This window comes from Erinaceus europaeus, chromosome 11 (genome assembly GCF_950295315.1).
Source record: "Erinaceus europaeus chromosome 11, mEriEur2.1, whole genome shotgun sequence".
Taxonomy (NCBI): domain Eukaryota; kingdom Metazoa; phylum Chordata; class Mammalia; order Eulipotyphla; family Erinaceidae; genus Erinaceus; species Erinaceus europaeus.
In genome coordinates, this window is record NC_080172.1 from 81,947,415 (window position 1) to 82,091,593 (window position 144,179).

The 144,179-nt window shown below is 37.4% G+C and overlaps 1 protein-coding gene and 1 non-coding gene across 2 annotated transcripts; one reads left to right on the plus strand and one right to left on the minus strand.

Annotated features, from left to right (window-relative positions):
• Positions 1-22,602: 22,602 nt before the first annotated feature.
• On the plus strand, positions 22,603-80,782 carry PLPPR4 (phospholipid phosphatase related 4). The gene is made up of 7 exons (XM_007526966.3): positions 22,603-22,951; positions 49,715-49,900; positions 65,237-65,366; positions 67,608-67,803; positions 73,422-73,479; positions 74,213-74,386; positions 76,843-80,782. The coding sequence occupies exons 1-7, from the start codon at positions 22,733-22,735 to the stop codon at positions 78,166-78,168; spliced, it is 2,289 nt and encodes a 762-aa protein (XP_007527028.1). The 5' UTR covers positions 22,603-22,732; the 3' UTR covers positions 78,169-80,782.
• Positions 80,783-90,228: 9,446 nt separating this feature from the next.
• Positions 90,229-90,363, minus strand: LOC132541618 (small nucleolar RNA SNORA16B/SNORA16A family). Its single transcript, XR_009552749.1, has one exon. It is a non-coding gene; the product is annotated as a small nucleolar RNA SNORA16B/SNORA16A family (small nucleolar RNA).
• Between the last annotated feature and the right edge of the window lie 53,816 nt (positions 90,364-144,179).

A 144,179-nucleotide genomic window follows, 5' to 3' on the forward strand; every position in this document is an offset into this window, starting at 1 on the left:
TTATTAACCATTCTTTTATTAGCTTGAAATTTCTCTTCAAAACAATCTTTGATTATAAAATTATGTTCTTTATAAAAGATATAGGAGAGTTTTTTCTGTTTCCTTACCAATCTCCCTCCTACTCCCCTTTCCTCTTGTTACACACACACACACACACACACACACACACACACACACACACACACACACTCAAGGACGAAGGGAGAAAGAGAGTTTCTTTAGGGGCTTCAGCAACAAACCACAACTACTGATATATTTTCTGTCTATTCAAGGAAAGTTGTCCTCTTCCACTGAGCCTGCAGCTTAGTTTAGGAAGGAACATACATAGAAAGTGAGAGAGGAAAAAGACTCACATCTAACTAGCCAGCTTAGTCAAGCTAACCCTGGTGGTCAACAGGATGGTAGATACAATCAGATTGCCCTCACATCATAAAAGCCTTTATACTATGGTTTGTTGAATGATATTCTAAACACTGTCTCAATGGAGCTTTCACATCATAGCAGTTGTGGCCTCATTTGTGACCAAGTCATTTTTTCTAGAAAATAATTATTATTCTGTATTAACCAGGACCCACTGGGTCTTGATATATTGCCAACCCAGTTGCCACAGTGGTTTCAGGATACCTTTATGTGGTTTTGTTCACTTTCCCAAAACCAAATATTGTTCCCAGTGCACTGAAAAACTAAAACCCTCGTTATCTCAAAAGTTATTAACTTTATGAGAAAAATAGATAATTCAAATGCTCAATAAAATAATGAGTACTGATATCATAACAATTATTACTTAATAGTGGATTGTTTTGTATATTTTTCTGCATTTGTCAAAATTTACATATTGAGCACAATAGTTTAACAGATGTTTGTAGAGGTCAGGTGGTGTTGCACATGGTTGAGCACATGCATTACTGGACACAATGATCCAGGTTTAAGCCTCCAGTTTCCACCTGCGGGTGGGAAGGCTTTATGAACAGTGAAGCTGTTCTCTAGATGTCTTTTTCTCTCTTTCTCTCTACCTCTGCCTCACCTTCATCCTTAATTTCTCTCTGTTTTATCAAATAAAAGAAAAAAAAATAAATATTAATAAAAATTTAAAAAAACTTTTGTAGGTGAAGAATATACATTAAAAATACCTTTTAAATTTTTGGTACATTTTCTTCATAACACACCGCCTTGTTTCCTGCCAAAAAATGAGTGAGGTCAAACACTTTAGCTTCAAATAGTTCCGGCAAATAGCTTAAAAATCTCTTTACAAGAAAAAAAAAAAAGCTCTTGGTCTTTGGTAAACAATGGACTGTCTGTGTCTGTGTCTGACAGATGTATGATTGAGATTACAATAACATCTTCTCTTAAGAGAGCAGCTACTTAACCCAGATGAAGGGCTATTCATAAGCATACCCTAAATAAGAGGACACAAATGTTTTGAAGCTGTTTTGTAAGCTGATGTTCAATTATATTCTGTTACATGTTTTAGACTCAGAGATATGTGAGGAAAGAACTACAAAAATCAAAAAAAGGGGGAAAAAGGGCAACACAAAAGGCTAGCAAGATTCCCGATTTTTAAAATGTAATAAATTTCTTAATAATTATTTATATAAGACTGAGAAAGCAATGCTAACTATCCTCCAATGTATATTCTCAAATAAGTTACTTAATCTCTACTGTAAATCACCAGTATGTAAACAAACAGTTGAACAGCAATGAAATAAGTGCAAGAATAGCCCTTGAAAGGAAACACAAGCTGCTCTGAGTTAAGAAAAACAAAAACAAAACAGAACAAATTATAAGCATAGGGCAAACTGTGCATGGCATTTTCTTTCTTATTTTTGTCACTGGATAATAATGCAATGAGCAGAAAGAAACTTCCTACACAATTCTGTCAGGATGCAGAATACTCTATGAAATATCTTTTGCAGTTATGAAGTCCAGCAGCTTTTTGAAAGGAAACCACCAAAAATGGTAAGAAGGTTATATTATGTCCCCCTACATCTCTTATAAAAAAATATTCTGGGAGTAGGGCAGTAGCACAGTGGAGTGGGTTAAGCGCACGTGGCGCAAAGCACAAGGACCAGGGGAAAGATTTGGGTTGGAGCCCCCTCCCCTCCCCACCTGCAGGGGAGTTCCTTCACAGGCAGTGAAGCAGGTCTGCAGGTGTATATCTTTCTCTCCCCTTCTCTGTCTTCCCCTCCTCTCTCCATTTCTCTCTGTCCTATCCAACAATAATGACACCTGTAACAACAATAATAACCACAACAACAAAACAACAAGGGCAACAAAAGTGAATAAATACAAAATTTTTTAATATCCAGTATTACATCTCTTATATTTACTGTACAATTATAAATAATATTGTTTAATCTTCCTCATTATTAAAAGAAAGAAATAAAGAGGGCAAAAAAAAAAGAAAGCAAGAAAGAGAGAGAGAAAAACCATCAATGTATCAATGTCTCTGAAGGTTTACAAAGGCTTTCAAGTAGTGACTTTGAATCTATTTTTTTGCCCTATCAGTTTCTTTACCCTATCGTATTTTGAGTCCGCAAGACTTTTTGTGATATATAAAGTCAGTATTTGTTGAAAATATTTTAAAAACATTAAAAAAAGATATTATCTGATTTTTCTTCAGAAGTTTACTATCGGTGGTGTGATTCTTTCTTAGTTTGAGTAATCTGCATTTTCCTCCTGAAGATTAAAGAAGATGAGGGTGAAACCACATAGGTCTTTTCAGGGAAGAGTTTGTTGTGTGAGGCCATTTGACAGATGCCATTTGGGTTGCATTGGATCGACCTTCTTGTGGTGCATCCCGTGAGTACCCATTTATTGGGGAAACTGACGATCCTTCCTAGCCGACTGAATCCACATGGATCCCAGTCACTTTCAAAGCCAGCAACAAGCAGACATCAGGCTCAACCTGATGCTGTTGACTGGCTATGGAAGAAGGGCAAACGCTAGAAGAAGAACAGATGTAAAGTGCACTGGCTTTGTCTCCGCATACACACTAACATGAACTACTGAATTTATTCTCGCAAATCATGCTTTCACATGAACTTTATTAACTATTCTTTCTGGATCCTGCATATGGGCAGAGTCCCTAGATACTTTCAGTTCCCCTTTGCTTTAATTGTTTTCACCTACCTAAGTATTGTATATTTATATTTGTATTCATATTCCTTTCATCAGAATGTGGTGCCTTGAAGGGCAGGGATTTCACCATTTTTATGTTTGGGTGTACTCTTCAAGTAGTGACTATTGCATGTAGTAGATATTTCAGTAAATATTCTTCAGTGAATCTATGAACAGGGAATTACCAGGCCCTAGAATTATGATTTTGTTGGGGAAAGCTATGTTCTGGTTTGAAAACTTCCTTACTGAGTCTCCTACAAAATTAAGTCTTATGTCCTACAAAAAAGGCTGCATATTATTAAATAAGCACAAAATAAGAATATATGACAGAAGCAATAAGAGAAAGTTAGGTCCTTAGTGAATTCATGAAATTTCTGTGCCAACCTTCAACTGCTCATTTCTAACACTTCTAAAAACATACTAAACTTCTGATCTGTTTATTCTACTTTTGTTTATATATGATATCTCACTATCGCTGACTATATCATTTTTATCTCATTTGTGGATAGGTTTACTATACATTCCATTTTGTTCCTGACAAACTGGCTTATACTATTTTCTTACCATGATATTAAATATCACCCTTTCTCACTTTCAGGATATCAAAGTTAGAGAGTTATGATATATAGTTACATTGAATATAGAGTAAATACTAGATTCTTAAGTTTAGAGGTGAGAAAATTAGGCTAAAAGAACTTCACTAACATTTGGAAGTTAAAAATTCATAATGGAGTCAGTATAGTTAAGTGTGTTTGCAGTCTTTATTTATTTATTTATTTATTTATCTTTTTTATTTAAGAAAGGATTAATTAACAAAACCATAGGGTAGGAGGGGTACAACTCCACACAATTACCACCACCCAATCTCCATATCCCACCCCCTCCCCTGATAGCTTTCCCATTCTCTATCCCTCTGGGAGCATGGACTCAGGGTCATTGAGGGTTGCAGAAGGTTGAAAGTCTGGCTTCTGTAATTGCTTCCCTGCTGCTGAACATGGGCGTTGACTAGTCGATCCATACTCCCAGTCTGCCTCTCTCTTTCCCTAGTAGGGTGGGTCTCTGGGGAAGTGGAGCTCCAGGACACATTGGTGGGGTCTTCAGTCCAGGGAAGCCTGGCCGGCATCCTGATATATTTTAACACCAAGTGTTGAAACTGAAAATAACCTTAAACCTTTGCCTTTATATCTCTCTGATAAAGAGTTTTATGCCTTCCCTGGTACACAAGTTTAGGTGCTTCCTTGGTAACATGAGAAAGAAGAGGTCCTGGGTGCAAAGACAAAGCCATATTTGTTTAGATGTATCTCAATGACAGTTCTGTTTCTAAACTGACATACTGAAGGTTTGATACCTCTCTAAATTTTATTGCTAAACTATGCATTTTCATAAACCCTGAGTAGTACTGTAGGTGGGAAAGGTTAACCCAATTTGCTTATTTTCTGTTTTTTTTTTTCTTTTCTATTTCTATGAAAGACTATAGAACTTTCTTCTAGTTTAGTAAAGATATTAAATGTGGCAGTAAGATAAGGAAAACAGGAAAAATTTTCTATTTAATCCTAATTATGTTATACACAAAAATAATCCTAATTATTTTATACACAAAATAGTCATTTTAGTTCACTGTTTTCTAAATAAGTTAGGATAGAACATATTAAGTAGGGAGTTGGGCTGTAGCACAGCGGGTTAAGCGCAGGTGGCGCAAAGCACAAGGACCGGCATAAGGATCCCGGTTCGAACCCTGGCTCCCCACCTGCAGGAGAGTTGCTTCACAGGCGGTGAAGCAGGTCTGCAGGTGTCTATCTTTCTCTCCTCCTCTCTGTCTTCCCCTCCTCTCTCCATTTCTCTCTGTCCTATTCAACAACGACAACAACAATAATAACTACAACAATAAAACAACAAGGGCAACAAAAGGGAATAAATAAATAAAATAAATACTAAAAAAAAAGAACATATTAAGTAATTGTTATTAACTTTTATTAGGGAAATGCTGACTTATAATACAGTTGTTACATAGGTATAAATTCTTATCCTCTCATGATAGATTTCTGTACACCAGTCTCACCACGGACTTAGATCCTCCAGTACCATTGTGCATTGTGTCACTAGTGCCTTCTGAGTCACTTCCCACCATCTGTTTCTTCCTTTCTTTTCTAAATGGGCTTATGGGTTTTAACTCTTTATATTGCACATATGAATGAAACCATATTTTAGTCATCTTTCAGAGTAATGCAGATCATTGGGTAACAGATATAGATATATACTATAGCAACAGTAATAATTGAACACGAACAGTAAATTAAAGAATACCAGGATATTATATATGATAAGAGTGAGAGAAAAACAAATTACTAGAAAGAAAAATGATATAATTTAACAAGATAAAGAGGACAAAGTGCATGTAAATCTGTTCTATTTAAAAGTACCATACATATAATTTATATATAAATATTTTATGTATAAATACATCTAGGAGTTTTCCTTAAACTGTTCTTACCTCACCATTCTTTTTTTAAAAAATATTTATTTATTTTACCTTCTGTTGCCCTTGTTTTTTTTATTGTAGTTACTATTGATGTCATCATTGTTAAATAGGACAGAGAGAAATGGAGAGAGGAGGGGAAGACAGAGGGGGAGAGAAAGATAGACACCTGCAGACCTGCTTCACCACTTGTGAAGAGACTCCCCAGCAGGTGGGGAGCCTGGCGTTGAAACCGGAATCCTTAGGCAGGTCCTTGGGCTTTGCACCATATGAGCTTAACCCGCTGTGCTACCTCCTGACTCCCACCTCACCATTCTTTTCTTGACCATCCTCTATGGATTTCTTCCTCTTCTTTCATACTTTAAAGTTGTCTCATAGTTTTATGGCTTGTGTTGAGTCTGTTTTACTGTGTGTCACCTTGTTGAGAGTTAAAGGTTTCTTGTTTCTCTGTGGCATTCTTTTCAGTAACTCTTGCAAAGCAGATCTGGTAATGACAAAATTATTTTAGTTTTTCTTTTTTTTAATTTTAGTTTTTCTATGTCTGGTACTGTTTTGACTGCCTCTTAATATTAGATAGTCTTGCAGGGTAAAGTATTTATGGGTTTCTGTTATTGTCCTTTAAAACCTTGAATATTCTACTCTACTCTCTCCTGGCCTCTATGGCACCTATAGAAAATTTTGATAAAAATATGACTATTACTTTTATAAGTCACTTTCTTCTTTTCCCTGGAAGTTTTTTTTTTTTGTCCTTGGCTTTTGATAGTTTCACAATGATGTATCTTGGTATTTGCATTTAGAAATTTGGGAGTTCTCTCTGCTTCTTTATCCTTACCCACACCCAAGATTTGGAAAATGTTCTGCTATCATTTCTTTAAATATGGTTTCTGGTCCCTTAGTTCTGTACGCCTGAGATTCCTATAATTCTGATGTTTGTTTTTCTGATGGAGTCTTCAGTCTTGTGAAGAGTTGCTTCATTTTTCCTATATCTTTTTTCTCCAATTTTAAAGTCAAAGACTGTTGCCAGTTTGTCTTCTATTTGTGATGTTCGCTCTTTTTAAAATTTTTTAATATTTATTTATTCCCTTTTGTTGCCCTTGTTCTATTGTTGTTGTTATTGATGTCGTCATTGTTGGATAGGACAGAGAGAAATGGAAAGAGGAGGGGAAGATGGAGGGGAGGAGAGAAAGATAGACACCTGCAGACCTGCTTTACCGCCTGTGAAGCAACTCCCTGCAGGTGGGGAACCAGGGGCTCAAATCGGGATCCCTACTCTGGTCCCTGCCCAACCCACTATGCTACTGCCCAACTCCTTCTTCTCCTTCTCCTTCTCCTTCTCCTTCTCATTCTCCTTCTCCTTCTCCTTCTCCTTCTCCTTCTCCTTCTCCTTCTCCTTCTCCTTCTCCTTCTCCTTCTCCTTCTCCTCCTCCTCCTCCTCCTTCTCCTTCTTCTTTTTTGCATCATCTGTATTTATTTTCTACAAATAGGTTTTTTATTTTTATTTATAAAATGTAAATACTGACAAAACTATAGTATAAGAGGGGTACATTTCCTTACAATGTCCACCCCCCCCCCCCCCGAGCTCCATATCCAATCCCCGCCCTTGATAACTTTCCTCTTCTTTATCCCTCTGGACCCAGGATCATTGTGAAGTGTAGAAGATGGAAGGTCTGGCTTCTGTAATTGCTTCCCTGCTGAACATGGGCATTGACAGGTTGATCCATATTCCCAGCCTGTCTCTCTCTTTCCCTAGTGGGGCAGGGATGTGGGGAAATGGGGTTCCAAGACACATGGTGGTGTCCTCTGCCTAAGGAAGTCAGTTTGGCATCATGGTAGCATCTGGAACCTGGTGGCTGAAAAAGAGTTAAGATACAAAGCAGAGAAAATTATTGACTAATCATGAAATAAAGGCAAGAATACTGCAGATTAGGATTTGGGGTCTCTATTTCAGAAAAAGCTAGTAGGTCTATTCTAGGTATATGACTTTACTAGCTTTTGCCTTCACCATGACTTTACTAGCTTTTGCCTTCACCTAACATCTAATATGCAGAGGACCCATGACTTTACTAGCTTTTGCCTTCACCTAACATCTAATATGCAGATGGACCCAGGGTATTGTCTGAGGAGATGGTGTCATAGTTGGAAATAGGACTAGAAAGCTGGATCAAGGAAGAGAGTAGCTCTCAAATATGGGGAAAGTATATAAATATTATTAACTGTAAACTCCATCGATTTGATCTGAGGCCCATATTCAGCACAGGAGCCTATGTAACCTCTACATCCCTGCAGGTATGAGCTTGAATTCTGTGGTCATGGCTAAGAACATTCCAGCTGCACTCATTTCAGGACTCATCTTCCTTGGGTAGTTGGTAGAATATGTTATCCAACCTCCTTTCAGAGAAAGTGAACATTCCCTACCAATGTTGATCCACATTGAGGGCAAGGTCCTATAGGGACCCACAAAGGGGGTCCGTCATGTTGTTCCTAATTGAGATGGCCAGAGATAGCAGAGAGAGGGATCTGTTAGAGGTCTAGGCCCCTCATGTCTGTGTAGGAATCCCAAGGTCTCCCTGACTAGGTCCCAGGTGATAGGTTGGCCTGGTAGTGACTAAAGAGTCATCATTAGGGGCTAGGTGGTGGTGCACCTGGTTAAGCCCATGTGTTACAATGCCCTAGGACCCGGGTTCAAGCCCCTAGTCCCCACCTACAGGGGGAACTTTTGCAGGTGTCTCTCTGTCTCTCCTTCTCTCTGGCACCCCCTCCCCTCTTGATTTCTGGATGTCTCTATGCAGTAAATAAATAAAGATAATACAAAAAAAAGTCATCATTAATGTATGCCAGCCTCTTGCCCCAATTCAGCTTTTGTAGTCCTTACTTTGTCCTATAAGGTTAGCTTTGGAGTTACTGGGGGACATGTAATAGAAGGTAGGTGACTAGATCTAACTAGAAACTGCTTCATTAGGTACTTTAAGGTGTCTTTTAGGTCTTTCTACTTGCTTGCTTCATTTATTGACTCACTGCAAATTATTGTGCACTTTTGCTTTAAGGTATATATTTTCCCCTAACTTATGGATATTTGTACATAAGCCCTATCTCTGGTCTATATCTAGGTTTTGTTAAGATTTTCTCTTTTCTACATTAACTCTGCTTCCTCAACTTGCTATCTGAGACTAGAAAATATTCAAATTGTCCTTCATACCCTGTAACTCTGTTTTCAAGTGTGCCATTTTCCTATCAAGCGAAACTTTAAAGTCATATATTTCTTTCTTAATTCATTTCTTCATGTTAATTTGAGAGCTTTGTATTTCTTCAAATTTCCTGACAATACTTTTCTTAAACTCTTTCTCTGATAGCTCTCTTGGATTTATACCATTAACTTTCTGTTTTCTCTTGGTTCTGTAGCACCAGTGCTTTCCTAGTTTTACCCAGCTGTTTTGGTTTCTGTTGTTGCCCAGAGGTGGTGCTGGGCTCTGCTTTTTATGTGAGTTAAGGAAGGAGGGGAAGAGCTTTGAAATGATATAGTACTATGACACCTGATGACCTTTAAACAGAGACCTAGTCTAGTCTAGGGTGTTGGGGAAATCCCAGACTTCCTTCTTTTCCAATACTGATTTATGAAAGTAGGAACTGTGAGGTCAAAGTCACTTTTCTTGCCTGCAGAGCAGTCTGATCCTGATCACTAGCATCTCTATGACATCTGGGGCACCTTAAAGTTTGATATAGGCTTCCTTGATGTCATAAGGGTCCTATGTTCAGTTACCTGGATCCTCTGAACAGTTCCCTGGAATCTGCTTGGAGCTTGTGGCTTCTACAGCTCTAAAATGACAGTTCAGAGACACTTTTAAGCCACATGGAGCCCTTTAAATCTGCTGCATATATTTGAAGTGATTGTAAATATGGTGCTCACGTGTGTTGCCTTTTTATTGCTTGAGTCCTTCTCTCCCTCCCCTCCTGTTCCTGTGTCCAAGTATAATCACCAGCCTTCAAATAGTGATGTTCCTGGCTTCACCAGAAACCCAGCTGTTCTCTGATGAAATCAGCTGAGTTATTTTGTTGTAAAATCTGTTTTCTAGGAGAGAGCATACCTTCTGTGACAAGGCTACTATAGCTCTTCACGTCAGCTATTTTAAACAAAAGGAAGGGTTATGGAAGCATTAATTATAATAACCAGAAATGCAAACTATCTCATATATCTATAATCACTGTAGTGAATAAATGATTGAGGTATTGCCCAAACTAAAATGATATGGAACAACAGAAAAAAGAAATACCACTATAAGCTATACTTGAATCAGTCTGTAAATAGTGCTTGCTCATAATCAGAGTGGTTTATGTTAGATTGCTGCTTTTGATAGTAACTGAGCTCAGATTCAGTGCCTTGGTTTCCAAAAGTCAGTCATAACACTATTTACTGGGAAGTTCCCACCAGGTGACCTCAGTTCTCATTAAGTATCAGTCAACTCCACTCCTTAGGCAAACACCTCTGATGTCAGCAGCTCCAGCTAAGTCTTTGTGGTGATCACTCTTCCCAGTTTAGGACTGGCTATTCTTTACTAACTTTATTTGTGTTTGATCCTAATCATAAGAAATATTGTGTGTTACATATGGAACATTTATTTTTCCTTAGCCAGTATGTTGAGTCACTTAAATTACTATTACTGGAAGCATCTCTTTCTTCAGTGATTGCGCCGCCCCGTCACGACCACCAGAGAGACTGACACTCCTCTGGACCTGCATTCAGACTTCAAAGAAGCTGGGCAGAAGGACAGGAATGGGTTGACGCATTCTCCCCCCCCCCCCCCCGTTATTGCTACAAACAATTATACTGTCACAATTGATTAATAATGCTTTGGCAGTGCCTGGTGGGAATGGAGAGTCAGAAGCACCCCCCTCCCTTACACAGGAGCAAATTTGAAAGTTACATTATGAAAGTGGAGAAGGTGGGTCAACATAGACGGACAAAACAAGTCACGTTATGACTTGCCCCTCATAGAAACAATACAGAGACTGAGGCCTCCCAGGTACAAGTTGACATATTGAAACAAAGAAAGATTAATAATTAAACTGTACCAGACCTAGATGAGCAGTGGTCCACGACTAGGCAAAGATCTGTATGCCCCATAGAAGGTTAATGGTAGAGATAGCCCTCAGCAAAAGTCTAAAACAATTCTGGGTATGACCTCCCCTGGGAACAGAACGATACAAAGTATTGTACCCATTCTTTACAGTTATGGGGGAATAACATGTAGCCTGCCAAAGCCACAAGACTATTGTTACTTCTTTATGAGCTGGTTGCTTAGGCAACCTGAATGTAACCTGAAAAAAGTATAAAAGCTAATGCAATTTCACTATTAAAACGAGTCCAGATTCACCCTCCAATAGAGTGTGGTGTCTGTCTGTTCTCCCTCACTGACTCCTGACCCACCTGGGAGGTTGCCTTCAAGACCCCTGACCCTCCTGCTGCTCATCCACTGAGTGGTCCGCGGCAAGTGATATTATTAATTAGTGAATGTAGATATCATATAATAATGGTACTTATATTCACCCAAATGCATGTTTTGAATTGATCTAAGATATTTATCTAATGTTAGAAATATTTGCAACCTACCAATATTATACTATTTGAAATAATTTTAACAGTAAAAACAAAGGTTATTATAAAACAAACAAGATAAGAGTTTTCAGATTATTAAGAGCATGTGAGAAGAAATTTTAATAGATTTTATCTGATTTCTAAGCACTTGATTTCACATAATTTTTTAATATAATTTGGGCTTGTTGAGAACTGAACTATGCTCATTTTACTCATTAATCTAGTCCACAGTATCTCTCACTGAGTAATTCATCAATACATGTTAAGTGATTTTATTTTCTAACTTGGTTAATTATACTTAAGAAGATATACATACCAAAATGTAGCTGTCTCTTTGTCCTATGTGTAAGCATAGATGTGTATGAGACACATATAATATGGATTGTATGAATGTTTTTATATTATACTGAACATTATCACAGAGTAACTGGTCAAAAATTCAATACAGCATAAGTCTAGGCATTTCCTCTCTAATCAATACAGCAGTTGGTTTTGGCATTCAGATGACATTAAGACCAAGGTTCCATCTGCTTTTTCTGAAATAATGTTTGATTTATTCTAATTTGCATGTCATTTTAAATAACTGTGAAAGAATTTAGCACAGATTGAACAAATTAAAGATATTTTTATTATGTCGCTTTTGCCATTTTATGACATTTCAAGGTGTAAAGTCTCTGCATACTATTTGCAGATTTAAATCTAATATTAAAATATTAGTCAACTATAGTTAGCTCATGGTATATTGTGAGATATTTTAATTTCTGTCAAATATTTTGTAAAAATTAACTTCAGACTCTATTTATTGTTTATATTTATATGATTCTTGTGTGTCTGAAACCATGTTAGAAATTTGCTGTGACCAGTAAATTCCTCATTTATAGAATGAGAAATTAACGTGTCAAGCACAAAGTATTGTAAAGGGCTAGGGCCTGAAGAATTCAGTCTTGGGAGAGATCAGTGAAATACAATGTATGAAGAAAAATTCATGGCTAATTTCAGAAATAGTAAAAATAATAAAATCGGTCATATAGGCTCACAATAAATTCAAATATTAAAAGTGAGAAATGGGGTAGTCAGAGCAAAGTGCAATTGTGAAAACTGAATTAATCAGGTGACAGAAGTTTTCTGAAAAGGAACTGAAAGTAGTTTAGGCTTTCATATTTGTCACAGACACTTGCTTCTGTCAAAGCAACCACAGACAGTACAAAAAGGAATGGTTATGGTTGTGCTCCACTAACACTATTTATGAAAACAGGGTGGCTTTAGTCATTGAGCTGGTAGTTCACCAACCTTTCTGCTAGAGGGTTTAAGGACCCCAAACAGTAACTTATTATTCAGAGTCTAATTACTACCTATTGGGGGGGGGGGGAAGACAGAGAGAGAGAGAGAGAGAGATCTTATGAAGAACTCTTTGGTATAAAGTCAACCTAAATCACTGTGAGAGTTTTCCTTAATTTTTATCTGGTAAAATAAGGGTCAGCTACAACTCTTTCTCCTATTAAAAAAAAATTTTACTTTTTCTTTTTTTAAAGAGGCTTTATCTCAGGGTCAGGCAGTGGCACTCCTTGTTAAGCCACATAGTATTATGTGGAAGGACACACCCAAGGTAGGTTCCAGCCCCCTCTCCCCACCTACAGCAAGGACACTTCAGAGCAGTAAAGCAGGTCTCTCTCTCCCTCTCTACCTACACCTCCCTTCTGAATTTCTTTCTGTTCTATCAAATAAAAATTTTAAAAATAATAATAATAAAGGAAAACTGGTCACGGAAACTGAACCCCAGCACCCGGTAGGAAAAAAAAAAAAAGCTTAATATTCCTGGCTTAAGGGCAGTGGATCTTACTCAAATTATATTTGCCTTAACAATTTTTTTGGACTTCAAGGTGACTTCTCTCTTTGCTTGTAGAATAAACTTGCAGGTTGACTTCATAAAAAGAATTTTTAGTTCTATTTAAAAGCTCCTATTCAGGTGTAAGTTCATTTTCTTGAGATGCAGGAAGCTCTTTCTGGAAGGGTTAAACTTCCAAAACTGAATAGAAACTTGTGGTGACCCCAGCAGGACCTCACCCTGAGGAGGTGCTTCAGAAAAGGGAATGTATAAAAGCAAGGGACTTTGAGCACCTGACTCTCTTTGGCTGGCTGGCTGGCTGCTGCTGCTGCTGCTGCTGCTTCTGGTCAGAAGCTTCTTCTGGTCAGGTATCCGCCATGGCTGCTTCTCCTGGGAACCGAGCATGTGTGACTCTGCTAGCCGGTAAACTTTTAGACCCCTCTACAGCCATGAGCAACCCTTACCAGAGCTGATAATTGTTTATCTTATGGAACTAAACTTTGATAACCATATTCAGACTTTATAGACCTAGCGTACGCTTAACCCTTGATGATAATTGCTTATTTTGCCTTTTACCTGTTTCACCCTAATAAACATTATATTGATTAAACCAGTTCCCAGCTCCTGCTGTGAATTCTTCTATATGCGCCACAAGCAGCCACAACCCCCACACCTGTTTTTAAGTTAATTTACAACAGAAACTATATAATCCAAAATATGAGTTAAACCAATACTGCATATCTTGATTGTTTTAAATTGTCAGTTTCTGTAATTTTCTTTTCATTTTGGCATTTAATACATCACACATGTTGTACAATTTATCAGTCAAAATTTGTCATCGTCAGTGAAACCCAGGAGTTATGTACATAAGCAAGTTGTGTATATCTGCAAGAAGGAAACTCCAGAATTTCTGTGTGAAGAAAGGTTTTTTTGTTTGTGTTTTTGTATATATATATATATATATATATATATATATATATATATATATATATATATATATCACTGACAAAAAACATAGCATATGGGGGTACAACTACACACAGTTCCCACCACTAGAACTCCATATCCCATCTCCTCCCCTGACAGCTTTCCTATTCTTTATCCCTCTGGGAGCATGGACCCAGAATCATTATGGGGTACAGAAGGTGGAAGGTCTGGCTTCTGTAATTGCTTCCCCGCTGAACATGGGCATTGGCAGGTTGATCCATACTCCCAGTTTGTCTCTCTCTACCCCTAGTGGGGCAAGGTTCTGGGGAAGCAGGGATCCAGGACTCACTGGTGGGGTCATCTATCCAGGGAAGTCCAAGAAAGTTTTATGTGTCAGGGTCCTCCCCGACAAATGTCGTGAGGAGGGAGATCTGGACCAGCCGGACCCCCCCTTCTGGGGCTGAGCGGGAGGGAGAGTGTTGACGACTTGAGAAAAGACACCACACCAAGTCGGGAGTTCTGTCAAGGCAGTGACTAGCTTTATTGAGAAAAAGACCATTTTTTATAGGCAGGGGGTAGAGGCAGGGATGGGAAGGTAGGGTGAGATGACATTAGAGGTGGTGTGAGGTGGCGTCATCGTCAGTGGGGCCTATGCTCTTTACGCATCAAAAGCTGGAGGGCAGAGGTGAATTTAGGTAAGGCCTACAGGAAATGCTGTGTCACTCAGAGGAAGTTAGTGACCATCAGTGAAACTCGAGCCAGGCTTACGAATGTCTGCTGGGCCTAGATTGGGGCCAAGCAGACCCCAACATTTATGAATACCCTTGTCATAACCATTCTGCAAGTTGTGGGTTGCAGCACATGATGTAAATAGTTTGTGCTGAGGATTAAGTTTTATTCCTTTATAATACAGATTGGAATTATGGCATGGTGGGATTGTAGCTCTAAATTAGGTATCACTCATTTTTTCCCCAGAGGAAAAAATATTTTATTTTTTTGATTATATTTATTTATTGGTTAGAGGCAGCCAGAAATTGAGAGGAAGGGGAGATAGAAGAGAGAGACACCTACAGTCCTTTGTCCTTTTTAAAATAAAACAATGATTATCAACTTGTGGTAGCCAAAATAAGAAGGCTCATAGAGAAATTGTAATATACTATCACAAATAAAGTAAAAGTCCCAGCCTTAAATTATTTAACAATTTAGGAGACCAAAGATGGTGAAAGTCATTTAACTATATATGAGTACAGAGAAGGAAAATATGACCGCAAATACAAATTAAAGAAAATATTTTGGACTGGGTGATGGCGCACCTGGTTAAGTGCACATGTTACAGTGCACAAGGACCTGGGTTTGAGCCCCCGGTACCCACCTGCAAGGGGGAAGCTTCACTAGTGGTGAAGCAGGACTGCAGGTGTCTCTCTGTCTCTCTCCCTATCACCCCCTTCCCTCTTGATTTCTGGCTGTCTCTATCCAATAAATAAATAAAGATTAAAAAGTCTTTAAAAAAAGAAAATATTTGGAGAAGCTAAATCCTGGAGACAAATCTGAGAAGCTTCGTATGGGAAGTGTGTCTTCAGAGGAATTTAGAAAAAATTGAGACAGTATTTAAGAGAGAGCATGGTTGGCTGACAACCAGGTGTAAAAGAGAGGAAGAGATAATCTACTTTATTGGAACACATTTCCCAGAAGTTCCAGAGAAATGTTCAAAAATATTACATTGGGGTGATTATTATACAATCTCTATGCAGTCAGTGGTTAATTACAGAAGGACTGAAAGAACAGGATTAACTTGCCTCATTAAAATAGGTTCTCATTTGTGTGTGTCAGACTCCTTTCACACTTCTTATGAAAGTTGACTGTGTTCTGAAAGTATTGAGAGATAAAACAAAAGAGTGGGAAAGAGAAAGTGCTCATCTGAAAAGAATCATAGCTCTAAGGTAGTACTTATGCAGTACTTCTATATATTTCTGTTGCTCCAGAGATATGCTGGAACAACAGATATATATAGTACACACTGTGATAGTATACACTATTGAGTTTACTTATTCAATAAATATTCACTGAACTTCTGATATGTATAAAATACTATGTTAATGATTCAAAATAAATGTGTTAGGCATAATTTATACTTCCAAGAAACATAATACCTCTTCTCCTCCTCCTCCTCCTCCTCCTCCTCCTCCTCCTTCCTCAAATCACCACCAGAGTTATCAATGGAGTTTAGTGTCTTCATGATGAACCCCCTGCATCCCCACCACCACTCCCTAGAGCATTTTTTTATATTTCTTTGTTCTATTTGATTGGACAGAAAGGAATTAAAAGGAAAGAGGAAGATAGTGACAAAGAGATGAAGATACCCACAGTACTTCTTCACCCTTCACGAAGCTTTCTCCCTTCAGGTAGAGACTAGCAGCGTAAACCCTGGTTGCTATGCATGGTTACTGTGGCAGTGTATAGTCTTACATCGAATATATATTTCACTTTCTTTTTCTAATTATCTGTTGATGGGCAGTTAGCCATCAACATATGGAATATTTTTGAGCAAAGGAATGGCATGACAAACTGAGCTTAAGGAAAATATCTTTGTGCAAAATAGAAAATTTGATCAGAAAAGGAAAATTTAAACCAGGGAAATTAGCCAAGGGGTTATTATAATGTCATAGGAATGAGAGTTGAACAAAATGATAAAAAAAAAAAAAAACACGGCGGGGGGGGAAGAGGTAGGTAGAAAAGAAATGACGTATCATTCTCCCAACTCACTCCCATAGTTTGGAGTATCATTTTCCCAACTCACTCCCATAGTTCGGAGTATAAGTGTACAATATAGCAAATAAAACAAAGTAATTCAAAATCAACTACTAGATTCTGATACTATTTTTTTAAAATTACTGACAATCCAAGAGAGAGGACCCTAGATTTGGAGCAGCATGTATAAAATTCAGAAATGTGAGACATAAATGCTTTCAGGAGAGAAGAACAATATATGAGAGACAGAATGAACACAATGCAAATATGGTTCAAAAAGGCTCATTAAAAGAAAGGGAGTTGTACCCCTCCTACCCTATGGTTTTGTTAATTAATCCTTTCTTAAATAAAAAAATAAAAATAAATAAATAAATTTTTTTTTAAAAAAGAAAGGATCCAGTCTGCAGACAGGAAACCAATACTATTTAGCCAAGACAAGAAACTTCTAGTGGGATACTTATCCAGAGGGGTATTATATGGCAGAAGGGCTTAGAGTCATAACAAACTTTTATAGGAAACCAGGCATTAATTAAGGTCTTTGGAACTTGGAATGAAACAGACATTAAAGGGAAAACTTTCACTGAAGTTGAGAAAGGCTTCAGAAACTAAATGAAAGAGATGAAAGGCACAAATAAATTCTAGATGATAATGATTTTCAGAGGGAGTGATTCAGACTATCTTCTACACTAATTAATTGTTGCTTGATACTTGCCAGTAAAACAGTAGAGAAGCTTTTGCACAGTGTAATATTATAGAAAGAGGAATGTTCTGTTTATGTATTTCTCAGCCTTTTCGTACATAAAACAGCATGCTAGTGCAGTATTAGAGAGTAAAACTAAAGCAAAATAAAGGGCAATTACATAAAATTTAGAGGACAAATTCATTACATTTTTAGAATATGTAAGCATGAAGACAAATCAAGTTTTAGATAAATACATTAAATATAACATTTCTGGATAAAACTTTCAGTTTGTTAATGAGAACTTGAGTTTTCTTCCATAGATATATTTTGTACAATAAATGCATATATATATATATATATATTTATATTTATATTCTTGATTAAAATTTTGATTTCTTTCAATTGTTTTGTTTTGCTTGCTAAGTATATAGGCTTATGGGGGTGCTGAGGATTAAATCTGGGACTCTGGAACCTCAGACATGAAAGTCTATTGTATAAGCCACTGTGATATCTCCTTTCCCAACTTCTTTAAATTTTTCATAATTACCATGAAGGCAAAATTTTGTCAGCATAAGTAAGTGATGAAATTCTGTTATTGATTTTAAATCATTGAAAAAATATTTTTGAAAAATTATTTTAAAAAGTAAACAGCCCAACCACAAAACAAGAAACAAACCACTATAAAAGTGGGGAAAGTGCCTTCTTAGTTCTCTAAAGAAGGCATTGGAGCTGGCCTGTAGACATTGTTTTCCCCTTCCAGGGTTATGGCTAGGGCTTGTTGAATCCACTGCTCATGTCAGCTGTTTTTCATTTTTATTGTATATGATAGAAAGAAATTGAGAAGGGAGGGGCAAAGAGACACCTGCAGACCTGTAAGGAAACCCCCCTACAGGTGGGGAGCTGGTGCTTGAACTGGGACCCTTATGCTGATCCTTGAGCTCTGTACTATGTGCACTTAACCTGGTGCATGTGGGAATACAAACTGGTACAGCCACACTGAAAAATAGTCTGGAAAATTTATAAACAAATGAACATGGAGTACTTTATGATCCAGCAATATCACTTATCCAAAGGACAGTGAAACATGCATTTAAAACATTATATGTACTCTTGTTTGTAACTGCATTATTCACAATAACCAAAACTTAAAAGAAAATTAAGTTCCCGTGACAAGATGACTAGATAAAGAAGTTATGGAATACATTTTCAGTGGGAGTCTAATCTGCAGTAAAAAAAGATGAGTTATGTCATCACCTGAGGGGGAAAAAAGTGGGTAGAACTGGAAGTGATAATGCTAAGTGAAATAAGAGGTGAAGAAAAACTATGTGCTTTTTACTCATTTTGTTATATTACTGTGGAATATAGATAAGTGAAACAAATGAACTTGCAGAAAAGTGGTAATCACACTGGTTATGAGATCTATGGTGGTTTGGGGAGAGTAGTTGCATGGGGATGGGGATGGGGATAGGGGTGGCATACAGAACTTTGATGGAGGGTGTGATGACTTATACTGCGTGTAGATATGAAAATAAAACCCTGACATCTTATAGGTCTGTAAAAACAACTAACTCACAAATAAAAGTTGAACACTCTCATTACAGGTCCAGGTTTCATTACATCATAAAGATTCAAGAAACCCATCACAAGGAGAAGTGGTGGTTTTCTTGAACAAACAGAAACAGTAGAAGTCCACTTTACCATTCTAACTAAATATTTAGATAAGGAAATCAGTTCCCTCAAGTAAAATGCTTTTATGCACAGTTACATAATTAGTTAATGATGAGACCAGAAACACAACGTCACTTTGATATTTCCCAGTGTCTTTCTCCTTCCAGAACATTTTATCCTTCACATATTCAGTTACTTTATACCAATTTCTTTCTTTCTGAAGAAAATAATACATTACATTGTTTTGTTAAAACTTTATAGATCTTGCTGATATCTGGGAAATACATAGTTAATTTAATACATTTTTGTAAACATAAAAACAAAATGCTATCCACATATTGTGAGAATAAAATCTGAAATGAGTTTTTATTCAGTTGTGAGCTATCAAAACCAAAACAGAGCAAGCTACTTTTTATCTCAGTAGTCTGTCAGTTTTAAAGATGATGTCAATTTCATTTTCAGGCATTTTTTCCAAGGTTATTTGTGCTATGAAGTATTTTGTCTTATTAAATGTCAGAGCACTGCCTTGACAGTGGGTTCTGTTTTTCATTTGAATTCACTGAAAGAAGATTTCCAGGAAAAACAATCAAATACTGTGAGAACTATTAAAATGTTTTTAATGCCTTTATTATTATGAGGAATTGAAATGAGATCATCTTGCAGCATCATATAACATACAAGTACTGTGCTGTCCTTGTCCTAAATGTAGATTTACTCAGTGTGATGGAACACTTTTAGTTCTAGCTTCTAGCTTTTAGTTCAAGAATATTCTCTAGTAGCTCTAATGCTATAAATGACTCCAATGTCTACTCTTCCAAAGCCTTTCTTAGTTGCCATATTTAAGAGTTTCCTCATAGTCATTATTATTGCATCCTAGTCTTTTCTTTAGTAGTATAAGATATAATTATATGCTAGTTAAGAGAGGCAGTATGTGTAGCTCTTAGGATCACATTGCTTAGTTAGAGCGAACTACTGGGTTCAAAAATTTAAGTTCCACTAATTATAGTTCTTGCCCTTGTTCATACCTAAGCTGTCTTAAGTTTCCTCTCCTGCTTGGATTCCCACAATTGCCTCATTCTTTTTCTGGAAGCTTCCACACTTGCAACCCCTATGACATAGAAGTCATTTTGTATTATGAAGCCAGGGTGATCTATTTTTATTGCTTTGATTAGGTATTATTAGGTATTAAACATTTTCATTTTTGCAAAACTTTAAAGTTTCTTTAACTGTAAAATACGCAACAATGATAATCTGTAAAGATGCTGTGCAAATAAATTGAGGTAATGTGCAAAACATTTTGAAGTTCTTTTTCCATGGTAAGCACCATGTGTTTTCTATTGTCAAAGACAATTTTATAATCCAGTATCCCCCCTTCTATTTGCATTAAAGTTCTTTTGAGTTCTGTGAGGAAAGCAATCAAATATTGATAAATTCTATACACAATAATAACACAGAAAAAAAGTAATGTGAAAGAATAAAGAGATAGGGAGGATTGAAGTTATTAATTCTATGTAGATGGAATAAGTGGTCACAGAAACCTTTACCAAGGAGTTTAAATTTGTACAAAGGTGTGAATTAAATGAGCAAACAGGCATTCCTGGGCAACAAAAGCAGTGCCGAAGTCCCTGGGGGGATAAAAAGTTACACTTGGATTGCTAGACCCCTGAGGCAGAGAAAATGTGGAGGAAGCTTACAAATTAGACAGGGTCCTTGAGTAGGACTTTGAGAAAGAGATAAGAAACAGTGATTTTATTTCTCTCCCTAATGTTATGGAGAGGTAATGGAAGATACGTTATACATTGAGTTACTTTTTAAAAGATCACTCTAGAGTGGTTTCACTTCTATGTGGAATACAAAGGACTAAACCAAGTGAACTTACAAAAAATGGTACCCAAATTGTCTTTAAGAGTTTGTAAAGACTATGGTGGTTATCAGGAGGGTGGTTCACAGGACTTTGGTGGTGGGTTCATTGACTTACACACATCATACAGGAATGTGAAACTATACCTCTGAAAACTTAGAATTTTGAAGGAAGAAAATAAAAACCTGTTAAATAACTCATAAACTCATAGAAAAATTAAAATAAAAAAAACCATCATCCTAGTTGTATATACTGATTTGTAAATCATGAGGGTAGCAAAAGTAGAAGCATTAGAATACGGAAGCAGTTGTGGGAATCCAAGGCTGGAAATGGAGGCAGATAGTCAGCTTTAGAAGGTGATATATTTCCAACTTTGTTATCTCATTTTCTGGGCAGAAAAGGGATTTAAGTCATTAGTTGAGAATCAAGAGATTTTAAAAAGAAAGGTTAGTTAGTTCTAAAAGAGGAAAATGATTAGACTAGGGAAAAATTCTGGAATGTGAGTGGCAAGGGCCTAGCTAAAGTTTGTGTTCATGAGTCTACTGAGAGAGTCCAGATCATATTCCTGTGCATTTTTCTTTAGCCATTTTCAGTTGCTTTGATGATGGCAATGATTTGAGTTCAACTAGTGCTTGGGTTTTGCCAGATGAGTTTGGCGAAGAAGCTACTTTTCTGGTCTTTATACTGACTATAAAACCAAATGGAGAAAGTCTGTAAATGTAGATCAAGAAGACCCTTACCAGAGTCTACCCATATCCCATTCCCTACAGATTTCTAGCTTCTGGAATAGCAAGAAATAAACAAACAAACACAAAATTGGTTAAGTCACCAGTATATGGCATTTTGTTATAGCAGTCTGAGCCAAGACAGAAATAATTGAAGGGGTGAACTGTAAAGTCAGGAGGGAATTTGTCTACAGGTGCTTAATATGAAGACCTTAGACATCAGTGATAGCCTTGGGCATATAGTCATGTAAGTAGGCTATCTTTATTGTTACAATATGTTTACTATTTAGTACATGACTTTTTCCTTTTTATAGCATTTGACTCTTTTGATTTGATAACAAAACAAAACACACAAAGTTAAAACCAGTGACCCACACTGGCCACAAAATGAAAGACTATGGATGCTAAAAATAAAACAAACAAAACCCTCGTCAGTAAGACTGTAACAGTAGCATTGTTCTGAGGATACAGTGGCGAGATTAAAAACATATTATGTACTTTGGTCTAAGGAAAACTGCCCACACACTTGCTACCTTTAGCACACTTGCAGGGAAACCTCACCATTCCTGGCAGCTGGTACTTGAAGAAGCCAGGGAGTTCCCTATGCAAAGAATCCTCAGACTGGACATAATTTCTGAAAACAGCCAGATTTTAGAGTTTCGGCCGTGGCCTACTTTTCAATATCTAAGTTTTAATTTCGCACAGGTAGAGAGGATTTTTCAGGCTGTGAATCATTGCAAGGTATTGGGCTTCTACTCTCCAGTGATTCTGAAGTTACCTTTTTTATAGTAACCCTGTAAGATGCTTTCCAGGGAGCAGAGGGTATCCAAGGATCTTTAGTCTCACTGCTGCAGAATCCGGGGTGCATCCTCCTTCCCAGATTCTTGACGTCAAGTTCTGACACCCATGAAAGCCAAGCAAGGGCGGAGGAGAGCAGAGGGAGGGTGACAGGGAAGGGAAGCCATTGCAGCAACAGCTTGGAGGAGGGAGCTGGTTGACTTTCTAGGAGAAAAAAACAAGGAGCAGGAACCAGAGTAGGGAGGAAGAGGACCTGTAGGCTCAGGTGGCGCTGGGTTGCTGCAAAGAGGGGCGGGGGAGAGGCGGGGGCGCTGCATGCAGCGCGCTGGCTCCAGCGTTGCCCGCGGGGAATGTGACATCAGCGCCGGGCGCTTGCGGCTGGAGGGAATAGCTCTCCCCGGTAGCGCCCAGCACACCTCGCCCCGGGGAGGACACAAACCTGGGCAGGCGGCCGGGATGTCGACGAAGGAAAGGCCAAAGGGTAAAGTAATCAAGGACAGCGTCACCCTTCTGCCCTGCTTTTATTTCGTGGAGGTAAGTTGGCCCAGTGCCTTGGCGTAATGCAGATCTTGCGGGCAGCTCCAGAGCAAATCTGGGTCCCTGATGGTTTTAAGGATCCTGCTTGGTGCGCGCCGCTGTCCCCAAATGCCCGACCTTCGCTCCCCCACCCACCCCCACCAGGTTTCTCCGGAACTCCCCCCTCCATCCCCCAGTGTGCTTGTGCCTGCCTGCAAACCCTTGGTGATCTCCACTAGCGGTGTGGTGGTTTCAGGGTAGCTTATGGGGAAGAGGTACCTGTGTGAGTGAGTGTGGGGCTAGTTTTCTGGGCCTCCTGTTGTGCCTGTATGCACTGTGTGCAAGACCCAGAGGGGCCATGATGCTGATTTGGGGACATTTGTGACTTCAGCCTCAGAGTATGTGTCTAGAACTCTATAAGCTTTTGATGAGAATCCAAATGCTCACCTTGGTGTGTGATGGCTGGGAATGTTTAGAAAGTATTGGGATTATTGATGGCCTCTAATACCAGATCAACAAATAACTCAACCACTCCTTTTCCTACTGTAATTACTATGGTGTTCACATCTGCTTCTAAATTTGGGTCTGCCTCTCTCTCGGCATCATCAAATGGATTTTTCTATGGTTAATAAACATTATGTGTACACACCCATGCAAACTGCATGCATACATATAGATATATTTATAATATGCAATATATATTTAAAATAGGTGGCACCATCTGACTTTACATAATTTACACATGGACATTTATTCTGTGTTGACCTGTATTACAGACAAAACAATTAGCATGTAGATTGTTCCTAATAAACCTCTACCTCACCAAAATGCATTGTTTAAGGGAAGAACAGTTTATGGGAGGGTTATAAAGATTGGCAGGTGCAGTGATTCCAAACACTGAGGTCTGTGGCATGAGGAAGACATTTTTAAGCAAGTGTGTTACTAAATCGTAGGTAGAAAAGAGATGTATTGGACGGGCTTTGTGAAATTATATGTTTTTTTTTTTAGTCATTAAGACTATGATTAATGAGAGCCTTGGTTGCATAAAGATTTATAAGACTGTTACTGAAATATAATGATCCATTTTAGGCCATCTTTTGAGTGAAATATGGAGGTTTAGCATTTCCAGTTTCTGGAATCTGTATTTGATGATTGTGAGGGTTATCTGTGTTGAGGGATGGACACTGCCCAAAAAACGTGGTGGGGAGGGGAATCGTCATTGCATGCTCTGTTGATAGCAGTATATGTACAAGTTTCTCTTATATGTCATAAAATTTAAAAAATATTTCATTTTAAGAAAAATATATGTGACATACATATGTCTATGGGTCCATCACCCAGGACCCACAGAAAAGGAAAATGAAGTTACTGTTTACTTATAATAACTAATTGATTTATTCATTTTTATCTTTCTATTTTTCACAAGGGATCTTGAGGCCATAGTTTGGGTAATTTTGTCAAAAGATAACAGGAGTTAATGCAAGGAAAATGTGGGTAGCAAAGATTTCACAATAAAAACATTAGAAAGATTGTAATATCTTTAAACCCTTTCAACCTAGTTGTTGTATTGCTAATGCACTGTCATTTTGTGCTAAACAACAATTATTCATGTCTGGATCCATTACCTCTGTCTAGGAGAGACCAGTTAATCTCTGGGCCCTACTTCCAGGATGGAACAATTTGAGATCAGCTAGCACTGACTACATAGGCATTCCAGTTGTAATGTTTCAAGGAAAATATTTTCATGATAAGGGATGCAATCTATTGAACTAAAGATAAGACTTTTAAAATTCTACATATGCACTATCTTTTTTTAATTTGCAGATAAATATACTTTTATCACTGTCAAAAATAATTATTTGTAATTTATCAGCTTTCACAAGTAGATTTTCTCAATCTCTCTCTTTCTCTCTCTCTCTCTCCCTCCCTCCCTTTCCTCTTCTCTCTCTGGGTATTGATGGAATTGTAGTTCAGAGTCCTCTGGTCATCTTCCTTAACATTTACCCTACCCAGAGTTTGGACTAAAATTCTTTATGGGGTGCAGAAAGTGGAAGGTCTGGCTTCTGTAATTGCTTCTCCACTGGACATGGGTGATGACAGATTGGTCCATACACCCCCTCACACCCCATATGTTTCTATCTTTCCTAGTAGGGTAGGCCTCTGGAGAAGTGAGCTTGCCAGACACATTGGTATATACACTATCTTTAAAGGGAGTGCACTAACCTAGAATTTTAAAAATAAAAATGCTTCCTAATACATTTGAAATATGCCTTTAGTAACAAATATATCACATCTGTTAAATCGTTCCCAAGAATGAAAATAGCTCAAATTCACTATGTTTACTTGAGTCTTTCAAGTATATTCTAGCAACTCATTACCAAGGCAAACTATAGACTGATTATTTGAAGAAAAGTCATGGAGTTAGTGAAACACTTATGACAATATGTCTTAGGGGTAACAGTTGAAAGAGGTTTCCATAAAACTGGATTGAAGAGTATCTCCTTGAAATATAAATGCATGGCAAACCAATAAAGAAACCCTAGAAAATTGGAGAAGGCACTAACACACAATTATTTAAGTACTGACAAGATGCACTACCAAGTTTTTGGAATGACTCATTTTGAAGCTGGTTAGAATGAGCTTTACATCTCCTTTGGAGAGTGAATAAATATAGTTTGAATTAACATGTCTGTAAAATGCTTTATAGTAACAACATAATGACTCTTTGCTTTATAACACAGTTTCTGAAGACCTTTGTAATTAATATACAAAAGTGCAGCAGGAGTAAGTCACCTCTTGGTAAATACCGGTCCAAAGCACATATTTCAAGTGTTCTCTGCTATTTTAGATCAAAAATTTAACTGTCGTAAACAGGTGAAATGAACAAGGATTTGTGGAGAAAACAGTTCCTGGGTCTCAAGTGACACCAATATAAACTTTATCTTTCTTTAAGTTAAGCCTTCTTTAAATTGCTAACCATGGGCCATGAAGACACTTGCAACAGGGAAAACAACTATCATTTGGATCACAAGAGAGACTGAAATTAAGTCACATTGAATTATGGCAGGAAAATGGCAACACAATCTATTGAGATAAACCTAGATGTTACACTTAGACTGACCTATTAGACAGGCCACCTAATGCAACACATATTACATGTATGATTCTGATTAAGTATATAATAAAATGTACATATTTTCAATATAAATTCCCACAGAACAGAAATTACAACACCTACATTTTAAGATGTGGGATTAAAGCATAAAATAAACCAGCCATCATAGCTGAATTCAAGAAATATTAGTCCCTATCCTTTTTCATAACTGCCTTTGACCTGAATAAAGTACTTTACTTATAGACTGGTCTTAAGGCATCAAGTCAGGTACAGTCTAGATTGGGAGTTCCTTTTGCTCAGAAAAAGTCCTCCCAGTTTCTAGAATTGATTCTACTTCCAGAACTTTACTGAAACTGACATATCTTAATGGTATTGAATAGGAAGAGAAAATAACTGAGTGCTTTTTAAAACAGTTTGTACATCAATAGTGGCAATCATTTATTGAAACAAGCTGTACTAAGAATAAAGCAAAAAGTTTCATTCCATGCCCCATTTTATCCAGTCTTCAAAGGTCCTAGTTAAAAAAGAGGCCATTATTATTCATGTTTTAATAAAGATTGAACTGAAGCTCACAAAAGTTAAATTTATCCAAGTTTACAAAGAAAGGTCAGAGGCAGGTGCTAAGCGGGATCACATGTTCTTAGCCATTGCAATAGCTGTCTCTTTCAACTTGCTGCTGTTCACATAGGCAAAGTTGCTTTCTCTGATTTTTTAATTGAAAAAAAAAAGGCATAGGAAAAGTCACTAGTTTTATCTGACGACAGAGCAGCTTTCACCTTTCGCCATCGGAAGCCTCTAAACACAAGGAGTTGGTGAACAGTGCACACTTCCCACACGGACTCACTGGTTACAGCTAGTGTGCCTTCAATAACTTCCCATGACTTTGGGAACTCTTTGTAAGAGTTGAGACACTGGAAGCCTTTTTGAAGTCTCGGGGTATCTCTATTTAAATTTTATTTATTTGTTATTATTTTCCCTTTTGTTGCCCTTGTTTATTGTCGTTGTTGTTGTTTATTATTGCTGTCGTTGTTGGATAGGAAGAGATAAATCGAGAGAGAAAAGGAAGACGGGGAGAGAAAGACACCTGCAGACTTGCTTCACCACCTGTGAAGCGAATCCCCTGCAGGTGGGGAGCCGGGGGCTGGAACCAGGATTCTTATGCTGGTCCTTGCGCTTCGTGCCATGTGCGCTTAACCCGCTGCGCCACTGCCTGGCTCCCGGGGTATCTATTTGTAACTCTGTGGCATTGGACTGAGGTTTTCACTCGCTAAGTTGAAGTGATATTGTCTCAGATGACCATCAAGCTCAATATTAAATACACATTAAGTCAGTATATTTCTCCTTATGAATAAGTTTCAAAACTCAATTTGGACTGTCAAATTGGAGAAAGATCATTGTAATAATAGCTAAGACCTTATCTGGTTGAATCAAAAAGCAAATAAAAGGAAATTTCCCACCAAAGAAAGTATTGTTCTTGTCTTCAAAGTTCCAAAGCACTCTCCAAGAGATTGTTGTATCACTTACAGTGGGAACTGCAGCAGGCAGCACACTTAGAATTGATTAAAGGTCTTTCAGTTCCAGTAAGCTAATATATGTGGTAAGACAGTCTGTCTGGTGGCTAACGTACTTCTCTAGTGCAAGACATTATATTGGGTCCACCTGTGCTTAGCTTCACAGTTTTATTCTCATATGAAAGATAGACAAGGGCAGGAGAAGATACTAAAATGGTTACACATAAAAGACTTTCATGCTTGAGCCCTCAAAATCCCAGGTTGAGTCACCTCTTCTACCAGAGATGAATAGTGCTTTGGTCTCTCCCTCTCCCTCTCCCTCTCCCTCTCCCTCTCCCTCTCCCTCTCCCTCTCCCTCTCCCTCTCCCTCTCCCTCTCCTTCTCTTTCCCTTTTTTTCCTCCCTCCCACTTTCTCATAAAAAAAACCAAAATATATATTTTTAAATATGGCCATATTGATTTGCCTAAAATATAAGCAAATAGTAGATTACTTTTCAGTCAAAATGATATAAATTATTTTAATTAATAGCTCTAAAATTGTATTGAATGTTTATTTTCTTAAGGATTTATTTTATTACTTATGAGAGTTTCATATGAGGCTGAGAGAGAGGGAGGGGGAGGGAGGGAAAAGTCAGAGCACTATACTGGTATATAAAGTGCACAGGATTGAACAAAGAACCTCAAGTATGATATAGTCCAATGCATAATCAGTTATGCTATTTCTCCAGTTACACAATATAAATTCAAATAAATAAATGGGAAATAGATCATTTAAATACTCTAATGGCAGTGGAGGGTAGATAGCATAATGGTTATGCAAATGGCCTCTCATTCCTGAGGCTCTGAAGTCCCAGGTTCAATCCCCCACACCACCATAAGCCAGAGCTGAACAGTATTCTGGTAACAAAACAAAACAAAATAAAAACTCTAATTGATTATAATTTTACTACTAATCCTGTATTTAATACATTAAAGTGTAAGAGCTATTTTTGACCTATATGCAAGTACATTTTTATAGGGCTCTAGGTACAGATATTTGTTTGTGTGGCTTTTGTGCACACAAACATGCACACACACATACACACAGGCAGAGAGAATGACAATATTGTCTCTTCCTTGCTAGCAAAAATATCAGTATCTGAGGCATAATAGTTTAGAATGTATCAAACACAGCAGACTTGAAATGATACAGAAATTTTTCACAAATGTGAAGATTGTGCATAGCAATGGATGTGCTTCAGGATTTTATTAATGTGGGTTAATTTCTATATGCTGTGTAACAAGGCAGTGTGTTGAGTAGAAGCCATTGTATCTGTGTTGACCTCCTACATGGAGAAGTTTAAAAAAAAAATCTGTGGACAGAGATCCCCTAGCTGATTAAATTTGAACACCATATCTTGACATAATGATGTCTTGACAAAACCTTATTTTTGGTTGTTGTTATTTTGTTTTCTTGCTAGTAGATAGTGTCCACACATTCTTAACTGTAGCAAACCTTAATCTAGAACATTAGTTCTGAAGTTCATGTTCTATGTGGAAACTATCTAATTGTTTATTTTTTTTAAAAAATAATAAATATAGTTAGTATATTTTTATATAAACTTTAACATCAGTAGGAAGTGTAAAATTATAACATTTCTGCATCATTTGTACCAGGATAGTAGCAGTAAATTCTTTTTTCTTTTCTAGATGGCATAGTCTGCTTAAAGAAGTGTTCCAAACTCTGCCAAGAGAGATGAGCAAAGAAATATCTCCTGTGCTTTCAGAGTCACAGGATCTTTTGACAAAAAAAGGAAAGAAAAAGAAAGCAAGATGATAATAGATTCCAAAGTTTTAGGAATGACTAAATGAGAACACTTTTACAAATACCAAGCTCCAGAACTGAACATAGAACCTGCTATTAAAGATTGCTACATTATTCCTAGGAGCCATCACTATCTCATGGACCTTTGTGGTCAAGTCAATCAAAATGTTCTTTGACCTATTTTTCTCTAGAAGTAATGAAATAGCTGCTTTCTAACAATCTCAAGAAACATCAATGATAACAGTAATGATAAAAATATTAGTAATAGGGACTTGAGCAGTAGCTCAGTGGGTTAAGCGCACAAAGCGCAAGGACTGGCTCAAGGAGCCCGGCTCGAGCCCCCGGCTCCCCATCTGCAGGGGAGTCGCTTCACAGGCAGTGAAGCAAGTCTGCAGGTGTCTATCTTTCTCTCCCCCTCTCTTTCTTCCGCTCCTCTCTCCATTGCTCTCTGCCCTATCCAACAATGACGACATCAATAGCAACAACAATAAAACAAAGGCAACAAAAGGGAATAAATAAATAAATATAAAAAAATAAAACAAAGAGCGAACATCACAAATAGAAGACAAACTGGCATATTGTATAGTAAATACCATACAATCTTGTCCTATCCAACAGCGACAATATCGATAACAACATCAATAATAACTACAATAATAAAACAAGGGCAACAAAAGGAAATAAATAAAAATAATAAAAATAACTTTCAACTTATAATGTTCTCATTTATTATAAAAGAAAATACATAATTGTTTATTTGTTATAAAACATTTCCTTTTTTTAAATTAAGGTAGGCTACTTGATAGTCTATATACATGTACAGGAAGAAAACTGACTATAATATATTCTCAACATCAACAGGAATAATTTCACCTCAGGGTTTTATTTAATGAGTCATCACAGAAACCCAAAATGTCCACAGTGTGCTCCCAGATTGGATTCCTCCTACGCACTTCCATTCATACCTTTTATTTTCTCCTGTTTTTCTTCTCTCCTAATCTCACCTTGCCTGGCCTCTCTGTTTCTATCAGTTGTTAAAGCACTGAGTGTCATTTGTTGTGTCCAAACCATTGTTGGCTTTATGGGATCTAGCCTTAAGTTAGGGAGGGAATAGACCTAGGGTTTAAGTGGGATCTAAGTTAACCTTGAGGTTTTTTTGTTTGTTACTTGTTTGATGATTATAATCGAGGTTGTCATAGGGGACAATAATTGTCCTTTAATTGATATATATACTTTTGCCAGTATATCTCTTAGCCAACTGTATACAGTATTTCTTCTAGAGATTATCAAAGGAATGACATTAATGCTGTTGCTGTCAGAAAAGATTAAGGGATATCTCTCACTTTTTTGTGTTTAATTACTTGAGTATGAGAGAAAGGTGTCTAGGCCTAGTAGTAAATATTTGATTAGACACTTTATGGTATCTTTGTTAGGTCTTTCTATTTACTTGATGAGGTTATTAGTTCTAAGTCTAATCACAGCAGACTACTGAGCACTTTGAGATATATTATTTCCCCTAATTTATGGATACATGTGTACATGTACCCTGTCCCTTAGGCCCTAGTCTATATCTAGGGTCTTTAACTTTGTTAGGGAAAGTACCACTGGAAATGAAACTAGGTACTCCCATGTGTTAGGAAAGGTCTCAACTGATTATTGGGGTTGGAAGATTAACATATCAGGCTTGGCATCTCTGGATACAGTCCAAAGGTAAATGTGGCGTAGTGGTACTAGTTGCACTGATTTAGTAGAGATCAGAGGAGTTAGTATCACAGGGTAGAGGATCAAGAAGAGAAGCATGAGGGAGTCGGGTGGTAGCGCAGCAGGTTAAGCACACGTGGCACAAAGCGCAAAGACTGGCATAAGGATCCCGGTTCGAGCCCCCCACGCCCCACCTGCAGGGGAGTCACTTCACAGGTGGTGAAGCAGGTCTGCAGGTGTCTATCTTTCTCTCCCCCTCTCTGTCTTCCCCTCCTTTCACCATTTCTCTCTGTCCTATCCAACAACAATGACATCAAATAACAACAACTGTAGTAACTACAATAATAAAGCAACAAGGACAACAGAAAAAGAGAATAAGTAAATAAATATTTTTTAAAAAGAAGAGCAGCATGAAGAAACACAAGCAAAGTCCTGGGAGTTCCAGGACTGGGAGAAATAAGGATTTTAAAGATAATTGGGAATCTTCTTGCAGTCTTAGAGTTTAAGGTGAAAATAGGTAATTATTACTATAATCAAGTTATTGGGCAGCGTGGTTTGCTTTGAAAATCCCATGGTTAAGATTTACTATACCATACAAGACCTTACATGATTTATGTCATTTAATGCTATTTATAAATAACTATATCTTAGATACTGATAGGCCCAGTTGATTCTTATTGACCTGATCTAAGATTCTAGGATTTTTATTATTTGAAAAAATAATTACTTTTAGATATGCTTTAAGAATTTAAGCCCAGGGAGTCGGGCTGTAGCACAGCAGGTGAAGCGCAGGTGGCGCAAAGCTTAAGGACCAACATGAGGATCCCTGTTCAAGCCCTGACTCCCCACCTGCAGGGGAATCGCTTCACAAGCGGTGAAGCAGGTCTACAGGTGTCTATCTTTCTCTCCCCCTCTCTGTCTTCCCCACCTCTCTCCATTTCTCTCTGTCCTATCCCACAACTACGACAACAATAATAACTACAACAATAAAACAACAAGGGCAACAAAAGGGAATAAAAAAATAAATAAATATTAAAAAAAAACAGAATTTAAGCCCAATATCAGAATTCAATCAGTTTACAAATCTGAAACTTTAACTGCTTAGACTAAAGGAAAATATACTCAGAACTGAATTATAGGCATTTAAAGCACTCTAGATGATGTGTGTAGACAGCAAATGGTTATGCAAAGACTCTTATGCCTGAGGCTCTGCAATCCCGAATTCAATTCCCCACACTACCATAAGCCAGAGATGATCAGTGCTCTGGTGAAATAACACTGGAAAAAAAAAAAACAAACTCAAGACATTTCAATCTATTTTGTCCTCTTTCACATTTAATAAATAGTGATTTATAAGATTATATGTTTATGGAAGTATAGTTTAAACATCATTTCCACCACCAAAAGTCCATGTCCTTACCCCTACACCCCTACAGTGGACCTGAAAATCTACCCTTTCCACCCTAGTCTTTTAATTTGGTGCAATACTCCAAACCCAATCCAAAGTCTGCTTTGTGTTTCCTTTTCTGTTCTTTCTCAACTTTTGCCTTATGAGTCAAATCATCCCATACTCATGCTTCCCTTTCTGGCTTGTCTCACTTAACATAATTCCTTCAAGCTTCATCCAAGATGAGGTGAAGAAAGTGAATTAACCATTTTTAAAAGTTGAGTAGTATTCCATTGTGTGTGTTATAGTTAATATGTAATATAATATATAATTAATATATATGTTACAATTTTTTCAGACACTCTTTTGTTGGACACCTGGGTTGCTTCCAGACTTTGGCTATTACAAATTATGTTACTATGAACATAGGTATACACAGATCTTTTTGGATGGATGTGCTTGATTCCTTAGGAGAGATCCCCATAAGGAAGGCCTATTGCTAGCCTTGTGAAGATTTTCTAGACTGCTCTCCACAGGGATTGGACCAATTTACATTTCCACAAGTAATGCAGAAGGGTTCCTTTGCCCCCACAACTTCTCCAGCACTTCCAGCTGCTATCATTTTTTTACATATGACATTATCACAGGAGTGAAGTAGTATATTATTGTCTTTATTTTTAATTTCTCTTATAGTGAATGACTTGGAGTACTTTTTCATATGTCTGTTGGCTTTTTATTTCTCTTCTTTGGTGACTATTCTTTTTATATCCTTTCCCTATTTTTAAATGGGGTCATTTGTTTTTCTGTTGCTAATTTTGAAGAGTTCTTTATATATTTTAGTTATTAGCCTCTTGTTTGATGTATGGCATGTAAAGCTCTCTCATTCTGTGAGGAGTCTCTTTGTTTGGTGGCCTCTGGTGGTCTCTTTCTCTGTACAGAAACTTTTCAATTTAATGTAGTTCTATTGGTTTATTATTGTTTTTTTCTTCCTTACAATTGGATTTATATCATTAAAGATGCCTATGAAATTTAGATGGGAAAGGGTCCCACCAATATTTTGACTCTTAGTTTTTGCTCTAACATCCATTTTTTTGATCCACGTGGACATTTTTTGTGTCTGGTGAGATGTAGTGGTTCATTTTATTTTTCTGCACATTTCAACCCAATTTTCCCATCACCTCGCCATTTTTCTAGTAAATGGTTTGGTCCCCTTGTCAAAAATTAGATGTTTGTATGTGTGGGGTTCTTATATCAGGGCTCTCAATTCTGTTCCACTCAATTCTGTTTGGTCAGTGTGTCTAATTTTGTTTCAGTAACAGGAAGTTTTGATTACAGTGGTCTTATAATGTAGTTTGAGATTTGGGAGTGTTATGCTACCAGTTCTTTATTTTTTCCCCTCAATTTTTTTTTGTTATTCCAGGTATTTTCTGGTTCCACATAAATGTTTCTAGTTTTTGTTCTATTCTCTTAAAAAATGGTGGGATCTTGATGGGGATTACATTGAATATCTATATGACTCTGTGTGGAATATTCATTTTGATCATGTTAATTATTCCAATCCATGAACACGAATATCTTTCCAGTTCTATATATCTTATTCTATTTCCTTGAATAGTGACTCATAGTTTTCAATATCCAAGTCTTTCATTTCTTTTGTTAGGTTGATTCCTTGGTATTGTATTTAGTTTCGCTGATATAGAGAATGGGACTGATTTCTGGATATCTTCTTCTGACAGTGTTTGCATAGAGGAATTCCACCAACTTCTGAATGTCAATTTTTTAGCCTGACACCTTACTATATTTCCTTAAAATTTCCAGGAGCTCTATGCTGGATTTTTAAAAAGGTTTTTCTTGTATACTATCATATCATCTACAAATAGTGAAAGTTTGACTTCTTCTCTTCCAATCTGTATTTCTTTATTACCTTGCTCTCCCCTGATTGCTACAGCAAGGGCTTCCATCATTATATTCAATAGTAATGTTGATAGTGGGCAGCTCTGGCTAGTACCTGATGTGAGTGGGAATGTTTTCAGCTTCCTACCATTGAGTACGATGTTGGCTATATATGGACTCCACTACTTTAAGGAATTTCCCAATCTGTTCCCATTTTTTGTAATGTTTTGATCTTGAGGGATGTTGGATTTTGTCAAAGACTTTCTTTGCATCTACTGAGATAATCCTGCGTTTTTTTTTTTTCCTTTTATTCATGTGGTGGATCACACTGACTGATTTACTTATATTGAACCAGACTTGCAGCACTGGTATAAATCCAACTGGGTCATGATAAATAATCTTTTTAATACACTGCTGAAACCAGTGGAGTAGGAGTTTACCCCATATTTTAGCACCTATGTTCATCAGAGATATTGGTCTGTAGTTTCGTGTGTGTGTGTGTGTGTGTGTGTGTGTGTGTGCGTTTGCGTGTTCGTGTGCTTGCTTTTGAAATCAGGGTGATATTGGCTTCATAGAAGGTGGAAGGTAATATACCTGTGCCTTCAACCTTTTGAAAGAACTTCAAAAGTAGATGTTCTTTCTATTCCTTGAAAGTTTTGTAGAATACATTAGTAAAACCATTTGGTCCTGGACTTTTATTATTGGGAATGTTCTTGATAACTGTTTCAATTTCTTTAGTTGTGATTGATCTGTTTATGTTTTCTGTTGCCTTCTGGTTCATTTTTGGAAGGTTATGTTTCTAGGAACTCCTCCATTTCAGAATTTGATCAGTGTACACATCCGAAACATTAAATACTTAGACTAAAGAAAATATATATACTCAGAGCTATGGTTTAGGCAGTTAGAGAATTTGTAATATTTTCTCTCTTGTTTCTTTATTGACTTTCTGCCTAGATGATCTGTCTATTTGAATGGGGTGTTAAAGTCTCCTGTGCTGCTACTGATGTATTTTTGTGGCTTTTTCATAGATGTTTGACATATTAGACGGTCCCTGACTGGGTGTGTAAGTTAAATGTATGTTTTTCTCATAAATTATTTCACTTGATCCTTTAAATAAGAGTAAATATTAACTCTTCTTTATAAATTTAGTAACCAGAAATCAGTGAGTTCCAAGGAATTGCCAAAATTCAAGTAATGCCACTTTCCTGTGTTAATTAGACACACAAAAAAGTTTAAATTAAAATGTCTAATTACCAGAATCTGAGTTCTCTGTGGTTTCTTCTAGAATTATTTGGTTGAAAAGCATACTTCCAAATAACTATGAAATAGAGTTCCTCACGTTCAAGAACAGTTTGGAATGTGGATCCCAAGGTTAGAAGCACTAATTCTGACACGTAATGTGGTGGTATTTTTACCTGTAAGTAGTTAGACAATGAATCAATTGCTCCTCTGGACCCTTACTGTTTTGCAGTTTCTGAATCAAAACATCTGTGTTAATCAACTTGAGAGAATAATTGTTTTCTTATTTGCTAATACACATGGGTTAGTTGTATTCTTTTTAAAACTGACATTTTGCCAGCTTGGTATAAATTAAAGAAAAGAAATAAGAGAGGTACTTAAATCAATATATTTTGAGGAAAAGGTAAGTTATTGATATGTTTAAGAGATTCTTGTTTAGGTGTAGGAACAGTAGAAGTATCTATGGGAATTTTGTACACAGATTTGTATCTTTACTTAAGGTTTGTTTTGTGTAATTGTCTCAGAAGCAATAAAGTGTTAATATGCTTAAAAAGTAGGGTCACATTTCAAAGAGGTTGATCACATCATTTACTCTAAAAGAAAAAAAATGGTGCTAAAATAAAATACTAGGGTACGATCTGTTTCGTGCCTTCAAAGCCATTCATTTTTTCATTGGATAACTATTATTTATTTTTTATCATGTGTCTTTTGGCTAAATTAATGGGAACAATATGAAACCATTACTGGCATACTTCCTAGTGCATAGAAGAAAATCAATACATTTTTCTGATTAGATGGACATAAACTTTTCTTTAGCTTTCTTAAAATAGGAGAGATTTTTTTATTTGTAAAATAAGTTATGAAGAATGACATATGTTGCTCTACTTTGTGGATATTTGCACAGTGAATATTAGATTAGTGTTCAAGTCCTATATGAGTCATCATTTATGAATTATACTCATACTCACTTTGTGACCTATAGATTATTTGCAATTAGAGGCTTCAAAAGCGAGATGCTTTCTAAGCACAGTGCTTATAACTTTTAATTGTCATAGTAAACTATTTTAGTTGCATAAGATATACAAAGCAGCAAACACTTTTTTTGTGCCTATGGTAGAATAACATAATAGATATTGATCATTAGCTTTTATTCCAGAATATAGTTCTCTTTTTTAACTTGGCCTTCTCACGGGTTTTGTAAACCTGGAAAAATAGCATACTTCTCCATATATCAGTTTTGTCATTTATATTGTGGTTAAAACTGTGGGCATTTTGGCATTTGTGTTTATAAGATTAATATATATTGTAGTTAAAAATTTCGGTTACAAAGGCAAATCTTCACAACTGGGACTTCTCTTCCCAGTTAGCAATACCCACTTATCTTATTTTGTCTAAAGTAAACTTCTTTTTTTTTTTTCATTCCTTTTAAGTTTATTTTTCTGATTTTTTTGCATACTTAAGCAGTCTTTGTAATGTGCATATGGTAAGAAAGTGATCCATTACAGTGTATAGATACATAAAAACAGAATGCATGTTCACCTTTATTGATGAAAACTTCACACATAACACACAATATGAAGACCACTTGTCTTAAGCAGCCTTACTTGACTATGTCGGTGGGAGAAAATTAACATTTATCAGGCCTCTTATCTTATATGACAGTCAGTGTAAGTCTATGTTCCAAGACTGTTAGTAGCTTTGTGTAGTATGATATACCACCATCCTTATCTTAAGATTTACGTGGTGTAAACTTCTCAGTGAAATTCATTAGAATATTTTCCTTGTGAGGCCAGGAAGTGGTGCGCATGATTAAGTACACACACACTACAGTGAGCAAGGATCCTAGATCAAAGCCCTGTTCCCCTCCTGCAGGGAGAAAACTCTACAAGTGGTGAAGCAGGGATGCAGGTGTCTCTCTGTATTATACTTTCTCTCTTTCTTTATCCAATAAGTAAATAAAAATCTAAAAACAAAAAAGGAATATTTTCCTGAAAGTAGCTGATACAGCCTAAATAATTAATAGGCACTTAACTCCTCTGATAATGATCTGAAGATGCTTGTATTATGGCAATTGAAATTTGAATGATTAAAACATTAAAAACTTACCCATGTAAAAGATTTTTCTGTAGCTCAGAAGTCCTTAAGGAAAGACCTTATGAAAAGAGGGGCAACAATCTGTTAAAGTATGTACTGTAGAGAGAGACGTGATCTTCTGAAACTTTTCTACCCAGCCTTCTGATTTCATTTCTAGTTTCCAGCTAAATTCCACATGGATGAAGAGAAATTACTTGATGACACTAGATTCTTCAGTATTTAAGTCTCAGGAATATATGATTATTTCATGGGTATTATTTGTTCTATTGACTTTTTAATACTTAGACAACTAGAGAATCAAGGAAGAGTTTCTATTATTACTTTTGTAAGTAATAAGAGTAACAGAAATAGCAGGGTCAGATAACATTTCAATAAGTTTGTGTTGCAATAATTATTGTATTGGTCAAAAAGCCCAACTTTATTTATGCAAATAGAGTAATAAAGCCTGTGTTAAACTTCAGTTTTCTCTGGACAACCCTATATTCAAGTAGTGGTTCTGTTCAGAAACAGGTGAAGAAGTTGTTAAGACGTCAATACCCAGATATACATAATTTTTAATATTTCTAGGCAGATCAAGGACAGCACCTACTAGAAATAACCTATATTATGAGCTATCATGACTTTAAGACCAATTAATCCCAAAGTTTTCAGTCCAGCTGAATACCCAGGTACTGTTTCTTTTGCCACTACTTCACACATTTATATTAAGATTGCAGAGGTTAGCTCAGTAAAAAGAAGATACGGTTAAAGGATGACTTAAAAAAAACACACCTTAGTGATTTGAATTTTTAAAATTTTTATTATTTTTATCTTTATTTATTTATTGGATAGAGATAGCCAATTGAGAGGAAAGGGGATGATAGAGAGGGCGAGAGACAGAGAGACACCTGCAACACTGATTCACCACTGGCAAAGCTTTTCCCCTGCAGGCGGGAGCCAGGGGCTCAACCCGAAATTCTTGGGCACTGGAACATGTGCACTCAACCAGGTGGGCCACCCCTCGGCCCCTGTAATCTTTATTTTTGTCTCATACTTTTTATTGCATCTTTTCTCTATTTTCCAGATCATATTAAAAATCATGATGAGGACAACAATTTCTAATCTAGCAAAAATACTTTTTTAGCAAAAGAGTGAGTTTGGGTAGTGAAGCAAGGACTTCCCCTTCTCCAAGAGTTAAGTAGAGTTCCTTACCTCCTCATGACAGATGGCTGTGCTGCTCAAAGCTTGATATATGAGCAGGAGTTAAATGAATCTCTAGTGGATGGCCATTGCTTGAAATACATGGGTGGGGGATCGGTTAAAATTTTTCCTCAAAGGATCAGGCAGTACTGCACCGGGTTAAGCGCACGTATCACCATGTGCAAGAACCCGGGTTCAAGCACCTGCTCCCCACTTGCAGGGGTTACACTTCACAAGTAGTGAAGCAGGTCTGCAGCTGTCTTTCTCTTTTTGCCACGAGGTTTATGCCGGCCCTTCGAAACCACTGCTCTTGGTGGACATTTTTTTTCCATTTTATTGGATAGGACAGAGAGAAATTGAGAGGGTAGAGGGAGATAGTGATGGAGAGAAAGTGACATACCTGTGTATCTTCTTTCCCGCTTGTGAAGCATCCTCCCTGCATGTGAGGAGATAAGGGCTAGAATCCAAATCCTTGTGTGGGCCCTTGTTCTTAGTACTATGTGAGCTTAATCAAACACACCATTTCCCAGCCCCTGAGTCTATCTCTCTCTCTCACTCTCAGGCTTCCCTCCCCTCTCAATTTATCTCTGTCCTGTCAAATAAAATGGGGGGTGGTGGAGAAAATGGCCACTGGGTGCAGTGGATTCATAGTGCTGGTACCCAGTCCTAGCTATAATCCTGGTGGAAAAAAAAAATCATCAGCCACACTACTGAAATACCACTTCAACCTTTGAGATAGTCCTGTAATTTACTGAACCACCTGTGAAGGATATATCTATATCTCTAGCTATATATATCCAGGTGAAACTCCATCTTCCAAATAGACATAATAAGTCCATCAGTAACTAAATTTATTCATTTAAGACATTAGAAATATGTCATCTTTGTCACATGTATTTGTATCCCATGTTGCATTGTTTTAAGTTTATATGTTTGTATCCCTAAATTTTTGATATTTCTCCCAGAGAAACACCTAATATAATTATACTTAATTTTATCAGTCTTAGGTAGTTGAAAATAAAGCTTATTACTGCTCCTACATGTTAGCAATCTTAAATACCTCTTCTGCATGCATTGATCTCTGCCAAAGTTACGTCCAAGTAAATCAGCTTTACACATTGCCTTGCAAAATCTATAGTCTTAAAACTTGACTCAAAATATGCTTCTAAATCTGTAGGAGACATGCTTGGAAAGAGAGATAGACTTGTTAAGTTCTCTTATTCAAAACTAAATTAGAAACTGTTTCTCCAGATAATTGACAGGTTCAATAACATGCATCAGGTGCATAGTTTTATTAGACATCTGTTAAATAGTTATAACCAAAATTTTAATTGTATGGTACTTAACTAAAATAGGTAAATGATAAGTTTGATACCTATTTTTTGTAAGATGGAAAAAGTGATTCCAAAGAACTGCTGTCTATGATTTTTGTGTATATAGCCTGAGTATATTGCGTGTATATAGCCTGAGTATATTGCGTGTATATAGCCTGAGTATATTGCGTGTATATAGCCTGAGTATATTGCGTGTATATAGCCTGAGTATATTGCGTGTATATAGCCTGAGTATATTGCGTGTATATAGCCTGAGTATATTGCGTGTATATAGCCTGAGTATATTGCGTGTATATAGCCTGAGTATATTGCGTGTATATAGCCTGAGTATATTGAGTGTATATAGCCTGAGTATATTGTGTGTATATAGCCTGAGTATATTGTGTGTATATAGCCTGAGTATATTGCTTTAGATTTCAGTATCAGAATTTTGCTTCTCTTCTTCCATATCTCATACATAGAAGTTTTTATTACATTGCATTTCCCTGGCATTATTACAGGTATAATTTGTTGGAAGAGTAGTGATGTATTTTTCCAAGTTTTATTGTGCAGAAAATGTGACGTTTCTTTTTCAACAACTCAGTATTCCTATTAGACCCTGAGGTATTATGTATTTTCTTTTTAGGAGTGTTCAGATGAAAATATATATGCTTTATCTTTATGCATAAGAGAATCCTATGAATAACGAACACACTTAATCCAAATATTTATATCCAAAAATTAAGGTTTTGCTTTTTCTTAGGAGATACTAAAAACACATGTACAATAGTACTCAGAAAAGATTTTAGGATGGCATTCACAATATATGAGGAAAAACTGCACTATTTATTTGTTTGGTTTTGCTATTTCTCACTGTCTCCTGATGAGTAAAGTTCAAGAGTATTAAGGAAATGGAGTAGGTATAGTGACTGCTGATACGAACCCAGAAGCTAGATTTCTTGAGTCTATATAATCATCCAGAAATCATGTAAATTTTCTGTGCTCAAGTTCCTTCATCCTACAGGGATAATAATTGCACCTTCATGAAGGTGTATTGTTAGAAGTACATGAATTCAAACACTTAAAATACTTTGAATGGTTCCTGACAAATATTGGTAGCAGTAAATTGCTATTAGTTACAATATTTTTAACAACAGATATATTTCTAAGGGAAAAGAAATTGCAGCTAAAAGATTTGAAAGGGAAACTACTTTAATAGTTGAAATACAGGTACCCAACCTCAGGTCTTAGTCTGTGATTTGGTTTAGAGAACAAAATGCTTTCTAAGACAGTACAAATATTTCAATGTTTAATTATAGTAAGAGGAGCAAATGTTCAAAATCTGAAGTTAAAGCTGGTAATTAGAAAACTTACTTTCCCAGATCTAATACTAGATTCAGGGAATAAAACATCAATATTCAAGTAATACATAAATCATTTATTTTATAATTTCCCTGGCATTATTATGATTATAATTTTTCCTCAATCCTATTATATTTGTATATTTAAATATTGGCTTGCTGGAAGAGTCATGATGTAGTTTTCTGTTTTGCCATGCAAAAAAATGAGTGACTGTAATTAGACATTTTAGAGTTGTAAAAAAAGTTTAAATTGTAGCATAAAAACATAGAACTGAAGGATAGCATAATGGCTATGCAGACAGATTCTAATCCCCTATATATAAGCCAGAGTTGAGCAGTGCTATGGTAAAAACAAAACAAAATATAGGAAATATTTTTTTCCCATTAAGTCACATGGAGGTAGCGAAAATGGCCGCCTCATGCAGTAACCTTTCCTGCGTCTGAACACCGGAGTGAAGCGCTGGCAAGAGAGTGAGGTGTGGAAAACGAAGGGTTTTTATAGGAGTAGCTTTCATGAGAATGGGAAGGGGGAGGAGTAACCATAGCACTCCAGGATAGGATGATAACTCTCGTGAGAATGGAAGGGGGGAGGAGTAACCAAAGCACTCCAAATATCTCGGGGATATAGACAATGTCCTGAGGGCATAACATGGCGGAACAGGCACTCCCAGAATGTCCCAACTCTCATGGGAACTAGTAGCCTGAGGGGAAAACATGGCAGATGTGAATGCATCTGCACAATTTCCCAGCAATATACATATTAATGAGGTCTGATCACTCTTCCTTGTTAATTGGCATTACAATTTGGATGACTGAATTTGAGTTTCCTGTGTCTTTAATGTTAAGGAGATTATTTGAATTACGGAAATTTACATCAGCCACACATGCATTAATTTATTCTATAGTGACAATACCCAGAGTCCCTCTCTATGCTTAGACCTGGGAATATAGAAGTTGATGAAACAATTTCTCTGTTTCAGTGATCTTTTCACTTAAATAGCAAAGAAAAGTAAAAGAACAACTACCTTCCCACATGGCAATTGCTGTAATAGAGGCATCCATTGCACTATTTCTGTGTGATCAGAGCAAGGGACCCAAAAGAGTTACTAATGGCAGGAAAGTATATGGAACTTTAAAAACACCCAATTCCTATTTTTTTTAAGCTGGAATTTCTAGTGAAGCCTGGGGCAATTCTTTCCTGAAAGCACTAGCCTAGTGCCAGATGGCAACATGTGCAGCAGGGTGTACTGGGGCTCTTGTTTCCATAAATTTAACAAATCAGTTTTCAGTTACTGACTGGCCTTATTCTTAGACATCAGACATGCTACTTAACTTATCTGGAACTGGGTCTTTATCTTAAATTTATCTTACAAATCTCCTACAAGATTGTTTAAAATTAGATAGTTTATGAGGATATGCCTGAAAAACAAAAAAAAAATTTTTTTTGTACTTTACTGTTATGACTAGGTGCTCAATACATTCTAAGTTCAGTAGCAAAGTGAAATGTGCTCTAGAAAGCATGTAATATTTAGCAAAAGAAGAGTTATGAACAACCGAGCGGTTCCCTCCCCACCTCCTTTCAAGTCATACACATCCTCTGCATTTAAGAATTGCACTTATCATAGCATCATTAATGAGGAAACTAGGTCAAGACCCATGAGAAAAGAAGCAGTTTGTAGCATGTTTCCTGGACTTAACATCTGAGTAGGAATCTAGGTTCTCCCAGCTACCAGGTTTTTCACCTTTGGGTGATTTATGCAATCACTTCTCTCATTTATAAATGGAGGATACTATAAATATGTTATAAGGTACAGACTGCATACAGCAATCTATTGCATGGTGTGTGACATCTAAATCCTCAACACAGTCACAGCCTAGGAATGATTCATAAATTGTCTCTATCCTAAATTCTGTACTAATGTCTTGATTTCTTTTTTTGTAATGTTTTATTTACTTTATTTTAATGAGAGATATAGAGACAATGAGAAAGAGAGAGAGTGAGCAGAGGACTGCTCAACTCCAGTTTATGGTAGTGCTGGAGAATGAACCTGGGATCTTGGAGTCTCAGGCATGAAACCCTTTTGCATAACTATAAGGAGGTTGCCTTCTCAATCCCTGTTACATATTCTTTATGTTAAATTCAGCAGTAAACCATTAGTGGATAGGGGTGTGAGTCACAAAGATCTCACTTTTAAGACATCTGATCTTAAGACAAGGGCTGGGAATATACAAATAACTCCAACTCAGGATAGGTTGCTGGCCCTACAATAAAATATATATGGGACACATAAAACAGAGTTTTGGATTCTGAACAGGGAATAATACGGAAGTATTTCAGGAAGAAATAAAACATTATATGATCTTAACCTAAGAACAATATTTATGGGGAACAAATATAAAAATGTAACAGAAAGTAGAATGAAACTTTTGAGACATGAGTATAATGATTACCTAGGTTCTCTGCTTGCTAGAAATGTGGAAATTAGGCATAAAATGAAGAAAAATGAAGGCTACATTATTAAAAATCAAACATGCCATCCTAATTATTTGCAGTGTATTTTGTTATTAATTCAGTAAATTTCTTTTTTTATTAATTCAGTTAATTTGCTACTAAATCAGTAAAATTATAAATTAATTTTAAAGGCATGATCATATATAAGCTCAAGTCAAATTAGCTGCAGTATTGTGGAGTATGAGACAAACGGTGGAAAAAAGGAAGGTAGAAAACTGAAATAGAGTACTGATAGAGTGAAAGAAATAAGATAAATAAGGTGCTGGGTAGTAGTATAGCAGGTTAAGCGCACATAGCTCAAAGCGGAAGGGACTGATATAAGGAACCTGGTTAGAGCCCCTGACTTTCTCTCCCCCACTCCGTCTTCCCCTCCTCTCTCAATTTCTCTCTGTCCTACCCAACAACAACAACAGAAATAATAATAACAATGATGAGCAAGGAAAGGGAAAGAATAGTCTCTAGAAGCAATAGAGTCATAGTGCACCAAGACCCAGCAATAATCCTGGAGGCACAAAAAAAAAAAAGAAATGAGACAAATATTTCTGTTTCTGTTTCTGTATTTTTTTTATTGATTTAATAATGATCGACAAGACCATAGGATAAGAGAGGAACAATTTCATACAGTTCCCATCACCAGAGTTCCATATCCCATCACTTCCATTGGAAGCTTTTATATATTTTTTTCTTTCTGGAAACATGGGCGCAGGATCATTATGGGATGCAGAAGGTGGAAAGTCCGGCTTCTGTAATTGCTTCTCCAATGGACATTGTTGTATGCTCTCCCCCAGCCAAGAAAATTGGTTCAGTCCTGCTAGTTTCGTGGGCCCACTTGTCCCCGCCCAAAGGAACCCTGAGAGAGTTCCAGGGTTCCAGAGTTCGAGAGTTGGAGAGTTTTTGGCGCCGCTGTGGGGGAAGGAGGCAGGAGAGTTCTGTTTGTTGATTAGTTTGTCTTAGTTTATAAATCGTTGTTCTTCAATAAAGAAATACAGCTTCCCTGCCCAGCCGTGTGTACGCAAGTCTCTGTTACCCGCCGTGAAGCTAGCCTGGCCAGCTGGAGCCTCCGAATTTTAACAACAAATGGCGCCCAACGAGGGGCTGACCTGAGCATCTCTCAGATAAGTGAAGACAATTTGGCTACCTATGTACTATGGCCTTCTCTTCTGCTTCTGAAGAGATCTCCAAAGGCCTCTGTCCTTTCTTCATGAGACTGTTTCGCTGTTTCTGGAACATTTATCTCTGTACCACTCTGTGGTTTCCACTCGCTCAGGCACACTCAGAACAGCCAGCGGAGTTGGGAGGAGCCAGCGGGCGGGAGGCGAGGTGCGGAGTTGCCTTTTCCACCTGGTGGAGCAGCCAGCCAGCTGGCTGTGCCCAGACAACCCCGCGCACCACACCCGCAGCCCCGCAGCCCTGCAGCCTGCAGGAGGCCAACACCAGCACACAGGAGACCGACGCCAGCACACAGGAGCCTGACGCCAGCACACAGGAGCCCGATGCCACCACACAGGAGCCCAATGCCAACACGCTAGAGCCCGATGCCAACATGCAGGAGCCTGATGCCAACACGCAGGAGCCCGAGGCCAGCCCACAAGAGCCAGCTCTCCACCGCGTGGTGCAGGGCACTGGACGCGTGATCCCTCCACGCTGCTCGGCCACTGCAAGCAGGATGGCAGACATGGCAGGGCCATGGGGCAGGGCCGCGGCAGCCTATCATGGCCGCCACCCCAGGGCACCTCGGCCCGTGCCTTCTGCATGGCTGGCCCGCCCGCCCATGTGCTATGAATTCTATACAGATCCCGGACCTCCCGGACCCCCCGGGCTCCCTGCTGAAACTGGGCACCCTGGCCGAGATCCTCAGCTCCGGTCTGAAGGCAGACAAGCTGGAGTACGCAGAGATTTGTGCAGAGATTGCAACCTGCAATTCCTAGAAGTGGAGCTACGCCAGAGGCCACCTCCAGATGGTGATCCCCCAACAACTAAGACAGTACATATCTAAATTCGTGTTTAAAATGACATGTCTTCGTAACAAAGGTTTCTCTCCTTGTATATTAATGACCATGTTTATGTGTGTGTTTAAAGTTTGGTAAACAGTAACTTTAAGGCTAAATTCTTACCAGGCAAATTTAAATGAAAAAGGTTTTCAACGTAATTCTCATAAAGATAAAATTAACTTACATTTAAAGTCTGAGGTAAAAATTAGTTAACAATCAATATATTTTAACTAAGTTGGTCTAAACAAGACCTGCGCACACCCAGGGTGTGTCTCCATCTTGAATGGGTATAACAAAAGGTTAAATAGACTTGTTGATATGTAAAACTCTTGACTACCTTCTCTATTAGAAATGGTAGATTGCACAGTGGCTATGCTAATTATTCTCATGCCTGAGGTTTTCTTTCCTGTGCACACCTAGGGTGTGTCTCCATCTTGAATGAGTGTTAACAAAAGGTTAAAAAGACGTTGTTGATATGTAAAAGTCTCAAATTCCTTCTCTATTAGAAACGTTCGTTTGTGCTATGATTATGCTAATGACAAGTTTTGTTTCATAGTAAGTAAATTGCAGCCAGCTGCCTTTAGGACTCTAGGCTGTTCCCCGCCCCCATACAAATGCCTGTCGAGGCAAGTACGCCCCCCAGAGGCAAGAAATTTTTTTTTAAGCTGATAAAGTTTTGCCCACAAAGGCAAAAAAACGGCCCCCTCAGGCCTTCCCTTGGCAGCACACTGGTTCTTGTTACTTGCTTACATGTTTCTCCATGTTTGTGCTAGTTTCTTTTTTAAAAATGCCTGTATGATATAGGTTCTGTTCACCCCACACCCCTGATACTGTGGTCATTTAGTTAAAAAGAAAAGCAGGAATTGTTGTATGCTCTCCCCCTGCCAAGAAAATTGGTTCAGTCCTGCTAGTTTCGCAGGCCCACTTGTCCCTGCCCAAAGGAACTCTGAGAGAGTTCCAGGGTTCCAGAGTTCGAGAGTTGGAGAGTTTTTGGAGCCGCTGCGGGGGAATGAGGCAGAAGAGTTCTGTTTGTTGATTAGTTTGTCTTAGTTTATAAATCGTTGTTCCTGAATAAAGAAATACAGCTTCCCTGCCCAGCCATGTGTCCACGAGTCTCTGTTACCCGCCCATGAAGCTAGCCCGGCCAGCTGGAGCCTCTGAATTTTAACAACAGGACATGGATGTTGACAAGCCAATCTATACTCTCAGCCTGTTTCTCTATTTCCCTTGTGGGGCAGAGCTCTGGGGAGGTGGGGTTCCAGGACATATTGGTGAGGCTGTCTGCCCAGGGAAATCAGGTTGGTGTCATGGTAGCATCTGCAACTTGGTGGCTGAAAAAGCATTAAGGTATAAAACAGAACAAATGGTTTAGTAATCAAGAACCTAAAGCTATAGATGAGATTTAGGGTTTCTATTCTGGAAAAAGCTCTGTTTTAGGCATATTCCAATAGGGTGCATGACTTTATTAATTTTTGCCTGATCCCAACAGCTAACATGCATGTGGGCTAAAGGGGAGATGGTGTCATATTTGGAAAAAGAATGAGAAAGCTGGATCTGGGCAGCGAGTAGCTCCTAAATATGGTAAATGTATATAAATATTGTTAACTATCCACCCCATAGATCTGATCTGGGGCCCATGTTCAGTGCTGGAACCTCTTCATCCCTGTAGGTCTCAGCTTGCATTCTCTGGTCATACCTAGGAACACTGTAGGCCTCACTCATTGCAGGACTCATCTTCCTCAAGTGTCAGTATGTTGACCCAATCTCCCTTCGGAGAATGGGACAGTCTCTACCAATGTTGACCCACATTTAAGACATGGTCCTGTAGAGGCCCACAAGAAAGCCCACTGTGTTGTTCCTGATAGAGATGACCAGTGACAGTGGAGAGAAAAATCTGTTAGAGGTCTTGGCCCATCATGTCTATGTGGGAATCTCAGGATTCCCTGACTAGGACCCCGGATAGTGCAGTGGCCTGGTAATGACCAAAAGAGCCATCTTTAAAGTGAGCTGGTCTCTTACTGTTATCTACCTTTTGTAGTCCTTACTTGAGACAAATTTTTCTTAAGCCTGACAACACATGGAGCAATACAGTGTATATATGTATGTTACAAGAAACTGAAAGGAAACTATTAAATGTCTGTTGGCAGTAATTGACTAAAAGCTTTAATAAAGTTACTTTGATCTCTTAATATTCCTTTCAATTTGAATTTTATTTGAATATATTAATGATGTCTATTTAAAATTTTATATAATTTTTACAGACTTACTATGATTGTGCCCAACCTTCCATTTTAAATGCATCATTAATGTAAAATGTCCATTTTTCTCTTAGATTAGCTCTTATATATAAATTACATAGATATACACTATTATATTCTTTATATTTGAATGAAAAGATAACAGTGTTGATATTACTGGTGAAAGTGTTGTTCTTCAAAACTAAGAAGGATGTTTAAACAATCCTGTATCAATATTTTGCAGCTTTTCCCCATGCAGATCTGGGTTTTCCCATTTTTACTGCGTATTAGTATTATCTTTTCTCTTGCCAACTACTTTTGACAGAAAAAAAGTATCATATATTTTTTAAAAACATAACCTTTAAATTATCCTACACAAGATTCCCAGCTTTTCTCCCCTGACAAGCCCTGAATCCTTGAAATCTGTCTTTGCTACTTCCTATTCATTGATCTACAGTCAAATTCTGTCTGTTTCCTGTATCTTAAATTTTATACATAATCTACCAATTTCTTTACTTTTCTAATAACATCCCTAGTGAAAGATGCCTAGAATCTGATGCCTGGGTTATTAAAACTGACAAGCAACTATTCCATTTACAAAGCACTTTCTTTGCTTTGTTCAGAGTCTCTTACTCACATTTAGAGCAGTGTCAACACATCCCAGCATTTAATAAATATTTGTTGAGTTTGGAAGAATTTTCTAAAATTTCACCCTGAATTTTTTTAATTAATTTTTTTAACTGCCACTAGGGCTATTGCTGAGGTTCAGTACCTGCAGAGTGAATTCACTGCTTTTATCACTAACTTTTTCCCCTCCCCACCCTTTTGTCTGATAGTTATCTGGTAATAAATGTTAACTAGATTTGCTAAAGTGATCTTTTCAAAATAGGTACAAATCCTTAATCATTATCCTACACATTTGAAATTAATACAATGTATATGTCATTAATAATGATATTTACATAAGAACAAAGACAAATGGAAATGTTGTAGGCCTCACGACTGGTGAATGTAAACATGGTGTGAGAAGATGCAAGAAACTGAAGAATGAGATTATACAGAAACATGTAATTTCATAGTATACCATCTGTATTTTATTCAAAGTAAAATGGGAACCCCTAAAACAGCTAAAAAGTGGAATGATCCAAAATATTTCAAAAGACCCATTTGAATATTGAATAGAAAGTGAATGGCTAGAGTAAAAAGTTCAAGAACACAGGTAAGGGAAGATATGGTTTGGTTTGTAGCAGGTTGGTGACAGAGGGAGATAAACTGGAGATATATTTTAAAGTAAAAAAAATATAGTGTTTATAAATGATTGAACTCTGAAATCAAATAAAAGTGTTGAGGAAATGAAAAACTACTTTCTTCCTATCAAAGACACATCGATTCTACACATCTTACAAATATGAGGAAATTGATCAGCTATGTCCTTCATTTTCAGTTGCCTATATTGGCGTCATCAGTGGTTAGCCTGTATTTCCTTGAACTCACGGATGTCTTCAAACCTGTGCACTCTGGATTTAGCTGCTATGACCGGAGTCTTAGTATGCCGTACATTGAGCCCACCCAGGAGGCAATTCCATTCCTCATGCTTCTCAGCTTGGCTTTTGCTGGACCTGCAATTACGGTAAGGATTGCTTTTGCAAATGGTCAGTTCATCTCCTCCTCATATCAACAATGGCTATATTTGTATAACAAGTATAATAAAAGCAAATAAAAGGTACACCACAATATTTATTGATATATTTTAACAGTACTGTGGGGGGAATACTTAAAGTTAAAAATTGCTGCTATCGTAAGTTAAATATCTGAGTTATTTTGAAAGAAATTACAGGTTCTTTGAATAGCTAGTATGACATTTCTGATACACGTTCCCAATTAATGTATTCTTCCTGTCTATTTGATATCTGAAGTCTGGAACACGGGGAAAAAAAACAAATAATTATATATTCAATAGATTTTTCTTCTCAAAAGAGCATATTGACATCACTTACAACTTCATTTTTGTTAGGTGGGAATTTAATAGTAAGTATGAACACTGAGTATCTAAACTATAAAGAGGTCATGTCTCACATTCCTGGTAGACTTATGTGCAAACATACACACAGAGAGAAATACTTTAGATTCAGTACATACATTTTAAAACTAGTAACATAAAGAAATGCTCTAACCTAACTGGAAAAGACTTAAAACCAAAGTTAATTTTAGTTTGTTTATATGTGCACAGTGAATAACACACATTTAGATAAATTCATTAGTGAAATGGATTATGTAACCCTTTCCACCATCTCTCCTACACTCAGAATCCTGCCAAAAGAGCAACAAATATGTTCCCAGGGTAATAACATTTATTCCTACCAGTGGGAACTCTTACTTAGCTTTTTATCATACTCATTAGTGTCAGAGGAAGTGACTATTAAGTTAAAAGCTGTATTTGAGTGGAGTTTTTAGAAAATTCCTTAATAAAATGACTTCTTCAAGTTCTGTATGTTAGCAGTTTTAAAAAAGAGTCTGCATGGACTTTGGAAGCTTAGTATTTTTATAAAATGTATGAATTTTTAAAAAATAATTTCTGCTGTACTAACTAATCACAACAGGTTTTTCCACTATAAATAAGTTATATGAATATTAAGAGACAGTAAAACTGGAATTTAAATTCCATAGTACTTTGTCATAATTGATTGGCCTGCAAATACATTGCAAATTAATGAGCTATTTGAATTCCAATAACTCTAGGTGATTGGGACTATTAATGTTGTACTTGAAGTAGCTGAAATTTCAGACTAAAATTAGAAAACTTGAGGGGAAAAATCAAATCATATAATTATAACCAAAAAAATTAAAGTACAGTATTTATTAGAATAACAGCATTTGGGAGTCCGGTGGTAGTGCAGTGGGTTAAGCACAGGTGGTGCAAGGCTCAAGGACCAACGTAAGAATCCCAATTCAAGCCCCCGGCTCCCCACCTGTAGGGGAGTAGCATCACAGGCAGTGAAGCAGGTCTGCAGGTGTCTTTCTCTCTCCCTCTCTGTCTTCCCCTCCTCTCTCCATTTCTATGTCATATCCAACAACAACAACAATAATAACTACAACAATAAAATGAGCAACAAAAGGGAATACATAAATAAATATTTAAAAAAGAATAAAAGCATTTACCTGTTACTTCTAAAAAGACTTAACAAAATCCTTATCACAGTTATTAGAAAACAGCAGAAGTTGCTTTGATTCTATTTCCCCAGAAGTTATTTCTCTTAGTCCAGAATGTAATCACTGATATAACTGAAATAAATAATATACAGATGCTTGTGATCCTGCTAAAAAGATTATGCTATAGTTAATCACATAAATAAAAGGATTTTCATATATCTAGAAGTTTTCTTCATTCGATTGTTTTATTGTGTTGCTAGGGAAAGAAGGGTGGCAATTCCCAGAGGCATCATGTACTTCAGAATGACTTTGACATTATCATGATTTTTTATTTTTCTGACTCCAAAGTTTTCCATAATGAATTTTCAATGTGCAATTTAGGAATTATTTCTGGGGGATTCTAAGTATATATTTGTTTTCTTGAACCCCGAGAAATGAAAGAACAAATCAATAACGACTCCCTTGCACCAGTTGAACAGAATAAAAGACAAACTAGGGAAATATATATACTCTGGGGTCCCTAATGTCTTTCATATCACTTAAAGCTTCAAGCATACCCCAGGATGTAAGCAAGTTTTTTTCTTATATACTAGTTTAATAGGTTTTAGGTAAACAACTGAATAGTAAAACAAATACTGACATAGAATACTGGTTTTTACACATTTCTCTCTAAACATACATCCAGATTTCTTATTTTACTCTAAGTTCTTTTTTTTCCCTTTTTTGAAATGTTTTGTTTATAAAAAGGAAACATTGACTAAACCATAGGATAAGAGGGTTACAACTCCACACAATTCCCACCACCAGAATTCTATATCCCATCCCCTCCCCTGATAGCTTTCCTATTCTTTAACCCTCTGGGGAGTATGGACCCATACTGGGAGTATGGACCCAAGGTCATTGTGGGATGTTGGGTAGTATGCCAGCTCCCCCTGGCTTCTGCTTAACCATATGCCTATATAGGGATTGATTTGATCCCATTCAAAGCTTTGGTCTATTTACATAAATCACTTTTACATTTACATAAAGCACCACACTCCCTCCAGGGCATTGGTGGTTTAGTGGTAGAATTCTCACCTGCTCCACCCCCTCTCCTTGTCACACCCTGATCCTCTCCTTGTCATACCCTGATTTTCACCAGTCACTTTTCTCTCCACCCTCTCTGCGTCGCATCCTGTTCCCACCCTACTGGGCTAGTATATTTATAAGGACAAGATTGTTTGTAGTTGTGAGTTTAGTTTAGCATGGTATAGATTGCACTGCGTCCTGCATGAATAAAGAAATACTGCGTACAACCCAGCCATGAGTCCCGGGTCATCTGTTACCCTCCCGTGAAGCCAGACTGGCAAAAACAACAGTGGGATGCAGAAGGTGGAAGGTCTGGTTTCTGTAATTGCTTCCCTGCTGAACATGGTCCTTGACAAGTCAATCCATACTCCCAGCCTGTCTCTCTCTTTTCCTAGTGGCGAAGGGCTCTGGGAAGGTGGAGCTATAGGACACATTGGTGAGGCTGTCTGTCTAGGGAAGTCTGGTCAGCATCATGCTAGCATCTGGAACATGGTGGTTGAAAAGAGAGTTAACTTAAAAAGCCAAACAAATTGTTGATCAATCATGGACCTAAAGGCTGGAATAGTGCAGATGAAGAGTTGGGGGTCCTCCATTTTGTAGATAGCTAGTAGGCATATTTTAGTTATATCCCAAAGGGCCTGTGGATATAATAGGTTTTGTTTTGTTTTTTTCTTTTTTCTTGTTTTCCATGAGCCTGAAATCTGATATGCAGGTGGATCCAAGTTATTGTCTGGGGAGATGACTTCATGTCTGGAAAAAGGACCAGAAAGCTGGACCAGGGAAGAGATTAGCTCCCAAATATTGCAAAAGGGTATAAATATTGTTGACTATAAACCCCATCAAATTTATTGAGCTTACATTGAATTATAGCACTGCATAAATTTAGGGGATGCAGCCTCATACTTCCATACATCTACAAACTACATCAGGCCTTACCCCAAAGATCTAAATAATAATACCCCTTTGTTTCCTCTGTTTTTAAATATTTCCTCTCAATACATACATTTTCTCAGCATTGGCCCTATCATATCTGTAGTTATCTAAAACCATAATCCTTTCTATCACTAATCATACTACAAAGGTTAAAACATTAACCCTTTTCCCTTTCAAAAAGAGAAAATAACAAATAGACACTATCCCTTACTTTTAAAACTGGCATTTTCTTTTTATCTGCATGGTGACATACATTTATTCCAAATAGAATTGGAGAGGAAACAAAAGATTGAAATTTGGAAATAGGCTTCAGTGTCACTTATGTGAAGAGAGGTATTTCTTGCTTTCACCCATTCACAGGGAGTAAGGAAGAAAGGGAAGAATCAAAGTAAAATATCCCACTACCATAATTTTACTTAAGGGGTCATTTCTATGAAGAAATAGAAGATGCAGTGATATTTCCATACAGACATTTAAACATAACTGATTTAGTTTTGCTTCCTAGCTATTTTAAGTGCTTTTAGAAATGTTTTAAAACAATCTTGTCCGTATGTAAAATTAAAAGTATCTTTTAATTTCTGTGAAATGTATATTTTTACTTCTCTTAAATTTCTTTTAAATTGGAAATCTTCATCCATAATATTAAATATTTACTTCTTTTACTTTTATGTTAATTTTTTGCCTCCAGGGCTGTTGCTTGAGTTTAGTGCCTGTACAAATCCATAGCTCCCTATGGTCTCTTTCCTCTCCAATCTTCCTTTTTCTTGTATAGACAGAAATGGAGAGGGAGAGAGAGGGAGACTTAGAGAAGGAGAGTGAAATAGATGACTGCAGCACTACTCTACTGCTTATGATGCTTTGCCCCTATTGGTCGAGACCTAGGGTTTGAACCCTGTCCTTGCTGCGTGTTAATGTGTGCATTCTACTGGGTGTACCACTTGCCAGCTCCATTTTCATTTATTTTAGAATGATAATGGTACAAATATGTGCTTAGTTCTTTGGAGATTATTTCTCAAGGAGAATAATATACACTACCTAGTTTATCATAAACTCTCTTTTTAAAACTTTTTAAATTTCTTTATTGGGGAATTAATCTTTTACATTCGACAGTAAATACAATAGTTTGTACATGCATAACATTTCTCAGTTTTTCATATAACAATACAACCCCCATTAGGTCCTCTGTCATCCTTCTTGGACCAGTATTCTCCCCCCCCCCCCCCCACATGAGAGTCTTTTACTTAGGTGCAACATGCAAATTCCTGTCACCTGTGGCGACAGGACACAGAAAAAGGAGGTTTGGAGAAGAAAGGGAACTCAGTCCTTTATTTGCACTGGTACCTCAGAGTTGGGTAAGAGAGAAGCAGCTTGGGCCAGGTAGCAAAAATGACCGCCTAGTGCAGCAACCTTCCCTGCATCTAATCACCAAAGTGAAAGGTGGGCAAGAGAGTGAGGTGCAGAAGAAGAAGGGCTTTTATTATGGGAATAGCTCTCTCCAGAATGGGAAGGGGGAGGAGTAACCATAGCACTCCAGGGTAGGATAATAACTCTCTTGAGAATGGGAAGGGGGAGGAGTAACCAAAGCACTCCAACTGTCGCAGGGAATCAACAGTGCCCTGAGGGTACAACATGGCAGATGTGACTGCATCTGCACTATTTCCCAGCAAATTCCAGTTCAGGTTCTACTTGTGTTTTCTCTTCTGATCTTGTGCTTCAACTTCTGCCTGAGAGTGAGATCATCCCATAGTCATCCTTCTGTTTCTGACTTATTTCACTTAACATGAATTTATCAACCTCCATCCAAGACAGGCTGAAAACAGTGAAGTCACCATTTCTTATAGCAGAGTAGTATTCCATTGTGTATATATACCACAACTTGCTCAGTCACTCATCTGTTGTTGGACACCTGGGTTGCTTCCAGGTTTTGGCTATTACAAATGGTGCTGCTAAGAACATATGTGTACACAGATCTTTTTGGATGGTTGTGTTGGGTTCCTTAGGATCTATCCCCAGGAGAGGAATTGCAGGATCATAGGGTAGGTCCATTTCTAGCCTTCTGAGAGTTCTCCAAAGTTCTCCATAGAGGATACACCAATTGACATTCCCAGCAGCAGTGCAGGAGGGTTCCTTTGACCACAAAACCTCTCCAGCATTTGCTGCTGTTACCTTTTCTGATGTATGACATTCTCACAGAGTGAAGTGGTATCTCACTGTTGTCTTTTATTTGCATTTCTCTGACAATCAGAGACTTGGAGCATTTTTCATGTGTTTCTCAGCCTTTTGGATCTCTTCTGTGGTGAATATTCTGTCCATGTCCTCTCCCCAATTTTGGATGGTGTCATTTGTTTTCTTGTTGTTGAGTTTGGCAAGCTCTTTACATATTTTGGTTATTAGCCTTTGTCTGATGTATGGCATGTAAAGATCTTCTCCCATTCTGTGAGGGGTCTCTTGGTTTGGGTAGTGGTTTCTTTTGCTGTGCAGAAGCTTTTTAATTTGATGTAGTCCCATAGGTTCATACTTGCCTTAGTCTTCTTTGTAATTGGATTCATTTCATTAAAGATATCTTCAAAATTTATGCGGAAAAGAGTTCTGCCAATATTTTCCTCTAAGTATCTGATAGTTTGTCGTTTAACATCCAAGTCCTTGATCCACTTGGAATTTATCTTTGTTATTTGTGAAATATAGTGGGTCAGTTTCATTCTTCTCCATGTTTCAACCTATTTTTTTCAACGCCATTTGTTGAGGAAACTCTGCTTTCCCCATTTAATAGTATGGGCACCTTTGTCAAAGATTAGCTGTCCATAGGTGTGGGGGCTTACTTCTGGGCTCTCAATTCTATTCCACTGGTCAGTGTGTCTATTCATGTTCCAGTTCCAAGCAGATTTGATGACAATGGCCCTATAATACAATTTGAGATCTGGGAGTGTGATGCCTCCAGTTTTGTTCTTTCTTCTCAAGATTGTTTTGGCAATTCTAGGTCTATTCTGGTTCCAGATAAACATTTGTAGCACTTGTTCTATTCTCTTAAAAACTGTGGTTGGGATCTTGATGGGGATAGCATTAAATATGTAGATGGCTCTGGGTAGTATATTCATTTTGATGATGTTAATTCTTTGTTAACCCATGAACATGGAATATCTTTCCACTTCTTTGTGTCTTTTTCAATTTCCTTGAGTATTGGCTCATAATTTTCAGTATACAAGTCTTTCACTTCTTTGGTTAGGTTTATTCCTAGATATTTCATTGTTTTTGTTGCTATAGAAAAAGGAATTGATTTCTGGATTTCAACTTCTTCTAACTTAGTGTTTGCATAGAGGAATGCCATTGACTTTTGAATGTTCATTTTGTAGCCTGAAACCTTGCTATATTGCCTGATGATTTCCAAAATCTTCTTGTTGGATTCCTTAGGTTTTTCTATGTATACTGTCATGCCATCTGCAAATAGGGAGAGTTTGACTAATTCTCTTCCAGTCTGTATCCCTTTAATTCCTTGCTCCTGCCTGAGTGCTATGGCAAGAACTTCCAACACCATGTTGAATAATAATGGTGATTTTGGGCATCCTTGTCTAATACCTGATCTGAGGAAAATGTTTGCAGTTTTTCACCATAGAGTATGATGTTGGCTGTAGGTTTATTATACATAGACTCCACTATCTTCTGGAATATTCCATCTAATCCCGTTTTTTGTAGCGTTTTGCTCATAAAGGGATGTTGTATTTTGTCAAAGGCTTTCTCTGCATCTATAGATATGACCATGTAGTTTTTTGTCTTGCTTTTATTGATGTGGTGGATCACATTGATTGACTTATGTGTATTAATCCAACTTTGTATCCCTGGGATAAACCCCACTTGGTCATGATGAACAATCTTTTTAATATACTGCTGTATCCAGTTGACTAGAATTTTGTTCAATATTTTCACATATAGATGTGAAAATATTTTTGGAAATCATCAGGCAATATAGCAAGGTTTCAGGCTACAAAATGAACATTCAAAAGTCAATGGCATTCCTCTATGCAAACACTAAGTTAGAAGAAGTTGAAATCCAGAAATCAATTCCTTTTTCATCAGAGATATTGGTCTGTAGTTTTCTTTTTTGGTTGTGTCCCTGTCTGCTTTTGGTATGAGGTTGATATTGGCTTCATAGGAGCTGGCAGGGAGTATTCCAGTGTCTTCAGTCTTCTGGAAGACTTAAAAGTAGAGGTATTAGTTCTTCTTTGAAGGTTTTGTAAAATTTATTTGTAAAACCATCTGGTCCAGAACTTTTATTTTTGGAAAGGTTTTTGATAACTGTTTCAATTTCATTAGCTATGATGGGCCCTTACATCGGCCCTTATACTTTGCACCATGTGTACTTAACCCACTGCGCTACCGCCCAGCTCCTTGAAGAATGTTTTCTTCCCCTCCCTCTCTTTCTTCCTCTGGTAAGCCAATAATGCATATATTATTTCTTCTGAAGTCATCCCATAGGTCTCTGTTGTTGTTCTCAGTATCTCTTAATCTTTTTGAGATCTCTTCTTTTTTTATAAATATTTATTTATTCCCTTTTGTTGCTCTTGTTTTATTGTTGTAGTAATTACTATTGTTGTTATAGATGTTCTAGTTCTTGGATAGGACAGAGAGAAATGGAGAGAGGAGGGGAAGACAGAGAGGGGAAGAGAAAGATAGACACCTGCAGACCTGCTTCACCACCTGTGAAGGGACTCTTCTGCAGGTGGGGAGCCGGGGGCTCAAACCAGGATCCTTATGCTGGTTCTTGTGCTTTGTGCCACCTGCGCTTAACCCACTGAGCTACCACCTGACTTCCCTCTTACTTCTTTTTTAGTTGTCTCTAGTTCGTCCTCAATCTTGCTAATTCTGTCTTCAGCCTCATTTATTCTATTCTCTCTCCCCTCTACTGTTTTCCGAGTTCATCTATTTTGTTACCCTGTTCTGATATTGTTTTAGCTTGTTCAGCTGGTTCTGTTCTTAATTTAGCTCTTTCAGCTTTCAGCTCTCTAATAACCTTGAGATAATTAGTGTTTTCTTCCAGAGTCTCATTGGTTCTTCTGCATTTCTGATGACAATTCCTTCAAACTCTTTACTCACTCCTGTTATTATTTCCTTAACTAGTGTTTGGATGTTGACCTCATTATTTTGGGCTTCAAACTTTGGTGGGCTTTTAGGTGGACTCTTGTCCTGGTTCATTTCACCAATATTTCTTCTTGTTGGTTTAACCATTTTGTATAGTACTTTTCAAATTACTGATCACTATTTTCTGGATTGACTTGTGTCTAAGTAAGGTAATTAAAGGGTTCATAGTTGTGGAAGTTGACAGTTGTTTCAAAATTATTTTAATCCCTGAGTTGGAGCACAGTGGCTTAAAAGCCTCTTTTGTTCTTTTCTTCTCTGTAGACTATGGGATCCTGAGGGCTTTTAAACTATAAATAGGCTTCTTAGCTTAATCACTGACTCCTGACCAGGAGATAAAGCAGGGTGTGGCAAAGATAATTCAGAGGTTATGCAAAGAGACTCTCACAGCCCCACCACTATGCCACAGAGGTGTAGCTCTTCTCTTGAGTTTCCTGTCCCCTGGTGTCAGTACCTGGTCTCCCCACCGCTGCTCCAGATTCTGAGGGCAGTAGCAAAGGAGACTCACAGTTGCATTTGGTGAGTCTTAGGGGAGTCCTCTCCTCCCTTCAGCCATCTTTTTGTTGGTGAAACAGACTGGAGGTGGAGTCTCAACTAATAAACTGCAGGACTGTTACCAGCCACTTAACCTCTCCCTTGGCTCCTCTCTGTCCATGAGCCACACATGTTTGCACACACCGGTGATTTGGTGGGTTCCTGAAGTCGTTCTAGTCCTGTCTTGTTGCAGTCCCAGGTTGTCTCTCTTTTTAAAACTTTTTAATGACTCTTTTTAATGTTTTTATTTATTTTTTATTGTATACAGACAGAGGGGAACTGACAGGGGAGGAAGAGACCGAGAAAGAGACAGAGAGACACACCTGCAGCCCTACTCACTGCTCATAAAGCTTTCCCCCTGCAGGTGGGGACCAGGTAATAAATTATTCATGAAATAAACATGGATAGAAAAAATTGTACTATCTCATCCTTCAAATTTTGTTATAAATTATTAGAAGGGACAAGGAAGATAGCATAATGGTTATGCAAAGAAACCCTCATACCTGAGGCTCTCAAGTCACAGATTCAATTCCTGGTATCTCCATAAATCCAGAGCTGATTGGTGCACTGGCAGGGAAAAAAAAAGGTATTGTATTAAAAGATAAGTTCATCTAATTTCATTGGATAATTTTATTGGAAGTCATTAGAAGGTAACCTTAGTACATTATATAAGCAAAAATGTGGAGTACTGGAATGTATTAGAATTTGAAAAGGACATTCAGTGCAAATGTAAATGCCAAAGATTATAGATAAACATTACACTTTTTTGTCTTATTCTATAATTTTCCCATGAAAAACTGTAGGTTATGAGTCTTCTAAATGGTGGTTCGTCCAGTGGTAGTGCCCATATATTAATGAGCAATATACTTCCTCTCTAGATGTCCACTGAGTCACTTTATGATCACTTCCCAAGCCCTGTGCATGATATTCGGCATGCAACCAAATTGTATTTGTTTCTTCACAGGCATATGGGTAGCAAAAAAAAAAAAAGTATTTTGAAAGTATTTTTTAAATACTTTAAATACTTTTAATGATAATAGCAACAAATTATTCTAGTGTGAGGGCCTAAAATTCCAAATCTAGCATAACAATGCATCTTTCAGAGTGAGGAAACAGCACTGTTTGGAAATACATTAGGATGTATGTAACTCCCTTTCTTCTGAAGAGAACTGTATCTTTAAATCACATTGAACTGTTTAGAAATTTCATGCAATGGCTTATAAATCAAGGTTAACTGAATATAAGTGTGAGGAGAAAATTGATATGCTCCTTAGAGAGAGGGACAGTTGGGTAATGTCAAAATACTGACAAGAAACGTCTATTCCTGCTACATAATCAAACCAGTGCAGAAATGGTCTCTTGACATATGAGATTTAAGCCTATTAAATAACTAAAAGAGCTTCTGAAAACTCAAGGTCATTTTAGATGATGACTTTTATGTTGTATAAGACAAATTTTGCTAATGGTTCTGTAAAAATACATATAATTTACCATTACTGTACAAGCTGGGATCAGTGCATATATAATTGAAAAGAGAGGAACAAAATTATTCAGCATTATTATTGAGAGAGTAAAAAAAACTATAGAGATGTATTTCAGGAATAAGTGGTTAATTTGCTTGGAATGATGAATTTAAGATGAACATCTTATTAATTTATGTGTTGTATGTCATGTCACATCTCTATGTAGAATATAGAATCTATAGTGTTTTCATGTCTAACTAAAAAGTATAATGCTGTAATGCAAGATGATATCTTTTATAAGTGATTTAATAATGATTGAGAAGATTATGGAATAAAAGGGGTGCAATTCCATATATAGCTTTCACTGCCAGAGTTCCATATCCCATCCCCTCCATTGGGAACCTTCCCTATTTTTTATCCCTCTGAAATTATGGACCAAAATTCTTATTATCTTAAAGGTTTAATTTTTTATCTTTATTTATTTATTGGATAGAGACAGCCAGAAATTGAGAGGGAAGGGGGTAATAGGAAGGGAGAGAGACAGAGAGAGACACCTGCAGCCCTGCTTCACCACCCACGAATCTTTCCCCTTGCAAGTGGGGACTGGGCTTGAACCTGGGTCCTTGCACACTATAACATGTACACTCAACCAGGTACACCACCACCCAGCCCCTTGGACCAAAAATCTATGGAGATCAGAAGGTAGAAGGTCTGGCTTCTGCTTTTCCACTGGACATGTATGTTGACAGGTCAATCCATACTCCCAGCCTGTTTCTATCTTTCCCTAGTGCAGGAGGGCTCTGGGGAGGAGGGGTTTCAGGATACATTGGTGAGGTTATCTGCCCAGAGATGTCAGGCTGGATTAGGGTAGCATCTGCAACTTGGTGGCTGAAAGGCATCAATATATAAAGCAGAACAAACTGTTTAATAATCAGGAACCTAAAGGTAGAAATGTAGCCCATATAAATAATGAGAAGTACACTTCCTCTCTAGGTCTCTCCTGAAAGAGTCATTTTATTATCTCTTCCCAAGACCTATATATGATATTTGTGATAACCAGTGATTGTATAGAAAGGGATCTGTTAGAGATCTAGGCTCAGCAAAATGATATATATATTTTAAAGACGTCATTAAGTAATGATAGCCTTAATCATTATTGAATAATCTAAAATGATTTTATTATGTATGCTAAATGATTTCCACACGTGTATGGTCACCAGTAGAGTTCCATTAAAATTATTTGGAGGCTATGTGACCTTTGCATCCCTGCAGATCTGAGCTCACATTCGGTAGTCATGAGTAGGGATGTTCCAAGCTGCCCCCATATCAGGACCCATGTTCCTCAGGTGCGGCATAGAGTATGTTGCCCATCCTCCTTTCGGAGGATGAAACATTCTCTACTGTTGTTGATCCAAGTTGAGGGCAAGATCCTATGGGAGCAGACAAAGGGGTCTATTTTGTTTTTCCTGGTAGAGATGACCAGTAACAATGGAGAGAGGGATTTATTCAAGGCCTAAGCCTATCATGTCTGTTTGGGAATCTCAAGACTCCCCGAGTAGGGCCCCAGCTCATGGAGTGGCCTGATAGTGACTGAAGAGTCATTGTTAAAGTATGCCGATCTCTTGCCCTTATTCAGCTTTTGCAGTCCTTGCTTTGATAAGGTTAACTTTGGAGTGAGTGAGAGAATTATAATAGGAAGTAGGTGAGGAAGGTACCTAAGTCTAAGGAAACACTATTTCATTATGAACTTTATACTGACTCACTGCAGACTACTGTGCAGAGGTCACATAGGCTCCTAAGCTGAATATGGGCCCCAGATCACATCAAATGTCAAATCGATGGGGTTCACAGTCAATAATATTTATACACCTTTCCCGTATGTGGAAGCTACTCTCTTCCCTGATCCAGCTTTCTGTTCCTTTTTGCATCCATAACATCATCTCCTTAGACAATAACTTGGGTCCAGTTGCATATCAGATTTCAGGCTCAGGAAAAAAAATATTAGTATAACTACAGGCCCTTTCAAATATAACTAAAATATGCCTACTAGCTATCTACAAAATGGAGGACCCCCCCCCCCAACTCTTTATCTGCACTATTCCAGCCTTTAGGTTCATGATTAGTCAACAATTTGTTTGGCTTTATATGTTAACTCTCTTTTTAGCCACCAGGTTCCAGATGCTAGCATGATGCCAACCAGACTTCTCTGTACAGACAACCCCACCAATGTGTCCTGGAGCCCTGCTTCACTAGAACCCTGCCCCACTAGAGAAAGAGAGAGGCAAGCTGTGAGTATGGATTGACCTGTCAACTCCCATGTTCAACAGGGAAGCAATTACAGAAGCCAGACCTTCCACCTTCTGCATCCCACAATGACCTTGGGTCCATACTCCCAGAGGGATAAAGAATAGGAAAGCTATCAGGGGAAGGGATGGGATATGGAGTTCTGGTGGTGGGAATTGTGTGGAGTTGTGCCCCTTTTATCCTATGGTTTTGTCAGTGTTTCCCTTTTATAAATAAAATTTAAAAATTTATTTGGAGGGATGTGAATGAGGTGAATGAGTAAGTAGAAAGCATGTGCTCTATGCATAAGGTCCCGGATTTGACCTCTCTACTTGAAATAACCAAGGATACAGACTAGTGACACTCTTTCTGTGGTGGACTGATATTTTGTTGTCTGTCTCTTACAGTTACCCACATCTCTCTCCTTGTATAAATATTAATAAAGTTGAAAAAATTGATATTGGTATATGTTTCACTAGTAGAGCACATACTCAGGACCATAGGATTGATCCCCAGGATATTTTATAAAAAAAAAAGGTCAAAACTTCAAAAAGAATAATATAAATCTTATTCTTCAGAATTATACACACAACATATTACCTATAAAATTAAATATAGCAAACTGAATATTCAAGGATATAATTCATATTTAAATAAAACTATATGCGCAACTATTTTTATTTAAAGTGAATGTTAATTAGTAATAGAAACTAGGAAGTTTCTCTTGGAATATCTGTTCTAGTTTCCAGTCATAGCTATGATTCTTTTTTTTTTAATTTTTTTAATATTTTATTTTATTTATTTATTCCCTTTTGTTGCCCTTGTTGTTTTATTGTTGTAGTTTTATTATCGTCATTGTTGGATAGGACAGAGAGAAACGGAGAGAGGAGGGGAAGACAGAGAGGGGGAGAGAAAGATAGACACCTGCAGACCTGCTTCACCGCCTGTGAAGTGACTCCCCTGCAGGTGGGGAGCCGGGGTTCGAACCGAGATCCTTATGCCAGTCCTTGTGCTTTGCGCCATAGCTATGATTCTTATAGGTGACACTGGCACTACTAATCATATCTAAGGAATAACCAGTATTTCTTGTGATGGAACTTTTCTCAACTCCAAACAACCACACAAATCAGTATCTAATTTCTGCCAGTCTAACAAGAGTACACTTTAGAGGTGCACTTGAATCAAGTTATAGTAGAAGAAAGGAAGGATGGGATAACTAAACGAACTATTTAGAAAGGACCATGACTTCATTTAAGGCATAATTAGGTTTCGAGGAAAACTTCCTGAGGGAAATGATACCTCAGTATTTTAAGTTTCTTCACTGATGTTCTATGTCCTACCGTTCCACATTAAGTACACTACCCTTTATTTTAAGATGGATTTTCTGCTACTAGAGTATCACTTTCTGTCCATCATAAAAACACTTTACAAATAGCTTACACCTAGGAAATATTATGCTTCCTACCAAGATTTTCCTACAATCTGCACTTTCTAAGAAGATAGCTACTAACGAATGAGGCTATTTGATTTAAAATCTAGATAGACATAAATTTTAAATGATAAATTAAAACTTCCTGCCTCTATATGTATATTACTCGCTGCACCTGCTACCAAAATTTCCATGCCATTTTAATATCAAAGTGACCCTTCTACTCATTCCTTTCACACATCTTCCCCTTGCCCATCTCTTAAAACCTTTTAATGTTGCAAGTAAATGCTAAATCAATAAAAGTTTGATTTAAATAAACAATTATAATTTAATGAAATAAAAAATTCAGCTCTCTAGTTTCAGCAGCTAAATTTCAATATGTCAAAAACTACATGTGGCTAATGTAGTGGACAGTGAAAGAAATATATTTTTCATCACATGTTTTTTTCAATTCAACTATTATAACGTTGCATATAACGGTACATAAATTTCTACTGGAGAGCACCACTTTAGCTAACATCTTCCTATCCTCATGTATGCTTTCCATTAACCAAGCAGATGAAACACTGGAATTGCTCAGGTCCAAATTGGTTTATTATAATAATCTACTAGTAAAACAGTATTTATCTTAACCTTGGGGCTTATCTTATTCTTCCTTCACACACCTTGCTTTTGTGATGGCAGGTAAAAAAATGCAAATCTCTTAGAACAAAAACTGCCATTATATGATTAATAAGTTACTTACCACTGGTGGTTGTGGTGTTGGGCAAAATGTCTAAACATGTTTTGCAGCCACTTAGGCATTATTACATGATGTATCATTATAAAGCGACACAGAAATTCAGTTAATGCTCACATTTTTTAAAAGCTTTAACCAATAATATCTTTACCTTGTTGGACTGATAATGTACTAAGGACAGCTTGTGGTTCATTTGTACCTATTGAATTTACTCCGAATACCCACTGGTCTTTGCAGATTATGGTAGGAGAAGGAATTCTGTACTGTTGCCTGTCCAAGAGAAGAAATGGGGTTGGACTTGAGCCCAACATAAATGCCGGAGGCTGCAACTTCAACTCTTTCCTTAGAAGAGCTGTCAGATTTGTTGGTGGGTATGGGGAACCACAAAAAAAAAAAACACATTTTTTTAGAGAACAAATGTTATAATTACAGACAGTAAGTCTTTAGAGCTATAATTTAGATGCATAATTTTAGTACATGATGAATTTTACATAATATAAAACAACTTAACATACCAAAATATGGGCTTTGCATCTGAAATGTGGTATTTACAGTTAGAATCCTTGTTTCAGGAATTAAGAGGTGAAGCATCCGAGTACATTTTTGTCTCTACTCTGGTTGAAATATAATTTTATTTAGTTTAATTGGATATGTGATCATTTTTTGAAAGTGGAGAATAAATGCCAGAAGGTCTGTGGGTATGAATTACTTTTTAGTCATCGATAATCCTGTTTCCCTTGTGTTTTCATCCAGAAGTTACTGCATATGGAAGTGTCACTACAGAGTGCTGAATCATGGCTGTCTTTCCTTGATTATGTTAACTACCACTGCCTCCTACAGTTATGAAAACTATAGGAAAATTACAAAGATGATAACCTAGGATCTCAATCAAACCAGTATCAATACCTTCCAGGCTTTCTCTTTTAATTACATTGTGATTGTATTGAGAAGTTAAACCGAATGCTTTGTGTATATATTCATTCCCACTTAATCCACAGAAAGTTTCTTTTATCTATTACCTCTTAACGCACAGGAATAAGTTATTTATTTACTATTTAAGAGACAAATGCAGCCTCTCTCCTTGTAAAGGAAAATTTTGACCCATTATCACCAGCCTTGACATGGTTCAGTGGGTTAGAGCCCATGCCTTCTATGAGTGAGGCACTGGATTCCATCGTTAGAAGTGCATGTTAGAAGTGCCAGTGTTGCTGCTGCAATCTCTCCCCCTGCAACACAAAAAAATAAATAAATAAACCATGTCTTAGACTTTGCCCCACTAAGTAAGGTACTTTAAAATTGTAAGACAAAATTAGGCTGGTCACAAACTGAGGCAAAGTAGTAAAAGTTGAAGCCATATTTCTAATCTCAAAGAAAAAAAAATCCTTTATGTAACAAAATTTGGGAGACAAAGGGACATTAAACTTCTGGGAATGTCTCATGTTAGTCTGCCTGACCTTGGAGAAAAGTATTTCAAAATCAACAGTCCCATCTTTTGTGAGTCTGGATCAGAGACTCATTTTAGAAAAGGAAAGAGAGAGAGAGAGAGAGAGAGAGAGAGATGGAGAGAGAGATGGAATTCCCTACTTATCATGGTTTCTTTCCAAGAGCTTGTAACCTGATAATAATTTAAAATAGTGGTCCAGGCAGTGGAGACAGCATAATGGATATGCAAAAGACTTTCATGCCTGAGGCTCTGAGGTTCCAGGTTCAGTTCCTAGCATCTCTATAAACCTGAACTTAGCAGTATTCTGCTATCTCTCTCTTATTATTAATAAAATAAATAACAAGAAACTTAAATACAAATAAATGAAGGTACTATTTTTATGAATTCTAATAATTAGGACAGAAAAAATGTGATATAGGATGTAATGATTAGCAAAGAAGAAAATACTAAACTAGGTAAAGCACAGACTTTCCATCTTGGTCAAATGCTCTCACCATGATTTCTATAAGCAAGTTACCAATAAGAATATAAATAATCAAGTTAGAGTGAACTGAGTTAAAAGAGTAGAGGTTCCTAGTTCAATCCCCAGTACTTACAATCCTCAGAGCTTACTCTGGCTTCTTTCTCTCCTCTCTCTGTCTTCTTATAGTGAAGCATTCTCTTATATGTAATCAATGAAATAAATATTTAAGAACTTGGCTCTGATGAATTCTGTGAACAGCTACTGTAGATAAACTCATTGCCCTTATTTTGGCTTTACATGTCTGAAGAATTAGGAATTTTCTTTATCATCTTCTGAAAATAAACATAGAGCAAATAATGACAACAGATTTATGGTTGTCACAATAATATGTATAAAAAAATCACAATCATGTGTAAAAAAAGGAATGTGAATTTTCTAGTTAGTAGAGTTTTAAAAAGGTACTGTATAGAACTGTATATGTTTTCTTATTGTAAACTAGTAATTCAGACATAGTTATTGCCCTTATTTTGGCTTTTAAGTAACTGGAGAATTAAAAGTTTTCTATACCATCTTCTGATTATAAACTTAGAGAAAATAATGAGAACAGATTTAAGGTTGTCACAATATTGTGTAATAAACAATGTTGATGGTGGCACAACATCAGTAGTAAACATCAACTTAATAATTTCTTTTATTTATAGGTGTTCATGTATTTGGACTATGCTCTACAGCTCTCATTACAGATATCATACAGCTGTCCACAGGATACCAGGCACCATACTTTCTGACTGTGTGCAAACCCAACTATACCTCTCTGAATGTATCTTGCAAAGAAAATTCCTACATCGTGGAAGACATTTGCTCGGGATCTGACCTTACAGTGATCAATAGTGGCAGGTTAGAAACCAAGATTTTAAAACATCCCATGTCAGAGTTTTCATTGTTCATAAATAGTTAGGTGTAACAGCTAATATCATGCATGGTATTGCTTTTATTTTTAGTTTAGAGATCGCTTAAGCAGTTATTCCATAGAACCTCACTTTTGAGTCATTCCAAACCACCACTGTCTCTCTCTCTTCAAATTTCAGTCTCATATTCTTGTTGTCACTAGTCATCATATGGCCAAGCTCTGTTCATACTTTATGATCTACCCCATGTTCATTATGGTTTTAGATTGTCACAAATATTTTATTTTAGTGTACTGTGGTCAATAATGTTTTTAATAAACCTATGCCTTGAATTTACTTAAATGGAATTCAAAGTATCTATATGATATGTGCATCTCCACTATATGTTGACAGAAAAAAATCACATGAATTTTTCTTTTTAGTGGAGTATTAAAAGTGTAATATATAGGACTATATACGTTTTCCTTAAATTAACCCAGAACATCTATCTAGTGTGTGATCTTGCCTTTAGAACATAAAAGGCAGACATTTTTAAGAAACTACCAAATACATTAACTTTTTTAATCCCTAAGTTAAAAACAAACCTGTGTGGAAAAACATAGTATCTAAGAAGTTCAAAAGAAATAAATTACAGAAGGAAGAGTGGCAATGAGTGATTGGTATAGAATTACATTTCATTTTTTTAAATTTCTTTATTGGGGAATTAATGTTTTACATTCAACAGTAAATACAATAGTTTGTACATGCATAACATTTACCAGTTTTCCATATAACAATACAGCCCTCATAAGGTCCTCTGTCAACCTTTTTGTACCTGTATTCTCCCACCCACTCACCCCAGAGTCTTTTACTTTGGTGCAATACGCCAATTCCAGTTCAGGTTCTACCTGTGCTTTCTCTTCTGATCTTGTGCTTCAACTTCTGCCTGAGAGTGAGATTATCCCATAGTCATCCTTCTGTTTCTGACTTATTTCACTTAACATGAATTTATCAACCTCCATCCAAGACAGGCTGAAAACAGTGAAGTCACCATTTCTTATAGCAGAGTAGTATTCCATTGTGTATATATACCACAACTTGCTCAGTCACTCATCTGCTGTTGGACACCTGGGTTGCTTCCAGGTTTTTGGGTATTACAAATGGTGCTGCTAAGAACATATGTGTACACAGATCTTTTTGGATGGTTGTGTTGGGTTCCTTAGGATATATCCCCAAGAGAGGAATTGCAGGATCATAGGGTAGGTCCATTTCTAGCCTTCTGAGAGTTCTCCGGACTGTTTTCCACAGAGGTTGGACCAATTTACATTCCCACCAGCAGTGCAGGAGGGTTCCTTTGACCACAAAACCTCTCCAGCATTTGCTGCTGTTACCTTTTCTGATGTTTGACATTTCACAGAAGTGAGGTGGTATCTTATTGTTGTCTTTATTTGCATTTCTCTGACAGTCAGAGACTTGGAGCATTTTTTCATGTGTTTCTCGGCCTTTTGGATCTCTTCTGTGGTGAATATTCTGTCCATGTCCTCTCCCCATTTTTGGATGGTGTCATTTGTTTTCTTGTTGTTGAGTTTGGCAAGCTCTTTATATATTTTGGTTATTAGCCTCTTGTCTGTTTCTGGTCTAACATCCAAGTCCTTGATCCACTTGGAATTTACTTTTGTATTTGTGAAATATGGTGGTTCAAATTTCATTCTTCTGCATATTTCAACCCAATTTTTTTCAACACCATTTGTTGAAGAGACTCTGCTTTTCCCCATTTAATAGTATGGGCACCTTTGTCAAAGATTAGATGTCCATAGGTGTGGGGGCTTACTTCTGGGCTCTCAATTGTATTCCACTGGTCAGTGTGTCTGTTCATGTTCCAGTACCAAGCAGTTTTGATGATAATGGCCCTATAATACAATTTGAGATCTGGGAGTGTGATGCCTCCAGTTCTGTTCTTTCTTCTCAAGATTGTTTTGGCAATTCTAGGTCTTTTCTGGTTCCAGATAAACATTTGTAGCACTTGTTCTTTTATCCTAAAAACTGTGCTTGGGGTCTTAATGGGCATAGCCTTAAATTTTTGTAGATGGCTCTCAGGAGTATATTCATTTTGATGATGTTAATTCTGTGTTAACCCATGAACATGGAATATCTTTCCACTTCTTTGTGTCTTTTTCAATTTCCTTGAGTAGTGACTCATAATTTTCAGTATACAAGCCTTTCACTTCTTTGGTTAGGTTTATTCCTAGATATTTCATTGTTTTTGTTGCTATAGAAAAAGGAATTGATTTCTAGATTTCAACTTCTTCTAACTTAGTGTTTGCATAGAGGAATGCCACTGACTCTTGAATGTTCATTTTGTAGCCTGACATCTTACTGTATTGCCTGATGATTTCCAAAAGCTTCTTGCTGGATTCCTTAGGTTTTTCCATGTATACTGTCATGTCATCTGTAAATTGGGAGAGTTTGACTTCTAATCTTCCAGTCTGTATCCCTTTAATTCCTTGCTCCTGCCTGATTGCTATGGCAAGAACTTCCAACACTATGTTGAATAGTAATGGTGATAGTGGGCATCCCTGTCTAGTGCCTGATCTGAGTGGAAATGCTTCCAGTTTTTCACCATTGAGTATGATGTTTGCTATATATGAGGTTTGCTATATATAGACTCCGCTATCTTCAAGAATTTTCCATCTATTCCCATTTTTTGTAGTGTTTTAATCATAAAGGGATATTGTATTTTGTTAAAGGCTTTCTCTGCATCTATTGATATGACCATGTGGTTTTTTGGTCTTGCTTTTGTTGATGTGGTGGATCACACAGAACTCTCAATACATTTTGATTTCTTCCTTGATTTCCTCTTTGACCCTGTAATTCTTAAGTAGTGTACTGTTCAGCTTCCACATTTTGAGACTATTATTAATCTTTTGTTAATTGTTAATGCTAGTTTAATTCCTCTGTGGTCTGAGAAGATGCTTTGGATGGTTTCAATGCTCTTGAATTTGCCGATGCTGTCTTTGTGGCCTAACATATGGTGTGGACTTGAGTAGAATGTGTATTCCAGTTTCTTCGGCTGAATGACTCTCAAAATGTCCTATTTTTCTAGTTTATCTATCTCCTCATTTAGCTCCCTCATGTCTTTATTGATTTTCTGCCTGGATGATCTGTCAAGTTGAGAGAGTTGGGTGTTGAAGTCCCCTACTATGACTGTGATGTATTTAGATGTCTTCTCATTGGGTGAACAGATGTTAATAATTGTTAAGTCCTCTTGATTGACTAATCCTCTGTGCATTAAGTTGTGTCCATCCCTATCTTTTTAAATTTTATTTATTTTAAATTCTATTGTGTCAGATATGAGAACAGCTGTTCCTGCTCTTTTTTTGTGGGCCAATGGCTAGTATGATAGTTTTCCATCCTTTCACTTTGAGTCTGTGTTTGTCTTATTGAGTTAGGTGGGTTTCCTTTAGAAAGCATATTGTTGGGTTGTGTTTTCTGATCAGTTTTCCTACTCTGTGCCTTTTAATAGGTGAATTCAGGCCATTGACAATTATTGATATCAAAGATTGCAGATAATTTGACACTATTCTTGCAGATTTTTTAGAGTGTTCTGATATATGGCATATTTATGGTGGTCTAACTGTTTATAGGAGACCTTTCAGAACTTCTTTCAGGGCAGGCTTGGTGATAGTTGATTCTTTCAACTGTTGCTTGTCTGAGAAGGATTTTATGCCTCCATCTAGTCTGAATGACAGTCTAGCAGGATATATTAGTCTTGGTTAAAAGCCCTTCTCATTGAACACTCGATAGTTATCTTGCCATTCTCATCTGGCCTGTAGTGTTTGTTTGGAGAATTCTGCTACTAATCTTATAGGTTTTCCTCTGTAGGTGACTCTGTTTTTCTCTTGCAGCCTTCAGGATCCTTTCTTTATCCTTATTCCTTTCTATTCTAAATATGTTGTGTCTTGCTGTCTTTAAGTCTTGGTTTATTCTCTTTGGAACCCTCTGGGCTTCTTGAACCTTTATGTCTTTGAAGTTGTCTAGACTAGAGATGTTCTCAGCTATTATGTCCTGAAGAATGCTTTCTTCCCCTCCCTCTCTTTCTTCCTCTGATAAGCCAATAATGCATATATTATCTCTTTTGAAGTCATCCCATACGTCTCTGTTGTTGTTTTCAGTATCTCTTAATCTCTTTTTGAGATCTCTTACTTCTTTTTTAGTTGTCTCTAATTTGTCCTCGATCTTGCTAATTCTGTCTTCAGCCTCACTGATTCTATTCTCTCTCCCCTCTACTCTTTTCTGGAGTTCACCTATTTTGTTACCCTGTTCTGTTACTGTTTTAGTTTGTTCAACTAGTTTTGTTCATAGTCCTAAGTTTCCTTGTTAGTTCTCTGTCCCCAGTTGTCAGCACAGAGCCCCTCACCCCCCCAACCTCCCTCACCCCCACTGCTCCAGATTCTGAAGGCAGTAACAATGGAGACTCACAGTTGCATTTGGTGTGTTTTAGGGGAGTCCTCTCCTCCCTTCAGCCATCTTTTTGTTGGTGAAACAAACTGGAGGTGGTATCTCAACTGGTAAACTGCAGACTGTTACCAACCACTTAATCTCTCCCTAGGCTTCTCTCTGTCCATGAGCCACATGTGTTTGCACTTACCAGTGATTTGGTGGGTTCCTGAAGTCGTTCTAGTCCTGTCTTGTTGCTGTCCCAGGTGGTCTCCTTTGGCATTCCTAGTTCACCCGGGAGACTAGAATTATATTTCTTAATGAGTTCTCAAAAATTACACTTCTTAATGAGTTCTGAAAAATTAATTTAGGAATCAAAAATAAGTTAATTCATACACTTGGGAAATCAGAGACTAATATGATATAATTATATACATCTGTTATCACTGTCCAGTCATTTTGAATCTATATTTGTATTATATTTCATATTCTTTCTCAGTTTTTTTATATTATTTTGTCTGTGTGTAATGTTCAAATGGGCATCAGATAATTAGTTATATGTTAATATAACTAATGTTTTGAAGTTATAAATCCATCTAAATAAAGCTCTATTCTTCTTTTGCCTTTGTCCTTTACAGTGCCTCTCCCATATTCTGTAATCCACCGTTCTAACCATTTGTTTGATCATTAAACTAAATCAGATGCTTTATAATTCTGAGATAATTACTTTTAAATGATAGTCATTTAAACATTCACAATAAATATGTACAGAAAAGCATCATATTAAAATTAGGCCTTATGCTTTCTGGAGGATAAAAATGCATTGTATCATATTGTAAGAAACTACCTTTGTCTCTTTAAAGTTTTTGAAAATGAAACCATATGTTAAGAAGTATGTAACAGGTTAAAAACTTTTAAACTCCAGATTTTATGTTCTTTTATTATAAAAAGATGTAATTATATGCCAAAGATGTTGTTTTATAATCCACTTCTATGTTCAGCCCTCATTTCAAAAGAGTAGCTATGTAACCCCTACAGAGAAAATACTGAGTTAACAGTGTTTATTTTATCACCAACTTTTTCTCCTAACAACTAAACAGAATTTGAACATTTTAACCATCCACTAGTCTTAAAAAGACTTTTAGTATTATTTGATCTAAATGGTTTAATTTGACTATCTTCCATTGGCAGAAAGTCATTCCCTTCTCAACATGCAACCCTCGCCGCCTTTGCAGCTGTGTATGTTTCCGTAAGTAACTGGGAAATTGGGCTTTTTCTTCTTTTTTTTTCCTCACATTGCATCTTAAAGAAAATCAGAGAAATTAGTGTTATCTAATTATACTGTATAACCATGTAGTAACTAAACAGTAAGTAGCACACTGCTCCTTTAATGCAATTATCTCAAAAATCAAAAATTGGTGCAACTATTTATAGTCATACAGTAAGATAATTTATATGCATTAATAAGAATATTTATGTAGTCCCATATCCAATGGTAGGGTACTGTGAACTAAATTAATCTTATAAATTCTAAAGTTGAAAGACATGGGATAAGCAATGCACACACACATGCATATGTACATTGTTTTGGTTATTACTGTAACAACAGTAAGTTCCTAGTTAGCATAAATTTGATAAATGCTAAAGAATGAAGTACTGTATCTAGCTAGCACAATGATCTATTTGGTTTAATGTGAGAAAAAAAATTATGTGAAAAGTAACATGAAGACTAATTATTTGGTTAATTCTAATGATTCAGTTTTTTAATCTTCATGTAGTGGAATGAGAAATCTATTATTTATTTGGTGACTTTTGTCATGTATTTCCTTTCTTTGCATGAATAATACATAGCCGTAGCAGTGACAAAAGAAATGGAAAATTAATGTTAAGTCTAACAGTAGACTTTAGTTTACTTTTTATTTGCTTATAATTTAATAATGACACGACTTTTTAAAGCATACTTCACATATTTTATTTTTAAGATGTACTTCAATTCCACATTAACGGATTCTTCTAAACTTCTGAAACCTCTCTTGGTCTTCACATTCATCATCTGTGGAATCATCTGTGGGCTAACAAGGATAACACAGTATAAGAATCATCCAGTTGATGTCTATTGTGGCTTTTTAATAGGAGGAGGAATTGCCCTGTACTTGGTAAATAATTTATTACTGTAAATATTTTGTATATGCCATTATTTGAAATATAAGACATACATAGAATTTATGTACTATAATAATTTACTTAGTATAATTTGTGTTCAGATAGTACATATGTATAAAATATTCCATATTTGTGAGAAAATTTCTTACAGCATCTCTATTTGAAGCCAAAATATACATTCTATTCTCAGAAACATAATGTCATTCTTACCATGACTTAAAAACTGTGATCTGAAAATAAGCATTATATTTTATCTTTATACCTTCCATGCACCAAAATATACTATTATTACTAGTGTAGTGTTACAATTGAGGAAAGTGAGTATTAATGAAAGAAAGATTTAGACCCTAATATAACTTGCCCAGCAACAAAAATGAAGCACCTTGATAAAACTATAATTCAGTTAAAATATAATTATTTACCAGTCTACTTCCAAACCTGTCCTTCCTTTAAGGTAAATAACTTCCACATAAAGAAATTGAAATATTTAATTTCTTAACCTCATATATTCACACATCCATTCATTGATTTTAAATATATTCAATATCTAGTCTGTACCAGTTATAATACTGATCTTCAGACCAGTAAAAAATAGGAGATAGTCTTAATTAATTTATAATGTAAATATTAATATAAATACAGAAGACTGTTATGTTAAATAGTAGGATATAGCCAAAGTGTTTTGGAAGAAAATACATTAAAGGAAGCCTTCATAGATGTTAAATAGTTTTGTTGTTGTTTTTAATCTTTTTGGGGGGAGTTAATATTTTGCAGTCCAACTTGTTGTTTTTTGGTGAGACATTTTAGGGTAACTAAAGGAGGAAGAATATTCAAGCAGAAGAAACTATACATGAAAAAAACTAGACATGTGAAAGAACAAGTATAAGTGAGAGTGAAGGAAAAGAGAAATGAGAGATAATGGCCATGTTTCTAAACTGAAAGAAAGTAGTGGAACTAATTTCACCAACAGGCAAATGATAGAGGAAGCAGGTTGTTAGGTAAAAGATGGGTTCATAATGTCAACTGAAGTATTAATGAACAGTTAAGTGGTTGGGGGTGAAGCTCAAAAGAACAATTAGTGATGGAGACATGCATTTAAAAATTATAGACAAAATTGATACAAGTATTATTATCATTATGATGACTTATAAGTTGTCAGATCATTAAAACAGAGTCAGAGAAGATCTTCATGCAAATGGTATGCAGAGAATGAGGCAAAAATCAAGGTACAGAGAGGATCAGTCAGAAAAATAAAATTAACTATAGCAGCAATTCTCAATCATGTGGTATTGGCACACTAAAGCGTGCTACAAGAAAATGATTACACACACACACACACACACACACAACCTGTTAGTATTAAAGATGAAAATGCTTTTTAGAAACTAGCAAAGCCAAAGGTTGTCACTTTAAATCTTATTCTTTAATATTTTTATGCCACCAGTATTCTAATTAGATTTTGATGCCTATTCTATGAATGTCCATCCCCCCTTATTTTTTTCTTTTCCCTACCCATGGGAATCCTTAGATTTAAAAAGTATTACCATCAAGCTACCATATCTTGAAACTGCATGCAAATAGGTAGTTGGTGCTTGCTACTAACCTGTACACCAAGCAACCCCCCAGATGAAAATCCAGCATTGAACGGATTTTTATGTGTAAAAAAACATAGAATTTGTGAGTCTAAAATTCCATCTTTTCCCCAAATGTTTATCCTTTAAATCTAAAACTAAAAATTGGCTGGTTTAGTATAAAGAAAAAATTAAATAAAATTTGGCTCAAATTTAGTGTACCATCACTGAAGTAAGCATTACTTCTCAATTTAAGATCAAATTTCAATCAGGAACCAATGTTAAGTACTTTAATCAAGTGACAGTTTCTGTCTTTCCTTTCAAGAAACACCCTTTACAGTGCTGAACACACAGGATGCTACTTAGTGAGTTGTAACAATATGCGTCTTTGAACTCACTGAAAAATTGAGATTATGTTTTTGAATAATATATTGCTGTTTTCCACATTTAAACTTTCCATCCTGTAGTATGAATAAAATCTAAGATAAAATAAGTAATTTAAGCCATTGGAAAGGTCACTCAACAAAAGATTTCTAAGTCCAGAAAACTGGGTTGCTTGGAAAAGCAGAAGAATGGCCTAACTTCTCTCATTTTCTTTTTATAATATAGAGAGGATAAGATGATCAAAAACTATCTAGTGAGATGGAAAGAGTTTAATTAATATGAAAAAATAATAAATATGGGCTCCATATGTCTAATAATTTGGTGATTTTATAATATGGTAAACTATTTTCCAAGTAATTCTAATTTAAGTTTTGATTATTTGCATTAATCAATGGTGTATAATTAGTATACAAGTTCTTTACTTCTGTGGATTCCCTAATAGGAACTTTTAGTAGCTATTATCTAGTATATGATGGAATTTCTCTTCAATATAGGGCCTGTATGCTGTGGGGAATTTTCTACCTAGTGAAGACAGCATGTTTCAGCATAGAGAAGCTCTCAGGTCTCTGACAGACCTCAATCAAGACCCCAGTCGAGTTTTAACAGCTAAAAATGGTAGCAACAGTGATGGAATTGCTCATACAGAAGGTATTCTCAACCGAAACCGCAGAGATGCCAGCTCTTTGACAAACCTCAAAAGGGCAAATGCTGATGTGGAAATCATCACTCCACGGAGCCCCATGGGGAAAGAGAATATGGTTACCTTTAGCAATACCCTGCCTAGAGCCAACACCCCATCTGTAGAAGATCCTGTCAGAAGAAATACCTCCATCCATGCCTCTATGGATTCCGCTAGGTCAAAGCAACTCCTCACTCAGTGGAAGAACAAGAATGAAAGTAGGAAGTTGTCCCTCCAAGTTATAGAGAGTGAGCAAGGACAGTCACCACCCAGGTCCATAGAAATGAGGTCCAGCTCAGAGCCATCTAGAGTGGGTGTGAATGGAGACCACCATGGTCCAGGCAATCAGTACCTCAAGATCCAGCCTGGCACTGTCCCCGGGTGTAACAATAGCATGCCTGGAGGGCCACGGGTGTCCATTCAGTCCCGTCCTGGATCCTCACAGTTAGTGCACATCCCAGAAGAGACCCAGGAAAACATAAACACCTCCCCTAAAAGTAGTTCTGCTCGGGCCAAATGGTTGAAAGCTGCAGAGAAGACTGTGGCCTGCAACAGAAGCAACAGTCAACCCCGAATCATGCAAGTCATAGCTATGTCCAAGCAGCAGGGTGTCCTGCAGAGCAGCCCCAAGAGTACTGAAGGCAGCACAGTCTCCTGCACTGGCTCCATCCGCTACAAAACCTTGACAGACCATGAGCCCAGTGGAATCGTAAGGGTGGAAGCTCACCCAGAGAACAACAGGCCCATCATACAGATTCCATCCACCGAAGGTGAAGGCAGTGGCTCCTGGAAATGGAAAGCCCCTGAAAAGGGCAGTCTTCGCCAAACTTACGAGCTCAATGATCTCAACAGAGACTCAGAAAGCTGTGAGTCCCTGAAAGACAGTTTTGGGTCTGGAGATCGAAAGAGAAGCAACATTGATAGTAATGAGCATCACCACCACGGAATTACCACCATTCGAGTCACACCAGTAGAGGGCAGCGAAATTGGTTCAGAGACGCTGTCCATTTCTTCTTCCCGTGACTCCACCCTGCGGAGAAAGGGCAACATCATCTTAATCCCTGAAAGAAGCAACAGCCCCGAAAACACTAGAAACATCTTCTATAAAGGAACCTCTCCAACACGTGCATACAAGGATTGAATGATGCCCAATCACCTGGGCAACCCTAAAAGACAATGTGTCGATTCTATCTGTGCTCTGTTCCAACAGCTTGGGAAACCTTCTCTGCGAACTGGATTCACCACCACCTGACCGGAACTCACTGACTCTTGAGAACTATTACATTCGACCTTGTAGATTTCACATCAAAGGGAGGGAAAAGCACAATGCAAGAACCTAACTCATGTGATAATGTGAACACTGTTCTCAAGACCTATCTTCAAACTCAAACCCAAAACAAATAAATAAAATAAGAAAAAAAAAATGTTTTCTGAGGCTAGGTATCAAGAGAAAGTGGTTTTCTTCAGTGTAAACTATTTACATCCTGAATGTGCCAACTTTAGGGATTTTTCTTAATAATTAGCAGGAGGAATCTGGAACACGGGTTTCCCCTACAGCAGAGGCCATGCAGTATTATATATTCATTTTGCAGAATCTGCACCTACAGCTCAGTATGGGCGGTGCTGATTATTGTAGTTCATATACCATGTAAACTCTCAAATTCTATTAGTTGTGAAATAGTGGTGTGCAATTCCTTGTCAAAGAAATGCTACTGTATTAAGAGGATGTTGGCTGCTTTGTATTAGATTAGGACACCTGCAGCTTCTCCATAGTGACTCTGTCACAGTTAAGGAAAAAAAAAAAGAAGAAAAGATTCCATGCATTTCTTTAGAATAACGCTTTATTCATCAAACATTCTGTAGAAATATTTTCAGAGGGGAATAAGTGATACTTTTTTTCTTTGGGGCTTTTTCGCTGCTTTTTATTTAAGTATGGGAACTGCTTTTGAAGCATCTGAGTTGTTTTTGTTTTTGAGTACATTTACATCATTTAAAAGCATCCTGTTTTAGGAAAATCTTTTGAAATCGTGGTTATATTTTGCATTTGACAGCTTCTCCTTTATTTATTGTTTTTTAAAACTTTTTGATGTTATGTATGTTTTCTATTTTTAATGCCAAAATAATGGTTGATATTCCTTAAGCAAATTATATTGCTGTGAAATTTATAGACAAGAATTCAGAACTGAAGTGTAATGTTGTGCATTGTATTGCCTGCAGTGTTGGTCAAGTCTCCCCTCACATATGTCCAATCAGATAGCTTAGGTTTCTATCTTAGAAAGTAATATAAAAATTGATTTGGTTATAGATTATAAATTTATCAATACCCTGAGAACCTGCAAAATTAGAGTCAGAGAAGTTGGACTTCACCCTCTCCACTAATATTCTTACTGATTGGGCATCAACAGGAAGAATTTGAAAAAAAAATATTTATCAATTGCTAAGCAAAAGTATCTCAAGAGTATAAATTGAGAAGGAATTTATACTAAAGATTAATAATGGCACAATTTTAGTGTTTCACATACAGTCTTTGCTACCTAAATAATGCCTTCAACCTAAATCAAAGGAAACCAATATAACCAAGAAAAAGGAAATAAAATTTAAAAATTGTGAATTAAATTTTAAGTATGAAGAAAGAATTGGTTCTTAGAATGTAGTATTAAATATTTTTGACACCATTTCTTAAGAATTCTAAGATAGACCTGATGATTGCCAAGGTGATAAAAGCAAACTGCAAAGCTGGTTTGACTGATAGTTCAGTTTTTAATAAGAACAGAAAGCTTTGTTTAGAGATAAGTAGAATCGCATCATTATCAACTTCTACAGGAAAAGAGCAGAATTTCCTAGAGTAAACCAACCTCTGAGAGCATTAGAGATTTGGCTAAAACCAGCAGAATTGGAAACTCTGGCAATAAAATTCAGATTCAACTACATCCCTCCTGACAATTTTCTTCTCAGAGAGGGGAGTGGGAGTAAAATGTTGCCTTCCCCACTTCTCACTGCAACCACCACCATGATACTCCTACTGGCTTTTGCCAGTTTATAGAGGGGAAGGTGAGCTGGTTTTAGTACTCTGAAGAAAGGAAAAAAAAAAAAGCTGCAGCATTTGAGGTGCAGTATGATGTTTCCTAATATTTCCTATTTCTTAACAAAAGATTTTAAAGCACTTCTCTAGTCATTGAATTTCTTTTTCTTTACATAAATATTGATATATTCTTTTTCTACTCAAAGTGCCAAAGGCTACAGTTTTTAATGACTTAATGAATTGTACCACATTGTTAAGGATATATGATAATCACTAGGACTCAGATCTCTGCATGTATATTTGATAACACACCTTTTATAAAAAAAAAAGTTACAAAAATATTTGTTTACATTCCACTGGTACCTTAATTTAAAATAAATGAGACAAACAGGTGGTATCTCTTCTTAGTGTTCTATATACCTTCTTTGCTAATGAGAGGACTTCTTCCTTTGTTAGGCTGTGCTTTACTTATAAAACCAAGTATTGAATATAGAGAGTTAAATATCTTTTTAAAGTAAATGAAATTATGAATATATAATATATACAAAGTATTGTGTTTAATAAAATGTTATGCAATGTTTTCCAAACTGATAAAGTTTGTAAAGTGCTATAATGTATTTTGTTAAGTACAGAGCAAAACTATTGTGTGAGTATATTGTGCTAACATCATATTAATAAAGTTTAGATTTCTTCACCAAAAGTCAAACTTTTTAAATAAATTTTAAAGCATGGATGGATAATAGCTTGACCTACATGATAACTGCTAAAGAAATAAATTAAAATCAACTTATTGGGAGTCGGGCAGAAGTACAGCGGGTTAAGTGGCGCAAAGCACAAAGACTGGCATAAGGATCGCGGTTTGAGCCCCTGGCTCCCCATGTGCAGAGGAGTCGCTTCACAAGCAGTGAAGTAGGTCTGCAGGTGTCTGTCTGTCTTTCTCTCCTACTCACTGTCTTCCCCTCCTCTCTCCATTTCTCTCTGTTCTATCCAGCAACGATGATATCAATAAAAACAACAATAATAACTACAACAATAAAAGAAGGGCAACAAAAAAGGAATAAATATTAAAAAATCAACTATCATACTCACATTTGTTTAGAAAAATGTTAAGCTGAGGAAGAAAAGTTTGTCAAACTATTACCTAGTATTTCTTTATCACTTAGAACATTTATTTATTGCTTATTAAAAGAGTTCCTTTAAATTGACTATGATGTAAATTTTCAGATGTAAATTCTATAAGGTATAAAAATATGAAAGGATCAGGACTGAACGTCCCGAATTAGTTTTTGACTAAGCATGGTTGATGTACATATTTTCCCAATTGTTTTTTGCTCTGTGGCAACTTTTTTGTGAAAAGATTAGGACCAGTGAGATAGTTTACTTGGCAAAGTGCCTACTTTGCCATATGCATGTTTAGAATTCAAGGTGCCTATCTCCATGATACTAGGGAAAGCCTTGGTGCTGTGGTCTTTCTCAATATACGCATTTGTCTTTCTCCTTCTATCTGAAAAATACATTCCTGTGTGATGAAGTCGCTGTGAAGAGAAAAAAGAAAAGAATGTTTTGTTAACTTAGAGTTGCTTTGCAGTCAGTCAATCCCTATGATATGAATTTTTCTTGATAATCCTCTTTGTATCTCATATGTTATTGATACAAGCTCTTTTTTTTTCTATTTTCTATTTTATTCGATTAATGATTTATAGCACAGTTGTCTACACTTGGGCACAATTTCCCAGCTCTGCATGATAGGTGTCTGCAAAATACTCTCAACCCCAGCCTTGAACCACAACCCCTCAACCCCCACTTCCTACCCTTCTTCAGAGTTCCTTGCTTTGCTGCAGTGTATCACCCCAAGACCAAGATTCACCCTGTGTTCATCCTTTTTGACCTGTCTCCCGAGTTCTACCTGCATGTGAAGACATCCAATATTTGTCTCTCCCTTCCTGACTCATCCCATCCAACACTTTTTTTTTTTGTGGGTTTCATCCAAGATGAGGCAGAGATTGAGATTTTAGATTTTCTGATCTAATATCTATCTTTGATAGTTGGCCTTGGCTCACCAACACTGGTCATATTGCTCTGTCCATTTACTCCTTATTCTTCCTATGTATTTGCTTTCTCCTTTTGCTGATGTTTGTACTAACTGATAATATTATATTGATACCATTGATTGCACATTTGGAGTTGAAATTCCTTTGCTTCTTTTCATGTAGGTCTCCTTTCAGTAATTCTTGCAAGGAAGATTTGTTCATAATGTATTTCTTCAATTTCTGTATGTTGGAGAAGTTTTTAGTTTCTCCTTCATACTTAAAGGATAATTTGGCAGAATAGATCATTCATGACTGGCCATTTTTATCTCTTAATACAGTGAATATGTGATTCCACTCCCTTCTTGTCTCTAGGGTTTGTAATAAGAATATAACGAAAGCCTGATGATTCAACCTCTATGTCAGATACTTGCTTCCCTGAAAGCCTGCAATATTTTTTCCTGTCCTTTCACTATGATGTATCACAGTGTGGGCCATTTTAGATTCATTGGATATGAGTGCTGATTCAGATTCAGGATGTCTGTATTTCCCAGGTGTGAAAAAATGTTTTGCTATGATTTCTTTGAATGTTTTCTCTGCTCTTCTCTCCTCTTCATCCTCAAGTATTCTAATAATTCTCACCTTTTTTTTATGGAATCTGCTATTTGACAGAGAATTGCTTCATGTTTCATAAACCTTTCCCTTCCAACAGCATTGCACTGAGAGAGTGTGCTGTTTTATCTTCCAACCCTGATATCTCTCCTCAAGCTGATTTACTCTACTTACTTGGCATCTTAAGCATCAACTCCATCTAAAGTGCCCTCATATTCTATAGCTCTGTTTTCTGTGTGTCTTGTAGCTCTTTGGTAAAAATGACCTCTGAGGTCTTGATTTTGTGTCTGTATGTTATGGTCAGAGTCGTTAATTACCTTCATAATGAGCTTACACTTTTAGCCAAATTTTTGTGAGTTTGAACAGTTGTATTTTTTCCATGTTCTGACTAAGCATGGTTTCTGCTGTTCTGGCAGCAGGAACCTGTGGCTGTGATGTTTATATATCTTGGTAAGTTGGAGAGGAGAGTCTATGGTATAACCTTGGGTAGATTTACATAAAATAGGCTCTTTCTGCCTTGTTTCAGACTGCACTCTTGCTTCTGGTAGTCTTCTGCTGCATGGACAGGCATAGGGTGGCAACTGCTGGCTGCTGACTCCCAGTTTAAGTTGTTTTTTCTTAAAAGTTTGACCCATGCCCTTTACCACATAACCCTGTGGCTCAGTGAATTCCTTCAAATGTTGTAATTCCAGATTTATTTTTGGTTTTCATTTTGGTTTCTTTCTTTACTAATTTATTGATTTTTATTGGCAAATGCTAGAAGAAGAAGATTGATTTTATTATTTATTTATTATTGGATAGAGACAGAAATTGAGAGAGGATAGGGAGATACAAAGGGAGAGAAGCTTACCCCCACTTGTAAAGCTTTTCCCCTGCAAGTGGGGACCAGGGTCTTGAACCCAGGTTCTTGAGCACTGTAATATGAGCACCACCTGGCCTCATTTTTATTTTTGTTGTGCTTTGCTTTATGTAGTTGTTCATGAGTGTTGTCTTTTGGTTACTGCTACTCCATGGCCACACCCTTGACACAAGTTTTTAAACTACAACTAGGAGTAATACATTACTCGATTTCTTTTTAATTTTCTATTGGCTGAAATTTAAGTTACAGTGACCTAGTAATGCCCCCAAGTTCAGGCAGTTTTTCAACATAAGCCAAGTTCACACAAATCAGGCAATTTCACAATGGTTGCCACCTGGAAAACAGACTTGGTAAAATGAAATTAATTTAGAAAACATACCATTTTAGAAACATGAATGTGTAAAAAAATTTATTAAATATAGTTTATGTTATACTAGATTAATAATTTATAAGACAGCCATTATGGATACAACCCCTCATCCTTCTGTGGTATGTGTGTCCACACCAACTCTACCACCCATTTAGTTTTTCCTCCACCATTATGCACTAGATCCCCAATGTATTCTCAACCCCTTCCTTTAGCCCCTCTTCAAGTTATGAAATACAATACTGGAATAGGGACTTTTGTGGCCCTGCAGATGGTATAGCAGAAAGAACACTAGAATTGTATGTATTAGGTTCCACATTCAATCCCTAGCACCACATATGCCAGAGTGATGATACGGATTTCTGCCACTTCTATCCCTCCCCCTTTCTCATGTTAATGACTACTTAGGTAAATCTTTAAAATGGGAAAATTTAGCTGTATTCCAGAGATTAAAATCAATTAGCAAGGAAACAAACATTAGCTCGTTCATTTAAAATGACTGAAGGGCATGTTTGACAACACAGTTAATATAAGCAAGCAAAGTGGGGTTGCTAAGAGGCTACATCAAACATTTTATTATATAAAAGATTCAAAGAGATGGTTTGTATAAAAGTCCTATACGTAAAGTATCAGGTAGGTGTGCTCTGGGTTACAGTAAAATATTTTTAGGAGTGATACCATTCCTGTCTCATAGATCAAATCTTTGCTTCATATCACTGGATCATTTAACATTTCATTTCAAAGGGAATATGAAAAATTTTGTATGATTTGAAGAAAAATTTAACTATAAGAATTCAAAGGCAATTCAAATGCTTTAACCTAAAAGAAAAAATGTGGCCTTTTAAAGGAATGTTTGTGATTGGGTATTTCATTTTGTCTGTTTATTGAATGTGTCTCCTACCTTTGTTCCATGGAAACATTTCTAAAAAAACTCTAAGATCAAAATAACAGTTTGAATAAAATACATAATTTAGTAATAGTATTACATTATAGGTAAGATTCAATTATAGGAACTTCACAGTGACCATTCTTACTATATGTAATTCATCAGGTACAGAATGGCTTTAATTTCTCTCCTCTTATAATTGGTAATCAGTGCAGGTCCCTTTGTATGTTTTTGTGCATCAGAGTCAATGATAAGAAAGGGCAAACAGAAAAACTGTAGTTCTGCTACCATTTCTACTGGACACAAACATATTTGTCTCCTTTACTGCCCTATGTCAACATTCTCTGTCACCACCTATGAGAAAAATCCATTTAATCTCTGATGTTAACTTTGGAATAGAATGTTTGAGGAATGTGTTTAAAGATGAAAAATAATATGAAAATTATTTTCTATAACCTCCCTCTGTTGTTTTGGAACTTGACCCTCCTATATGAATTCTTTTACGTCCCTAATCCCTTTGTCATTTGGGGTAGAGACAGCTAAAGGGAGAGACACCACAGCACTAGAGTGCCATAACATCGTCCATATACTATACCAAGTGCTCCAATGGGGACCACATCCATGGTAAGTAGATGTCCCTCTTAGAGAACTCTCTCCACCTCACCCATTTTCTCTTAATCAGCTCAGGACACTTTGTACGTGGCTACCACCTTGTAGAAAGAAAGTTACCTACTCATGTAACTAGGAACTCATGTAACTCAGTACTAGGAACTCTTTTTTTTTCTCCCCAACATTATGCTTTATGCTTTCTTCTCTGTGATGTCCCACTGAAGAAAAGTACATCATTTATTAATATTAGAGAAATTCATCTCATTTTATCCTTAGTTCAATCTTTCTCATTGTTCATTTGATGTAGATAATGATACAAATTTCCAAATATGTTCCTGGTGATTAAAAATAAAGAGATATTTTCACAAATTAGCTCAAATTATGCCAAGAACTTTAATGTAAACTATAAAACTAACAGTTAAAAAAAAAAGGCAGAATAAAAGCAGTCTTGAGACTACTAGTCCCTGACTGAATATATGGTTTGCAAATATTTTTGGTTATTTTTAAATTATTTTTCCTTTCGTTCTTTTAACAGAGGCTTTTTATTTTTTTTTAATTTTTTTATTTATAAAAAGGAAACATTGACTAAACCATAGGGTAAGAGGGGTACAACTTCACACAATTCCTACCACCAGACCTCCATATCCCTTCTCCTCCCCTTACAGCTTTCCTATTATTTAACCCTCTGGGAGTAAGGATCCAAGATAATTGTGGGATGCAGAAGGTGGAAGGTCTGGCTTCTGTAATTGCTTCCCCATTGAGCATGGGCGTTGACAGGTTGATCCATACTCCCAGCCTGTCTCTCTCTTTCCCTAGTGGGAAAGGGATCTGGGGAAGTGGAGCTCCAGGACACATTAGTGGGGTTGTCTGTCCAGAGAAGTCTGGTTGCATCCTGCTAGCATCTGGAACCTGGTGGCTGAAAGAGAGCTAACATGAAAAGCCAAACAAATTGTTGAACAATCATGGACCAAAAGGCCGGAATAGTGCAGATGAAGTGTTGGGGGGGTCCTCCATTTTGTAGATAGCTAGTAGGCATATTTAAGTTATATTTCAAAAGGCCTGTAGTTATACTAGTATTTTTTTTTCCTGAGCCTGAAATCTGATATGCAGGTGGATCCTAATTATTGCCTGGGGAGATGATTTCATGGCTGGGGAAAGGACCAGAAAGCTAGATCAGGGAAGAGAGTAGCTCCCAAATATGAGAGAGGGGTATAAATATTGTTGACTGTAAACCTCATCGATTTGATGTTATCTGGGGCCCATAATTAGGAATCTCAGGACTCCCCAATTAGGGCCCCAGCTCATGGAGTGGCCTGATAGTGACTAAAGAGTCATCGTTAAATTATGCCAGTCTCTTGACCTTTGTAGTCCTTGCTTTGATAAGGTTAGCTTTGAAGTGAGTGAGAGAATTATAATAGGAAGTAGGGGAGGAGGGTATCTAAGTCTAAGTGGACACTATTTCATTATGAACTTGATACTGACTCACTACAGACAATTGTGTATTTTTGCTTTCAGGTGTATATTTTGCCCTAATTTATGGATACACGTGAACATATGCTCTATCTAATGGGACCTGGCCTATATCTAGGTTTTCGGACTTTTTTAGGAAGTGAACCAACAGAGGGTTTTTAAAAAGCAAGTGCTTTTACTTTTATTGAGCTACAATTCATCTTTCCTCTTTACTGGCCACTATGTTCTTAAAGCCAAATCTGCAAATATATACTCGTGTGTGTGTGTGTGTGTGTGTGTGTGTGTATGTGTGTGTGTAAATTAAAACTCAACAGTACAACAAAATACAATAAAGAGTAAATTAATAAAATTAAAAATAGACAAAAATATCAGCAAATACTTTACCAAAGATGATACACAGAAAACAAGTAAGTGCATGGATAGATGGTCAGTATCACAGACTTTTGAGAAATGCATGAAATTAAAATTAGATTTTACTAAATGATAAGCATATCTATCTTTAAGCAGATGACAGGAGTTTCAACTGTCAGGTTTAGTAAACCCCATGGAAGAAACCAGATCATTTTGCTGTGAAAGGCTGGGTGGTGTAAGTTCCAGCTAAAAGGGCAGGACTCAAGTTAAGTTTTACATTTTCTCTAACTAAATCATAAGGATGACAATAGCTTTCAGGGGCTTTTGCTCAATTTCTAATATCTCAGGTTCAAAACCGTTCACAATAAACCTATAGCTCCTTCTATCCAATTATGTCTCTACAAATCTTTTGCTACAAATTACTTAGTTTCTTCTTCCAGAGAGAGAGTGTGTGTATATATTTAACATACCGCCTTTTATTGTCTAGAAAATTTCCTGTACCTTTGTCACTTGAGGTTAAATCTCAATTTTTTATATTAAGTCAGGTTGGAATATAGTAGAATTTTCTTTTGGATATAATCATTATAATTACTTATGCTTCACACATGGAAAAGTAGACATTCAGAAGGATTTATTCAAAATCACACAACTGGTAGGTGTCAGAATTCACTGAGGGCAGAGAAAAACTTTTTAAAAAATTTTTATTTATAAAGAGGAAACACTAACAAAAACCATAGGATAAGAGGAGTACAACCCCACACAATTCCCACCACCGGAAGTCTGTATCCATCCCCTCCCCTGATAGCTTTCCTGTTCTTTATCGCTCTGGGAGTATAGACCCAGGGTCATTATATACATCTTTCCCATATTTGGGAGCTACTCTCTTCCCTGATCCAGCTTTCTGATCCTTTTCCCAGCCATGACTTCATCTCCCTAGACAATAACTTAGATCCACCTGCATATCAGAAACAAACAAACAAACAAACAAAAAAACACTAGTATAGTCATGGGCCCTTTGGAATATAACTAAAAAAGAGAAAAACTTTTTCTGTCATTTTTATTTATTTATTTTCTGTTATTCTTAAATCTCTTGTGTTTAGGACCTTCTCTAACCATCAGTTAGAGACTTGATTAACATTTGAAATAAGTGCATGAAATAAGAATGAAGTAGTTTAACTTTTTTCAAGGATCTATCCTACTCTTGCTTGTCTGAGAATATCTCTAGATCTTTCTTAAAAGATATGATACAGGATAAAAGCATTTATTTAATCATACAGTTGATGCAACTAACAAATGTGAATAGCATGGCATAGAATATATTATGCACTCTAAATTGTGAGTTTTGCAAGCATCTCCTAGCACATTAGATACCAAATGAATATGATAGTTGAATAGAGTGTTTTATCTACTATGAGTGAAAAAAAAAGTAAATAGCAGAACCTATTACATAAAGTATGAGAGGATTAGGAAGGGAATTTGGTTGTCCTTTTGATTGATTCCTGAAATTCCAATTCTCAGAAATCTCCAAAACTCTAAAGACAGATTCATACTGTTTATATCTTTCCTTTTTTTTTTTCTTACTTGAAGTAACTTTGTAAACTGTTAACTGGTATTGGCTAGATTTATTGGAACAAACTGTTTCCTCACAATAGATACTATTTTGTAGCAGCTGTTTGTTCAGATGTTCCCACCTCCACAGTAATCTCTTGAAGGCAAGTGCCAATAACGAGTACTTACATTCTATCACTAAAAGAAAAACAGAAATCCCTCTGTATGGTTAATACTTAAGGTTACATTATAAATTTAAAACCAAATATTAGATTCTAGGAAATACAATGACTATATTTGGCAGAGTCACTGGTCTTTTATCTACCCAATCTGCCATTAAGATTCCAGGGACTACAGTGACCTCTTTATAGTTGGCAGAGTTCACTGCTCTTTCATCTACTCTATCTACCACTAGGATGTCATAAGTAGTTTCAAAGTTGTAGAGTAGTAAAATAATATTTGGAGACTGAACAAGTATTCATATCCTAGTTCTGTCTACCATGCACCTCGGTTTTTTTGCCTGTGAAATTAGAAGGATAATTTGTATTGTTGTGAGGAATAAATAGATAGGTAAATTAGTTAAAACACTGTGAATTTAGACCACTGACTTTAAGTGAAATTACAGATCTTATACCTCCACTAGGGTTATCTCTGGGGTTCAGTGCCTGTACAACAGATCCACTGCTCCCAGTGGCCATTATTTTTTTCTTCTTCAGTGGATAAGACAAAAAGGAATTTTCAAGAGGAATGGGAGATAGAGGAGAGAGTTAAAGCAACTCCTGCAAGTACTTATTTAACCACTTGTGAACCTTACCCCCTGCAGGTAAAGAGCAGAGCTCAAGCCTAGGTACTTATGCATGGTTATTTATATGCTTAATCAGATATGCCACAGACTGAAGATCTTTCAGCATCACTGCTTTATGTAGGCCTTGTTTATTTTGTGTACTTTTTAAAAGTCTACTACTAATTCGTTTTTCTGAGTTATCAGTCGGCTTAGAACTTTTTTTTCTGGCCCAGTTGAAAATATAGTTGTCACTTTATTTAGTCTTCAGAATCAATGACTTATCTACCCCTACATACTAACATACTATCTTAGCCTCCCTTCTATAAGTGGGGGAACATGGATTTGAACCCACATGCTTGCACATGGCAAGGTGTGCTATATCTGGTGTTCCATCACCCACATCCAGTAAAAAGAAAAAAAGAAAAAAAAAAGCCTTAATACATAACCACACAAGACCAAAAAAAAAAAAAAAAAAAGACCATTTCTACTAAAGACTTGATCTGATCAGGGCCAAGAGTAGATAGCATAATATTTATACAAAAGACTCTCATGCCTGAGGCTCCAAGTCCCAGGTTCAACTCCCTGCACCACCATAAGCCAGAGCTGAGCAGTGCTCTGGTTTAAAAAAAAAAAAAGGATAAGAGAAGAAAAGGTAGATACAATGGAAACTGTCTTTTCCTGAAATGTTGCACAACTGTTACAACAAACAGAATAGCGACTGTCAAGGAAAAATGTCACTTTGGGCTCCTTTTTGACCACAGAAGCTAAATGGAAGCAGCTGCAGCTTCGATAAGGGTCACAGCTTAGAGTTTTTTCTAGTTCAGGTTTGGTAGTAACTCTTTCATCTGTTCCTTGTCTCATATATTGTTGGCACTCTGGATCTCTTCCTTGGTGAAATGTCTGTTTATGCCCTGGCCCCATTTTCTAATGAGGTTTGTTGGTGGTTTTTTGTTTGTTTGTTTGTTTGTTTCTTGGTTTACTGAGCTCTTTATGTATTTTGGTTATTAGTCCTTTGTCTGATGTGTGCTATGTAAAGATTTTCTCCCATACTGTTGGGTGTCTCTCTGTCTAGGTAGTGGTACCCTTGCTGTAAAGAAGTGTTTCAGGTTGAAGTATTCCAAGTGGTTTATTTTGGCTTTTATATTCTTTGCTATTGGATTTGAATCAGTGAAGGATTTTTTTGAAAGGTCGTGTAGCCTGCGGTGGTAGTGGTGTTGTGTGTTTGTTCTTTGCAAACATTCTGGAATTCAACTCTAATCAACTTTGTAAATCACAGATCTTTTATAAAAAAAAAAAAAAACTAATAAATAAACTGCAAATTCTCAACTGCCCATATACATATATATATATATATATATATATATATATATATATATATATATATATAATAAAATTAGGTTTCTTTTTCTCAAAAAAAAAAAAAAAAAAACCATTGTCTCCTTTAACCCTTATACAGCAGGAACCTTCCCTATTCTCTACAAAACTCATATTTCTCCCAGTCCTGGAACCTCTGGGGTAGTGCTCACTTTCCCCCATACTTCTCCCAATTCATACCAATTGATACTCCATCTGCTCATCCCAGCCTAATCAATGTAACCAGTACCACCTTGACATATTTCACTTCGGATTGTATCCAGAGATGTCAGGCATGGAATGTCAACCTTCCAGCTTCATTACTCTGGTGAGACCTTTCCTAGCTCATAGGATCCCTTAAATTCATTTCAGGTGGTGCACTTCCTAACAAAGCCTCAAAACCTAGATATTGACCAGGGCCCATGAGATAAGGCATATGTACACACGTATCCATAAGCTAGGAGAAAATATACACCTGAGAGCAAAAGCACACAAGAGTTTGCAGTGAGTTTGCAGCAAAGACTTAAAAATACACCATAAAGTACCTAATCAAATAGTTTCTACTCAGACCTAGACACCCTCCTCACCTACTTCCTATTCTACTTCCCTCAATCACTCCAAAGCTAACTTTGTCAGACAAAGTAAGGATTACAAAAGCTGGATAAGGGAAAGAAACTAGCATACTTTAAAGATGACTCTTTGTTCACTACCAGGCCACACCATCATCTGGGACTCTAGATAGGGAGTCCTGGGATTCCCACACAGACGTGATGGGCGTAGACCGCTAACAGATCCCTCTCTCCAGTCACTGACCCCTAATAATTTTTAGTGCTATGTTAAGAATTGATTAAATCTGTCACTCATGATCTGGGATTCATGAGAAGTATTATAAATTAATATATTTAAATTATTGTTTATAAATTAACATATTTATATTATTTTTAAATAAGCACATAATTTTAGATCAGAGATGATTTGGTAGAGTGAACATTTGGGATGGAGTTAGAAGATATGGGTTCAAGACCTGAGTCTGTCATTCAACCTATCATGCAGTCTTGGGTGACTACCTCTTTCATCTCTCTGAATTCCCATTTCTGCCTCTAAAAAGTAAAAAATTCCAGTCCTAAAAAGTTGGTTCAGAAGGATGATTCATGGACACTCTTTTTGAAACTATAGATTATTAATATGAATATAAAATAGTGAATAAAGTTAATATTTGCTTAATAAATTTATATTTCCACTTCTTTATATAGCTAAAGGCATGAATCCAAGTAGTTATGCTATATTAAGGTAAAGAGTTTAAGTTCCTCGTTCAAATATTTATAGGCTGGCTGATATTTGCAACAATCAAGTGTTTTTACCACTGATTTCACTAACTGCTGTAAGGAGATAGAGTGGTATTTGTGCTTTGTGATTAGAATGTAGTTTAGTTCCAGTACTTCACTATTTGAATATAAGTTATGAAAAAAGCTACTTGGGAGTCGGGCGGTAGTGCAGCAGGTTAAGCGCAGGTGGCACAAAGTGCAAGGACTGGTGTAAGGATCCTGGTTGGAGCCCCTGGCTCCCCACCTGCAGGGGAGTTGTTTCACAAGCAGTGAAGCAGGTCTTTCTCTCCCCCTCTTTGTCTTCCCCTCCCCTCTCCTTTTCTTTCTGTCCTATCCAGCGACGACAACAATAAAACAACAAGGGCAACAAAAAGGAATAGGTAAATAAATACATATTAAAAAAAAGAAAAAACTACTTTATGTTTATTAAAATATAATTTAACCTGCTGTTCAAACATTAAAAACATGTTATTTACAAATACACTTAAATATAGGATAATAAGAAATGACATTAAAAGCAAGATTTTAAAACTAATAAGATCCAACTATAAAATAGTGTTGGCTTATTTAAAAAGTACTAGTGACTATATAAATCAGCATTAAGGAGAATGTTATGCAAACTTCATTCTCCTATCAACAGACCTAATTTTAAAGTCCAGCTTTTTACAAATGTGCAGAAAATTAATTTATGACAAAGAATCTAGTAGCATGCAATTAAGAAAAAATTATGTTAGGAAAATTGGTAAACTAAATAAAAATCAGTGAAATTACTATCTAGCACCACACATAAAATTATTTTCTATTTATTTTTTGGAAACTGGACCACATATATGCACGATTTTACTGCTCTGGAACACATATTCATTAACATAGAGACATAAAGAGAAAGACAGAATGAGACACAGAGAGATGGCGGAGATACTACAGTTCTGAAGCTTCCCTGTTTCCATAGTAGTTGTCAAGTGGTTAGGGAATGTTTCCAATCCTATGGAAGAAGATACAGTCTATGATAGATGTGATATGATACAGCCCCTAGTAAAAGGAGCCTGTAAACCACTGTGCTCACTTGAGTGTCTAAGATCTTCATAAACCTCATAGGGCAAAGCTTCACATTTTTTTTTTTTTGCCTCCAGGGTTATTGCCGGGACTCAGTGCCTGCACCACGAATCCACTGCTCCTGGAGATCATTTTTTCCCCTTTTGTTGCCCTTGTTGTCTTATCACTGTTGTGGTTATTATTATTGTTGTTGTTGTTGCTGTCATTGGACAGCACAGAGAGAAATCAAGAGAGGAGGGGAAGACAGAGAGGGGGAGAGAAACATAGACACCTGCAGACCTGCTTCACTGCTTGTGAAACAACTCCACTGCAGGTGGGGAGCCAGGGGCTCACACCGGAATCCTTAAGCGGACCTTGCGCTTTGCGCCACATGCACTTAACCCGCTGCACTACCGCCAGACGACCAGCTTCACTTTTTTTTTAAAATCCCTTCCTTTATAGCGAGAATGGGAAAGGAGCAAAAGTCATCAGACAAACCATTTTGTTTAAGTCCTTCCTAAAAGCACTGCTCAATCTTACTGTCCTTCTCACTGGCATCAGAGATCTCTGGGTCTATTGGCAAAGGAGAAAGTGACTGAGCAAAATTTAAAACGGTGTTGAGTGAGGCAGAACCACATGGGATAGTATGTTGAGTGGTGTAGAAGGAAGAATTCTGATGTCACAGGAAGAGGATGCATGTTGTTAAAATTCGGACAGCTCCAGCTGGCTGGGCTTGCTTCACGGGCGGGTAACAGAGATGCGGAGACAACGGCTGGGCAGGGAAGCTGTATTTCTTTATTCAGGAACAACGATTCATAAACTAAGACCAACTAATCACCAAACAGAATTCTGTTGTCTCTTTGCGGCGGCACAAGCACTCTCTCTTACTCTCGAACTCAGGAACTCTCCAACTCTGCAACTCTGGAACTCTTGTACTCAGGAACCCTCTCCCGGGGTCCCCTTTGGGGCGGGGCCAAGCGGGCCCGCGAAATTAACTGGACTGATCCAATTCTCTTGGCGGGAGAGGGCTAGAACCAACCAATGTAAAACATATGACAGATGCAGAAGAGGCAGAATTCACTGAGGAAATGGGGTGGGCTGAAGGCTAGGGATAGGAGCTAGAGAAAAGATTTCTGAGGATTAGAGGTTGCAGGTGCTGGGGCAGCAGATGGAAATGGTCTGGTATGTGGGACAGTAAAGCAGTATGGTGTCAGAGCATATTCACCCCATTCTCTGGTAAATCTGTGAATTGATAGGCAAGGACAAGTTTTCAAGAGAGCTTAAGGTCCATATGGAGGCAAAATGCCTCACTTTGGCCCAATAGAAGGAGCTCAGCTTCCCCAGAGACACACTTTACTAGGGAAAGAGAGAGGCAGACTGGGAGTATGGACCGACCAGTCAACGCCCATGTTCAGCGGGGAAGCAATTACAGAAGCCAAACCTTCTACCTTCTGCAACCCTCAACGACCCTGGGTCCATGCTCCCAGAGGGCTAGAGAATGGGAAAGCTACCATGGGAGGGGGTGGGTTATGGGGATTGGGTGGTGGGAATTGTGTGGAGTTGTACCCCTCCTACCTTATGTTTTTGTTCACTAATCCTTTCTTAAATAAAAAATTTAAAAAAAAAAAAAAGAAAAATGCGAGAACATTTGGGTTTTGGAACCCCGAGGTTACTCCAGAAATGATTTGTGCCTGCTTCAGGACTCTGAGGTTAGCCAGAAATGGTTTGTGTCTGGGAATTGGGTGACTGCCCCCCTCTAAACTAAACTTTTAATAATTTTTAACTTTTTTGTTTATCAGTAGATACCAGAAGCATAGCTGGAGCAGAAGCATATAAATAACTATTCCCTTTTGGTTTGGGACATGGTGCAGTGGATAAAGCAATGGACTCTCAGTCATGAGGTCCTGAGTTTGATGCCTGGAAGTACATGTAGCAGCTATGTCTGGTTCTTTCTCTTTTTATCCTATCTTTCTCATAAATAAATACAATCTTTTAAAAATAATTAATAAATAACTGTTTCAAGGGGAGCAGGTGGTGGTGCACCTGGTTAAGCACACACATTACAATGCACAAGGACCCAAGTTCAATCCCCTGGCTCCCACCTATAGGAGGAAAGCTTCACACATGGTGAAACAGGGATGCAGTTGTCCCTCTGTTTTTCTTCCTCTCTATCTCTCTTGCCCCTCTCAATTTCTATCTATTTATTAACTGTTCCCAGTAAATAACTGACATCTTTCAGCTCTATTATTCCTGCTCTGTTCACTTTCATGCATGCCTTGCAAAACTTTGAAGTATCCTCTTGGTGTTGGTTTATAACTGCACCAGAGAGAATTCTTTCAGTTCTTATGGCCTAGAATGTTAAACACATATAAACAGGTGTTATGTTGGTGTGTGCAAATATATATATTCAGTCTTTAGGAGAAAACATACACCTGTAAAAGTATATTTGCTAAAGCTTCTCAATAGTGGCTGAATGAATATTTCATGTCTTCTTCTGGTCACTGCTTCTCTAACCTGTTTGTAAAGTGGCAAAGGGAAAGAGTGCAAGAGAACTCAGTTTTCAGTGGAACAAATGTAACAATGGAAAAATCTGTTAGCTCAAAAGTACTGCCTCAGGTAAACTAAACTTACAACATCAGTGTTATGAGCACCAAATTTGTTCACTCACCTGCATTGTTAAACTTCATCTTTAAGTTTCTTTAAAAAGAAACTTTCATAAGTAGTATTTAAATATATTCTTAGTATGTAAACATAGACTGTTACTGAAAGTAAAAATATCTTCAATCATTAAAAATGTTTTATTTGTTTTGGTGCTATTTTAATAAGGAGGAAAAAAAGCTAAAGCAATTTTCTAAGATAAAATTAAAGCAGTGTAATATATTTGTTTAAATTATTTATTTTGTAATTTAGATAGCTATAAAAACATACTAGTGTGTCAGGTGGTGACACACCTGATTAAGTGATACAGTTTCAAGCCCCAGTCCCCACCTGCAGGGGCTAATCTTCAGCAGTGGTTAAGCAGTGCTGCAGGTGTCTCTCTGTCTCTCAGGTATTCTCATATCTGACATGATAGACTTTAAAATAAATAAAATTTAAAAAATAGGAATGGACACTACTTAATGCTCAGAGGATCAGTCAATCAAGAGGACTTAACAATTATTAACATCTATGTACCCAATGAGAAGCCATGTAAATACATCAAACATCTACTGAAAGAGCTACAGCAATATACTAACAGCAACACAGTCATAGTAGAGGACTTCAATACCCAACACTCTCAACTTGACAGATCATCCAGGCAGAAAATCAATAAAGACATAAGGGAGTTGAATGAGGAGATAAATAAACTAGAACTATTGGACATTTTCAGAGTCATTCCTCCCGAGAAGCTGGAATACACATTTTACTCAAGTCCACATGGGTCAATCTCAAGGATAGACCATATGTTAGGCCACAAAGACAACATTAGCAAATTCAGGAGTACTGAAATCATCCCAAGCATCTTCACAGACCACAGTGGAATTAAACTAACACTTAACAATCAACAAAGGATTAGTAACAGTTCCAAAATGTAGAAGCTCAACACTACACTCCTTAACATCTAATGGGTCAAAGAGGAAATCAAGGAAGAAATCAAAATGTTTCAAGATTTCAATGAAAATAAAGATAAAAGCTTGTTAGGAAATTGTGCAGATGTGGTTGAGTTAGGCAGGGCCCACAAACCACCCTATGCTAGTATAGCCAGTCCCTTTATCTATATAGCAATCTTCTGCTTTGTCTTATAAATGATTAAAGGTCTCCTCCCCACCATGTTATCCCCTCAGGCTATTGCTAATTCCCACCAGCTAAAACCATAGCAACGGTAGCTAAGGAAGTTCCCAGCATGCCTTTTTCTTTTTTCCACCCCCTTTCCTAGCCATCTCTGTTCCTGACTTGCCACTTCTGGTTTTATCCTATAAAGCCCACTTCTGTTCCTGTTTTCACTCTCTTCTCTTACTCTTTTCTCTACCACATCCTGACTCAGAGAAGGGCTGGTGTGCAGAGCGGGAGGAGGCCAAGGTGGTTTGGTACCACGTGGCTTAACCTGCTGTGCTCATACTCAACTCTGGAGCTCCTGCCTGAATACAGAATTGTATTACCACCTGACATGAATTCCTGGTCTCTCTCCAGCGAAGACAGCAAGGCACAAGCTATCAAAATATTTGGGACACAGCTAAGGCAGTAATGAGACGGAATTTCATAGCTATACAAGTACACATTAGGAAAAAAGAAAAAGCACAGATAAACAGCCTGATTGCATATCTTAAAGACCTAGAAGAAGAAGAACAAAGGAACCCTAAAACAACCAGAAGGACAGAAATTACTAAAGTTAGGGCAGAAAACAATAACATTAAAAATAAGAAAACCAAACTTTCACAAGGCTAGACATGGACCTTCCATATGATCCAGTAATTCCTCTCCTGGGCTTATACCCCAAGGAGTATAAGGACTCCATAACACCCAACCAAAAAGAGGTGTGTACTCCTATGTTCATAGCAGGACAATTCATAATAGCTAAAACCTGCAAGCAACCCAGGTGCCCAACAACAGATGAGTGGCTGAGAAAGCTGTGGTATATATACACAATGGAATACTATGTAGCTATCAAGAACAATGAACCCACCTTCTCTGACCCATCTTGGATAGAGCTATAAGGAATTATGTTAAGTGAACTAAGTCAGAAAGATAAAGATGAGTATGGGATGATCCCACATCAACAGAAGTTGAGTAAGGAGATCTGAAAGGGAAACTAAAAGCAGGACCTGACCAAATTGTAAGTAGGGCACCAAAGTAAAAACCCTGTGGTCAGGGGTAGACATGCAGCTTCCTGGGCCAGTGGGGGGTGGGAGTGGGTGGGAGGGATGGGTCACAGTTTTTTGGTGGTGGGAATGGTATTTATGTACACTCCTAGTAAAATGTAGTCATAGAAATCACTGGTTAATTAATATGAGAGGGGGAAAATTAATTGTATGTCTCAAAGTTTTTCAAAACACAAACTGAATCTTTTCAATATATAGGCTGTGTAATTGATATGCAGACTCTCTCAAAAGCCTAGACCAAGTAGATCAGAAGCAACCAATAGCACAGCTATATATAAGATACTGGGTACTGTACAGCAAACCATAACAAAAGGACTTTACAAAGTTAACCCAATTACCAAATAATGTGATGATAACATTAACTATTAATTAGTGATTGTCTTTTGGAACCCTAAGACAGCAGGAACCTCACATCTCCACTATAGAGCCCCTACTTCCCCCAGTCCTGGAACCCCTGGATAGGGCCCACTATCCCGTATGCCTCACCCAATCCATATCAAATAATATTGCATCTGCCGATCACAACCTAATCAATGCAAGGATGGCCACCTCAACATGCTTCACTTCAGACTGTGTCCAGAGACTTCACTTGTGGAATGACAACCTTTCAGCTTCATTACTCGGGTGAGACCTTTCCTTTCATAGTATACTCTAATTCCATCTCAAGTGGTTCACTTTCTAACAAAGTCCCAAAACCTAGATATACACCAGTTTCTGTGAGAGAGCATATGTTCATACGTATCCATAAACTACTGCAAAATATATACCTGAAAGCAGAAGTACATTAGAGTTTGCAGTGAGTATCCCCCTAACACTTCCTCTCCACTATTCCAAGCTGTGGGTTCATGATTGCTCAACAATTTGTTTGGCTTTGTATGTTAACTCTCTTTTCAGTCACCAGGTTCCACATGTCATCAAGATGCTGACCAGGCTTCCCTGGACTGAAGACCCCACCAATGTGTCCTGGAGCTCTGCTTCCCCAGAGACCCACCCTACTAGGGAAAGAGAGAGGCAGACTGGGAGTATGGACCGACCAGTCAATGCCCATGTTCAGCGGGGAAAGCAATTACAGAAGCCAGACCTTCCACCTTCTACAACCCACAATGACCCTGGGTCCATGCTCCCAGAGGGATAGAGAGTAGGAAAGCTATCAGGGGAGGGGGTGGGATATGGAGACTGGGTGTTGGTAATTGTGTGGAGTTGTATCCCTCCTACCCTATGGTTTTGTTAATTTATCCTTTCTTAAATTAATTAATTAAAAAAAGAAAAGAAAACCATACAAAAGATCAATGAAAGTAAATGTTGGTTCTTCGAAAGAGTGAAGAAAATCCACAAACCTTTAGCCAGACTCACAAAACAAAAAGGGAGAAGACCCAAATAAATCAGATAGTAAATGAAAGAGGAGAAATCACAACAGACACCACAGAAATTCAACATATCCTGCGAAGCTTCTATGAACACCAAGCTTATATGCCACCAAGTTAGAGAACCTGGAAGAAATGGATAATTTTTTAGATACCTAAAAACTTCCAAAACTAAGTAAAGAGGAACTAGATAACATGAACAGGCCCATCCATCACAGCTGATGAAATTGACAGTTATCAAAAATATTCCCCAAAATAAAAGTCCTGGACCAGATGGTTTTACAAATGAATAATACAAAACCTTCAAAGAAGAACTAATACCTCTACTTTTAAAAGTCTTCCAGAAGATTGAAGACACTGGAATACTTCCTTCCAGCTTCTATGAAGCCAACATCACTTTGATACCAAAAGCAAACAGGAACACAACCAAAAAAAGAAAACTACAGACCAATATCTCTGATGAACATAGATGCAAAAATATTGAACAAAATTCTAGCCAACCGGATATAGCAGTCTATTAAAAAGATTGTTCATCATGACCAAGTGGGGCTTATCCCAGGGATGCAAGGTTGGTTTAATATAAGTAAATCAATCAACGTGATCCACCACATCAATAAAAGCAAGACCAAAAAGCACATGGTCATATCAATAGATGCAGAGAAAGCCTTTGACAAAATACAACATCCCTTTATGATCAAAACACTACAAAAAATGGGATTAGGTGGAAAATTCCTATAGATAGTGGAGTCTATATATAGCAAACCTATAGCCAACATCATACTCAATGGTGAAAAACTGGAAGCATTTCCACTCAGATCAGGTACTAGACAGGGCTGCCCACAATCACCATTATTATTCAACATAGTGTTGGAAGTTCTTGCCATAGTAATCAGGCAGGAGCAAGGAATTAAAGGGATACAGACTGGAAGAGAAGTCAAACTCTCCCTATTTGCAGATGGCATGATAGTATACGTAGAAAAACCTAAGGAACCCAGCAAGGAGCTTTTGGAAATCATCAGGCAATAAAGTAAGGTGTCAGGCTACAAAAGGAACATTCAAGAGTCAGTGGCATTCCTCTATGCAAACACTAAGCTAGAAGAAGTTGAAATCTAGAAATCAATTCCTTTTTCTATAGCAACAAAAACAATGAAATATCTAGGAATAAACTTAACCAAAGAAGTGAAAGACTTGTATACTGAAAATTATGAGCAACTACTCAAGGAAATTCAAAAAGACACAAAGAAGTGGAAAGATATTCCATGTTCATGGGTTAACATAGAATTAACATCATCAAAATGAATATACTACTCAGAGCCAACTACAAATTTAAGGCTATCCCCATCAAGATCCAAACCACATTTTTAAGGAGAATAGAACAAATGCTACAAATGTTTGTATGGAAATAGAAAAGACCTAGAATTGCCAAAACAATATTGAGAAGAAAGAACAGAACTGGAGGCATCACACTCCCAGATCTCAAACTGTATTATAGGGTCATTGTCATCAAAGCTGCTTGGTACTGGAACATGAATAGACACACTGACCAGTGGAATAGCATTGAGAGCCCACCGGTAAGCCTCCACACCTATGGACAGCTTATCTTTGGCAAAGGTGCCCATACTATTAAATGGGGAAAAGCAGAGTCTCTTCAACAAATGGTGTTGAAAAAAATGGGTTAAAACATGCAGAAGAATGAAATTGAACCACTATATTTCACCAAATACAAAAGTAAATTCCAAGTGGATCAAGGACAAACTATCAAATACTTAGAGGAAACTACTGGCAGAACTCTTTCCGCATAAATTTTGAAGATATCTTCAATGAAATGAATCCAATTACAAAGAAGAGTAAGGCAAGTGTAAGCCTATGGGACTACATCAAATTAAAAAGCTTCTGCACAGAAAAAGAAACCACTACCCAAACCAAGAGACCCCTCACAGAATGGGAGAAGATCTTTACATGCCATACATCAGACAAGAGGCTAATAATCAATATATATATAAAGAGCTTGCCAGACTCAACAACAAGAAAACAAATGACACCATCCAAAAATGGGGAGAGGACATGGACAGAATATTCACCACAGAAGAGATCCAAAAGGCTGAGAAACATATGAAAAAATGCTCCAAGTCTTTGATTGTCAGAGAAATGCAAATAAAGACAACAATGAGAGACCACTTCATTCCTATGGCAATGTCATACATCAGAAAAGGTAACAGTAGCAAATGCTGAAGAGGTTGTGGGGTCAAAGGAACCCTCCTGCACTGCTGGTGGGAATGTAAATGGTTTCAGCCTCTGTGGAGAATAGTCTGGAGAACTCTCAGAAGGCTAGAAATGGACCTACCCTATGGTCCTGCAATTCCTCTCCTGGGGATATATCCTAAGGAACCCAACACAACCATCCAAAAAGATCTGTGTACACATAGGTTCTTAGCAGCACAATTTGTAATAGCCATCATTTGGAAGCAACCCAGGTGTCCAAAAATAGATGAGTGGCTGAGCATGTTGTGGTATATACACACAATGGAATACTACTCAGCTATAAAAAATGCTGACTTCACTGTTTTCAGCCAATTTTGGATGGACTTGAATAAATTTGTGTTAAGTGAAATAAGTCAGAAACAGAAGGATGAATATGGGATGATCTCACTCTCAGGCAGAAGTTGAAAAACAAGATCAGAAGAGAAAACACAAGTAGAACCTGAACTGGAATTGGTGTGTTGCACCAAAGTAAAGGATTCTGGGATGGGTGGGTGGAAGAATACAGATGCAAGAAGGATGACAGAGGACTTGGGGGGGTGTATTGTTATATGGAAAACTGGGAAATATTATGCATGTACAAACTATTGTAGTTACTGTCAAATGTAAAACATTAATTCCCCAATAATGAAATTCAACACAAATTACAAGAGACCGGGGGCAGGTGGTGGAGCACCTGGTTGGACGCAGTGCTACAATGCTGACAGATATGAGTTTGATCCCCCAGCCCCCACCTACAGGGAGAGAGCTTCACGAGCAATAAAGGAGGGCTTCAAATATCTGTCTCTCCCTCTCTCCCTCCCCTCTTACCTCAATTTCTGGCTGTCTATCCAATAAATAAATGAAGATTAAAAAAATTTTAAATATACTGTCTTAGAGTCAGCAAAAGCTACCATATATTCTTCTTCAATGTACCAACCCCACCCCGGAAGAAGACTAAAAATTTGCCCTTGGAATAATGAGAAGGGCTTATTTAAGGAGGCAAGAGACTGATCTCTTGGGAAAACATTCCAGAGATGGTATCAAGGACCCATATTGAAAGTTCACAGGTGATTGAAAGCCATATACTAAGTTCTTAAAATTCAACTTCCCCTATTGGGATTTAATAATGATGACAGTAAACTAACAAAATTCAGTTCAAAAGCTAAAAAATTTATTTTTAGCAAATACAAGAGAAAGAAAAACTAAAAGTACTGACTTCAGACCAATTAAATTGACTGAGAGAGAAAAAGAAAGAGAAATAACAATGAATCAAGAAAACATATGGGCTTTAAGTGTTCTTGTATCTATTAATAAAACTTCAAAATATGTAGTTCAAATATGATTAAGTCTAAACAAATTAACAAATCCACACTCACAGTTGGTGATATCTGGCACTCTTAATGTGATTGATAGAACCAACGATCTTTTCTTTGTAACTGATTGAAAAGGTAGAAAAAATAAATCAATAATACAGAAAATTTGAATAACATTATGAAAACCTGACTTAACTGAAGACAACTTTCACACAACAAAAAATGTACACTCAATTTTTTGTCTTTTGCTTCGTTATGCATTTCTTCTTCCTCCTCCACTTCTTCTTCCTCTTCTTCTTCTTCTTCTCCTTCTTCTTCTTCTTCTTCTTCTTCTTCTTCTTCTTCTTCTTCTTCTTCTTCTTCTTCTTCCTCTTCTCCTCCTCCTCCTCCTCCTCCTCCTCCTCCTCCTCCTCCTCCTCCTTCTCCTCCTTTTCCTTCTTCTTCTCTGTACTTTTTTAAAGATTTTATCTATTTATAAGAAATATAGGAGGAGAGAGAAAGAACCAGGCATCACTCTGGCACATGTGCTGCCAGGGCCGGGGATGGAACTAGGGACCTCATGCTTGAGAGTCCAAAGCTTTATCACTGCGCCACCTGCTGGACCACTTTCTTTACTGTTTTATTGCAGGAATTAATGGTTTACAGTCAACATTAGTTTTAATTTTTTATTATTTTTATTTATTTATTGGATAGAGACAGCCAGAAATTGAGAGTAAGGGAAAGCTAGAGAGGGAAAGAGACACCTGAAGCTCTGTTTGAAACTTTGTGAAGCCTTCCCCCTGCAGGTGGGGACTGGGAGCTTAAACCCATGTCCTTGTGCATTGTAACATGTGCACTCAACCAGGTGCACCACCACCTGGCCCCTATTCTTAATTTTACACAGAACTATATAACCCCCTATATATTCCTTTTAAGTGTACCAACCAATACAACCTCTAAAATATATCATATACTGGATCATAAAAAAGAAGTTTCAATAAATTAAAAATTATTACATTAGACCAGAGAAATAACTCAGACTGATAGTGCATCTGCTTTGTCATGCTCACCACCACGTTTGAGCAAAGACACACACACCCCTGCACAACACTGGTGGATACCTTGGTGTTGTAGTGTCTTCCCTCTCTACATTTGTCTCTCAGCCTTAGTTTCTTCATTTTATTGCTTTATTTTTATATAATTTTTATTTAAATTTATAAAAAGGAAACATTGACAAAACCATAGGGTAAGAGGGGTACAACTCCACACAATTCCCACCACCAGACCTCCATCTCCCATCCCTTCCCTTGATAGCTTTCCCATTCTTCATCCCTTTGGGAGTGTGGACCCAGGTTCATTATGGGGTGCAGAAGGTGGAAGGTCTGGCTTCTGTAATTGTTTCCCCACTGAACATGGCATTGGCAGGTCTATTCATACTCACAGCTTTCTCATACCCTAGTGGGAGAGGGGTCTGAGGAGATGGGGTACCAGGACACATTGGTGAGTTCGTCTGCCCAGGGAAGTCAAGTTGGCATTATGCTAGCATCTGGAACTTGGTGGCTGAAAAAAGAGTTAAGATATAAAGCAGAATAAACTGTTGACTAATCATGAACCTAAAGCCAAGAATATTGGTGATGAAGATTTGGGGTCTCCATTTTGGAAAAAGCTAGTAGGTCTATTTTAGGTATATTCAAAAGGGCCCATGCATGACTTTACTAGTTTTAGCCTGAGCCTGACATCTAATACACTGGACACAGGTTATTGTCTGGGAAGATGGTGTCATAATTGGTAAAAGGATTAGAAAGCTGGATCAGGGAAGAGAGCAGCTCCCAAATATGGGGAAAGTATATAAATATTGTTAACTGTAAACCCCATCGATTTGATATGGGGCCCATATTCAGCACAGGAACCTATGTGACCGCTGTGTTCTGGTAGGTCTGAGCTCACATTCTGTGGTCAAGGCTAGGAACATTCCAGCTGCACTAATTTTAGGACCCATCTTCCTCGGTTGGAAGGTAGAGTATTTTATCCAACCTCCCTTCAGATGGAACTGTCTCTTCCATTGTTGATTCACATTGAGGGCAAGGTCCTACAGGGGCCCACAAAGATATCCACTATGTTGTTCCTGATGGAGATGACCAGTGACAGTGGAGAGAAGGATCTGTTAGAGGTTTAGGCCCATCATATCTGTGTGGGAATCTCAGGATTCTCTCACTAGGTCCTCAGGTGATGGGGTGGCCTGATAGTGACTAAAGAGTCATCATTAAAGTTTGCTAGTGTCTTGCCCTTATTCAGCTTTTGTAGTCCTTACTGTGTCTGACAAGGTTGGCTTATTACAGGGCTCTTCCTTGGTACCACCCTGAGCCACCCCTACCCTCCTTCTTCATCACAGGCCTAGAAATCTAGAAATTTTACCTTCACCCAAACTTCCCAGGATTAAAGCAGCCTCCTTGCAAAGCTCAAACCAGGTGTTGTCTCCAAGTAGACATCTTCGCTCCACCCCCTCAGTTTCTCTCTCTTTAACTAAAAATGTTGAATTGGAGCAGTGAAGCCCTGGTGATGAAAAATAAATAAATAAATAACCCATTACTTTTCAAATCAATGATCCTAAGCATAATCACCTAAATGAAATTTATGGAGAAAGAATGAAAAAAAAAAAAACTTCTGAGAAATAACGAAAGAAAAAAACTCATTACTAGTGACCAGAGGAATGAAAAGTTAATTAACTGACTGAGTAAAAAGGAATATAAAACACAGCAGAAAGAACACTTAGGAAGTCCGAATCTTGAAGGAGAGAAGAATATACTATAAGCTATAAAAAAGAAATTAAACAACTAAAGGGAATCATAAGACAGTATAAAGAAGAAAAACATTATCATTGTGGTGATACAAGAAGAAGAGCGAAAGAATTTACCAAAATTAAGGACACAAAGCCCTTGATCCAGGAATCACAAGGAGCATCAAGAAAAGTGAATCTGAACTTCACTCAGCCAGACACATATTAATTAAAATGGCAAAGATGAAAGGTGAATAGAGAATTCCAAAGGCTACTAGAGAAAAGCAAAGAGTTTCCCATTAGGAAAATCCCATAAGACTACTAGCTGATTGCGCAACAAAAAATCTAAAGGCTAGAAATGACTAGCAGGATATACTTAATGTTTTGAATGGCAGAACCCAACCCAAAATATTTTTTTCCTGCAAGCTGGATTGAAGGGAGAATGAAGGGGGAATAACAGGATTGAAGGGGGAATGAAGAATTTTTTCAGACAAGCAACAGCGAGATCAATTCATTACCACTAAACCAAACCTACATAAAAAATATTAAAGACTTTTATATGTGTTTAACATTCTAGGCCATAAGAACTGAAAGAATTCTCTCTGGTGCAGTTATAAACCAACACCAAGAGGATACTTCAAAGTTTTGCAAGGCACGCATGAAAGTGAACAGAGCAGGAATAATAGAGCTGAAAGATGTCAGTTATTTACTGGGAACAGTTAATAAATAGATAGAAATTGAGAGGGGCGAGAGAGACAGAGAGGAAGAAAAACAGAGGGACAACTGCATCCCTGTTTCACCATGTGTGAAGCTTTCCTCCTATAGGTGGGAGCCAGGGGATTGAACTTGGGTCCTTGTGCATTGTAATGTGTGTGCTTAACCAGGTGCACCACCACCTGCTCCCCTTGAAACAGTTATTTATTAATTATTTTTAAAAGATTGTATTTATTTATGAGAAAGATAGGATAAAAAGAGAAAGAACCAGACATAGCTGCTACATGTACTTCCAGGCATCAAACTCAGGACCTCATGACTGAGAGTCCATTGCTTTATCCACTGCACCACGTCGTGATAACTATTCCAAAAGGGAACAGTTATTTATATGCTTCTGCTCCAGCTATGCTTCTGGTATCTACTGATAAACAAAAAAGTTAAAAATTATTAAAAGTTTAGGTTTAGAGGGGGCGGTCACCCAATTCCCAGGCACAAACCATTTCTGGCTAACCTCAGAGTCCTGAAGCAGGCACAAATCGTTTCTGGAGTAACCTCAGGGTTCCAAAACCCAAATGTTCTCGCATTTTTCTATTGGGCCAAAGTAAGGCATTTTGCCTCCATATGGACCTTAAGCTCTCTTGAAAACTTGTCCTTGCCTATCAATTCAGTTTTACCCAGTTAAGTTAACACAAAGTTCGAATAGGGGTTGTGTCAATATATTCAGCCATCAGATCAAAACTATTTGGACAGTGCATTTGTGCTAATCTAATATTGAACACTTAGAGAGGTATATTGTTGTTTGCTTTAATATACAAATCTCCACCCATCTGAAAGGGGGAAGTTTCATGAGCATTGAAGCAGTGCTGCAGGTGTCTCTGTCTCTACCTCTTTCTTCCCTCAATTTCACTCTGCCCTATCAAACACAAGAGAAATATAATGAAGCATTAAAACATCTTAAAAAGATACAGACTTTTCAAAGTACACTAAAGTCTTATATTTATCCCATTTTCTCCAAATAGCCAATTTTTGAAAGCATCTCAAATTAAGAGCATGCCTAGATTTACTATAGGAGGATAATAATGCATTAGTTTACCAATCAATAAACCATAATTGCATACTATTTTCTTTCTCTTATCATCTTTTGAAAAAAGTCCATTTTGCATTATTCTTAAATAATTCAGAGAAATTTTCTGTTTTATTGCTTTCTATTCATAATACATCTTCACTTATATGTTCACAGTATCTTAATTGATTGCTGTTTTAGCTTCCATGGTAACTCTGTCAGTTGCCTACCTATAAATAGATATTTTATAATAGCTGGCTTATTAAAGTTCAGTTTTTAAATACTCTTCTTCAATAAGGAGAATTTATAAAAAGTAACATATCAATCAAAATTCAAGGAAATAGATATCATATATCTGTCATCATACAAAAATAGAAGACTAAAATTGAAAAATCAGTGCCAATGAATGCTAGCAAACACTTGGTGAAAAGAGAATCCTTAAATATTTTAGGAGATAAATATAGAGTTGGGTTATACTTTTAATTTTATCCCTCACTAGAAATTTCATATTGCCTTTTTTTAATAACAGGCATTAACCACATACCAAACTTCCCACTATTTTTTCACTGGCAAATTATATTACTCTTCAATGTGATTTTATATAAATTATTATGCATGGATATCATCCCTTTGTTTTGTGTAATATATAGTCTCTCAATTTATTATTTACATTTTATTTCTGTATTTTATGGTTTCATTTGACAGACAGGTATCTTCTGTGACTTCTGAGTCTGTGTTTCACTTAGGAAGATATCTATCTATATCTATATCCATATCTACTATATATATCTATATCTATAGATAGATAGATAGATAGATAGATAGATAGATAGATAGATAGATAGATATAAAACAAAAGCACCACTCAATTCTGGCTTTTAGCAATGCCGGGAATTCAAACTGGGTCCTCTCTCATATAAATTCTGTGTGTGTACATGCAGTTGCCAGAATCAAACTAGAGCCTCAAGAATGCAGGTTCTAGGGTCTACCAGCTGAATAATTTCCTGAAAATGAATGGCCACCATGTTTGTGTGGAAGAGTCATAATGCAGATACCCAGTCCCAGCAATAATCCTAATAGCAAAATAGGTAAATTAATTTAATTTCATCTGACTTTTTAAAAAGTATCAGTAGTAGGGGGTCGGATGGTGATGCACCTGGTTGAGCCATATGTTACAGTGTGCAAGGACATGGGTTCAAGCCCCCTGGTCCCCACTTGCAGGGGGAAAGCTTTGTGATTGGTGAAGCAGGGTTGCAGGTGTCTCTCTGTCTCTCTCCCACTCTACCCAACCCCCTCCCTCACAATTTCTGGCTGTCTCTATCCAATAAATAAATAATGATAATAAAAAATTAAAAAATAAGTTAAAGAATTGCTTTTAAAAAGTACCAGTAGCTTAAAGACTTTAGCAGGAGACCTTAACAGCAAAAAAACAAGAATGGGCTTTCTTCCTATATGCCCCAAATACCCTGAACTCTCTTACCTCTCTAACTGAAAACAGTAAGCAACTATTCATTTTCTGACTCTTGCGATCTGGAATATCTGATGACGGTGAGTTCTAACAACCCATGCTATATATTTACCTGTATCTGTGTTTCTCAGTGTAATCATATCAAATATATCAAATATATATTTACAGCACAGAAATACAGAAAAGATATGGAATATAAAGGGAAAACAATCCCATAATGGATAGAAGAGACTTTCATATGAATGTAAGAGGGGGAATAATTTTTTTTCTTTTTCTTTTTTTTTAAACAGAGCACTGCTCAGCTCTGGCTTGCGGTGCAGGGGATTGAACCTGAGACTTTGGAGTCTCAGGTATGAGAGACTGTTTGCATAACCATTATGCTATCTACCCCTGCCCAGGAAATATTATTATATGTTAATCCATTCATTGATACAGTAAGTTATTATAATATGCTTTTTATAGTTATTTGTAAACTATTGCCCTTATTTTCAACTATTCATCATATAGGGCTTTTAAAAAATTATTCTTGTTAATATAATAAACACTTGAGTAAAAAGGAAGATCTTTTAATTATTTTGAGTGTTTCATACTATATATTCTGCTGCTCCATTGATATTTAAATTTTTATGCCATCAGTAAAATACTTTGAAAGCAACACTTGTGAAATTCGGTTTTCTCAGTTATTCAATATGTCAGAATCGTGTCATTTTGCTTTACAATACATGACAATGATCAAAGAGGAAACAACTTTTTAATACCCAACCATAAGGGTCACTGGAGATTCCAGTGCACTATGTCCTTCTATAAGTATAGATATTTTCAAATGCGATAGTTAGAAAGCAATTATAGCTTTTGCCCTAGGAAAGGTGCTAATAAAATAGATTTGCTTCAATTCCAAAATTTCAAAAATGGGCAAAGATAAAGAGAAAAAAGAAAAATTCTCCTATCTTATCATCAAGTATGTCATTTTCTTAATCTGCTGAAGCCAACTCAGAGTTGAAAAAAATTCAATAAATGTCAACTCCTACTTTTTAATTTAATATTTTATTTATATATTTATTATTTATTAGAGGCAGAGAAAATCGAGAGGGCAGGGGGAGATAGAGGAAGAGAGAGAGAAAGACACTTGCAGCACTGCTACCACTTGTGAAGCTTCCCCCCCTGCAGTTGGAGACCAAGGGCTTGAACCCAGGTCCTTGTGCACTATAATGTATACCACCACCAGGCTCCTCAACCTCTACTTTAGGTCAGGATCCTTTCTAGAAAATATGGCATGTAATTTGCTAATATTAACATATAAGTGGCAGACACCGTAAAGTCAAAAGTAAGTCAGAAACAAAGCATTATACTGTTGTTGTAGGAATAACAAATGAATTATTATAATACATATCAAAAATGGTTCCATGTATTGATTAATATATAATAACTGATAACATTAAATGGTGGGGAGGAGATGATATGTAGGGAATCATTTATAGAGAATCTTTATACCACTTTATACTTCAGAATTTACAAGTTTCAGTTATGAAGAATAATTTTTAAGCATTACCCCACATCTAGTATCTGTAACTTTTTTAGATGATGTGCCATCTAACGTGGATATAGGTAGTCCCATGTGTTAGGAAAAATCTCATTTGATTTGAAGAGTTGTGAGGTTGACATCTCAGGCTCCGTTTCTCTGGTTATAGTTCACCCTAAGAATTCAGTAATAGGTGGTCCTGGAAATGGCTTAGTTGATAGGGCATTGGATTCTTAGCATGAGGTTCCGAGTTCAATCCCCAGCAGCACATGTACCAGAGTGATGTATGGTTCTTTCTCTCTCTCCTAGCTTTCTTATTAATAAATAAAGTCTTTAAAAATAATAATTCAGTAGCGGCATATTGTGAAATGGCAGCACTAGTAGCAATTTGATTGATGTCAACATAGATGTTATGGCGTTAAGGAATCAGAGAGAAGAAATAGCAGATGTCTCTCCCTTTTTATCTCCCCCTCTCTAATTCTCTCTGTTCTATGTAATGAAAGAGTGAAATAAAGAGAAATAAAAAAGAAAGAGAGAGAGAGAGGAAGGAAGGAAATGGTTGCCTGGAGTGGAGGATTTGTAGTATAAGTATAAGCATTTGATCCCCAGTGATAGCCCTGGTGGGAAAAAAAAAAGAAAGGAAATAGCTGTGTGTGTAAAATATAAACAATAACATTTTCTGTGACACTGAAAATCAGAAAAAAACACTAAGTACTAACCAACAAATTAACGATCATGTAATACATATATATATCATAGTACTGATCAGCTCTGGTTTATGGTAGTGTGGGGAATTGAATCTGAGATCTTATAGCCTCAGGCATGAGAATTTCTTTGCATAACCATTATGCTATCTCCTCTATACTATGTTCTTCACCTATCTATAGAATAAATATATAGAAAGATTAACTAGTAATTGTGGATAAATCTTAGGGAGTAACTGTACAAAATCAATATTTGAACTAGATTTTATCTGGATTTATGAGAATGAACTTATTTAATACTTACATGATTGAAATATATAATTTTAAATTTAATGAAAACGCACTAATTTGAAAATAGCATATGAATATGAAGCAGCTGTCGGGATCCTTCGTGGACCCTCTCCTTGGTCAGACCTGGTCAGCTAACCCACTCCGTTGTGCACCAGAAGTGGGGGCAGAAGAGGGCCAGACCAAGGGCAGCAGGGGTGAGTGTGCTGAGATCTTTCTCTGGAGATCGTGGCAAGAGAAGGAACAGAGATCACTCAGGGTACCATTGTGGAGAATAGTACATTTATTGTGCAGCAGAGCAGAGTTTTGGTGGTAGGGGCGAGGAGAGGTCTGTTAAGGGATACTTTATATGGTTAAGACAGCACAGGTTAGAGAAATGGTGAGGGTCTTTCCAGTAACCATTGGTTAAGTGCTAGAGCTAGTTTGGGGAATGAGGAAGTGAAACTGCCAGCTAGCACAGAGAGGGGAGGTGGGTCTTTGTGTAGGCTAGAGAGACTGACAGGGGGACTAAAAGCTGTTAGTCAGGTTCCCCTGCTCCATCCCAACTGTACTTCCAGGCACTTGTGGTTGGTCCCCGTGAGTGGGGTCCACACCATGCTTGACCTCAGCCTCATAATTTCCCACACAGAGCCATCTTGAAAATTTCACTAAGTGAAATAAAACTGTTTTTACTCAAATACGTATTTTACTGTATAATGACAACTATTTAGTGGCATTATTCCACTGTAATATTGATTCACATTCTCTGAGTGAGTGTTGTCAAAGTAGGAGGGAAATTGAAACATTCACTTAGATTAATCAGGTTCAGTGTGAAGATACTGAAGTGAAAAGAGATGCATTGGATCGACCTTCCCGTGGTGCATCCCATGAGTACCTATTCATTGGGGAAACTGAGGATCCTTCCTAGCCGACTGAATCCACATGGATCCCAGTCACTTTCAAAGCCAGCAACAAGCAGCTCCTGACAGCTTCAGCTTTCAAGCTACTGGTCCTGCTCTTCGAGTCCTCCAACTTAATGTTGAGGGGCTGTCCTTTGCCAAACGCATTCTTATTGGTCAATTGGCGATACAGCATCAGGCAGATGTCATTTACCTACAAGAAACACATATAGCAGTTGATGAAGCTGCTCGATTCACCATCAGTGGATTCGATTTAATATGCTACAATCTCCATCCTAAACACAGCCGAGCCATTTACGCCAAATCGTGTCTTGTGGATGTTTACCACACGGTCTCTTCGACCTTCTACGACTCCATTACTATTTGAATCTATTCAGCTTGTCAATGTATATAAGCCTCCCAGTGCCTCATGGGATAATGAGGTCCTGCCTAGCCTGAATCACCCAGCCGTTTACGTTGGAGACTTTAATAGTCATCACCAAGACTGGGGATATTCCTCCACTTGTGCTGACGGCTCCATCTTAGCAGTTTGGGCTTCAGCGAATGACCTCTCCCTATTATACGATCCTAAACAGCCAGTCTCTTTTCACAGTGCTAGATGGAATAAAGACTCGTCACCCGACCTGTGCTGGATTAGCACAGTCAACGGCTGAGCCTTTCCCACTACGAGACAAGTTCTCAAGGACTTCCCGCACAGTCATCACCGCCCAGCTATCATCCACATTGGTCTCCAGCTCCCTGTTGTTAAAATTTTCGGAAGGCTCTGGCCGGCCGAGCTGGCTTCACAGGCTGTCTCTTTGCTGCGGCACAAGCACTCTCTTACTCTGTAACTTGGGAACCCTCCAACTCTGGCACTCTGAAACTCTCGTACTTGAGAACCCTCTGAAACTCTGACACACTGGAACTCTCTCTTACTCTGTAACCCTGAAACTCTCTAACTCAGGAACTCCGGAACTCTGGCACTCTCCAACTCAGGAACCCACTCCCGGGGTTACTTGGGGCGGGGCCAAGCAGGCCCACGAAATTAACAGGACTGATCCAATTCTCTTGGGGGGGGGACTAGAACAAACCAATGTAAAGCATACGACAATTCCCCTCTGAAGATTCCTACAGGCGCTTCCACCAAGTCATCTTCAAAGCAGCTTCCCAAGCCATTCCTCGTGGGAGATGTGCAAACTATACGCCTTGTCTTAATGCTGAATGCGAGCAACTACTAAAGTAGTATGATGAGTCGGGTGACCTAGATGTGGCCGACTATCTCATTGCCTCCCTGGATGCAGCACACCAAGCCCGCTGGCAACAACTCACGGAAAGTCTGAACTTCACCCACTCAAGTAGGAAGGCCTGGAAGCTTCTTCATAGTCTGGGTGCCGGTAGCCAACCCTCTCCCGTCTCCCATCCTCCCATATCTCCAAACTCAGTGGCCAATCACCTAACTCAAGTTGGACGTGCTAAGATTGACCCAGTCTGGAAAAGAGAAATTTCCCATGAGTGGTCATCCCACTTCTGTTTATCTTGTCCATCTCCAAAACTCTCTCCCTTTACACTGTCTGAACTGGAAGACGCTTTGAAGAGGGTTAAACCGGGAACGGCTGCTGGCTATGATAACATCACCCCAGAATTCATTCTTAATTTGGGCCCCGCGGCAAAGAAGTGGCTCACTACATTACTGTCCCACATCTTGGAATCTGAACCAATGCCCAAAATTTGGCGTCGTGCGAAGATAATAGCAGTTTTGAAACCAAAGAAAGACCCAACACTGGCCGCCAGCTATAGACCAATTTCTCTCCTCTTCATGTGTTACAGACTCCTTGAGAGGCTGCTTCTGTCACGTATTTCTCCTCTTACAGAGAAATTCCTATCACCCGCCCAAGCTGGTTTCCGCCCAGGAAGATCTACCTGCGAACAAGCCCTGGCCCTCTCAACTTACATTGAAAATGGATTCCAGAAGAATTTAAAGATGGGTGCTGTCTTTGTTGATCTCACAGCAGCCTATGACACGGTCTGGCACCGTGGTCTCCTAGTCAAGATCTCAAGATGCCTGCCTTCATGGGTGGCTAACACTATATTGTTTCGTCTCCAAAACAGAAGATTCCAGGTACATCTGCGTGACAAGTCTAGCAGATGGAGACTTGTCTCAAGTGGCCTCTCCCAGGGCTCTGTTCTGGCTCCTACGCTATTTAATATTTACATCAATGACCTCCCAGAAACTTCTTCAAGGAAGTTCATCTACGCCGATGTCATCTGCTGTGCAACTCAGGCATCCAAATTTGACATCCTCGAGGAAACACTCACAAAAGACATGTCTCTGATATCTGATTACTGTAAAAAATGGCGACTAATCCCTAGCACTGCAAAAACGGTATCATCTGTTTTCCATCTATACCATGCCTCAGCCTCGCGTGAGCTTAAGAAAAATGTCTGTTTTTACTTACAACCTGTGTTAAAAAAAAGGAAATATGAGTACTCATAAAATTTTTATTGAAGCATATTAAATATTCTGCGAGGAAGCTTTGTCTATTTATTGAGAATGACATTTTTTTCTTTAAACTCTGGAACACTATTGCAATATTGAAAATCAATCTTTCTTAAAGATAATTAGGTCAGTCCTTACAGTTTTTTAAATTATTTATTTAAGAAAGAAGACATTAACAAAACCGTAGGATAGGAGGGGTACAACTCCACACAATTCCCACCACCCGATCTCCATATCCTATCCCCTCCTCTGATAGCTTTCCCATTCTCTATCCCTCTGGGAGTATGGACCCAGGGTCCTTGTGGGTTGCAGAAGGTGGAAGGTCTGGCTTCTATAATTGCTTCCCCGCTGAACATGGGTGTTGACTGGTCGATCCATACTCCCAGTCTGCCTCTCTCTTTCCCTAATAAGGTGGGTCTGTAGGGAATTGGAGCTCCAGGACACATTGGTGGGGTCGTCAGTCCAGGGAAGTCTGGTCGGCATCCTGCTGGCCTCTGGTCCTTACAGTTTTTGGTGCATTTATTTCTCTGTGTCTATACTTAGCATTATTTCTACACATGTTTTTAAAATTTAATAATGGGGTTAAAGTTTCTCAAATTGGATAAATATATCTATATATCTATGTATATAGTTTGGTGATTTGCTTCTTAATTCTTATGTTCTCTGTTAAGCAACTGAATAGAAACAATATTTATACTATAAAATATACACACTGTGGATGTGATTGTAAAATATACACACTGTGGATGTGAAACTATATCCCAGAAATCTTATAATTTTGTAAAACATTGCTAAATACTAATACAAATGAAACATGAAATAAAATTTGATATTAATAATAGTATGCATTTTTAACATATCTTAAAATACTTTCCTGTCACAAAAATATTTCTACTGTATTTTGATTAAGAAAATTTGCTGTTATTGACTCAGCTTTTTAGCTTTGGGAGATTTCTAAAATTTGTTGATTATAATTTTAATATTTAAGTAGTTTAAAAATTCATTAGGCCTTATTTTCTATGACACTTCTGGAAATACTTTGAAAAAAGATCACTATTGATACTTTTGTTCACAAAGACATGTATGCATACTGTCTCATGTTAGATACATAATCACAATTTTTCAGTGTCTTAACTAGCATATCACTTACAGTAACAACTCTTGGAAACACCTAAATGGTTCTTTGGTGTTCTTTTATCTTAAGTGAGGAATTATGACAATAGTTCTCACTGTGGGTATGTACCCACAATATTCATATTGTACCCTGCAGCACAGCAAAGTGTAGAGAAATAGTTCTCTTGACTGAATTTTCTCTGGCCTACCGATCCAATATATATGACAACATTAAAAAAAGAAAAAATGTAAATGGCCTTCAAATGTCAACATAGAGGGTAATCATTGTCAATATGAACACACAAATCTAAATATGTCAATGTAGTATAAAATAAAATATTAATTTTCAGCAAAGTTGCACAGACAACTACATTTTTACAGGATTCTCAGCATTAAGGACTTTTAGTGAAGTTCTAAAACGGTAAAAACATTATTTCAAAGTTCTATGTTAAATCTTTATTTAAATCTTAAAACACAATCACATAGGAAGAGAAACAAATCAAAAAGAATGCTAACTACTGAGACCACAGAGTGACACAACCAGTAGAGCCCACATATTACCATGGGCAAGTGCCAAGTTTCAAGCTCTCCTCCCCACCCTCAGGGAGAAAGCTTTAAGAGAGGTGAAGTCCTGTTTCAGGTGTTTGTCTCTCTCTCCCTATTCATCTGCATACCCCTCTCTGAACTTCATTCTGTCTTGATCTGAAAGAGAGAGAGAGAGAAGAGCCAACAGTAGTGGCAGACTGATATACAGTGAGCTCCCACAATAACAATGGTGGCAATAAAAAAAAAAGAATAAATAAGTAAAGATACTTCTTCTTCTTCTAGCGTTTGCCCTTCTTCCATAGCCAGTCAACAGCGTCAGGTTGAGCCTGATGTCTGCTTGTTGCTGGCTTTGAAAGTGACTGGGATCCATGTGGATTCAGTCGGCTAGGAAGGATCGTCAGTTTCCCCAATAAATGGGTACTCACGGGATGCACCACAAGAAGGTCGATCCAATGCATCCCAGTAAAGATACTAATAATTACAAAGAGACAGTTCAATTTTCCTCACCCCTACACAACAACTAGTAGTTTTTTTTGTTTGTTTGTTTTTTGTTTTTTTAATAAAAAGGAAACACTGACAAAACCATTGGATAAGAGGGGTACAACTTCACACAATTCCCACCACCAGTTCTTGGTACCCCATATCCTCCCCTGATTGCTTTCCTATTCTTTAACCTTCTAGGAGTATGGACTCAAAGTCATTGTGGGATGCAGAAGGTTGAAGGTCTGGCTTCTGTAATTGCTTCCCCAATGAACATGGGCGTTGGCATACTGCCAGCCTGTCTCTCTCTTCCCCTAGTGGGAAAAGGGCTTTGGGGAAGCAGAGCTCCAAGGCACATTGGTGGGGAAGACTGGTTGGCATCATGCTAGCATCTGGAACCTCGTGGCTGAAAAGAGAGTTAACATACCAAGCCAAACAAATTGTTGAATAATTATGGATCTAAAGGCTGGAATAGTGCAGGTGAAGAGGTGGGGGGGGGGGAGTCCTCCATTTGGTAGATAACTAGTAGGCATATTTTAGTTATATTCCAAAGGGCCTATGGCTATACTAGCTTTTTTTTTTTTCTTCTTTTTTCCCTGAACCTGAAATCTGATATGCAGGTGGATCCAAGTTATTGTTTGGGTAGATGACATCATGGCTGGAAAAAGGACCAGAAAGCTGGATCAGGGAAGAGAGCAGCTCCCAAATATGGGAAAGGGGTATAAATATTGTTGACTGTAAACCCCATTGATTTGATGTGATCTGGGCCCTATATTCAACTTAGGATCCTATGTGACCTCTGCATCCCTCTAGATCTGAGCTCACATTCTGTGGTCATGAGTAGAAACATTCCAAGCTGCCCCCATATCAGGACCCATCTTCCTCAGGTATAGCATAGAGTATGTTGTCCAGCCTCCTTTCAGAGGATGCAACATTCTCTACCATTGTTGATCCAAGTTGAGGGCAAGGAACTAGTAGTTTTAAATCATAATATTCACAACAAACAGAAAGATTACTGTGTCAACTATCTACCTATATTTCATAAGCAGTAGTTCATTTCTTCCTGCAATAACCCTGTGAATGGATATGTTTATTAACTTTCTAATAATAAAGAATAAGAAACAGAAAGGAAACAGCTTGATCAAGGAAATTCAACAGGCAATAAGCAACTGATAGCAATATTTTATTCCTGATCTCTGCTGTTCTTCTTTCCATTATACTAGATTTGAAGCAGCAACTACAGATAGCAGAATAAAACAAAAGCCCCCTGGTAATTACCCATCTTAAAAATCAATAAGTTTTAGAGGGCAGTGTGATAGCACAGTGGGTTAAACACACATGGCCCGAAGCACAACAACAGACTCAAGGATCCTGGTTTGAGCCCCCTGCTCCCCACCTGCAGGGTGGGGGTCACTAAAAAGCAGCGGTGATGCAGCTCTGCAGGTGTCTTTCTCTCCTCTCTCTCTCTTCCCCTCCTCTCTCGATTTCTCTTTGTCCCTTCCAACAACAACAGCAATAACAACGATAGAAATAACTACAGCGGAGGAAGGGAGGAAGCTGGCGGATTGAGAAGTCACTAACAGCGAGCGCTCTGATCGCATCGTCGGCAACGGTAGGATTTTCTGCCTTTAGCAGGCCAGTTAATAAGGGGTGACACCAAAAAGTGAGTACAATTTAATTTGGGTTAAGAATTAGAGTAAAGGTGACACGGACTAGCGGGGTTCCAGAATTCCCAGGGCGCCGGGCAAGGCGAGTGCGCCGGGCATTGTCCTCTGCCCGCCCAGGAAGGCGGCTCCTCCGCCGGTTGCAGAGCGCGGTGGGCAGAGGACCCGGAGAGAGCACTTTAGCTCGGGGGATTTCTCTTGGGAGTTTCCAGGGTCCACCGTGACCCTGAGGGCGGATCCAAAGACTTCTTGAGTATAGCTCTCATTGGATCAAAGGATTTGGAGCTAGTTTTCATTTTTGAGAAATCCCTTTAAAAAGTCTGGAGGGGGGGTTTCCCGGAAGATGGCAGACTGAGAAGCGGCTAGCCTTGGAGCTCCGGACACATCTCTTGCAAACAATAGGATTTTCTGCCTTTAGCAGGCCAGCCAATAAGGGACCATAGCGGTGACACCAAGGAGGTGTCGATAACTTAATTTGGGTTAAGAATTAGAATAGGGGAAAAAAATTCTTTTTTCTTCCTTTTAATTTTCAAGCATACATCCTTCCCGCCGCCCCCCCCCCCCATAAGCAGTGCCTGGGACCAGCTACTAGCAGGATACCCCATACCACCAAACAGGGTTTTTTTTTTTTTTTAATTCACTGATACACATTTGGGAAGTTCCTCGCACTGCTCTTTAATTACAACCCTTCTTCTTATCTTCTCCCTTTTCTCTCTCTTATCTCTCTCTATCTCTTTTATTTATTTACTTATTTATTTATTTTTTTATCACTTCTTTCTTCTTTGCCTTTCTGAATTTGTAAATTTCTTTGGGGAAGAAATCTGACCCAGAGTGGACTCTCTATGTGTGTATCTCTGCTCTAGTTCCCTTTACACTCTTGTTACCCCTAGAATATACACTGGATAGTAGATTTGCATAACTGTCTATTCTTGCTATCCTCTCTTTCTTTTCTCTTTCTTCACTGGGATTTGGTTACTATTTTTTCACGGACTGGAGAAATTTTTTGGCTAACTGGTAATGATTAAACTCCTTCAATACTTACTTCAGTTGCTACTGTAATTCCGGAGGTTGGTGAGTACAATTGGCATAAAGGTATTTAGTACAGTGTTACTTGTGCTCAAATCACAACAACTGAGGAACAACAGAGCATTTAAAAAAAAAAAAAGAGAGAGAAACACATAAATAAAAAAATGGGTAGATTAAAAACAAATAAAACTGCTACCCCAATGAATGAAGACAAGAGCCCAGAAGAAACCACAAATCAGTCAGAAGTAACCATAGATAAGAAAAGTATGCAAGCAATAATAAACTTATTAATCACAGAAATGAAAACAACATTGGAGGAAAGGAATGGCAGTATTAGGGAAACAACAGTTGAGACCCCCAAGGAAAATACTGATTATCTTGAGACAATTAGAGAACTGAAAGCTGAAATAGCTGTAATGAAGAAAGAAGCTGAGGCAAGGGAAAGCAGACTAACAGAAGCAGAAAACAGAATTAGTCAGACAGAGGATGAGTTAGAGAAAACTAAGAAAGAGGTGAAAGAGCTTAAAAAGAGATTGAGAGACACTGAAAACAACAACAGAGACATATGGGATGATCTCAAAAGAAGTAACATTCGTATAATTGGCCTGCCAGAGGAAGAAAGAGTGGAAGGGGAAGCAAACATTCTAGAGGAAATAATACAAGAAAATTTCCCAGACCTGAATAACAGAAAGGATATCAAGGTGCAAGAGGCCCAGAGAGTACCAAACAGAATCAACCCAGACCTGAAAACACCAAGACACATCATAGTCACAATGAGAAGAAGTAAGGATAAAGAAAGGATCCTAAAGGCTGCAAGAGAGAAACAAAAAGTCACATACAGGGGAAAACCCATAAGACTTTCTGCAGATTTCTCAACTCAAACTCTAAAAGCCAGAAGGGAGTGGCAAGATATCTATTGAGCCCTGAATGAAAAAGGGTTTCAACCAAGGATAATATATCCTGCTAGACTTTCATTCAAGCTAGATGGAGGGATCAAAACCTTCTTAGACAAACAACAGTTAAAGGAGGCAACTATCACCAAGCCGGCCCTGAAAGAGGTACTAAAAGACCTCTTATAAACAAGAACATCACTATAATACTTGTAATATATCAGAATAAACAAATTGTTTTTTAGAACAATGGCACTACAATACATTAAATCCATAATATCAATAAATGTCAATGGCTTAAATTCACCCATAAAAAGGCACAGGGTGGGGGGATGGATCAGAAAACATAACCCAACCATATGCTGCTTGCAAGAATCTCATCTGTCACAACAAGATAAACACAGACTTAAAGTGAAAGGATGGAAAACTATTATACAGGCTAACGGTCCACAAAAAAGGGCAGGAACAGCCATTCTCATCTCAGACATGATAGATTTTAAATTAAATAAAGTAATAAAAGATAGGCAAGGACATTACATAATGATTAGAGGATCAATCAGCCAAGAAGACTTAACAATTATTAACATCTATGCACCCAACGAGGGACCATCTAAATACATTAAACACCTATTGAAAGAATTTCAAAAATACATCAATAGTAATACAATAATAGTGGGAGACTTCAATACCCCACTCTCACACTTAGACAGATCAACAAAGCAGAGAACCAATAAAGATACAAGAGAATTGAATGAAGAGATTGACAGACTAGACCTCTTGGACATTTTCAGTCTCCTCCACCCCAAAAAACTGGAATACACCTTCTTTTCAAATCCACACAACACATACTCAAGGATAGACCACATGTCCACATGTTAGGCCACAAAGACAGCATCAATAAATTCAAGAGCATTGAAATCATCCCAAGTATCTTCTCAGACCACAGTGGAGTAAAACTAACTTTTAACAACAAACAGAAAATTATTAAAAGACATAGAATTTGGAAACTAAACAACATGCTCCTTAAGAACCACTGGGTCAGAGACTCACTCAAACAGGAAATTCAAATGTTCCTGGAAACTAATGAAAATGAAGACACAACCTTTCAAAATATTTGGGACACAGCGAAAGCAGTACTGAGAGGGAAACTTATAGCCATACAATCACATATTAAACACCAAGAAGAAGCCCAAATGAACGACCTTACTACACACCTCAAGGACTTAGAGGAAGAGGAACAAAGGAACCCTAAAGCAACCAGAAGGACAGAAATCACTAAAGTTAGAGCAGAAATAAACAACATCGAAAATAAAAGAACCATACAAAAGATCAATGAAGCCAAATGTTGGTTCTTCGAAAGATTAAACAAAATTGACAAACCCCTAGCCAGACTCACCAAACAAAAAAGAGAGAAGACTCAAATTAATAGAATTGTAAACGATGCAGGAGATATAACAACTGACACCACAGAAATCCAGAGAATCCTGCGAAACTTCTATAAAGAACTTTACTCCACCAAGCTAGACAATCTGGAAGAAATGGAACAATTCCTAGAAACCTATGCACTTCCAAAACTGAACCAAGAACTACAAAATCTATATGCACCAATCACAGACAAAGAAATTGAAACCGTTATTAAGAATCTCCCCAACAACAAAAGTCCTGAACCAGATGGCTTCACAAATGAATTCTACAAAACTTTCAGGAAACAGTTAATACCCATACTTCTTAAGCTATTCCATAAGATTGAAGAAACAGGAATACTCCCTTCCACCTTTTATGAAGCCAACATCACCCTGATACCAAAAGCTGATAGGGACAGAACAAAAAAGGAAAACTACAAACCAATATCTCTGATGAACATAGATGCCAAAATATTAAATAAGATCTTGGCCAACCGGATACAGCAACACATCAAAAAGATTGTTCATCATGACAAAGTGGGATTCATCCCAGGAATGCAAGGCTGGTTCAACATCCGTAAATCAATCAATGTCATTCATCACATCAATAAAAGCAAAGCCAAAAACCACATGATTATCTCAATAGATGCAGAGAAAGCCTTTGACAAAATCCAACACCCATTCATGCTCAAAACTCTACAGAAAATGGGAATAGATGGGAAATTCCTCAAGATAGTGGAGTCTATATATAGCAAACCTACAGCCAACATCATACTCAATGGAGAGAAGCTGAAAGCATTCCCCCTCAGATCGGGGACTAGACAGGGCTGTCCACTGTCACCGTTACTCTTCAACATAGTATTGGAAGTTCTTGCCATAGCAATCAGGCAAGAGAAAGAAATCAAAGGGATACAGATTGGAAGGGAAGAAGTCAAGCTCTCACTATTTGCAGATGATATGATAGTATACATAGAAAGACCTAAAGAATCCAGTAGAAAATTACTGGAAGTTGTTAGGCAATATAGCAAGGTATCAGGGTACAAAATCAATGTACAAAAATCAGTGGCATTTCTTTATGCAAACACTAAATCTGAAGAAAAAGACATCCAGAAATCACTCCCATTTACTGTTTCAGCAAAATCAATCAAATACCTAGGAATAAAGTTGACCAAAGAAGTGAAAGACTTGTATACTGAAAACTATGAGTCTCTACTCAAGGAGATAGAAACTGATACCAAGAAGTGGAAAGATATCCCATGCTCATGGATTGGAAGAATAAATATCATCAAAATGAATATTCTCCCCAGAGCCATATACAAATTTAATGCAATACCCATCAAAGTTCCACCAGGCTTCTTTAAGAGAATAGAACAAACACTACAATCATTTATCTGGAACCTGAAAACACCTAGAATTGCCAAAACCATCTTAAGGAAAAGAAACAGAAATGGAGGCATCACACTCCCAGACCTTAAACTATATTATAAAGCCATCATCATCAAAACAGCATGGTACTGGAACAAAAATAGGCATACAGACCAGTGGAACAGAATTGAAAGCCCAGAAGTAAATCCCAACACCTATGGGCATCTAATCTTTGATAAGGGGGCCCAAAGGATTAAATGGAAAAAGGAGGCTCTCTTCAATAAATGGTGCTGGGAAAACTGGGTTGAAACATGCAGAAGAATGAAATTGAACCACTTTATCTCACCAGAAACAAAAATCAACTCCAAATGGATCAAAGACCTAGATGTCAGACCAGAAACAATCAAATACTTAGAGGAAAACATTGGTAAAACATTTTCCCACATACACCTCAAGGACATCTTTGATGAATCAAACCCAAATGCAAGGAAGATCAAAGCAGAAACAAACCAATGGGACTACATCAAATTGAAAAGCTTCTGCACATCCAAAGAAACTATTAAACAAACAGAGAGACCCCTCACAGAATGGGAGAAGATCTTCACATGCCAGACATCAGACAAGAAACTAATCACCAAAATATATAAAGAGCTCAGCAAACTTAGCCACAAAAAAGCAAATGACCCCATCCAAAAATGGGCAGAGGAAATGAACAAAACATTCACCACAGAGGAGATCCAAAAGGCTAACAAACATATGAAAAACTGCTCTAGGTCACTGATTATCAGAGAAATTCAAATCAAGACAACACTAAGATACCACCTCACTCCTGTAAGAATGGCATACATCAAAAAGGACAGCAGCAACAAATGCTGGAGAGGATGTGGGGACAAAGGAACCCTTTTACATTGCTGGTGGGACTGTAAATTGGTACAGCCTCTGTGGAGAGCAGTCTGGAAAACTCTCAGAAGGTTAGACATGGACCTTCCATATGACCCAATAATTCCTCTCCTGGGGTTATACCCCAAGGACTCCATAACACCCAACCAAAAAGAGGTGTGTACTCCTATGTTCATAGCAGCACAATTCATAATAGCTAAAACCTGGAAGCAACCCAGGTGCCCAACAACAGATGAGTGGCTGAGAAAGCTGTGGTATATATACACAATGGAATACTATGCAGCTATCAAGAACAATGAACCCACCTTCTCTGACCCATCTTGGACAGAGATAGAAGGAATTATGTTAAGTGAACTAAGTCAGAAAGATAAAGATGAGTATAGGATGATCCCACTCATCAACAGAAGCTGACTAAGAAGATCTGAAAGGGAAACTAAAAGCAGGACCTGATCAAATTGTAAGTAGGGCACCAAAGTAAAAACCCAGTGGTGAGGGGTAGGCATGTAGCTTCCTGGGCCAGTGGGGGGTGGGAGTGGATGGGAGGGATGGGTCACAGTCTTTTGGTGGTGGGAATGGTGTTTATGTACACTCCTAGCAAAATGTAGACATATAAATTAGTAGCTAAATAATATGAGAGGGGGAAATCAATTGTATGTCTCAAAGTTTCTCAAAAGACAAACTGAATCTTTTTAATATATAGGCTATGTATTTGATATGCGGACTCTCTCAAAAGCCTAGACCAAGTAGATTAGAAGCTTCCAATAGCACAGCTATATACAAGATACTAGGTACTGTCCAGCAAACCATAACAAAGGGACTTTTCAAAGTTAACCCAATTAACAAATAATGTGATGATAATATTAACTATTGATTGTCTTTTTGATTGTCTTTTTGAACCCTAAGGCAGCAGGAACCTCACATCTTCACTATAGAGCCCCTACTTCCCCCAGTCCTGGAACCCTTGGATAGGGCCCACTTTCCCGTATGCATCTCCCAATCCAAACCAAATAACATTGCATCTGCCGATCACAACCTAATCAAAGTAACGATTGCTACCTCAACATGCTTCACCTCAGAATGTATCCAGAGACTTCACGTGTGGAATGACAACCCTTCAGCTTCATTACTCGGGTGAGACCTTTCCTTTAATAGTACACTCTAATTTCATCTCAGGTAGTTCACTTTCTAACAAAGTCCCATAACCTAGATATACACCAGTTTCTGTGAGAGAGAGCTTATGTGCACACGTATCTATAACTACTGCAAAATATATACCTGAAAGCAGGACTACACCAGAGTTTGCAGTGAGTACCTCCCTAACACTTCCTTTCCACTATTCCAAGCTTGGGATCCATGATTGCTCAACAAATTGTTTGGCTTCATATGTTAACTCACTTTTCAATCACCAGGTTCCAGATGCCACCAGGATGCTGGCTAGGCTTCCCTGGATTGAAGACCCCACCAATGTGTCCTGGAGCTCAGCTTCCCCAGAGTCACACCCTACTAGGGAAAGAGAGAGGCAGACTGGGGGTATGGACCGACCAGTCAACGCCCATGTTCAGCGGGGAAGCAATTACAGAAGCCAGACCTTCTACCTTCTGCAACCCTCAACGACCCTGGGTCCATGCTCCCAGAGGGATAGAGAATGGGAAAGCTACCATGGGAGGGGGTGGGTTATGGGGATTGGGTGTTGGGAATTGTGTGGAGTTGTACCCTTCCTACCTTATGCTTTTGTTCACTAATCCTTTCTTAAATAAAAAATTAAAAAAAAAAAAGAAATAACTACAGCAACAATAACAACAAGGGCAACAAAATGGGAAAAATGGCCTCTAGGAGCAATAGTGCAGACACCGAGCCCCAGCGATAAGCCTGGAGGCGATGATGATAATAATAATATTGTTAATAATTTTCACTTAGGTTGTACTTATTGTATGTCAGTCAGTCTAGCCACTATTGTAATATACAGTTATAGTCATTCTGCACATGAAGATACTTACTATATAGTAAGTTTAATTAGCTGCCCCATTATCATTCAGAGAATAAATGGTAGAGTAATGGTTTGAAGCTTGGTGTGTAATTAGTTTCAATTAACAATCATAGTTCCTTTTCCATCATCATGATCCAGGTCCCCAGCATTCCTTTATTCCAACCTTATCCCTGCTGCCCCAGAGTCTTATACTTTGGTGAAGTATAAGACACCACAACCAGTACAAGATTCACCTTGTGTTTTCCCTTACTGTCCTTCTTAATTTTATCTTCTCTCACTACTAAGCTCAAGCAGTCCTTCATCAGGAAAGGCCTTTGAAGCAGCACATTCTAGCTAGATACCTAATGATTTTCAGACTTAATGTCTAACTCAGTACCTGAAAGGCACTGGACCCAGAAGGTTATCTGCTTTGTTCCTCAAGAATGGATGGAGTTAGAGTGACATATCTCATTTAATTCAATTCAAACTCCATCCAAGGCAAGGTGAGAAAATGAATTCACCATTTTTAATAGTAATCCATTGTGTATATGTACCACAACTTACTCAGTCACTCACATACTCCTTTGTTTTAACACAAATGGCTCTATAGGATACTTGAAAGCACACGAATGAGGAAGCCAATGCACTTTAATTTGTCTAAAAAAAATGCACTAGAATAGTAAAAAGTTGTTTTTTCAGTTTGGAGGGGGGTAAGGGAAAGTAAAAAGTACCTCCATCTTGTGTCATAATTACCAAAACTGTGATTAGAAAGGTTTCCAAAATATGAATTGACAAAAGCTTTCACTAAACTGGTGAGTATAACATAACTTCATTAACCTAGTTCCCTGACACTAAATTTATTATTTTTTCAATGCATACTTAAGCAACTAGAATTTACATTAACCTATGCATTAATATACTATTTATAGTTTTTTCCAGAATTTTTTTTTTTTTTTTACTTTTCTCCTGGGCTAAAAGATGACAAGCTTTTTTAAAAAATATTTATTTATTTTCCCTTTTGTTGCCTTGTTTTTTATTGTTGTTGTCATTATTATTATTGCTATTGATGTCATCATTGGTGGATAGGACAGAGAGAAATGCAGAGAGGAGGGGAAGACAGAGGGGGAGAGAAAGATAGACACCTGCAGCCCTGTTTCACCTCCTGTGACAATCTTTTATTCATGATGAACACTGCACATTTTCAACATCTATGGCTAAAAGCTATTTTGGGGAAAGCTCAGATAAAATGAATGCATCTTTAAATACTGAGGTTATTTCTAATTTCAGCCATTCAGGACATATTTCCAACAACAACAACAAAATGTTTTCACTATCTGAAGCTTTAAGTAGTATTTTAGGTAATACACGCCAAGCTAAAATTATCTCCAAACTTAAGACTCTACACACACACACACACACACACACACACACACACACACAAAGTTCCTATATTCTTGCAGTAATATAAACATTAGATAATTGTTGAGGTAGAGGCACATAAACTCTGACTTCCAGAGATCATTCACATGAAAGATGTAAAGGACATGATATAACCATCTACTATTTCAAAGGCCCACTTACAAAAAGTCATGAACCTTTTCTGAGTCCCTAAGTAAGAAGACAAAAGTATTCCATTCTTTTTATACTTTAAATTTTTAACACTCTTCAGGGAAATCAACAAAATGTTCTGATTTGATTAAAGAACATTTTATTTGCAGACTCAAAGACAACATACACAGTTCTCTGAGTCCTTGTCAGTAAGTATGAGGTTTGGAACTTGAGGGATAACTTTTTTCTAGGTAGGTGTAGGATCTGATCTTAAAGAAAGAACCCAGTGTTCTTTTAATCAAATGACATGTTTTACTCTGCTTTTCAGCTGTTCTCTTGATATCTTGAACTTGTCGACAATAAATCAAATATTAACTTCCTGTTGGTGGCAGAGCTGTAAGTTTTGTTTCATATTTTTTTAACCTGTGATTTACTTCCTGAACAAACAAGCATGTAGCTTAACATTTATCTTTGTCATTTTTATTAATTCAAAGCGACTATCTCCTACCCCATTTCTCTTGTCTTGGCCTTTTTTCCTACCTCTACCAAATTATAAACAAGGAGTCTTTGGCCTTATCTTACTCTCACTAGTACTAATATCTTCTTGAGCAGTCAGGACCCAGAAAGTGGTCCTTTCCTTTATCACAGCACTCCCTATACTTTATTATCTCACAGTTTATTTTTCAGCAACTATTACTTTCTCCTTTCAATAATACATTCACAGTCTCTTCCACATGATAAAAAAAATTTAAAAAATATCTTTATGAAACAAAAAATAGTTGATTTTGAATCACTAATATCTCTAAATAAATTTCTAACTGGCATGAGCCATCATTTACCTTCACCAGTATGAATCCCCTCAAATGGCACTAAAAATCAGGAAAGATAATGGACCAGGTAGAGGTACTCCTAGTTGGACACATGTTACAATGCTCAAGGACCCAGGTTTGATCCCCTGGTCCCCACCTGCAGGGAAAAAGATTTGTGAGTGGTGAATTTATGTTGTAGGTGTCTCTCTGTCTCTCTCCCTCTCTATCACCTCCTTCCCTCTCAATTTCTGATTGTTTCTATCCAATAAAATAAATAAAAATAATAAAAACAATTTTTAAAAACCCTCTTTAAAAAAGGTGAAAGATATTGAAGCTTGACAAATGTCACTAGATTAGTGTCATGCTCAGAAACTTATAATTGCATTCCAAATGAAATTTCTTAAGGCAGTTCAGTGGAAGAAACTATTGGCACTGTGCTGAGTGCTGGTCTCAACCCTTATTTCTTTTTGAATACTAACTCTGATGTAGTTAGCAATAGGGCTTTTGGCATTAGATAAAGCCAAAAATGGGACAAAAGTGCTAATTATAGACTTAAAATTTCTGGTTTTTTTGTCACTGAGTTTTCTACTCCTTTTATGACTAAATTTTTCCAGAATGCTAACATTAAAGTCATGAAATGTTGACACTTAATGTTTTACAGTAAGAAGTATAGTTATTTTCCTTTATGTGTTGAAGCAATTCATGATCTAAAAATAGACAGTGAAAAAAGCAGTAATTTTCTATAATTTTTCCCTATTGTTTCTATCAAGGTGACAGGAAAACATCAAAACTAACCTGCATTTGTGTTACTAGCAATATGGTGTTCCTTCTGATGTATATATATATGCTTTCTAGATACACAAATTGCTTTTATTTATTAATATAAGTCTGTTCTTTTTAAAGTAATTATCAGTAATTGAAATTGACACATCTAGACATATAGCTCAATCTTGCCAAAGGGCTGCTTGAATCAAAATCATTTATTCTTTCTGGGTTTTTCCTGTTCCTCCTACTTTCAAATAGTCTACCAAGAGCAAAATACAGCAAGGAAACATCTTTCCCCAGAGATTTAGCATTTAACTAGATTGGGATTCCAAGGCAAATTAAATGCCTCATGACTAGTGAGCTTAATTTAGCTCTTGTTAATTAACCAGTTGGTGGATCAATTATAAAAAGATTAGCTTTTGCCGGGAAGGAAAATACAGACTTCTGGTTTTTGTATTTTGCCATGCATGTACTTCAGAAAAATGACAAGCTAATGAATCCAATATGAACACAAGTCTACTAAAGTCTTTATACTATACATCTGAAGAATGAATGTAATATTAGACCCCATACTGTTGTCATTTGGTTCAGTGGCATATATGATTAGAGTTACAGTTTAAGTTCTCTCACCTGTCTGATAATTTCTCTATCAACCATCTCTGAGTTTTATAGACGATAGATGGATTTTATCTCAACATTTTGAGTTGCAGCATAAATATAGCTTCCTGAAAAGTAACCTTAACTATCATGAAGGCATATCTTCTTAAAATAATGTACTAATTTATGCAGTGAATGATAGCAGGAAGAAAGACATCATCACTCAAGCTCTATATTGCAATAAACACACAAGAGTCAATATTATATTTTGGAAAAACAGAACTACTAATTAACAAAATAAAAGAGCATGAATAATTTCCCCCAAAATCCCAGAAGGTAATTTATGAGTATTAATAAAACTGGGCTATGAAATTAGCTCATATTAGATATATGCATATACACATACATAAAAATGCATATACACACATACATACATGTCTGTATATATGTGTGAATGTGCAATTTTATACATTATTTAAATGCCCATTCAAGTAAAACAATCTGCTAGTTCAGTGCAATCCATATTAAGATTCCAATGGCATTTTTCAAGGAAATTGAACAAGTCCAAAATTTTGCATGAAACCACAAACAACCATAAATAGCCAAAACACTTCTGAGGAAAAATGAAAAATATGGAGGTATCATGTTCCCCAGCTGTAGGGAAATTGTGAGGACATGGTTGAGCATGGTGTGGGACCTCCTATTTAAAAGTGGGTGCCTGGATGGCATGACCTTTCTGTCAGTCTCTCTCTACTCGAGCATGGAAGAAAAAGACCACCAGGGAAAAGTTCCCTCTATCAGCCTCTCTGCCTCACAATAGCCCACTCCCTTATTATCTACATAATCATTGTTTTGCCTGTTTTTCCTTTGATCATATCTGATCTATCTTCTCTCTGCTCTCAGGACCCCCTTCTGGCTGCTGGTTACTGATATCCTTGCTTTTTCCTTCTTTTAACCAATTAAACCTCTTGCTCAACAATTACTGGAAAAGTCCTGACCCTACCCCAGACCCTTTGCCTCCCTACCATATATGGTATACACATGTCACTTCCTCCTGTGACCCTTTATAAGCCCTGCTTTGCTGTTCAATAAATGGATTTTGTGCAGGAAACTTTCCCCAGGTGACCTCTGGTGGCACCTCTTGCTACATAGGGAAAGATCCAGTTGCTCACCCCTACTGCCCTGGAACATCCCTTCTGGGCCCCCTGCATCTGGTGCACAACAGAGCAGGAAAGCCCTAAAGTTTTTGCCTGGGAAGAGGCCTCCCCACCGAAGAGTTCAACACTCAACTTCATTTTATACTGAAAAGCAATAATAATTAAAACATTGTGGTACTGGAATAAAAATGAACACTTGGATCAATGGAGCAGAATCAAGAGCCCAGGAATAATCTCACATATACAGCCACCTACATATGACAAATAGGCCAAAAACATTCAATGGGGTAAAGAATTTCTCTTCAACAAATGGCTCCTGGGAAATTGGACTGCCACCTGTACAAAAATGAAACTAGACTACCACCAAAGTCAAATCACTAGTAATAAAAAAAAGTGGTCAAATTTGTTGAATGCAGCAGAAATTAGAGTAACATGGGAAATTAGAACTGACTACTGTTATGAACACATGAAATTATCAGTACTTCTATTGAACAGCTTTAGCAAAATACTAGATATGAGAACCTGAATTTGATAAATTCCTCATAGAGTGAGAAGTGAAGTACTGAAAGCAAGAACTGTAAACACGAGTTTACAAGAAATTTGAAATTAAATAGAACAGACATCTGGGGAAGAAGCTGAAGGGAAACGTTTGGCTATGTGAATTCTTTAGGTAAAAGGCACAATGGGCTGGAGGTAGAGAAATAAGAATATGTTTTTCTATCTAGAGTCAGTGTTGGGGAAAATAGTTACCACATAAGAAGTTTGGAAGAGAGAGACTCTCCAAGGAATTGAAATGCTATTGCAGCGTGCAGTTGAAAGAATTGTTCAGTGAATTGGATGAGAGTACAGAGGATTTTGCAAATGATAGATAATGATCTCCAAAAAACAGAGTAGGAGCATCTGGCAAACTTGTGGGTTAAAAAGTGGTATACAAATCTTGCAGAACCAAGATGCTAATAAAACTGAGCTTTCCACCAGGCTTCCCTGGATTGAAGATCCCACCAATGTGTCCTGGAGCTCAGCTTCCCCAGAGACACACCCTACTAGGGAAAGAGAGAGGCAGACTGGGAGTATGGACCGACCAGTCAACGCCCATGTTCAGCGGGGAAGCAATTACAGAAGCCAGACCTTCCACCTTCTGCAACCCACAATGACCCTGGGTCCATGCTCCCAGAGGGATAGAGACTGGGAAAGCTATCAGGGGAGGGGGTGGGATATGGAGATTGGGTGGTGGTAATTGTGTGGAGTTGTACCCCTCCTACCTTATGGTTTTGTTAATTAATCCTTTCTTAAATAAAAAAATTAAAAAAAAAACTGAGCTTCCCTGTTCAATGTGACACATTCATGTGAGAGCAGAAAATGGCATATTATTCCTTGCTTTATCACTCCCATACCATTGTTTTCAAAATTTTTTCCCTTTTCTTGCCCTTGTTTTATTGTTGTAGTTATTATTGTTGTTGTTATTGATGTTGTCACTGTTGGATAGGACAGAGAGAAATGGAGAGAGGAGGGGAAGACAGGGACAGGGAGAGAAAGATAGACACCTGCAGACCTGCTTCACCATCTTACGCCGATCCTTGCACTTGGTGCCATGTGCGCTTGGTGCCACGTATGCTTAACCCACTGTGCTACTGTCTGATCCCCCCATACCAATTTTAGTGATTAACATATTTAATAGTTTAAGTCTGGGTGAGAATATTAAGAATATCAAATAATTAAATGTGATACACATGTCATATAGTCAGAATTCTAGATGACACTAAAAATTTAGAGTATGCTTTTAATATAATTTCTAAAAAGGAAAAATATGAAGAGGAGTTAAATGCCTCTTGAGGCATAAATTTGTAGAATTCTGAAAGGTTTTAGGATATAAGGATTTCTAACTATCAATAAACAGAATTTCATGCACTTTTTTTTTTTCTTTCACCCACCTTAATGATAAGGTTGGATGTAGATGGCTATTAGGAGAAAGAGACAAAAACAGAAACAGAGACAAAGAGACCCAGAAAATTGTGCAGTGGATAAAATGCTGAATTCTTAAGCATGAGATCCCAAGTTTAAGCTCTGGAGTCGCATCCACAAGAGTAATGCTCTCTAGTTCTTAAAAAGGAATTGCTAAACTGAGAATTAAATGTTACATTTACTCATTTTTTTTGTAGTTTATACTTTATCCATCATTTGAAATATAATTCATATATATGTTTGCATCTTTTTTCTTTTTTAACTTTTACTATTTTAAAATTTTATTTTTTTTAGTGATTTAATATTGATTTACACAATTATGAGATAACATGAGTACAATTCCACACCGTTCCCACTACCAGAGTTCTGTGTCCCTACTCCCTCCATTGGAAAATGTAGTAGTTCTCCCAAGGTCAGAGACATGAGGTGACTATTATTTCTATAACTACCTATATTTATATAGATTTCCACATTTTTATGGTGCTGCCTTCTCTTCCTTTCTAAATCACACTTATAACTATTATTACTTTCAAATGTCCTTCTTTTATTCCTCTTCTATCTCCAGATACAAAATTGGAGTTCAGAGTCCTCTGGTCATCTTCCCCCAACATTTATCCTTATCTGGAAGTATGGACCAAAATTCTATATTGGGTGCAGAAGGTGGGAGTTCTGGCTTCTGTAACTGCTTCTCCACTGGACATGGGTGTTGGCAGGTTGATCCATACCCTCAGCTAGTTTCTATGTTTCACTAGTTGGGTAGGGCTCAGGAGATACGAGGTTCTGGGACACATTAATGAGGTTGCCTGCCCAGGGAAGTCAGGACGGAATCATAGTAGCATCTGAAACTTGGTAGCTGAAAGACACCAAGCAAGACAAAACAAAATAAAACAAGAAACAAAACTGAATATAGCAGATGAGAAGAGGGATCTTAGGGTGGAGAGAAATTAGGAACTCTAATTTATATATTTTCCTAGGGGGGTTAGTAATTTTTGTTTGAGCTTAATCACTAATGTGCAGATGGACTAGAAATATTGTCTGGGAAATGTACTCAGAGTTAAGAATATGTCTAGAAAGCTGGATTAGGGCAGAGAGTATCACCCAAACATAAGGAAAGTATATAAATACAATCAACAATTTATCTCATTGGTCTGACCCAGGAAATGCATATATATATATATATAGATAGATATATTCACATTTTATCTACATATGAGTAACCTCTGAGTCCCTGTCAGTCTGAGCTCATAGTCCACGGTCACAGCTGGGAACATTGTAAGCTTCATTCATTTCAAGACCAATCTTCCTTGAGTGGCGGAGTAGGATGACCCATCCTCCCTTCAGAAAGTGGGACAATCCCTACCATTACTATTTTATACTGAGGGCAAGGTCCTGGAGAGGCCCACAAGAGGGCTTATGTTAATTCTCCCGATGGAAGGGATCAGCAATGGACTTAGGCAAGTGGTTAGAGTGTTTTTCAGAAAACTGAGAAAATGTACACATGTATCAACAATTATATTTACTGTCAACTGTAAACCATTAATTCCCCAATAAAAAATTAAGAGAGAGATTGTTGCAGATGGTGTTTGCTTTGAACAGTCCAGATGTATATGAACAAATATTTTGACCCTTACATTTCAGTTGCACTAACTACTCACAGTAGCTAGATGCCTTTGCATAAGTCATTTCCATTTTCTGCAATGCACTTTGCACATCTCTCCATAACAACTGAAGGACTCTGACTAAAGCTCAGTTATAGCATTCTCTATCTGGCATTATGCTATTCCACTGCAGAATACTGTGCCCCAGTATGGTTCCGTAGCCCCCATGTCCACTTGGTCGATTCCAAATTATATTCCTCCATGAGGATAATTTCTGGAACCATCCGTTCCACCCCGGTTCCATGGCTGCCAGTTCTTAGCAACATCGCCCCGCCAGATATTCGTCGGGATGTGGCATCATCTAAGTTCATTTCCCATGTCTACGCTCGACCGGACCTGCCAATATACGCGGATATCTTCGCCCACCCTGTCCAACGCTTGACGTCTCGTCACCCAATCTGGTCCCCTACGCCTACACTGAACTTCTCTGTTCCAGACTCTTGGAAACAGAGTTGGCAGTCAGCTGAGGTCAAGAACAAACACCTCATCACAGACCCCTGCAAGCGTCAACCCGGCTTTGACCTAGCACGTTATGATTGGGCCCTCCTCAATCGCTATTGAACAGGCCATGGCCGGTATGCCGCTATGTTCCATCGCTGGGGAGCCAGAAACGACTCGAACTGCCCCTGCGGCTCCAGACAGACTATGACCCACATGGTCAACGACTGCCACCTCTCCAGATTCAAAGGAGGTCTCGAAACTTTACATCAGGCTCAACCTGATGCTGTTGACTGGCTACGGAAGAAGGGCAAATGCTAGAAGAAGAAGAAGAAGCATTCTCTAAAATCATTCCTTGAAACATTAGTCAAATTCACTATAATATATAACATTTATATCTATTCTCAAAGTACTGTATTTCATGTCTTTCCTATAGAATATATATTTGGCATTTATTTATTTATGAGAGTAACACAGTGTATTACTATCCATTTTGTTTGATGCATTTCTGAAGTTTAAAATCCTTATAGTTATGGGATTAGAAACCCTAGAATTTTTTTAGTCCCATAGCACTCTCTTTAATTAATAAGTCACTAATGGGTTTAATTTATACGACAGCAGAACTGTTCACACATCCCAACATCTATTAGCCTGGATAGTCCTTTGACTCCATGGCAACAGAGTGCTTAAGTAACATCATGGACTATTATTCTCTCCCAGTAACACTCACCAGGAGAAAGGGTCATTCCTGAAAGCTTTCAAAGAAAACACAGTAGATAACTAGACTAAATCCATTTTGCTTATGCTCATCAAGTGCTCACAGTAATATGAATTAAATATAGAAAATTATATGACCTACAACAACCATGTATTGACTTTCAGGAACTTTCCTCTGATGATTTATGACAAGTTTTCAAGACTACAGCCTTTAGAAGCAAGTAAATGTGAGCTCAAAACCTATGACTATCACATGCTAAGGTGTAGGAATCTTGGGATAGTTACCTACCCTCTCCAAGTTTCATTTTCCTCATCTAGAAAATGTATCTTATAAATGCTATATATGGCACATAATAAACTTTATGAAATTAGTTGCACATATAATTATTTCATCATATTGATCAAGCCACAACTTGTAGAGATTAATGCATATTAAGGAGATATTTTTTCCTGCACATACATCTACTAATATCTAACATCTAATGTGGATTTTTTTTTCACTAACACTGCTCCAGGCTGATTTTTTCAAATAGAGACAGAAAGAGAGATCATAGCACTAAAATTTCCTCCAATGTGGTGAAAGTTTCGTGCATCGCAGGCACATTGTCTAGGTGAGCCATTTTTCCAGCTAACTCTGGAAATTATACATATTCTTTCTTTTTATGGATAGAGGCAGAATGAGAAAGTGAAAGAGATCACAGCACCAAAGTTTCCTCTATTCCTTCAATACATTAGCGACTAGGCTTAAACCAGGACCATGTGCATGGCAAAGCAGCAAATTATCCAAGTGAAATAGTTTACCAGTTCAAAAATTACCCCTGTTCTTAATTATGTGTAAAATATAAATAGTAACATTCAATATCTTTTATCATGTGCTGGTTTTATGCCTCTTACTATCTCTCTTCTGAGGACAAAGCTATAATCATTCATACTTATAATATTCTTCATTAGTTGGTAAAGAGTCTTAGTATTCTTTTGATTTTGCTTATTTTATTGAGAGTGTTAATGGTTTACAGTATGGTTGCTGATACATGGGTACAATTCCTTATATCCTTGTGATAGGTGTCTGCAAAACACTACTAAGTGAGTTCTTTTTCTACCATTCTGCACCAGGACCCAAACACCCCCTTTATTCCTCTAGAGTTCTTTGCTTTGGTGCAGTACACCCCACCTACTGAATGTTCCACTTTATGTTTTCCTTTTCTGTCCTTGTTTCTTCAGATCTATTTATAAGTAAGATCATCTGGTATTTGTCCTTTTCTTTGCTTATCTCGCTTAAATGGATTCTTTTAAGTTTTATCCAGGATGAGGCTAAGGAGATGGCCTCATTATATCTCACAAATGAGTAGTATTCAACTGTGTATATATACATAGGTATCTGTCATAGGAAGAAGAAAGCTTGGTAAATGTGAGGAGATAAGTAAAGGTCAGTGGCATTGCAGATGTCAGAGCAGGAGGGAGGAAAGAGATGGCAGAAGAAAAGGGGAGAGACCCAGTTTTATACAGGTGTTTATAATCTGTGTTTATTTTTAAAACAATTACATATCACTGAATAGTTTTTAAAATAAATTTATTTTTCAATATTTTGTTTTATTATTTGGAATAGAGATAGAGAGAAATCAAGAGGGGTGTGCCACGGTGATAAAGGAGAGACACCTGCAGGATTGCTTTTGAAGTTTCCTGCAAGTGGGGACCAGGGCCTTGAATGAGGATGAGGTTCTTGTGCATGGTAATGTGTTCATTCAACCAGCTGTGCCACCACCCAGTCCCCTGCTGACTGACTTTAAGAAGAAAAAAAAGAAAAAAATCTTAGCAAGTTTTCCTTTTAGAGAGATAGGTCTGGGGTGCTAGGTGGTGTTGTACCTGGTTGAGCACATACATTACCATGTGGAAAGACAGGCTGAGACACTTCACAACCGGAATCAGGTCTGCAAGTGTCTTTCTTTCTTTCTCCCTCTCTATGTCCTCTCCCCTTCTCAATTTCTCTCTGTTCTATCAAATAAAATAGAAATAAGGGAAAAAAAAAAAAAGGAAAATAGCCACTAGAAGCAGTAAATCCATAGTTCCCCAACAATGACACTGGTGCTAATAAAGAAGATGATAATAATAATAATAAATAAAGTAATAAAAAGAAGAAAGATAGCTTGGTTACAGCTTGTAGAAGCAATTGGAGACAGTCTAAAATTAAAGTTGGAAACTATCAATAGTATGAAAGCCAATTTAGTAACATTTCTCCTAGGCAACATAGATGATCATGTTGGGTGGTAATAAGGAAGTCAGAAAAAAAATATTTATGAGGTATTTTTAATTTTAACTCCCTTTTGTGGGGAAATGATGATCTACAAAACAGTTGTTGCCACATTATACAGTTTCCTTTTTTTCCCATTCAAGTATCACACTAATAGATACTTAAGAAAGCAAAGTACCAAGGTTAACTCATGATTTTTTTTTGCCTAATATCTGAATGAATGATGTTCCTTCGAACATAAAGCAATTGGAAAATGGTACTTTTTGAAGGTTAACTCACTAGTTCTTCATGTTGAGATTGAGATACGGAACAGAGGTCAAATGAACAGCTGGACAGATGGGTCTTTGTCTCAAAGAACAGGAATAAGTGAGCCATGGTTTCTTGGGGGAGGAGAGGGCAATTTTAGAAACTGATGAGTTTTACTTTTTTTTTTCTTGAAACAAGGCATTCATGTATCTGAGGTAAAACAAATCCTATGATTTTCAAGTTGCTTTCATTGATGGTATTTTGGTTATGTACTGAGTTTAGATCTGATTTTTCTAGTCACCTCCACTGCCTAAAGATAAAACCTTCTACGTTCATGTTACTTTTAGTTTATAAATAGCTCAATTTATTTTGTTATGTAAAAATTGACTGGAGATGAGAGAATGCTAAGAAGAAAAAATATTTTCTCTAAACTTGGGAGGAATTATTCAAGTTGTGTTATATTAAATAATGTTAAATAAAATGCTGGTGTCAGGGTGCACAGTAGAGTGCACATGTTACCTTGTGCAAAATTGTGGGTTCAAATTCCTGATGCTTATCTGCAGGGAGAAAGCATCACAAGCAGTGAAACAGTATTACAAGTCTGTCTATCTATCTATCTATCTATCTATCCATCATCTTCCCTCTTTTTCTCTATCTTACATCTCTCCATCTCCTTTTTTCTTACCTTCTATCATCCTCTATCAAAGAAAAGGAAAAAAAGCCACTGGGAGAACTGAGCCCTAGAACAAACTTGGTGACAAAAGAGAAGGAAAGAAAGAAAGAAAAAAAGAAAGAAGGAAAGAAAGAAAGAAAGGAGGGAATGAGGGAGGGAGGGAAGAAGGAAGGAAGGAAGGAAGGAAGGAAGGAAGGAAGGAAGGAAGGAAAGATGGATTCAAATTTAGGTGTCAATCATCAAGCATCTTATATTGAGTTCTCACTTCAGGATTGTTGCAGTAATTTGAGATTTACCACATTGTCATTATATATTGCAAAAAGAAAAAAAAAGTCGATAATATATATGACATTTAAAACATGATTGGACTTTATAGTATTCATTTTTAAAATCAATATCTTTTTGAGTATCTACTATGCAGCCTCATATCCTCTTTTCATACATATATATATATATATATATATATAATAATAGCAAAGACAGTATCCTGTCAACAAATCATATATGTTCACATTGTATGTACACATTAAATATAAATGATATGATATGGAATGTCTTTATAATTAGCTAAAACTAAACTTTAATATTATTAATTTTGAAATTCTATCTTTGATATTAAAATGCTAGATTACCCCTTACTATTTACTCTATTATTTAAATGGAGAAGAATTTGGGTATTAAACTTTTTCTCTCCTATCTTCTTCCAAATAAATGAAAAAGAAAAGAGAGCTCAGCAAGATCTATAAACGGTCATTGAACAATTTGACTGAGCCAGTATTTTTCTCTACTGCATAAGTACCTCAGAAGAGAGGCAGCTTTAGGTGTTTTGAGTTATCTTAAGAAAAAAAAATTTTTTTAAATCCCAAGTTTGCCAGGTAGCATTTACTATGCATGTGGCCCAGATTCAAACCCTGATACTTCATGGGAATTACTACTGTAGTAGAGGAAGCTCTGGTATGCCATTCCTTTATTTCTCTCTCCTCTCCCTATCTCCCCCTCCCCCCACCAGTCAGAAAATGATCCTGGGGTAGTAGAATTGCAAATGTGAGTGAGACCCAGACTCTGCAAAAAATAATAATTAAATAAAAAACTTCAAAGTATTAATTCATGAAATAAAATGATAATTAAAAAGCTCTTGGGTGAAGATAGATTAAAAACACTTTTCTGGGTGATGGTGCACCTGACAAAATACATACATTACAGTGTGCAAAGATTTGGGATCAAGCCCCCAGACCTTACCTGCAGTAGGAGGAAACTTCACACTCAGTGAAATTGTGATGCAAGTGTCTTTCTTTCTTTCTCCTCCTCTATTTCGATTTCCCTCAGTTTCAGGTGGGTAGTCAGCATAATGGTTATGCAAAGAAACTCTCATGCTTGAGGCTCCAATGTTCCAGGTTCAGCCCCTGTACTACCATACGCCAGAGCTGATCAGTGCTCTAAGTAAAAACAAGCAAACAAAAACAGGCACCTCTGTCTCAATCCAAAATAGGTAAATATAAAGAGAAACATACTATTTTTTCCCTATAAATTACAAATTGGAAGAAAGGGATTTTTTTTTGGGGGGGTGAAAGAAACCACAGCACCAAATCTCCCTTCAATGTAGTGTGGGCTGGGCTCAAATCTGGGTCTTGTACATGGCAAAGCAGTGTGCTATCCCAGTGAGCTATTTCAGCAGCCCTTTGTAGTCATTTTCTTTGTCACCACTTACCACTTTGTCACCTTACACTCCTGTAGAATGATGGATCCTGAGACATCTATGAATTCATTTTAACACCCACAATTGTTCACAAAAGGAAGTCTGTGTCAGAGGTTAGAAGCAACATGTCATTTTAAGAAAGTCCCTGACACTTTAATCAGTCATCAGCAGATACTATAAATAACAACTAGATACGTCACGTCTCCAACTCTGCCAGTCTCACCCATTGTCAAGACTTCACAATGTTCAACCATTCATTTACCATTCAATCCATTCACTTGATCATCAATTCATTTAATATTTTCAGTTCTTTACATGAGCTATAATGCTGTTTTACACATAGAATGAAATAGCCATACATGAGATCCTAAAATGCGAAAAAGACGTATATCCTAAACTAAAACATCTACTAGAAAGAGCATCCAATGATAAACAGAGAACAGCCAATTATATGCATACACACCATGTCAGAGGTGCATGCAGATTTCAGCTGATTAGAAGGTGGCCATCTGTGGTGAACAAAGCATGGGCTGCAAATTAAGGATGAATTATAAATTATGAGTTAAGTTTGCATCAGTTTTTAACTAGGGGATAACAAAATGAGAGTCTTCACTTACAACAGATCAGTCTGTAAGCAGTGTGAAAGAGAACTGGAGCCAAGTCAGATGGAGGGAGCACCGCCAGGAGAAAAATAACCCCATGAAATCACAACTAGCATAATGAGAAAGGAAATAGTAATTTTAGCTGGAGAAATCTTAACAGAATAGACTGTTTAATATGTTAATCTAGTCAACTGAAGAAGCAAGATCTGTATCTGAGTGTGTTGGCAGATGCTGGCATTCATCTCTCTGTATAAGTACTACCTTGTGGAGGCTCCTGGCAGGAAACAAGAAAAGGAAAAAGAAAAAGAGAGAGAGAAATGCAAATGACAAAGTGTTTGTGCATTACTTCTTTTCAGCTGCAAGGTCATCTCCTAGGTAAATGAGCTGACTCAACCTGGCAAACACTCTTTCTGCCAATGAAGAAAGCTCATCAGACCCACGTTGGATGCTGCCATCAGAATCTGAAACACCTGTGGCACTGCAACCACACTGAATTCCAAATCAGTCCTTTGTAGAGGCGCTAGCTGTTTAGGAGAAATACCTCTGTGTGCATTCACATACTGCAGCAAATGAACTGTTTTTTCTTTTGCTAGCTCAAAAAAAAAAAAAAATCACTGCTGTATCCAAACAGCTGTGGGCTACAATAGGGAAATATTCAAAACAGCAGATCTCTATATTCATATCACAGCAACAATTCTGTCAGAGACACTGAGAGGGATTGAGCAGTCTACAGAGTTGCCATATGCATATCTCATTTCCCATTTCCCTTCATTTGTTTTATCCCAAATATGCTGCATGACTTGGTGGTGCCAATGAAGGTATCTCATTGTAATTTGTGATTCCTTTTTTCTGGTCTTTATAGCTTCAGGCCTCCTTTTTCAGGTAAAAAGAAAGAGATGGAAGGAGAGAGAGAGAGACAGAGAGAAAGAGAGAGACCACAGCAGCAGAGCCCCCCCCCCCCCAGCCCCAGTGTGATGGGGGCCAAACCTAGATCTCATTCATGCATGGCAATGGAAAAGCAGGTACACTATCCAGGTGAGTTATCTTGCTGACTCTGTGATATGAGATGCAGTTAGGTATTTTAGTAAGAACTGGGTGAAATAGTGAAAAGAAGACCATGTTGGAAGTGGGATGAACTTTATGTAATTCTTTTGTTATTCTTCATCTTACTAACAACTGGGGTAATTTTGGTAACTTCCTTGTCCTCCATGCAATTTGAATCATTCATCTCTTGGGTTTCACATGAGGGCTAAACACAACAATAGTTGTGAAGACAAAAAATAGGAACTCAATAGGTACTTTGTTTCTTCCTATAATACAGTTTAAGCGACAAAACCAGACTAGCTTTATCTTCAAAATTATTCCTAGCTTTGACCACAGAATTCAAGCTCAGACCTACAGGGATGCAGAGGTTGCATAGGCTCCTGTGCTGAATATGGGCCCCAGATCAAACTGATGGGGTTTACAGTTAACAATATTTATATACTTTCCCCGTATTTGGGAGCTACTCTGATCCAGCTTTCTAGTCCTTTTTTCAACTATGACACCATATCCCCAGACAATAACTAGGATCCACCCGTATCTTAGCTTTCAGGCTCAGGCAAAACCTAGTAAAGTCATGGGTTCCTTGGAATATACCTAAAATACACCTACTAGCTTTTCCCAAAATGAAGAGCCCAAATCTTTATCCACAATATTCCAGCCTTTAGTTTCATGATTAGTCAAAAATTTGTTCTGCTTTGTATCTTAACTCTTTCTCAGCCACCAGATTTCAGATGCTACCATGATGCCAACCAGACTTCCCTGGGCAGAAGACCCCACCAATGTGTCCTGGAGTCCTACCTCCCCAGATACCTGCTCCACTAGGAAAATAGAGAGACAGGCTGCAAGTATGGATCAACATGCCAATACCCATGTTCAGCTGAGAAGCAATTACAGAAGCCAGACCTTCCACCTTCTCACCCAATAATGATTCTGGGTCCATACTCCCAGAGGGATAAAGAATAGGAAAGCTGTCAAGGGAGGGGATTGGATATGGAGCTCTGGGGGGGGGGGTGGACATTGTGTGGAAATGTATCCCTCTTATTCTGTAGTCTTGTCAATATTTCCATTTTATAAATAATTTTTTTAATTACAAATTTCAGAATTTTTGTCTGTCTTTCACATGTTGTACTTGCATAATTGAGTTTTCACTAATTTAGTACTGACTTTATCACTTAAGTGTATCCTGCGACACAAAGCTAATCACACATATGCACAGCCAAACTTGAGAATAGGAGAGAGGTAAAAACACCATATTACCAAAACTTTTCCCAATGTGGTAGGGACCAGGCTAGAACCTGGGTCTCATACATGGCAAAGCAGGCACACTAGATAATAAAATTATCTTGCTGTCCCCAGAGCAAAAGATGAATACAATAAGAAACAAGTACAGGAGCAGATGCTGTTCTTTACCAAATTTTGAAGCTAAAATAAATGCCAGAGATGATATATATATATATATATATATATGGAAAACCGATGAACCAAATGAAAATTTCCATAGAAAGTGTAGTTTCCATAGAAATTTCCATAGAAAGTGTAGTTTTTTCAGGATAGAGTAGGTTAAGTTGAACATGGAATTCTAGTAGTGACTTAAATGAAAGAGAAAGAAATAAGATGCAGGGAAAAAAAACTGTAAGAATTATCATACTCCATCAGAAGAAGAAATACAGGAAGAATATCCAAATGAAAGCTTTACAAGAAAAATGCAGTAGTTGAACAGCTGAATTT

What these genes read in the sequence shown, in the direction of transcription:
- PLPPR4 (XM_007526966.3), top strand. Translation starts at nt 22,733, where the DNA reads ATGCAGCGCGCTGGCTCCAGCGTTGCCCGCGGGGAATGTGACATCAGC. An exon ending in ACAGTGATCAATAGTGGCAG is followed by an intron (nt 67,804 to 73,421) that starts GTTAGAAACCAA and finishes TTCCATTGGCAG; the next exon opens with AAAGTCATTCCCTTCTCAAC. An exon ending in TTGCAGCTGTGTATGTTTCC is followed by an intron (nt 73,480 to 74,212) that starts GTAAGTAACTGG and finishes TTTATTTTTAAG; the next exon opens with ATGTACTTCAATTCCACATT.